Below are 134,064 nucleotides of genomic sequence, written 5' to 3'. Positions count from 1 at the left end.
CAGGGCTGGGGCTTCGAGAGCTCGGGGACTGCGCTCTGAGAGCCGCCGGTCCACGGGCCTGTCCTCGCCCAGCCGGGGAAGGCCCGGTGAGTTCCGGCAGGCCTGGAGTACGCATCCAGGCTCAGGGCCTATCTCCCACCTCCCCGCAGCGCCCCCCGAAAGTCAGGCTCTCCTGCCACCAGGTGCTGCAATCTGCCACCTCCCTTTCTGCCTTGGCGACTGGGAAGCCTGTCGTGAAGGTCAGCACGAGTCCAGGCCCACAGGGCCCCGGACATTCTTCTCCGGGGTTTTCACAGTGTCCTTCCAGAACAGTCCCTAGGCATGCATTATGACCCAAAGGACCCCAAGATATGGGTAGAGATTAAACAGGAAACGATGAATCGTCACCAATAACCCTGGCAGGGCGCAGCCAGGTGGGGTATAGGCGTGGGGTGCGTGTGGAGCGGGCCTCACACAAAGAGCCCGAGAACCCGAAAAAGCAGAGCTGGAACCCGGTCCCCTGCGTGTGTGCATGGATGCGTACGTGTATCTGGACACTCGTGTCTGCATGTTTGCACAAACGTGTCTGCGCGTGTACGTGTGCACCGTGTCTGTGTGTTCATCCGTGTCTGTACATCTCCGTACGTGTGCGCAGGGCCCTCCCCACACACCCGCTTGTCCCTGTCGCGGGTGAATCCTGGGAAGGGAAAGGCGAAAGCAAAAAAAAAGTCTTGGTGTGCCCCTGACACAGCTGACATTTCTAAGGTAAGTGACTCAAGCAGGCTGGGAATTCCACAGCAGGGTGACGCCCCCGGCCCCACTGGCCCGCGCCCCTCAGGTCCTCCAGCCTGCGGACTCTTCTGCACGGGCTGGGAGTAGCCGTGCAGTCCAGAGAGGAAGGTGTGTGCCTCGGGGCGGCCAGCAGCTGCTGCCCCAGATGGCTGCAGTGGGGAGGGCCAGGGGGCAAGTTCATGGTCCATCAACCTCCCCCGCTGCTGCCCCACGTGGCTCACCTCTTGGGAAAGGTAGGGGAGGACCTGGGCACAGATCCCGTTCAGCCTCTTGACGATTTCAGCCTAGAACAAACACAGGGGGACAGGTGCAGACGAGCCCAGGAGGCCTGGGGCGCTAAGAGGGGCCAGCTCAGCCAGGGCGGGGGCCATGCTCGGGGCCCTCGGGCACCCGACCGATGGCAAGGCAGGACCGGCACAGGCCCGAATGCAGACTGGGCCGCTGGGGGTTGAGGTGGCCCTGGGAAGACGATGCCCAGCGCCTGGTAGGTACTGAGCACTCCAGGGGAGGGCGGCTGGGCGGGGGTGCTGGCAATACCGTGACACCCGGAGTGGCCTCCCTGGGGCGCAGGGGCAATCTGAGGGCTGTACCGCCCGCAGGTGGGCTCATGTCACCCTCCTGCCACGGTCACAAAGGGCAGGCAATGGGGTGGGGGTGGCAGATCCCGAGGAAGGCCTCTGCCCATCCTCCACAGGCAGAACCACCTCCCAGGGAGGCCCCAGAAAGAAAGAACAGAAAGAACGATGGGGGAGCCCGGGAGGAACAGGATTACAGGGCGGACTTGGTGTTCAGCCAAGGGGCGGGCTCCTACCTGCTGGGGGAGCGGGAAGGGGGGCGTACCTGCCTGGGGTGCTGGGGGCGGGGGCATACCTGCTTGTGCATCTCAATGTTCAAGCCATAAGACATCTCGTAGTACTGTGGGGAGGGGAGAGAAACGGGGGTAGATGAAGCGTGGGGGGCTCAGGAGACAAAGGGGTGGGGGGCATCAGAGGGAGACAAAGGGGGAGGCAGAAAGGGGAACAAGCAAGAGACAAGGAGCAGAGAGCGATGCAGACAGGTGGGAGGGACGGGAGGGGCGAGGCTCCCTGGCCAGGACAGAGGCCCAGGTGCCTGGGGGCGCTGCTGGGGAGCTGGGGGAGCGCTAGGCCCCACTCCCTGGCTTCTGGAATCATTATCAGAGCCCCACTGCTCCCCTAATACACACACATTCCAGGGCTCCTAATCTTTTATCTTTATGTGTCTTGTCTGCGGGTGGCCCAGACTCCAGGGAAGTTTGCCTTCCTGGGTATAAATAATGGAAGGTAAACAAAGCCTGCTGGGTTTGGCTTTGGGGCCAGCAGCACCCCACTCCATGCCCCAGATCTGACCCTGCCCCCACCCCTGGTCTAAGCTCTCTCATGGCTCCCCATCAAGCCCCCTCCAGAAAGCCAAGTGGTCCCGAGGCCTTTGCTTGGTCTCCCCAACGCCCAGCCCCCTGCCTCTGCCCAGCTAGCTCCTACCCATTCTTCAAGACCCCCGGTGCAGTGCTCCGTTCTCTATGCTGCCTTTCTCAGGCCCGCTCTGAAGCCCCCCCCAATCCTCGTGGAGTCCCCCACTCCCCCGCCCCCTCCGTCAGGGGCTGGGAGCTTCTGTGGGTGTCTGGCTCTGCCTCCCCTAAAGGCTGGGCCAAGGCAGGGGTTTTTGATGTATGAAACCAAGCAAGTGACTCTGGCACGGTGGATGGGCAGGGTCTCAAATGTCAGGCCAAAGAATGCCCTGCCACCCCTCCCTCCCACCTACTTCAAAGGGTGTCAGCCCCCCCCCCCCGCGTGTTCTTCCCCACAGCTCGGGCGAGGAGGGGTTAAGCACTGGGCTGCCAGGGCCCGTGGGGGCGGGGAGGGATCCGGCTGCTCCCCAACGTCAGTTCCTGGCTCCTGGCTTCCACAGCCGCTGCCTCCTCTGCTGGCTGCCAAGGACAGCCAGGGGGCCTGGCAGGCCCAGGCTGCAACCCGGTGGTTTGGCACCTCCGCCACCACCCGGGCTGGGAGCCAGGCCAGCAGGGCAGACCCTGCATCCTCACACTTCCCAGAGGAGGCGGCCAGGGTTTGGGTGGCAGCTGCCCGTAGTGGAGGAGGGTCTGGGGCCCCCCCATCCCCATCCGCTGGACCCCAGGTCAGCTCACCATCACGTAATGACGCTGCATCTCCGACTTCTCGCTGGCCAGCTTGTCACATTCGAGCTTCAGGCTGAAGAACAAGAGGAGAGGCGGTGGGGGCTGGGCTGAGCCCGCGACTTTGACAGGGGACAGACAGGCCCTCCCCCGTGAAGATGGGGTGGGGGGCCTCAGATTCCCTCACTATAAAGGAAGGATCATGAACTAGCCTTACAAGCCTGGAGGTGGAAAAAACAGCGACGATAATAATAGAAACAAGTCAGAGCAAACGCCCTGACTCTGGGTCGGCCGGGGTTTCAAAGAACCTCTCCCCCATCCCGAAACCCAATGAGGTCAGTACTCGCTTTACGGATGACGCAATGGATGGATGCCCAGAGAGGTTCAGCGACTGGCTCAAGGTCACACAGCCAGGGAGCTGGCTTCAGAGCCACAGTCTCGACCCCTGGGGAGGGCGCTCCAAGGGGGTAAGGATAAACAGAAACAGAAAGGCCAGGCGGATGGGGGCGAGGGTGCTAGCTGGGCTCCGCCTGGGACTCACCAGGTGTCTCCAAGGCAGCGGCCCAGCCCCTCTCGTGGGCCTCGATTTCATTAGGGGAGAAAGTTCACCGTTGGGGAACTGAGAAGGCCACCCCCGGCCTCTCAGGCACCCCCAGCAAGTCATTCACAGGGCGCCACCCCCCACCCCCGGCCCCACCTGCCCCATGATGTCGGGCAGAGAGCCCACGGCACAGACTCAAGCCAGACGCACTGGGCTCAAGGTTCGGGCCTGCCACCTCGATGCCGTGGCCCCAAGCCAACCCTTCTCCTTCTCTGGGTTTGGTGTCTGTGCCCGTCAGGTGCCAGCCTCCCCAGGTGGGGTGACGAGGGAAAAATGGGTTAAGACCAGAGACACTCTCAGGATGAGGCCAGGCGTACCGTCAGCAAGCACCCTACAGACGCTTGATCTCGTGGCCACCCCCGAAGCCCGGTGTTCCGCTCTGCTGGACCGCCCACGCCTGCACTCCCCAGTTCAGGGATGAGTAGCAGCTGGGCTTGCTGTGGCCCCCTGAATTTTTTGTTGATTTTTTTTTTTAATGCATATCTGTTGCCACTATTAAAAAAAGAACCAATGGGTTCTTTTTCATCCCGAGCTCTGGCTTCCTGGCCCTTCTTGGGCCTGCCAACGTCCTGCGTGTCAAAATGGTAGGAACCCTCACTGTACAGTGGGGAGCCCACGCCCGGCAGGTGGAGACCCCAAGGTCAGCGAGGGGGTCCAGCTCACTGAGCACCGGCGCAGTACTGACCCTCGGCCTCAGGGACTGGCTGTCCCCCGCTGGGGCTTGGAAAGGCCAGCCTGCCGGACAAAGCCCTTCACCCCTCCACATGGGGAGCGGGCAAAGTCCCGGCCTGCCCTGCGGCCATCCGTGCTCCCATCTCGGAAATGGGCACAGTAGGACAGCAAGGGAGATTAAGCCAAAGGGACATGTGTTCAATATTTCATGTTCCGGGGGCATCCGAAGTACTCCGAGAGAGGGATGTTTGTAAAAAGAAAGGAAGGAAGAAAAAGATACACATTACTAGTCCCTCTTTCTTCTTGGAGAAAACGCAGGACTTTTGTGTGTGGGTAGACTCAGGTCCACAGAGGACCCAAGACCTCACTGAAACGGGTGGCCCGGGACCTTCCTCTGATTCCCAGGCAGAGCCCCCTCCCCAGCAGAGCTGCGGGGAATTGGCGTCATTCGGCCCAGAAACTGGGTGCAAACCTCAGCTCCGCCACCTTGCTGTGTGTTCCTGTGGGCTCAGCTTCCCTAAACGGACAACCCAGGTCATCAGAGGTCCCTTTCCTCAGGGCGGCACAGGGCCAGCCCTTTGTAAAGGTAAATTCTGGAAGGAGAACCACCTCTGAGATGGGTGGATGCCAGGTACTCTTTTCGCAGAACAGAGAGACAGAACAGGATGCAAAATTTTTCCTTTGGGAGAATTTTTTTTTCATTATTCTTTCTTTGGGAGGTGATGTGTGTGTGTGTGTGTGTGGGGGGGTCTATCCCCGAACTCAAGTTGTTGGGAGGTTTTTCTGCAGCGTGGATTGGGGTCGGGGTCGGGAGGAAGCCTCTGAAGCCATACAGCAGACTCTGGGCAAATGATTTAATTTTGTGCCTCTGTTTTCTCATCTGTGAAACGGGCTGTTTGGAAGACTCAGAGTTTAACATGAGTCAAGTGTTCAGGACAGAGCATGCCACGCAATTTGCATTACAAAAATGCAAATGTATTTTCAAGTATGTGTATAAAGCAAGGGCGGCCTCGTGGGATGCAGGCCTCCTCCCTGCCATGTGCGCAGGGGGCTCCATCTTCTCCCCCGCAGGGCCCCCCGCCACCCCCTCACCTGTGGTACTGAGCCTGCAGCAGCTGAAACTCGTCTTTGATGCGGTCGCAGGAGTCCGAGGTGGTGAATTTGAGTTGCTGGGGTAGGTGCGACGAACCCTGTGAGGAGGGGGCGGCCCTGGTCAGGGCCGCGCGGGCGGCCGGGCGCTCACTTCCCCCCGGGGTGCCCCGAGGCAGCAGCGGCGCAGCTGCGGCGCCCCCACCCCCGCCCCACTTCCCGGGCGCGGCCCCCGCCCTCGCTTCCTGCCCCCCCCCCCGCCTCTCCCAGGGAAGCCGAGGGGGTGGGCGCGCCCGGAGCCACTCCGTCCCTGTCCCCCCCAGGCCGTGGGGGTGCGTTTCAAGGCCTGCCCTTCTTGGGGGGCAGGGTGCGCCCTCTACCGTCGCTTCAAAGCGCGCGGAGGGGGGGTACAGCGCGTCCTAGGAAACCCCCCTCCCCAAGCGGGGGGGCGAGGCCTCCCTGCAAAATCCCCTTTGAGGAAGGGCTTCTCTCGGCACCCGAAATTTTCCGGGGGGGGGGCCCGGACCCCAGATTCCCAGCTCCCTTCCTCCAGGCCGCGCTCTTCCGGGAGGGATGCGCCGCGGATCTACCCCCACTCCAAGGCCCCGAAAGCAGCTCCAGCGTTAGAGATGCCTGGTGGGGCTTTCGGGGCGCCCAAGTCCGAGGCCAAAGCCACCCAGGCCCGCCTGGCTCGGGGGGGGGGGGGGGGTGCGGGACGCAGGGCCCAGGGACTGGGGGTGGGGGTCCGGGCCAGGAGCTGGAGAGGACCTCGCCTGGGACCTGGGGGGACTCCAGGCCCGGAAACTGGGAGGGGGACAAGGAGCTACAGTTGGGGGGGACAATCTGGGGAGCTGGTGTGTTGGGGGGAGAGTAGCACTGGGCCCGAAGCTGGAGGGGACCGGGCCCTGGAGTTGCGGGAGAGGCCGAGAAGGGAGGGAGCTGGGGGGGGGGGGTTCCGCAGGGCTGAGATCTGGGGGAGAGGGCCGGGCGCGGAGCTGCGGGACGCAGGGCAGGGATGGGGGGATGGTCCGGCCGGGAGCTGGGGGGTGCGCAGGACCCGGACGTGGGTGGGGGGGACGCCGGGCCGCGGGCCCCGCTTACCGAATGCCTGCTTTGTGGAAACATCATGTCAGTCGCGGCGGGGGGCGCGGGCTGCGCCCCGGCTGTGCGCCCCGGCTCGGGCGGCTCGGGGCGCCGGGCGGCCGCGCCTTTGTCCCGGCGCCGATCGGCAGCTCCCGGGGCCGCCGCCGCCGCCTCCCGCGCCCGGCCTCGCCCGCTTCCTGCGCCCCCTCCCCGCGCGCCCGGCCCCGGCGCGCCCCGGGCCCCGCTTCCTGCGCGCCCGGCGCCCCTCCCCGCCCCTCCCGCCGCCCGCCTCCCCGCACGCCCGGCCGCCGCTCCTATTGTCTAATGGCGGCGACGCCGGCAGTGGCCGCGGCCTCGGCTGTGCGGAGACTCCGGCTCCACCTGCTGCTGCCGCCGCCGCCGCTGCCGCCCGGGCCCCGTGCGCGCCGCCGAGGGGGGGGCGCGCGCCCGGGGAGGCCTGCGGATCCCCACCCAGCCCGCCTCCCGCGGGCCGCCGGCGCGGTGACCTTGGGCCCGGCGCGCCCCCGCCCCGGGCCTCTGCCCCCTGCCCGGCGCTGCTGGCCGCCGCCCCGCCCGGCCGGACGGCCCTGGCAGCCGCCTGGGCCTCGGTTTCCCTGTCTGTCAAAGAAAGGGGCCCGGCGGCCCCCATCTAAACCGCCGGCACTGTCATGGCGCGACCTGGACGCGTGCCAGGGACATGCTCTGTAACCTTGGCTCCCTGGCTGTTCTCTCTGGGCCTCGGTTTCCTCTTCTGCAGAAAGCCAGGGGTCAGACCACCGCCCTCCTGGGAGCAGTTCCTGCAATGCACATGTATTGAGCGCCTACTGTGTGCCGGGCCCCGCTCCAGAACGCGGGGGTGGGGCGGGGGCTTACCAAGGCCTGACCCTGTTGGAGATGACTTGAGACAGACCGGAGACAGACACACACCCCAGCCCCAAGCCCTGGCAGCTCAGATGGTGGCCACAGCTATGGGGGAAATAAACCCGCAGGGCCGGCCAGGAAGGCGCAGTTTTACACAGGGAGGTCAGAGAGGGCCTTGCCTGCAAACAGGGTCTGAAGGTGGCGGAGGGAGCCACCAGGCGTGGGGTATGGTGGCTTATTCAAGGAGGCAGGGACCGCAAATGCAAAGGCCCAGAGTCGGCCGGCTCCTTGCTTGGGGAGCCCGGGAGGGAAGGAGAGCAGGCAGGCGGGGCCCTGCGGGGGCTCATGGTCTTTCAATACCGCCTGGAAATTTCTAATTATTTTCTAACAGGGGCCCTCGAAGTTTTCGCTTATGCGTTGGGCCCTGCAGACTCTGTCGCTGGTGCTGGGCAGTTGACCCAGGTCCTTGTGGGCCGCTAGGAGAACTTGAGAATCTTCTCTGAGGGAGGTGGGAGCTATGGAGGGCTGTGGGCAGAGGAGGACCGGACCGGACTGGGATTTCGATAGAATTTCTCTCTCTGCCATGCGATGATCAGGCCTTCGAGAAGCTGTCGAAATAATGCACGTTAATCCTGGCGAGTGTTAAGTACACAGTCTCTCGCTTCTCACATCGCCAACCATGCAGCTCGCCCCCTCCAGATACATAACTTTTTTGAACCTTGGATTTTTACGCCTGCATAATGGAAAGTTAGAACCTGGGTCACTTTTCCTGGGCGGGCGAGAGGCCAGGATGAGGGTGAGATGGATGAGCAAAATGCAAAGCTAGCCCCCTGCGCACCAAACCAAAAACAAGCACAAAAACCAAAAAACTTGAAGGCATAAATAATACTTTAACACAATATTGTTAGAAGTAAAAATTGGAGCAATCGGAGGAAGACGGCAGACTAGGTGATTGATTAAAATAAAAATAAAAAAATAAAATAAAATAAAAATTATTGTCAAAAAAATTTCAGATGACTAGACCTAGATTTTGGGTGCTGAGCACACGATGGGTACGCAGATGTCAGATTATATATATTATATATAGATATATATATGTATAATGTTATTAATCAACATTACCCCGAAAAAGTTAATAAAACATAAAAATGCGTGATGAGCAAAATGTCAACCTATCAGATGAAGACAGGATCGGACGGGGCGGGACCCAAGGCGTCCGACGTAAGAGAAAAGGAGCAAACCTTTGGAGAGTTCTTCAGCGTTCCTGTTGGGTCCTGGAGTACACGGACCCCGCAAACCATCTGAGGCCCCAGTTGGCCGGGGGCCCGGGGCAGAATGAGAATGCGCAGCCTCTGGTCCAGACATGAGTAGGAATTTCAGGACGGTGACAATGGGGCAAGCGCGGGGTCCACCCCTCGGAGAGCACAGCGTTCAGTGTGAGTGCCCACGAGGCTGGCCCCACTCCCGAGACAGCCCCCCGCACCGCGGGGACCGGACACCTGTCCTGGGAGGCCACCTGCAGCTGACCCGCACCCGGGCAGGCACCTCCCAGCGTTTGGGCCTTCCGTGGCCAAGTACTCCCGTCTTAACAGACCCCAGAGCCGGACACACACCCCGCAGCGCAGTGGGGACAGGGCCGGGCCACAGGAGGGGACTCAGGGCTTTGCCTTTGAAGGAGAGTTAATTATGAAAAAGTAATTTTCAGGAAAAAGGGCCTTTTGGCACATAGCAAAGCCAAGAATGTGACCCGAACCGTGAATAATGATGATAAACTAACCCACCTGTATCTGTGTTCACTACGTGCCAGCCTCTGCCTCAAGCATTTTAACCCTGGGTACCGCCACCGTGACATTTGAAAGGCGGGGGGATTAAGGCGCAGGGGTTAGGCGGCTTGGCCACCATCGCACAGCTGCGAGGCGAACCCGGCTACTTGGGCCCTTGGCCACTGTGTGTGCCTTACGGTGCCTCTGGGTGGGGCAGGTGGCGTGGCACCGGCAGGGCGCTGGCCAGAGAGAGCCGGGCGCCAGGGCGATGCCGTCTGCTGAGGAGATGGGGTGTCCCCCGGAGGGCACTGGGGAGCCGCGGAGGTCCCCCAGCTGGGCCGGTCTCTGTCTGTACTCTTGACGTCCTGGCCGGGATTGTTCTCGGCCCTGGGACCGTCCTGGGCAGAGAGGGGTGCTGAGCAGCAGCACCCTTGGCCTCACCTGCTGGGTACCAGGAGCGCATCCCCCCAGACTTGAGAAACAGAAACGTGCAGAATTGCAGAGTGTGTGCGGGGGGCATCGCCCTGGCTCAGAGCAGAGAGAGACCACCGGGCCGAGGGCTGGGAGCTGGTAGTGGCAGGGGGACGGCGGGGGCATCCAGACAGACGCTCTGGAGGGGGCAGGCGGGCCGGGCCCGCTGCACCCAGGAGCTTTTTTTTTTTTTTTCCGGGGAGACGGTAGAAAGAGCAGAACACGGAGGGGAAGCGGAAAGGCAGGGTGGAACCGCATGACCCGGGAGAGGACAGTCTTGATCCTGTAATTAACTTCTGGGGAATTGGGGCTTTCGAAGGTCTCGCTCTCTGTGTGTTTGCCATTCCACACCCCTCAGCCCCCCCGTGTACTCCCAACTCCTTGGGCCCACAACCTGGTCTTTCCCGTCCCTGGGGCTCTCAGAGCCACACCTGGGGTCACATTGGGGTGGGGATCTGTCTCCTGTCACCAACCGGCTGAGCCAGCCTCGCGGCCTGCTTACAAATGAGCGCTGGGCCCCACGGCCTCCCGGGCAGAGCCAGGCGCTGGCTGGCGCGTGATGGATGGGGCTGCGTGGCCATTAATCACAGGCAGGGGAGGAAACAGGTGGCCGCCGTGCAGGCTCGGGGACTCCCTCCGACAGGCCCGTCGGAGCTGGGGCCTCCGCCGCCCAGCTCCGGGTTCAGGCCCTGGCCCGCCGTAACCTGGCCGGGCGACCTGGGCCGTGCGATTTTACTGCTTTAGGTCCCCCGCCCCCCAACGAGCCGTTGGTGGTTCCTTCTCTCGGTAAATATTTATTGCACCTACTGTGCGCCAAACACGATTCGCGTGGAGATTGATGGCAGTGACGGGGGGAGGACCAAAGTCCCTCCCCCTGCAGAGGTGACAGGCTTTCCAAACTCGTCTCAGATGCTCTCCCTCCTCTGCTCACAGCCCCCCAGAACTCCCGTGGGATAAAACCCCCCGCCCTCCCCGCGGCCCGCAGGGCCCGACGCGAGCTGCCCCCGGCCCCTCCCCGCCCTCGCCCTGTCCCTCTGTCCCCCTCCGCCACTCTGCTGCAGCCACACGGGCTCCTCGCTGCTCCTCTGAGGTGCCAGGCGCGGCCCTGCCCCAGGGCCCTTGCTCGGGCCGTGCGCTCTGCCTGCGGCTCCTCCCTCTAGGCACCGCCTCGCCGCCTTCGGCCCAGCGGTGGCCGCCGCGTGGGGAGTTGGGGCTTCGCTGTTTTCCTTCCTGACGACGGAGCCATCCTCGTGTTTTCGTTTCCCTGCTGATCGTCCCGAGTGTCGGCTCCGCAAGGCGGGCCCCTAGTCACCTCCTCTCATTCGTCCCCTGCACAACGTTTTGTCCCACGGTAGGTGCTCAGTGAAGTGAGTCTTGGTCCACGTGGAAATGACCTTTGTCAGGACGAGGCTGCCCAGGCAAAGCGGAACGTGGCCGAGTAGCCAGACGCCACCGGCCGAGGCACTTCTGAACGACAGACGTTGATTTCCGACGGTTCTGGAGGCCGGGAGTCCAAGTGCGGGGTGCCCGCCGATTCGGTGTCTGGTGAGGACGCTCTTCCTGGTGCCTGGCGGACGGCGACCTCCTCGCCGCCCCCTGGGGCCTTCCCCCGGCGAGTGGGCGTGGAGGTCTCTCTCTCTCCCTCACGAGGACACCAGGGCCATCAGGCCGGGGCCCTGCCCTTGCGACCTCATTTAACCTTTCCCCCTCTCCAGATGCTGCCACGTTGGGGCGCTGGAGCTTCGGCAGGGAGACGGAGGGCAGGAGGCAGGGACACGGTTGAGTCTCCAGCACGGCTCCACCGAGACGGGCCCTCGGAGCTGTGGCACCGTGCGGGAGGTGACTGCCGCCGGGCTCCGCCGCTGAGGCAGGCATCGATCCGGCCGCCACCGTAACGGCTTCCCGACCAGAGGTGATTCTGCCCCCAGGGGACGTTTGGGAACATGTGGGGGCATCCGTGGTCATCACACTGAGGCATCGAGTCCGTGGCACCAGGGATGCTGCTCGCCAACCCGTGGCGTCCGAGACGGCCCCCCAGAGAGCGACCCACCCCGGTGTCTGCAGTGCGATGACGGAGGGACCTTGGGGGTGGGGAGGCTTGTCCCAGACGGCTCCCCTTAAAATGAACGATGTCGGGGTTACCTGGGTGACACATGGTCTGGTTGGAGAAGATGTGGCCCGTGCAAAGGCCCAGGGGAGAGGACAGAGTTGCCGAGATCGGGGAGGGGAGGGGACGGACCCCCAGGGCCTGGACTCTGTATTCACCGGGGAGCACAGGTCCGCAAGGGTCAAAGGGGCCGTGGGATCCGGTCGGCTTCAGATGGCGGGACGCAGGGTGGCGGCGGCTTTCACAGGTCCCTTCCTCGTCGAGTAACAGTTGAGGTATTTTACGCCGGCGTCGGGTGTGCAGACCGGTGTCATCCAGGCTGGGTGTGTGGCGACGGACTCATAATGATCACGCTCACGGTTGTGTTCCGGTTTTAAAGGAAATGAAAACGTGTTCTCGGGCTCCCCGAAGTCCCGCGGGCCTCGGGCGCGGTGCCCAGGGTACGCCGGCCCTGGCAGGAGCAGCCTCGGCAGAGCAGAGGGCAGGCGGAGGCGGGGCGGGCGCTGGAGCAGGGCGGGGTGGATCCACACGGGGCTCTCTGGGGCAACGGCCCACACGGACGGGGCTGGCGAGACGGAGGGGCAGCCAGGACGGAGGGCAGAGCTGTCGGCAGAGCGAGCGCCTGGTAAGGGGCGGCTTGCGAGTTCTGTTTTGGACAAGCCGAGTTTGAGGACCCCGTGAAACTCCACGGAAATGTCAGGGCGGAAAAGCAGACACATCGGGCTCCGTCGCGATGAACGTGTGTGCTTCGCAGGACACCGTCGCGGACCCAAACGACAGCTCATGGAGTCGGAGAAAATAGCCCGTGTCCGCTCAAGGTCCGTCACCCCAAATCTGTAAAGTCCTCCTACACGTCAGCAACAGCAAAGCGAACCCCCCAACTCAAGAGCCGGCGATGGGCCTGAGCCGACAGTTCTCCAAAGACGCCCCCGTGGCCACAGACCTGCGGGGAGATGCCTGGCGCCTCTGACGGTCAGGAGCCGCGCATCGCAGCCACAGCGCGGTGCTGCCTTGCCCCAGGCGGACCCTGGCTGTCCCACCGCGGCGGGCAGCTGGGCGGCCGAGGACGGCGGAGGCGGAAGCCTGGGGCGGCCGGGGGCGGCGGGGTTGCCGGGGGCGGCGGGGCGGCTGGGGGCGGCGGGGTGGCCGGGGGGCGGCGGCTCCTCGAGAGCTCGAGCAGCGATTCTGTGCGGAGGGACCCTCCGCGGAGAGCTGGAGGCGGCGACTCGGGCGGCGTCCGTGTGTGGACACTGGCCGCGGCTCACCCCGGCAGCCGCCAGCGCAGACGAGCGGCTGCGCACGATCGCCACCTTGGCCGCTGCCGACCGCCCAGCACCCTCGCGGTCGTCGTGGTAGCCACCTCCGGGACGCTCTCGCCGGCCCACGCCGACGCCGTCCCCGTCACACTCACGCCCGTCCCCGTCCCCAGCCCCTGTCGCCCACCGCCTCCTCTCTGCCTCTGTGAACCTGTCTCCCCTGGGGACCTGCTGGGAGCGGGATCGCACGGCGTCGGTCCCTCGGTGCCCGGCTTCTTTCCTTCGTTCAGCCCCTCCCCCCGCCCCCACTCTCCGTCTCTGTGGCCGCGCCTGCTCTGGCCATGGCGCCAAGTGGAGCTGCACGCCCCGTGGCCTTCGGCAGCTGGAGTCTCTCACTGAGCGTCACGTTTTCAAGGTCCATCTGCGTTGGAGCGAGTGTCTGCTCCGCCCTTTTCACGGCCGCATAATATTCCAGTGTGTGTGTGTGTGCACGTGTGTGCATTTTATTTATCTCTTCATCAGCTGACAGGCGTTTGGGTTGTTTCCCGCCTTTTGTCTGTCATGACTAAAGCTGCTGTAAATATTCGCGCGGGTGTCTATGTAAGCCCAGGGTTTCACTTCTCCTGGCCACGCGCTTCGGAGTGGAATTGCCGGCTCAGGTGGAGGCTCCACATCTGCCCCTTCGAGGGACGGCCAGACTCTTCCACAGCGGCTGGTCCGTCTTCCATCCCGCCAGTGCTGCCTGATGGTTCAGATTTCTCCACGCCTTCCCGGCTCTGCTGATTAGCCCACCTCCCCCCTAAATCGTGAGCCCCAGGCAGGCACCTTGCCCATCCCAGTGGGGAGAGCGGCTCCCTGGCCTGTCCACGACGCGTGAATTCGGGAAAGGTAAACACACGAACAGCAGTAGCAGTGATGCTGACGGTGGCTTCTCTTGTGTGCCGGGAGCCGTTCTAAGTCTTCCTCGCATATTCATTCGTGTACTAGGAACCCATTTTGCAAATGGGCACAAGAGAGGCTCAGAGAGAGTGTGGCCTGGCTGGAGGCCGCCCGGCCTGGACGGCGCTGGGAACCCAGGTCTCTAAGCCTGTCACCACCCCGCTCCCCCACTGGGGCCGTGCTTGACAATGAATGTGTTTTCTTTCTGCATTTCTTCTGCCGGGAGCTTCCGGCTGTACCCTAGGGGCCTGTAAAAGGCGTCCTCAGCATTTCCCTGGGGCCGCGCTGTAAGTTGGCACAGTGATTAGGAGGCCACCTCCAGCGGATGTGTCTCTGGGGACAGCTGGGGACATTTGAGGGCTGTGGGGAAGAGGGAGGCGTGGCTGCACACCTGGCCTGCCCTCCGGAGGCCTCTGCTGCCCCTTCTGAGATACCCAAGGGCCAAGCGCTTTGCCGCTGGGGGCCACGCGGCTCTGTGTGAGTGTCTTGTCTGCACCTGCCCAGGCCTCGGCTGGGTGGGATTCACGCCCTTAGAAGAAGAGGAAGGGCCCAGAGCTCGCGCTCTGCTATTCGAGGACACAGCGAGAAGGCAGCCGTCCGCGGGCGGGAAGAGCACCCTCGCCAGACACCCACCCTGTTGGTACCTTGGTCCTGGACATCCAGTCCGCAGAACCATGAGAAAAACAATAACGTTCGGTTGTTTAGGCCACCAGTCCATGGTGTGTTGTTATGGCAGCCTCGGCAGACTAGGACAAGGAGTTATAGAATTTGATCCCCAGAAGAGCCCCAGGAAGAAGGAGACCCAGAGGCTCAGAGAGAGTGAGACACTTCCTCAGGTCCCATAGCCAGGAGCCGGCAGACAGACGTGAGGCCCAGACTCGAGTCCCGCTAGTTCTCAGTCCTGCCTGTATCTCCCGACCTTCCCCAGCCCCTCCCCCACAAACCACCCCGGGCTGCAGGTTAGGCTCATGGTTGACGGACAGATGCAGGTTCGAATCCTTCCTCCGGCTCTCTATTTGCTGAGTGACTGTGACCAAGGTGCAGCTTCCGTGTGAACCTCAGTTTCCTCATCTGCAAAACAGGGGTCCTAACAGTCATGAGGATGGACTACAATCAGGCATGAGGGCCCCTTACCTGGGGGTTAGCACAGAGTAAGAATGTTTGGGCCTCTGTCCTCTCTGACCCTCAGTCTCTTCTTCTATAAAGTGGGTGTAGGGTCAGTACTTACCTCCGTGAAGTGCTTGAGCAAAGACTTGAGTGACTGGGAGTAAAGTGCTCAGAACTGGCTGATGCCAGTGAGTACTCGATATATACTGATATACACACACACACACACACACACACACACATATATATATACATATATATACATATTTAAAAAGGTCCTAAAAACAAACATCCACCAACCCAGAGACGCGCACACCTGGAGGAGTGAGCGCCCAGCCGCTTTCTCTATAAACTGGGCTGCCGCCTGGGTCACCACTGGGCACACCTGGCTGTTTGCATTTAAATGTAAGTTAACTGAAATGAAGGAAATGACAAACTGAGTTCCTCAGTTGCCCTGGCACACGCGTGGTCACAAGCGGCTGGCACGCCGGACAGCCCCGAGCTAGGACTGCGCCGTCTTGGCAGAGAGCGGGCGGGCAGCGCCGCGGGGGGACGCCCGGCTCCCCGAGGCCAGGCGTCGCAGACGGCGCGCGGTCCCCCCCAGCCCCGCCGGGCCCACGGGTGCAGTTCCACGACCGTCCGCACGGGGGCAGCACGTCCCAGGGCCCGGCGCCGCAGGCCCAGGTGAGCCGAGGGGATCTCGCGCGTCCGCTCGCACGTCCTTGGGAAGCGTCCGCCGCCGCCAGACTCTGCGCTGGACGCTGCGCGGCGCCCCGCATCGTCCGGCCCAGGGTCCCCCGCTCCGCGCTGTGTGGCGTTGAGCAGCAACTCTGGACCCCCGCCCACTTAATGCCAGGAGCACCCTCAGTCCTGACGGCCAGAAATGCCACCAACTTTATTAACTGTTTCTTGGTAAGGCATAATGACACTCAGGTGAGAATCACCGGTGGCAGCTGCCCCACTGGAATAGTAAGCGATAATAATGAATTTTACTACAATAACAAAAAACTGTTTACTGTGTACTAGGCCTTGTTTTGAGCACCTTGCATAAACTAAACCCTCGGAGGTAGGTACCTGTGATACAATATCTCTTTTACAAGAAAAAGAAATGGAGAAAGGTTGGATCACCGCCTGGAGGTCACAGCTCAAGGCCACGGAGCTGGGATTTGAACCCAGAAATCGTGGGTGCGGAGTCTGAGGTGATAATGACCAGCCCCACGTCTCGCCATTCTTACAACCTCCACCTTGGTCCAGCCCCCTTCATCTCCTGCCGGGACCGGCAGAGGCCACCAGAGGGCACCTGTGAGCACCCAAGTCAGCCCTCCCGGGCTCCCACCTCCTTGGGGTCCAAGCCCCAGGCCTCCAGGCCGGCTGCAGAGCCGTGCACGACCTGCCCCGCCCCCTCCCTGCCCTTCCCCCTCCTTCTCTTCCCCTCGCTCACTCTGCTGCAGCCACACGGGCCTCATTGCTGCTCCTCCAGCTCGCCGGGCTCCGCCCTGCCCCAGGGCCTTTGCACCGCTGTGCCTTATGCCGGGAACTCTCTTCCTGTAGACATCCCAGGGCCTTGGTCACTTCCTCTGCGAGTCCCTTCCCACTCCCCATCTAAAGTCCCACCCCCTTCCTAAGGCCCTGCTCTGCTTTATTTTCTTCTCCTTTTTCCTAATGCCCTATGTAGTTTCGTTATTTGTTCATTTTTTATATGTCCGCCCCCACTTAGAATACCAGCTCCATGAACGCAGGAACTTTTGTCTGATTTCTCGTTGCTCTGTCCCCAGTGCCTGACGCACAGTAGGTGCTCAATAAATGTCTGAGGAATAAAAACCGGCCATGCCATGTCCAGCCCGTGATGACGATTACCCTGAGCATTGTCGAGTGCCTTCCGTGTGCCAGGCTATGTGGGAATTCTTTCTTTTTTTAACCATCGACATGTTTTTTGAGAGATATTTTACATATCATAAATTCACCACTTGAAAGTGTACAATTCAGTGGTTTTTAGTATATTTACTCCGTGGGGCTGCCATCACTCCTCATTCCAGAACATGCCATCGCCCCCAAAATGAGCCCTGTCCTCCTTAGCGGCCGCTCCCCATCCCCCTCCCCCAGCCCCTGGCGCCCACTCACCCTCTTCCTGTCTCCGTGGTCCTGCCTGTTCCGGACATTCTACATAAACGCAGTCACACGCCACGTGGCCTTGCGCGTCCGGCGTCTCGCTGAGCGTCGTGTGCTCGAGGCCCGGCCACGGCGTGGGGAGGGTCCGCGCCTCGCGGCTCCTCGTGGCGGGGCGATGTTTCCCCGCGCGGGCGGGCCGCCTCGTGTGTGCCCGTTCATCCCCGGACAGCCGCTCGGGCCAGTCCCACGTTTCGGCTGCTGTGAACATCCAGGCGCAAGTTTTTATTTGAATGCCTGTTTCCTCCACGTCCTCGCCAGCGACCGCCTCGGTCTTTTCATTCTAGCTGTCCTACTGGGTGTGGGATGGTGTCTCGCCCTGGTTTCGATTTGCATTTCCCTGTTGACTAATGCTGTTAGCCTTTTTTTTTTTTTTTTTTTAAATCACATGAACCAACATTTACTTTTCCTGTGCTTGTTGGTATGCAGGAATTTTTATCGTAGGCCCATTTTAACAGATGAAGAAATATGGGCTCGGAGAGGGACGGCCACTTTCTGAAAGTCACACAGCTTGGGGGGGCCAGTGTGTGTGGGATGAGAACCCAATAGTCTGGCTCTGACCCACTGGTCACTCACAAGGCGGCCTCTGCGTGCAAATCTTCGTGTAGACATGTTTTCGTTTCTGCTGGCTAACTACCGAGGAGCGAAACAGCCCATCCGACGGGAGGTGCATGTTTAACCTTCCGAGAAGCTGCGGCGCGGTTCACAGTGCCGACACCATTTTGCATTCCCAGCAGCGGTGGACGAGGGGTCCCGCCGCACCCTATTCTCATCAGCACTTGCTATGGTCGGACTTTTCCGCGTCGAGCATCCTGCTCCAACCGTACCTCACTGCGCTGGTAGCTCGCACTTTCCCCAGCGCTTCTTGGCCGTCTGCATGTCTCTTTTCAGCAGAGAGCAAACGCTAATATTTATAGAGCTGTGCGGCAGACACCCACGGGTGCCTGCCATGGACCCGGCCCCGGGTTGGGTGCTGAGAACAAAACCATGACCCGGACAGACTGGGAAAACTGAAAATGAGAGGAAACAGAGGAAGATCCTCAGTGCTTGCCGGCTGGGGACAGCGCTGGGGCATAAGGCGGGGGTGGGGCGGGAGCCCCCTCTCTCGTTCCTCCGATGCCGCGTCCACGTGACAGTACTGATTTTCTTTACAGGGGCAGGCGGCGAGCGCCCCGTCTGCACCCCCGAGGCTTGGGGAAGGGCAGGAGACATGAGTGCCATGGAATTTGCCACCTGGTTCCAGGGCTGGCGCTTTGGCCTGGGGTGCCCCTCTGCCCTGCCTGGCTCCAGCTCAGCACCCCACTCACCTTTGCTCCCAGCTGCATGCCAGGAAATGGCCTTGTTCCCCGACCCCTGGACCCCCTCATAAAATCCAACTCCTCGAGGCATGGAGGCCAATGTCCTCGGGAGTGGGGAGGAGGCCTCCCAGGTATCAAGGTGTGGCAGCAGTGGACTTTGTCTCTCTGGGCCTCCGGGTGGGGACAGCAGAGTCAGCATTTAGCAACCGGCTGGACCCGGGGGCCAGTTTGCCGCTTCTCCCGGGGCCTCAGTTTCCTTATATGAGTCCCAGTGCCTGCCCAGCTCCTGGCACTCAGTAGGCACTTAAGGAAAGGATGAGAATGACAAGACCCCCCTGCTGACCTGTGCCCGGCTGCTCCCCTCGGGGCCAGAGCCGCTGCTGGGAGGGGCTGTCGTGGATGACATCCAACAAATACTTGAGGGGACGAGTGAACCCCCTGACTCCTCTCCCATCTGATTCGTTTCCTTGTAGCCCCAACCCTGCCTGCCCGTTTCAGCGCCCTTTAAACATCGAAGCGCATATTAAGCCCCTACTGTGTACCTGACAAATACCACCTCCTAGGACATTTCTCTCTTTTACAGCTTTATTAAGGTTTAATTGACATGCAACAAACTGCACGTTTGAAACGTATGGTTTGATGAGTTTCGCTATACGCCTACCTTCATGCAACCAGGGCACAGCCAACAGTGAACGAAGGTTCCGTGTCCCCCAAAAAGTTTCCCTCAGCCCTGCCCGCGCCCCCTCCATTCCCCAGGCGACCAGCAATCTACTTGCAGCCACCACGCATTTCTATAGTTGGCGGTTTCCAGAATTTTATACAAACGGAATCGTACAGTACGTCCTCTGTGGCTGGCTTCTTCACTCGGCATAAGGCATTTAAGAGGCGTCCACGTTGTCAAATGGTTTTTCCTCTTCACGACTGAATAATATTCCACTGTCTGGGTGGACCACAGTTTGTTTATTCCGCCGACCTGTCGGTGGAGATTTATTTGGGTTGTTCTCAGTCTAGGAATGTTTTCAGTGCAGCTGCCCTGAAAGATCGTGTCCACGGGTCTCGTGTGGACACGGGCTTTTATTCCTCTCGGGCGCATGTATTAGTGATCAACTAACGTGTAACAAGTCCCCCCCCAAACTTGCCAGTGGAACGGTGAACAGTTTCTGAGGGTCAGGAATTTCGGAGCGACTTAGCTGGACAGTTCAGGCTCGGGGTCTCTCTTGAGGTGGCGCCTGGGGCTGTCACGTCTGAGGGTACATCCAGGATGGCTCGCTCACGTGGCTGTTGGCAGGAGGCCCCGGTTGCTCTCCACGTGGCTGTCCAGGAGGATGGTCTGGGGCAGTGGTCCCAGCCTTTGTGGCTCCAGGGACCTGTGTTATGGAGGGATGGATAAATGAGTAAAGAGATGAATATAAAAGATGACTTTGGACCACAAAAGGGCTCGGGGCAACATCCACCCGGATGGAGACCGAGGTGGGGGTGGCGCTGGGAGCCCCTGCCCGACCTCCTCCCCTGGAGGAGGCAACGTGTGAGGCGAGGCCTGAGCGACAACATTTTTGTTGCTTCACTGATTGTGGGTTCTTTATTCAAGCGGAGTGTCCGTCTGTGTCTGTGGGGAACCCCAGGAGCTCCTCACCTTGGCTGAGGTGGGATAGAAGCCCCCAAGGTGAGGATTTCAAGGAGCTAATCTTCCCAGCCTCATGGCCAACTGACAAGAGGAGACTTTGACCCTCCCCTCACCCCTTATCTCAAGACGGGAGGGTACGGTGTGTCAAGGGTGCAGCTCGGAAGGTGGGTGAAGGGAGATGGGCAGGGCCAGGTGGGGAGAGGAGGTGGGTGGCTCCAGCCGGGTGAGAGGACCGTGGGTGACGGGCACCTCAGTTTCCTCCTCTATAGCATGGGTTTCTGGCACTAGGAACACGGACTCATCGGGCTTTCATTCCTTTTCTATCACTCAGAGCCCTGACTGAGCACCTCCTTGTGCTTGGGCCTCCTTGTAGGTCCCCTTCAGTAGGAGGCTGGAGAGGAAATATTCTAGGGCTGTGACGGTCACAGGGTGAAACAGCCAAGCCCTACACATTAGTGCAGGGGTGTGGCTACATCCCAAGAATCTCAGCTGGGTAGTAGAGTTGGTTTAACGGACCTAAAGCAGTGCTTGGTATACAGTAGGCACCTTGTGAATCTTGTTTGCTGCCTGGAATACAGCAGGCACCACATTAATGCCTGCTTGACAGTAGGCCCTCTCTGGTATATAGCGGGTGTTAGGTCCCTGGCTAGGCAGACAGCAGGCGCTGCACTCATGCCTGGCCCGCACCTGGTGCGGCATTAGTGCTTGGTCCGTGCCTGGTATACAGCAGGCACTCCATTAAAGCTTGTTGCGGACGTGGCATATAGCAGGCGCTGCATTAATGGGGGATCCAAGCCTATACACAGAGGGCGTTCTGAGAATGGACGAGTGGAAGGTTCTTTCTGGTTCGGCAATGCCACGGCGCTTCCCGGGGGACCGTGGAGGCTGAGACCCTAGCGTCTCGCGTGGGTCCGCTGTCCCCCAGCTCCGGGACCACATTGGCGGGATCCTTACCGCCCGCTCTCCAGCGAAGCGGAGCCGAGCGGGGCCGAGCAGGGCCGAGCGGGGCCGAGCCGGCCGGCCTAGTCCGCCACATTCCCACAATCCCGGGCGGCCCCGCCCGGCTCCCGGCTGCGCGTCCCCCTTCCCACGTCGGCGCAACCTAACCCGCGGGCGCGCCCGCCTCGCCCCGCCCCGCCCCGCCCGACGCCCCGCCCCCGGCCGCTAGTCCCGCCCCCACGGCGGGCGTGCGGGCCGCCGCCCCCTCTCATTGGCCGCGCCGCCCGCCCGTCGGCGCAGTGCCCGTGCGGGTTAGGTTGTGCGGCGCTGTCGCTCGGTCGCGGCGGCTGCGGTTGGCGGCGGCGGCGGCGGCGGCGGCGTTGCGGGCGGAGGGCGGCCGGGCGGGAGCGTGCGGCCCAGAGGCACCGGCGCTCGCGGGCAGCCGAGCGGACCGGCCGGCCCCGGGGGCCAGCGCCGAGAGCCAGGCGGGCGCGGCCGGGGCGGCACCGGGCGAGGGCCGGGGCGGGGGGCGGCGGCGGGGGCGGCCGGCGGGCGGCCGGGGCCGGGACGATGACTCTGGAGTCCATGATGGCGTGTTGCCTCAGCGACGAGGTGAAGGAGTCCAAGCGGATCAACGCCGAGATCGAGAAGCAGCTGCGGCGGGACAAGCGCGACGCCCGGCGCGAGCTCAAGCTGCTGCTGCTCGGTGAGTGCGGCCGGGCCTGCCGGGGTCCGCGGCCCGCGGGGGCGCGTGCTGGGCGGGCGCGGCCGGCGCCGCGGGCTGTCCCCGGCCCGGGGCCCGGGCTGTCCGCGCCGCGGCCGGGGCCTCGCCGTCAGCCTCTGCCTGCGCCGTCCATGGCGGGGACCCCGTCTTGGGGGTCTGCCCGTCTGTGGTGTACTGTCCCAGTGGGGCCCTGATTCCTACCGCGTCAGCTGTTGCCTGTGCCGTCCCGGTCAGGGCCCCTGGCCTCGGGGTCAGCCAGGTGCCCGTGCTGGCCGGGTGGGGGCCCCACCCTGTCCACGCCGTTCCCCTCCGGCCAGCTGATATTTGTGGGGTCAGCCCCTGTCTCTGCTGGCCTTGGTGAGTCCCCGGTCAGCCCTGCTTCTGCTGTCCACATTAGTGTCCTGGACCCTCAGGGTCGTCCTGTGCTATCCATGGTCGGTCTCCGGTCCCCAGAACTCTCCAGGGTCAGTCCCCTGCTTCTGCTATCCACATGAGATCTCCAGAACCTGCAGGGTCCACCCTGGCTCTGCTGTCCAGGCCTCCGGAACCCTGGGGGGGGCGGTCTGTCTTGTGCCCCGTCTCAGGGATGAGGCCCCTCCCTGCACAGGGCTGGCCCCCCGTCCCTACCCCACGCTGCCCCCGGCATCTGTTCAGGCTCAGCCCTTGGGCTGTAATCCACAGACGCGCCCCTCACCTCCCAGGATTCCCTCTCCACTCTTCCCGCCAGGTGGAGCCCTGCTCCCTATAGGGGGGCCTGTCCCCCTCCTGCTTTCCCGTTCCCTCAGGCCAGCCCCCTGCCTCCCCTCCCCTGGGGAAACTGTTTCTCCCCCCAGAGGGGTGCACCCGTGGCGGGGAGGACAGCCTCTCCTCTCTTCCCAGGGCTTCCGTTTTAGCTGGAGGCTTGAGCGGGTGGAGCCCCGAAGGAGCCCTGTGGGTTTTCGGAACCAGCCAACTCATCAGCCTTCCTCAGGCCCTCTCCTGCTGCCTTGGTGCTGGTGGTTTCTCCTGGGTCCTCCTCCCCTTTGGGCGAAGACTCCTGTCTGAGTCCCTGTCGCCTCGGGGCACACCTGTTGCGGGGAGCCAGCTGTCAGAAATGTGTTGTCACCCCAAATAAGGGCCGCTGAAGGACTTAACCTCTGCTGTCAAAGGCGAGAAAGTCATTTACAAATACTACACAGGAACCGGGGCCCTGCCCTCTTCTGAGCCCCTCGTTCGTGCTCCCGGAGTGTGGGGAGGCTGGGGCTGCGAATCGCTCTGAAAGCCACTCGGGTAGTGCTGGGCCGGGGCTGGAGGACGGGTGGGGGGGTTACAGGTGCTGTCTGATGCGGACAGTGGCCTTGGTGGCCCCATTTGCGTTTCCTGCCTGGAGGGTCCTCCCGCTGATGAAGTACCTTCCCTGTTTTCTTTTCTAAATATGTATTCCGATTTACTTAAAGGCTGTAAAATAGTCTGTCTTTGCAGAAAAGACAGGCAGAGAGTGATCTTAAACGTTTGGAGGAGACTTGCAGTGGGGTCCGAGGTGTACTTGCAGGACCTCGCGGCACTGGCCAGCTTTTGCAGGGGTCAGTAGGGTTTACCTTGGGGGGGGGTGCTTAGAAGTCACATGTTTGATGGTGTCGTCAGCCGGCCTTGCTCAGGGGCCGCATGAGGCTCTAGGCGCCTCCGCCACCTGTCCTGATCACGTCCAGGCTTCAGGTGGATGTGCGGATCAAGGCCGCAGGTCAGCGGCCCGAGCTGCCGCAGCCTGTGTGGGTCCGCAGTCTCTCTGGTCTGCGACGTCTCCATGGAGGGCACGGGGGCAGACAGGACAGTGAGGGTGACGTGAGCTTGCGGGTCCAAGGCGAAGGGTCCTGACCCAGGGGGTGCGTGTGGGTGGGGCAGACCTGCGGGTGCTGCCTCAAGGAGCGAGCCCGCAGGCAAGGGGCCCAGGGCCTCTGCGGGAACCCGGGGCGCGTCCCGCCCGGCAGCCGGTCCTCCTGGACTGGGGACCCGTCGCTGGGATGGGAGGACTGTGGTGGTGGCCGGAGTGGGGTGTGAGGGTGCAGAGAGGGCACCCTTACTGCGCACCCTCTGCCTGGTGCCTGACCTGCTCGTGGGAGCCATTCCTTCCCTCCAGCAAGCCAGCCGCTGGCCGGGGACTGTCCACGTTAGCAGGGAGAAGTCGAGGGGCAGACCGGGTGTCCCCAGCTGTGAGGGCTGTGGGCCACCGGGCACTGCCGCAGGGGCAGGCCCCTGCCCCACCCCCCGTGCTCCAGGCCGAGGCCGCACACAGTGTGGCGGCAGCGTGCGCAGGTCCTGTTCCTGGGACGTTCTGGCGGTGCCTGCCTTGGCACCGGGGTTTGGAACCAGGTGGAGTGAGTTCCTGTCACTGGAGAAGCCCGCGCCCACTGCACCGTGTGTTCTTGGTGGCTCCCTGGGGCCTCTCCCTTGGCACGGGGCAGGTGTTGGTGGCCGTCCGGGTGGTGGGAGTGGCTGACCGTGGAGCTCCTGGAGCCGGGCTCCGGCCCTCGGGCTGGGGGACCCGCGTGGGCTCTGTCCCCACTGGTCTTTCCATGGCTCCTTTTTAAAACAGATGTGACTCCAAAGAGGCGTCTCTTTGCCCCACAGCAGAGGCCCCCCTTGGTACATGGGACAGTGGGGCCGGGTTGCTCTCGGGGGGGGGGGGGCGGTCCTGGGTGCTGTGGGCTGCTGAGCAGCCTCCCTGGCCCCACCACGCTATGCCAGGAGCACCCCGGTGTGACACCACAGCTGTCCCCAGACGTGGCCACGGTGCCCCGGGGGTGGGACCACCGCATCCGAGACCCTGCCCCACGGCAGCACACGTGTGAGACGTGCGTCGCACACCTGGTGTGTAACCAGTGAGTTATTTTGTCGGTTGCGTCCTGATTGTTTAAAAAGCGCGTTTTTGTTTGTAGGGCGGGAAGCCGCGCGGGCGCCGTGTGCGTGCAGTCGGCACGCAGTGTGCGTCTCAGCGCGCGCTCGGGCGGCCCTGGCTTCGTGGCTCTGGTGTCCCCGCCCGCCCGGGAGCCGGCACGTGGGGTGGCACCCGTGCGCGGTCTCTGTGCTGTGCCGGCGCGCGCCGGCCCCTGGGACGCCTCGCGCACCCATCCGTGGCCCAGCACCCCGCGGCCTGCTGGGGAGCTCCGGGCGGGGGCTCCCGGGCAGGCCCTCTGGCCTCTGTGCAGCCCTTGGCCCTGACGTTCCTGTCACTTGGCAGGAAACCACCGAGGGGGCCCGCGTCCGTCCCTTCGGGCAGGTTTCCCGTTTGAGATTCCTGGCCCTGGCCCTCCATGGCAGCGTGCTCCGGGGCCGCGGCCGGCCAGGCTGAGCTCCGCGGCTCCGGGATGTCTAAATACAGCAGGGCGGGCGGCTCCAGGGCTTCCTGTCGCCGGTTGCCCCCCCAAGGCCCTGAGGAGGCCCAGGCCGGGTGGGGCGCCTCCCAGTGCTGGAGGCCCAGAGTGAGCACGGCCACCAGCTCCTGCACAGGGGCCTGGCCACGTCCCCTGCAGACCAGGAGAGCAGCGGGACACGCCCTGGGGGGCCTTTCTCCACCCCTCAGCCCTTGGGGCTGCAGAAGGACCTGGATGTGCCCCAGGACGTGTCTAACTTGCTTTAAGTTAGAGTTAAAATTACACAGATCTGACTGAAAGGGTCTGCTTCCCGGGCGCCGTCCTCGGAAGCGCTCCAGGGGTGCAGACCGCCCCCGCACCCAGCTGTCCCTCCGCGCCCCGCTCGGCCCAGGGCTCAGCGCGGCTGCTCTGTTCCCGTGGGGCATGCAGGGCCGAGCCCCTGACCCCCCCCCAGAGGACAGGGTAGTGGGGCCAGTGGCCCCAAGCCCCGATCGCACAGACGACCGCACAGACGCGGCCGCAGCGTGCCGGGCCGGGCTGCCGGGCGCTGCGGTGAGACAGAGGAAGTGCTCGGCCCGGGGCGCGACCGCAGGAGGTTTCGCTTTCTGCTGCCTGTGGCTGCGCCGGCCTCGCTGCAGCCCGAGCTGTGGCCACCGCTGCCTGTGGGCTGGGAGCCGTGCGGGAGCCAGGCTGCGCCCCAGGACCCTGGCGGGGGCGCGGTAGCCCCTCCGCCATCTGGGCCTTGGGGCGGGGCGGACAGCACTGGACAGGGTGGTCCCGTCTCTGGTCCCTGGAGGGCGCTCCTTCCCCTGGGGACAGTCGGTATCCCTTGGTGGCCTGCTCGCCTGGTGCGTGTGAGCAGCCGATGGGAGTCTGGGCGTCTCCATGGGCTTGGGGCGTTCCGCGGGTGGGGTTTTTTCTTTTTGGTGGCATTCAAGCCGCCCACGGGACCGGGACCCCAGACCTCGGCTGCCTGGCTCGTGGGAGGGGACGCGGCCGCTCGCCCGCGTTCTCAGTTCTGTGCTCTTGGGGTGCGGGCTCCGTGCCTCTTGGCCTTAGGGCGCCTGGCTGGTTGTGGGCGCGTCCCCCTGCCAGGGCGGCTCCTCATGGCCCCGCCGTCCCCGCGCCCCCGGGTCCTGGCCACCCCTCAGCATGTAGCACAGAGCCCGCAGGCCTCAGGGCCGTTTGCCGAGCGATCGATTTGTGATTGAGTTCAGTGTCCCTGGGGGCTGGAATGGCATCACCTGGTGCCCCTGATGTCCCCGATGCCCCCACTCGCCTGGTCGCAAGGCTCCCTGCTCAGGTGGCCCAGTCGCCACCTGCCTGGAGCCCCCTGCTCTGCGGTGTGGACACACAGGGCCTGCGGGGTGCCGCTCGCTGTGGCTCCCCGCCGCGTCCCCTGCGGGTGGCCTGGGCTCGCGCGGAGGCTGGGCCCGCAGGCGCGGGGCGGAGGCAGGGGCACTGGCCCTGGGCGAGACCTGGCGACGCAGGCATGCTCCCCAGCCTCGACGTCCTCGACTGTCAGGTGGGATTGGCGCCCTGACCGCACAGCGCTGTCGTAGGAGGAAATGCAGTCGTGCCCGCCAGGCGCCTGGCGCACACCAGGTGCTCAGTGCCCAGGAGCCTCGTCCTGTGTCACCACCTTTCCCACTGGGGGCTTTGCATGCATTCCCACTTGAAGGCCGCCAGAGCAGCTCGGGGCGGTGGGCGTTCGCAGCCGGCCACGCTGGAGGGGGTCCTGCCCCCCACCCCCCCGTTTGACTCCGAGCCTCGCTTTTCCATTCTGTGAAATGACAGCAACCGTCCTGACCTGCGGTCATCGCGAGGGTGACGTGGTGTGACGGGCGTCGCTCTGGGGAGCACCGTCTGTGTCCTGCTCATTCGTGGTGTCCACCCTGGCTGGTGGGCGGGGCCTCTGTCCTGCAGCCCGGCCCCTGGGGCCCAGCCCTTGGGCCCGGCCGTCTCCGACCTCTCCCAGTCCCGGTGCCTGGGTGGGGCTGTGCGTGGCGGGTGGCCCTCATCTGAGTCGATGGGGGTGTCGCCGAGATGGGCCAGGCAGGACCGGGGACTCAGGCCGCGTCCCTTGATTCTCAGGGGCATCAGGAAGGGCCGCGACGAGACCCAGCACGTGGGTGCAGGCAGGGCTCAGGACGTCCCGATGGTGGGCACGGCCCGCGCCCAGGCCGTCGCAGAGTGGCCTCCGCGGCCGCAGAAGTGCAGGTGGCCGCGGTGCACCCTCGCTGGTGGCCCGAGGCTGGCAACGGGGCGTGTCCCCGATGTGCTCATGTTTCCCCACGTCCCTGTGGCCGCAGCGTGGGGGACGCTGTGGGCGTGGACCCACAAGACCCGGGCGTGCCGAGGTCCGAACCCTGTTACCTCAGCATAGCCGCCCACCTCTGTGCCTGGTCCCTTGGCTGCCAGTGGGACAGAGCGGGGCGCCGGTTGTGCTTGTGAGGCGGCGCGGGGCGCATCCCGGCACCAGCCTCAGCTCCAGGTCTGCGCTGCGTGCCCCGCCCGAGGGTGGCCCCGGCCGCACACCTGCCGCAGCCAGAGGTGCGCGCTGCGTGCCCGGGAGCCCAGGCCCTGCAGTCCGGGGCCTGGGCCGGCAACTCAGGCCAGTGCCCCCCGCCCTGCTCGGCGCCCTGCCGTCCGGGGGGTCCTGGCTGGAGTGTGGACAGCCCGCGCCATTCTGGACCCCAGCACTCGGGTTCCTGTTGCCGGCCTGAGGCCACCTGGCCCTGCTGCTGTGGATCCTGGGCCGGCAACTCAGACCAGTGCCCCCCGCCCTGCCCGGCGCCGTGGCTGGTTGGGGCTTGAGCCCCTTCCTCTCTCACGTTCGGGGGTGTTGCTGGGGCTCGGGCTCGCTTCCTGGCCCGCCGTCCGCGAACTCTGCCCGTGGTGCGGGCGGGTGCCTCCCGCCCCCGTGTGGCGTCTCTTTCCCGGCCTCTCCTCCACTTGGCCGCAGCAGGGGCTGCGCTCAGCTCCGCCCTCCCCGTGGCACCGGGCTGAGCTCACCCAGGAGGTGTCCTGCAGGCCCCACCCTGCTGTGCCGGGCCACTATGCCCGGCCGGCTATGCCCAGCCACCTGCTGGGCCCCCGGGGCACGCGGGGCGGGTACTATGGCCACCTTCCGGGAGCTCACCTGGGCTGAGGTGGGACCTGCGACCCCTGGGCCGTACCCCCGGTCCCCCTCCCCCTGTTCTCAGAGTAACCACAGGTGGGGTCCAGCCTGTCCAGCCAGGGGACTCGGGCACCTGTGGGGCGCCGATGGAGCCAGCACTGTGGTTGGGGCCAGGTTTCTTTGGGAGGAATTGTGGCCTGTGCTAGGGGCTGGGGACAGGAGGCTTCGGGCAGACAGACCCCTGTCCTGGGGGAGCTGGCCCCAGTGTGTGGAAGACGGGGACCAGCGGCCAGCCCCTGGGGAAGGCACAGCTGGGCCATCGGGGGTGCTGGGCGCCTCTCGGAAACCGCATCCCGGCTTCGGTGCAGGGAGCTCGGCGGGGCTGGGGGGCTGGGGCCGTGGGGCACCCCGCAGGCGGCAGCAGGGGGGCGGCTCCGTCGCGGGAGGCGGCGTGTGTGTGGCCGCTCCTCCCAGGGGCGCTGCCGGTGACCGAGTCCCCCGCCACCGTCGGCCCCGAGCGCTCCCTCCTGCCCCAGGGACCCTCGCGTCACCCTCCTGCCCCGCCGTTCTCCGTCTCCGCAGGGTGCCGTGCGCAGGGCCGGGAGGCGCGCATTTCCCGCGTGGCTCCCTGTCCGTCACTGGGTCGCGGCTGTGGTACGGACGGGCCACAGCTTGTGACCATCCGCCCCGTGAAGGACGCGGGGCTGGTGCTGCTCTTCGGCCGTCCGGACAGGCCGCCGGGATCGCCACGTGCGGGCGTCCGCGGGGCTCGTGGGCCTGGGCAGCCGCCGCCGCCTCGTGCCGTAGACCCATCTGTGTGGGCAGAACGGGCCCAGAGGGGGGGACCTGCTCTCCTTGGTGGGGGCAGCTGCTGCGGGTTCTGAGCCAGAAGGGCGTGCGCGGCGTCCCCTGGGGGTGCGTGGCCGAGGGCTGGGCAGCATGAGTTGGAGGCGGGGGGCCGAGGGCTACGGGGAGGCGGGGGGGGGGTGTGTGGAGCCGGCCAGGACCCCAGGGCGTCGGCCACCACGATGGGGCTGGGCGAGTGGCTGCCCTGTCCGGGCAGGTCCTTGCACCGGCGAGCTCTCTGGGCAGGTGGATGTTGGGTTGGGTGCGTGGGGCATCCTGGCGGCAGACACTCTGTTGGAGGTACCACGTGCTGACAAGACGTGGCCGCGGCCGAGTTGGCCAGGAGACTGGGCAGCTCAAACCGGAGGCTACAGCCAGCGCGTCCGAGACGGAGGCCAGGCGGCTTGTCCCTCCCTCCCGGGCGTCCTGGCGGCTGAGCGCCTCTCAGGCCAGCTGGGCCTGGCCCGTTCCAGGGCCGAGGGCGCCGCCAGCCCCCGCCGCCCGTGCCGGGGCCCCTGGCTCCGCGGCTCACGCTCAGAGCTGGTGCCAGCAGCATCTCCTCACTCGGCCGCGGGTGGCCCGGAACTCAGGTGGCACGCGGCCCACGCGCCCTCCCCGCCGGGCCCCCAGTCGGCGGCTGGCGCCTCCACGCCCTGCTTGCTCCGTCCTCCTCTCAGAGGCGGCTGGCTGGCCACGCCGTCCCTGGGGTGTCCCGTGCTGACACCCGGCCTGCGCCATGTGCCCGTCTGAGGTCCCTGGCGTGGCTCGGCGCGTGGCTTTGCAGGGCGGTCTCTGCAGCCAGGTGGGCCGACGTGTGACCAGCTCACACACCTGTGCTGTCTCGTGTGCCTTTTGCCTCTTGGGGGTCGGTCGTGGCCACGGTCTCTGCCGCGAGGGGTCTTGCCGCGGGGGCGGGGCGGGGTGGGACCTGTGGCAGCTCCTTGCAGGGGCCGCGCTGCGTTTCGGGGCTCGCGGGAGCCCTGCCGCCTGCTCCTCAGGTGTAGGGGGAGGTCGCAGGTGCGGCGTCTGTGTCCCCGGCTGCCCCCCATGCCCCCGGCCGGCATCGCGCCCGTCAGGGGCGGCCCTGAGGTCTGCTCCGCCGACAGCGCTGCCTGACACCCCCCCCGCCCCCCGGGGCCCGGGGTGTGCCCGCGCGGCCCCCATGCGCCCTGGGGCCCGCCTCGTCGTTCCTCCTCCGCCGCTGGAGCCAGCGCACGGCCTGCCGCTGCTCGCCCGGGTGGCGGTCGGGCCTCGGGCTCCCCGCTCGTCCTCAGCACCCTCACGTGCGGCCGGCGCTGGCGTCGGTGGCCCGCGGGGCCTGGCGGCCCGTGCGGCTGTGCGCGTGAGGGCCCTTTCAGCCAGGCCCGCACGCGCTCAGACACGGGCCACGTCTGGGGATGTCTGTGCTGTCACACCGTGGTGCCCCTGGCATTGAGTCGTTGGGGGCCAGGGACGCTGCTCAGGACCCCGCAGTGCCCAGGACGCCACACGGAGTTTCAGGGCCTCGGTGTCCGCAGTGCTGGGGGACGCGGTCAGGGGGTGCCGTGCCGGCGACCACAGCCCGGCACGGCGCCTGTGGTGTGCAGTGAGGGGCCGGCATGGACCCCTCTGAGGGGACATGGGGTGTGCACAGACCCCCACTCCCTCCTGCCCCGAGACTCGGGGGTTTGGGGCAAGGGGCAGAGAGAGCGTCTGGGCGGACAGTGCGGGGTGGTGTGGGGTAACTGCCACCGATGACGGAGCCCAGGTCGCGTCTATTCATTCCAGAAGGGCCCAAGGCGGTCGATGAAAGTACCGGAAAGAGGCGGCTGCGGCCAGGCCCCAGCTGTGACCTGGGCCTCCCCGAGTGAGCGCAGGTGCTGCTGGGGTCAGTCACCCAGGGGACCCGGCCCCCAGGCCACACAGCAGGAGCTGGGGAGGAGCCGAGAGGGCGTGTGGGGGCCCGCGCTGGGTGCTCGACCAGGGGTCCGAGGCAGCGCGTTCTCAGGAGCTGAGGTTGCCGGTGCTGCGGGTGACGTCGCTCCAGGCCGCGGTAGCTGGAGACCCCGGAGCTCGTGCGGCTGCAGGTTCCCAGGCCCGGGCGCCTCCGCGGGGCCCACCACAGCGTTGTCCTCACGGCGTGGCCGCCCCGTCCCCGACGGCGAGGAGGAGCCCCATGGCTCACGGTCTAGCCTTGGAAAGGACGCACCACCATTCGCCTGTTCTTGGAAGCTCGTCACTGAGTCCCGTCTGCCCTCTGGGCGGGGGACACGGCCTCACCTCTGGGAGGAGGCGTGGCAGAGATTTGTGGACACGCGAAGCCACTTCAGCTGCTGTTCTCACGCGTGTGGGGGGCAGTGCGCAGAAGTGGGGTGACCAGGGCAGCGGGGGCGGTGGGAGGCTGAGGCAGGAGAGGCCCCGGGGCCAGGGCGGGGTGGGGGGCCGGGGCCGCACGGCCCCTTTCAGATGCTTTTCCCGACTTTCTGATCGTCCTGGTCCTGCGAGGCGGCAGAGGTGCAGCGCGGGGTCTCTGGGGGGTCGGCATGCTCACCCCAGGAGCCCGGTGAGGCGGCTCTGAGGCACGAAGGGGGTCCCGTGACGTGTGCCTGCCGGCTCGGTGGACAAGGAGCACAGCGCCGAGGTCCCGTGGGCGGAGCCGGGCAGTGCTCTGCGGTGCCGTGGTGCCGGGTCGAGCTGCGAGTCTGGGTCGATGAGAAGGGAGCTTCTGGAGCCCTCGGGGGGACGGTCAGGTGCCCCATGACTCGCTTTGGCCTCTCCGTGTGGCCCTGGGTGCAGACAGCAGACTCGCCCCCAAGGAGACTTTGCACGGGGGCTCCGGGGGAGGCGCGGTCAGAGGAGACTGGGTCCGGGGCCTGTGGGTGACTAGTGGGCGGCCAGGCAGGGAGACGGCGGTGTCTGGTGGAGGCGCGTGTGGCCGCCGCCGGCCCCCTGTCCTGTCTGCAGCCCCAGGGGGGTCAGACGCTGCGTCCCTGCTGGCGCTGGCCGGCAGGGCGCGTGGGGGCCCGACGCCTGTCGTGTGCCCTGCAGAGGTCGCCCTTCCTTTCCCTGAGCTCAGTCTCCTGTCGTGTAGGACGGGTAAATCGTGGGGACGGGGTTCAGAGAGCGGCGGCTGCTGGCCAGGTGTGTCCCACGCCCCTTCGGAGGGCTGGCGAGCCGCCTGGGGCAGGGGCGGGCGTCCCCGGGAGGGCTGTGCGTGCCGTCCGCGGCCAGCCCTGCGTCTGACGGGGCGTGCGGGGCCGGCAGGCACCGGCGAGAGCGGGAAGAGCACGTTCATCAAGCAGATGCGCATCATCCACGGCGCCGGCTACTCCGAGGAGGACAAGCGCGGCTTCACCAAGCTGGTGTACCAGAACATCTTCACCGCCATGCAGGCCATGATCCGCGCCATGGACACGCTGAAGATCCTGTACAAGTGCGAGCAGAACAAGGTGAGCCGGGCCCCCGCGCCGCCCCCTGCACGCCCTGGCGGGGTCATGGGCCCCCCGCGCGGCTGCCCCGGGTGGGCAGCGCGGGCCCTGGGTGCCGCCCCTGGGAGGGCCCGGTGCTGCCAGGCGCTTCGCGCCACAGCCGACCCCGGGCCACCCCCGGGCCACTCCCGGGCGGCGCCCCCCCGTCCCCTGCTTCCGTAGCGATTCTGTCGAGGGGGTCCCCGTACCGTGCCGGTCGCACGTTTGAGCCGTGCGACTCCCTCACTTCACACTGGTCACAGAGTCCTGTCTAGTCCCAGGACGTTCTCTCGGCAGCGGGCGCCCTGTCCCCGTGGACAGCCGTCCCCGCCCCACCCCTCCCCCTCCCAGCCCCTGGTGGCCACGAAGCCACTTCCCGCCTCTGCGGAGCCTCACACCGCGCGGCCCCGCCTGGCCGGTGTCTCCCGCGCGGCGTGTTTGCGGTCCGTCCGCGTGGCCGAGCGACACCCCGCTGCGTGGGTGCGTGTTCACTCCACCCTGTCGCCCAGGGCTGGACATTTGGTTGTCCCTGTCCTTTGGCCATTGTGAGTCCTGGAGCCACGACATTCACGAATGAGTTCCTCGCATAGCCTTTTCTCACTTCCGGGCGTATGCTTAGCTGCGGAGAATTCGGGGTCACACGGTGACAGCCCGCTCTCCCCAGTGGCCGCCCCAGCAGCGTGTCCCGGTGGCTCTCGGTGGCCCCCATGGCTTCGCTTTCACAAATCTGTTCTTGCGGCTTCTCACGCACGTGGCCTGGAGTTCATGTCCGTCCACACGTGGCCTGAGTCAGCTCACTCACTTCAGGGCTTACAAAGGTCAGCGGATCTGTGCCGCGTCGCCGGCGGGCATGTTCCTTCGTTTACCCCCAGGTCAGGTCACAGAGAATCGGGGGCCCCCGCCATCCCCGAGTCCTGGCCCTCTGGGCCTCGCTGCCGGGCCTGTCCCAGCTGAGGCCCAGTCGGAGTCCGGTTCGCAGCTGCGTCGTAGGTGCCCAGGACAGGGACAGACCGCAGCCCGTGCAGACAGCTCGGCTCGGCACACGCCTCCCCGGCCCCGAAGCTGCTCGGCACGGCGGCCGGGCAGGCCCTGTGCGGGGAGCCTGGATCTCAGCTTTGCTTTGGGGCCTCGCCCCAGGGACGGGCGCGGCCTGTCACCCTCACCTCTTTCTCCTGCGCGCTCACATGGAACTGGGGCCCCGGTTTCCGCTCTGGCCGGCCGGGTGCTGAGCGTCCGGTGCCCTGGTGAGCCCGCGGCCTCCTCTCCCGCCCGCCCAGGCCAACGCGCTCCTGATCCGGGACGTGGACGTGGAGAAGGTGACGACGTTCGAGCACCGGTACGTGAACGCCATCAAGACCCTGTGGAACGACCCCGGCATCCAGGAGTGCTACGACCGCAGGCGCGAGTACCAGCTCTCCGACTCCGCCAGATAGTGAGTGGGCCGGGGGCCGGGCACGGCGGGCTCGGTCCGGGACGCCGCGGGCTGCGCTGCAGGCTTCGCTCGTGGCCTCAGCTCTCTGTGGGTCTCAGGGGACCCCGAAGTTGGAAGTTCATTTCCAAAGAGTCACCCCAAGCCCAGCGGCCTCTCTGGTCCCCTTCCTCCGGAGCCCGTCCTGGGGTGGCCCTGTGAGGCGGTCCTGAGGCTTCCGCAGGCCAGTGCCATTTCTGCCCCGTGACCCCCAGAGGGTGGCCTGTGCCTCGCTGCCCGGGGCGGGGCGGGGCGCGGCGTCCCGGCGGGTCCCCAGCACTCCCGGCCCCGCGGGGGATGCTGGCGGCGGGGGCCCCACGCTGCGCCTGCCCCGCACAGCTACCTGACGGACGTGGACCGCATCGCCAGCTCGGGCTACCTGCCCACGCAGCAGGACGTGCTGCGCGTCCGCGTGCCCACCACCGGCATCATCGAGTACCCCTTCGACCTGGAGAGCATCGTGTTCAGGTGCGACGCCCGGGCTTCCCGAGGGGGCGGCCTTCGGGCCGGGGCTCCGGGTCGGCCGTGAGGCCTCTGCTCCCCAGACCTGGGGCCCGCGGGGCGTGCAGTGAGGGCCCTGGGTCCTGGTCCTCGGCCTCGGGGTCCGATCAGGCTGGGGCTTATGGGCAAGTAATGGCCACCGAGATTCGGAGTAAGCCAGGCCCCAGTGGCTGGGGGCAGCGGGCGCGTGGCCTTCTGGTGGGGGCGTCTGCGATGGGGTCCCGGGGGAGGAAGGCGCGGGCTTGTGCGGGAGCGGCGGTGGCCCGGAGTGCCAGCCAGAGCAAGGGTGCGGGGGGTGCTGGGGGTCCCGGGGCCCCCTACTCATCTGTGCCCTTGTCTGGTTCGTGCTCCCATGAGGCTGGCCAGGGGCCCTGGCTCCACGGTCGTGGTCTGACCCGATCGCTGCTCGGACGTCACTCAAGGGTGGCCCTGGTGTGCGGTCCCCGAGCACCTCGTGCAGCGACCTGGCGCCTGGGCGTCCGGGTTCCGGCTCGGTCGTCTGTGGAGGTCCATGTGCCATCGAGGCCGTGGCCCCCGATGCCACGCCCTGCTGTCCCCCAGGCCGGCTGCAGCTGCCCGCGTGGGGCGGGCTCCCGCTTGCTGGGCGCTCGGCCCGCCGCCAGCTCCTGCCCTCCTGCCCGCAGTCACCTGCGCCTGCCGCGCGTCCTCCGAGCCCCTGGCAGGGGCCGGCTATGTCTCAGCTGCTTCTGTCTGCGCCCCGCCTTCTCCCAGCAGTGCAGACGGCGCCCCGCCGTGGGGGCCCCGGGCCTTCTCCAGGCTGGGTCGAGGGGCTCGGGGACAAGGGTCTCCTGCTGCCTTGTCTTCCTGTTTCAAGATAAGGTGTCTTCCCTCGTCGTCGAAGCGCTGGGGAACGCACTGGTGGAGAGGGGGCCCCGGGGCTGGCCCTGCGCCCGGTGCCGCCCCAGCCCCGCCGGTGGCTCCCCGCCTGCCAGCCTCACGCCCCGGGGAGGGCGCGCTCCGGGCAGCTGTCCTCCCCGCTGGCAGCGGCTGACGCGGGCCTGCCGCCTGGGCGCCCCTCTGGGCTGCACGTTGACCGGTGGGGGGAGGGCACGTCCAGACGTGGACCCTGGGTGTGAGGTGGGCCCGTCCAGGGTCTGCAGCTCATGCCCAGCACGAGCGCCTGTCACTGCGCTTTGGGCCGAGGGCTCCTGTCAGTCACACCCGGAGGGTGGGCCTGCGGCCTGCGCCGTGCCATCTGGGCTTCTGCAGGTGCGGGGCCCTTGGGGACCTCACGGCTGCCGGGCCCCGCGGTGTCCTGCAGGATGGTGGACGTGGGAGGACAGCGGTCCGAGCGGAGGAAGTGGATCCACTGCTTCGAGAACGTGACGTCCATCATGTTCCTCGTGGCCCTCAGTGAATATGACCAGGTCCTCGTGGAGTCGGACAACGAGGTGAGGGGGGCCCCGGGCGAGGCTGGGGGGCGCCCACCGCCGGCCCCCGGGGCCTCACCAGGCCGGGCCTCGCCCGCAGAACCGCATGGAGGAGAGCAAGGCGCTGTTCCGGACCATCATCACCTACCCCTGGTTCCAGAACTCGTCTGTCATCCTCTTCCTCAACAAGAAGGACCTGCTGGAGGACAAGATCCTGTGCTCCCACCTGGTGGACTACTTCCCCGAGTTCGACGGTGAGCTCGGGGCCTCCGCCCCCCGCTGGGCGCCTCCGGGCTGCCCCTGCCCCTCGCGGGGCCTCATGCCCGCGCCCCCAGGGGGAGGAGCATCTGTGCGAGGGGCAGGAGGCGGTCGCTCGGCCTGCCCGGTCCCCATTGCCCACCTGAGCGAGGCGTCCGTGGGCTCGGTGGCCTGGCCACGGAGAGGCGTGGCGCTGGGGGTGCAGGGTGACCCGGCCCGCTGTGCAGACCACCTGCCTGCCCCGTGCGCGCCGGCTCTGTGGAGCCCACGGGGACATCCTGTAGGTCCCCGAGGCTGGCCGGGCTCGTTAGGAGCAGGATCTCAGATGAAAAAGGGCGTCGCACCCGGGTCTCCCACGGGGCGTCTCAGATTTGGGGGCTACCTGTGGAGCCCGACCTGGCCGTGGGTGAGGACCCTGGATCCGGGCTGTGGGCTCCAGAGCGGGCCTGGCAGGCCTGGGTGGGGTGCTGGGCCCCGCACCCAGCCCTTGGCCCGTGGGCGAGGCAAGTGGTCGCGGGGGCTGTGGGCAGGGTCCCCCGTGGGGGAGTGGGAGGGAGCAGTGACATGATGGGGACCGAGACTCGAGGGCCCTGCAGCTTGGACCGAGGGGCAGGGACATCGCTGGCGGGAGCCTCTGGGCGGCGGGGTGGCCGTGCGGGGGGGCGGCGGGGTGCGCGTGCGTGCACGGGGCGGGTGGGGGCGGCGGCCCCGGGGCCGTGGGTGCGGGGGGCCGTGCAGAGCCCCGTGCTCGCCCCACACGGGCCGCGCCTCGGCCCGGCACGTGCGTGAGCGGCGGGCGTCGCGGGGCAGGCGGCCTGCCCCTCGCCGCCGCCCGGCTCAGCGCCCGCGTCTCCCCCAGGGCCGCAGCGGGACGCGCAGGCCGCCCGGGAGTTCATCCTGAAGATGTTCGTGGACCTGAACCCCGACAGCGACAAGATCATCTACTCGCACTTCACGTGCGCCACCGACACCGAGAACATTCGCTTCGTGTTCGCGGCCGTCAAGGACACCATCCTGCAGCTCAACCTGAAGGAGTACAACCTGGTGTGAGCGCGGCCACGCCCGCCGGAGCCGCCGCCCCGCGCCTCTGACCACGGCCCTCCTCCCGCGGTCCAGGGGGCGCACACCTCCCTCCGCACCTCGCGCACCTGCTCACCTTCTGTCGGCGGCCCGGGCCGCGTTTTTCTGGCCTCGTCTGTGGCTCACCTTTTTCTAAAAAAAAAAAAAAAGTGGAAAAAGAAAAAAAAGAAAAATGAGACCAGTGGAGACCAGACAGGCGAGAGCCGTGCCCCAGGCTCCCTCGGGCCACCGAGGGACGGAGCCGCCCGCGCCCGGCCCCGGGACGTGCCGGTCCTCGTGGTCCTCCCGGCCCTGCCCGGCCACCGGGGCGTGGGCACGGGGACGGCTTCTCTTCCTTCCTCTTTTAAGTTATTGACACCCTCACGATGATGCCGAATTTTTGCTCACTGGACTCCAAGAAGAGGGCGTGGGTGGCGCCCCTGCTGCCCACCCTGGGAAGTGCCTAATCTTTTTTTTTGTTTGTTTTTGTGAGGAAAATCAGTTTGTTGCCTCCCCCACAGGGGAGGAAATGCCCGGTCCCGTCTCACAACCTGCGGCGGCCGTAGTCGGGGTCCCCTGGGCCGTGTCCCTAGGGCCATCTGCCTGCCGGGGGGCCCCTGGGGCCCTTTCCCTGCACGCTGGGTGCCCGTGCCCACTGGCCGGGCCAGACGGCGCCTGCGGTCACCTGCGTGGCCTGGCAGCCGCGGGGCCACTCAGTAGGAGTTGCTTTTGCTTCCATTCTGTTTTTTAACCAATTTGGGAACAGTGACAGTGGGCTGGGGACTCTTTCAGAATATTCTCAGGTCTGTCCCCGAAAGGAACGAGAGGTGGAGGAGGTGCCGACTGCTTCCGGGCTGGGCGGTGGCGCTGCCAACCCGCCCGGAGCCCCGCGAGGACTCTGCCTGGAGCCGTCGAGGGCTGCGCGGAGCCCGCAGCTGGTACCGTGGCCCCGGGTGGCCCCCAGGCCCCAGCCACGGCCCCAGCCGCGCACTGAGCCCGAGCCCCAGGCCCGAGTCCCTCCGCGGAGGGACCGAGGGCGGGAACAGCAGGGGGCCGGCCCCGGCCGGGCCGGAGGTGGCGCCCCGTCTGACGGAGACGGAGACCGGACACACAGCGCTTTGTCGGTTCCGCGTGGAGGTCGGGGAGACAGACGCAGACCCCAGTTCGCCTCGGCCCCACCCACTGCGCCCGGCCTCACGGCGGCGGTCCCCGGCCGCTCCTTTTTGGGGTCATGAATGAATACAAAAGAAACAACTCAAAAATCTCACCCAGCCAGCCAGCCCCGGGCCCCAGGCCACCCCACCCCACTCTGCCGGCCGCTGGCGTACCTGACGTGGAGGGGTGGCCGGCCCGCCGCCGTCTGCAGGGTGTTCGGGGCCAGGAGCTGGGCGGCTGCCTTCCTGGGGACCGGCCCTGTCCGAGGGCGGAGCGGGCTAGGGGTTCCCAGCCTCTCGACCAGTTTTCCAAAAGGGTCTTTTTCGTGCCATGTGTCTGAGAGGGTGGAACCGTAACCCCCGTCCACACCCTTGATGGGGGAGTTGGTGGGCCTGAAGGGACCTCGGGTCCTGGCACCTCGCAAGGGCCCAGGTCATAGAAGGGAACTGAGGTGGCCTTTGTGGGGGCGGCATGAGCCACATGGGGCACCCGAAGTATTAACTCCCCGGGAGGGGGCAGTGTGCCAAGCGTCCCGCAGCCTGAGCCTGGCCGGGGTGCTGCCCGCCCGCCTGGCCTCCTGGAAGCCCGCAGGCCCCGCCCCAGCCCCAGAGCTCGGCCCCAGAAGGGGGGATCCGAGGCCAGCCTGTGCCGGTGCCCCTCCCCGCCGGCGAGGTGGGTCCACCCCAGTGAACCCCCTCCCCGCGCCCACCGCCCGCCGCCTCCCACTGACCGCCCAGCAGTGCGGCCGCCGCCCGGGGCGCCCGTCTCCGAGAGACACCCTAGTGCCAATGGCCCCGGCGGCGGCGCGGCTGAACCGGCCGGCGGGGTGGACGCTGTCCAGCTGTGCTTGTGTATTTCCACAGTCCCGACGTCAGACCATCTGAACCTTAACCTATTTAAAATAAGAATATTATATAAAAATGCTGTTTTTAAACTTTTTGTCATCTGAAATGCATGTATTATCGCGCATTCTGGGGCTTGGGCGCCGTCAGCTCGATGCCAGCCTCCTGCGGCCGTCTGGGCGGGCGGGCGGGCGGCTCTGCTCAGCGTGCGGGGGCCCTGAGCCCTCCATCCAGAGATGCCTGATGGAAATCGACTTTTCATATCTTTCTCCTGAAATGATGAATTGTTTTAAATTGGAATAAATCTTGTTCCTAAATGCTGCGGCCCTTCTGGCTTATTTTCTGTTGCTGGCTACAGGGGTGGGTGTTGTGCGGCTGAGGGGCCCTGAGGGCTCCCTGGGAGGTCACCTGGACCCCCCCCCCCCGCCCCGGTGCCTGGCCCGGCCCTGGGCTGGGACCGTAGCACTGGGACCCAGGGCCCTGAGGTCCTTACCTGGCCCCTGATGTCAAGTCGACCCGCCTTGAGGGCTGGAGGCACCTGCTCCTTGGGGCAGGGGACCAACGTGCCCCGCACAGTCGGAGCGGCTGTCGGGAGGCCAGGGCCCCCACCTCCCCGCAAGCCGAGGAGTACGTGCGGGCTGGGCGGCGATAAACCACTCAGGTAGCCGGCCCGGCCATCCGTCTCCAGGGGGTCCTTGTCCCACACTGTCCCGTTACACCCGCCCCTCCCCCAGCCCCGGGCTCCACCGTGTCCCGTCTCCGAGGGTCTGACTCCGGACCGCCTGCGGGTGGGATCCCAGTGTTCGTCCTTGGGTCTGGCTTCTGTCCCCGAGCAGAACGTCCTCAGGGTCATGCGTGCTGTGGCAGGTGTCCATTTCCTTCCCCCGAAGGCCGCGGAGCCGTCTGGACGGACCACACGGTGCTTGTGCGGCGCCTGTCCGCGGACGCGGGGTGTTCCCACCCGGCCGTTGTGAACACGGATGCCGTTATCGCTGAGTCTCCGCTCTCACTTCTTTGGGGTAAATCCTCGGAGGTGGGGTTGCGGGCCGCCCCGTTTCACACGCCGCCAGGGGCCACAAGGGTTCCGACGTCTCCCCGTCCTCCGGTTGTATTTCCTCGTCGCTGGCGGGATATGCCTTGAGGGCCCCGTGTGCCAGGCGCCGTGCTGGGCGCTGCGGACACAGCCGGAGGGGGCGGCCGGAGGGAGTGGCCGGAGGGGGTGGCCAGGACGAGCCACTGACTTCACCTGTGAAGGGAGGCGCAGCAGGAAGTGGGTTGAGGGGCAGCCGTGGCCACTGCAGGCAGGCTTTTCAGGGACGGCCTCTCTGAGAAGGGGGCGCAGAGCAGGACCCCGGAAGGCACAGCGCCGTGCTGTGGCCTGAGGGCTCCCACAGAGGCCACAGCGGGCGACAGGGCCCGGGGCAGGACAGAGACCAGTCTGCGTGTCAGAGGAACTGAGAGGCCGTGGGGCTGGAGCAGGGAGAGCGGGAGGGGGGGGGAGGTCGTGCAGGCCCTGCCTTGTGGGCGCGCAGAGGACTCCGGCTTTTACAGAGGACGGTGGCAGCCCGGGAGCGCGATGGGCTGCCTCGGGTGCTCACGGGCGCCCTCTGGTGGCTCTTACCGGAAGGACAGACGGGATCTGCGATACGGGATCTGACTCCGGTGCGCACAGGTGCCCTCTAGTGGCTCCTGCGGGGATAGACGGGAAGGGAGAGGCACGATCCGGCTCGGTGCTCACGGGCGCCCTCTGGTGTCCGCTGCGGGCAGGACAGACTGGAAAAGAGCGGGAGCAGAACCTGACTCGCGTGCTCACGAGCGCCCTCTGCCGGCTGCTGCTGGGGAGGACACTGGCGGGGGCGAGAGCGGGCGCTGGCGACCAGGGCGGAGGGGACTGCGCTGGCCAGAGGAGCGACGATGAGGGCCAGACTAGTGGCGGCGGAGGAGGGAAGCAGGATTTGGGAGGTCGGTACTGGAAGAGGCCCTGGTCGAGGCTGCAGGCGCAGCTGGACGTTGTGCTTGCCACGTCTGGTGGAGGCCACTCTATCCCGCTCTCTGTCTCACCCACCTGCTGGGTTTACGCGCATCTCCCTGGGGAAGGTCCTGTCACCCTCCCGGTTCTAAATGGGGAAACGGAGGCACGGAGCAGCCGGCCCTTGCCCTGACGGAAGACCAGCGCTTTCCGGGCTGGCATCAGCCGCGACCCGTCCTGCTAGGTGGGGGCCAGTTCCAAAAGAAAACCTCAGGGCCCTTGTTTCGAAATTAGGAGAATTTCAGGATCAAGAACGAGCCCGAGTCCTGTGTTCACGAAGCTGGCCCTGCGGGCCGGCGATGGACGCTCGGGCTGGTCCCATGTTCGGGCTGCTGCGCGTAGTCCCGCTGTGAACTCTGCCCACGGTACCCACTGGGATCCAGCTTCCCATTCTTCCGGGCACGAGTCCGGGCGTGGGAATGCTGGATGGAGGCTTTTCTGTGTTCTCCAAATAGTGACTCACCAGTTAATAAAAGGAGAGGGTGGACCTCCATGTCCTAGTCTCAGGTCACCCCCAGGGTGGGGAGCATGGCCTTGAGTATGGCCAAAGGCAGGGTCCCAGGAGGGAGGCAGCTGTGGCCCTCAGTGGCCTGTAATCCCATCAGCTGAGGAGAGGTAATTTGACACTATATAAATGTCCTATTTCTCAATAAACAGATGGGACATTTTACATAATGAGCTTTGAGCAATGCATCTTTGCTGAATAAAGGAGAGTCTTTGGGTCAGAAGAAGTTTAGCTGTACAATCACCCGCACCCCCCCAGCGCTAGTGGGGGTTGAATTAGTGAGTGCCCTTTGACAAAAGATAGCGACTATCTGGGGATTCCTGATAACCCGGCAGTTCCACAGTTGGGTATTTATCTACAGAAAGTCACATATGGTCAATGAAAGGCATGGACCAAATATCCATAGCCACCCTACTCATCAACACCAGGTGAAATTTGACCAAATCCCAGCAACGGCAGAACGGATGACTATCGGCGATAATACTGTATCGTTCATTTGAAAGTCGCTAAGAGAGTAGATCCTAAAAGTTCTCATCACCAGGAAAAAAAAAATGTAACTACGTGTGTGGTCTTAGATGTTAACCGGACTCACCGTGGTGACCATTTCACAAGAGATGCAGATATCGACTCATCGTGCCGTACACCTGAAACTACTGTTATGTCAATTATGTCTCATTAAAAAAATAGAGAATACTGATCAGAAAAAAGGAATGGATGAGCAGATGGTGGGGTAGTCACCCAACGGAATCGTCTACGGCAAGGGTCTCCCATCCCCAGACCACCGACCGGTACCGGCTTCCTGTTAGAACCCGGGCCGCATGCCAGGAAGTGAGCGGTGGGCAAGCGATCGAAGCTCTGTCTGCATCTGCAGCCGCTCCCCAGCACCAGCATCACTGCCTCGGCCCTGCCTCAGGTCCTCAGGCACTTGATTCTCACAGGAGCACCGGCCCCCGGTGCCACGAAGGTTGGCGACCGCTCGTCTGTGGCAATGAGAATGAATGAATTACAACCACGTGCACCAATGTGGATTTACCGCACGAACGTAATGAGTGAGAGACAGAAACCAGACACGTCAGGATTCGCCTTGTGCAATTCCATTTAAATGAAGTTCAAAAAAAGTGGCAAAAGTTAAATATGATTTTTTGGGCGGCTTAGTTAAATCGTAAATTTCTAGAGAAAAGCAAGGAATAAAGAGGGACATGGCATGAGAGAATCAAGTCACAGAGAGGACATAATGAAGACACAGAACAGAAGCAGCAGACGGTAGAGCTGAGCGGAGAAAGAGACGAATCTCCGATTACCCCTCGGATTTCCTCTCGGTGGCCACTGCGATGAGCGGCCCGCACGTCAGCGAGGATGCGGACGACCCGCACGGCACCGTCCACAAACATGCGCAGGCGGCGAAATGATTCTTGGCAAAACTCAATGGAAAAAGGAGGACAGTCTTTTCAATGAAGGGTTCGGAACGACTAGGTGGCCACGTGCAGGAAAAACAAACAAACCACACACACACAAAAGAAACTTGACCTATACAAAGATGAACTCAAAACGGATCACGGATTTAAATGTAAAGCATAAAAACGACAAAATCCCTATAAGAACACATCTTCGTGGTCCGGGGTTTGGCAAAGGGTTCGTAGATACGGCATGAAAAAGATGACCCATTACGGGAAAAAAACTGATAAATCGAACATCATCAGAATTAAAAACGCCTGCTCCACAGAGGACCCAGGTGAAGGGACCAAAAAGCGAACCGCAGACCGGGAGAGAATGTTCGCGAGCCACGTGCCCCGCGAAGGAGCCGCGTCCAGAATGCAAAAAGAATCCTCCGAACACAGAAACGGGCAGACGACTCTCCGGGAGAAATGGTAGGATTCGAGCAGACGCTATGCCCAGGGAGAGGGGGTCGACACACGAACTCAGGAAAGGCTGTCGGGCAGCACCGGTCCGCCGGCGGCGTGTGGGTGAAGCGCCCGGCGGGCACCATCGCCCAGGCCAAACCACGCGGACGTCGCCAAGCGCAGGAAGCTGGGCTCTCGGATACAGCCGGTCCGGCTGCCGAGGCGACCGCCCCTTTGGGAGACGGTTCGCATTCTTACCGAGGTGAACATACAGTTCCCCGAGGACCCGGCGATCCCGCTCGTGGGAGCTCATCCTAGAGGAATGAACCCTGGGCCATCCGAGCCCTGAGCACGCATGTGTCCAGCAGTGCTAAGCTGGAGACACCCCGAATGTCCTCCTGGGGGTGAACGGTGATGCCCACGCACCACGGGAAACTCGGCCCTCGAGGGGTGGCTGCCCGACACACCCACGCGCACGGACGACTCGCAAATGCCACGGGAAGGACGCCCGCCCCGTGCGATTCCATTTATGTGACATTCTCGGAAGATGGAAGAAAACGGTGCCACACCGCGTGGGGCGGTGGGTCCCAGGGGCTGCGGCGGGGCCAGGATCTGACTCGCGAGGGAGGGAGTTTTCGCAGCGCGGGGGGCTGCGTCCCACCCCGTTTTTCCGGTAGGTTCCGTGACTCTACGACTCACGGCACGGAACGGCTGGGAATGCAGAGCTGCCGCTGCCACGCGCGGTTCACAAACGAGAACCGAAGTAAGTGTCGCTGCCCGAAAGCGCCCCCCAGGCGCAGAGGTGGCGCGGCAGGGAGCGGCGGCGGACGCGGGCAGGAGGGGGGGCATCTGGGGCCCTCGTGTGAGGGCGACGTCCTTCCTCTCGGCCTGGCCGGGTGTCACGCGGGCGTCGGTTCGTGAGAATTGATCAGGTGACACATTCGCGCTGCACGAGCCTTCTGCGGCGCGCACGCGAGCTCAGCCTCTACTCCCCGGGGAAGTGGCATGTGACGAATGTCCCCGCTGGCGCCGGCACGTGCACAGGCGCCAGTTCCTCCTTTTTGGGGAGCTGGGAGGGAGGTTTGTTTTGAGGCCGGAGAGACTCGCAGGGGCCCGGCCCTGGCAGGGATGGAGGGAGCTGGGCCGTCTTCCTGAGGTCGGGGGCAGCCACAGAGGACGTCACGCCAGGGCCTGACGCCCGTCCTGCCGTGACGCGCGGGGCTCGTGCCTCCGCGGGCGGGCGGCAGGAGGTGCCCCGCGCCCGGCCCCGTGCCCGCCCGGCTGCCCCGCCGCCCGCCGGCCTGTGACTCAGCCCCGGGCCTGGACGCTGCCTGTTGCTGTTCCGCCTGCGTCTGGTGAGCCCCGCGCGGCCCCAGCCGACTTCTGCTTTTCCTCGCCTGCCCGGCAGTGGGAAGGCACCTTGGCCTCCTCAGGGCCACCCGGCGGGGCCCAGCCAACTTCCCATCCGCCACTCGTTATGATTCAGCAGCGGAGAAAACCACACCTCAGCACCGCCCGGCACCTGGGGTGGGGGCGGGGGAGGCCGTGTGACGTCGGGGGCTCACTCACCCCCTCTGAGCCTTGGGAGCCCCTGCATTGTGTGTATCCGGGGTTGGGGTGGGGAGGAGTGGTGTTCCAGAAACTTCTATAGCTATCAGGAACCTCTCGAGGTGTATTCCGCATCCAGCCACGGCCAAGACTGCTGGACTGGAGCACCCCGCGGCCCGGCCCTGGCTGCGAGGGCCCAGGAAGCAGCGGGTGCCGCCCCTCGCGTCCCTGTCCGGCTCTGAGGGCCCTGAGCAGTCAGGGTGAGGGGCGCGGCTGCCGCCCGGCGACCCCGCGCGTCCGGATGTCACGGGGTCCGCATGGCCTTCCTTGGCGCCGGGGCTGAGCCCCCCACGTCCACCAGCCTCCTCTCCACTTCATGTTTCACTCAGACGTTTCCCTAAACGTCTCTCGAACCAGGACGTTAGACGGAGGGGTCAGGGACTTTGTGGGGACTTTGCGACTTCCTCCCCGCGGCGCCCGGAAGGCCTGGCGCACAGCAGGCGCCCGGTCGGTGTCTGCGGGCAGAACGAGCGTCGGCGTTGGGACCCACGGCGATGGGAGCCGCTCTGGGCCCTTTCTGGTCCCAGGAGGACAGTCAGGGGCGGCCGCGCCCCGCTCCGTGCCTCAGTTTACTCATCCGCACGTGGAGGTGGCCGCAGTAATTGGGGCGAAGCGCGAGCGAAACCAGCCCCACGCGGGAGGCGCGCGGGCCTGCGCCGTGGGCCCCCTGGGGACCGCTCCCACTCGGCTCCGGGGCGGGGCGCGGGGACAGCTCGGGGCGGGGTCACGCGCCCTGGGACGACGGAACCCGCCCCTTCTCCAGAATGAGGAAGGAGGTTCGGGCAGGTGGTGAGGAGGCCCTTCCTCCCGGCGCCCCGCCCTCCCCCGGGGCACCCACCGCCCCTCCCGCTGCGCCGTCAACCAGTTTGGCAGGGCCGGGCGGGTCTGGAGATGGGCGGGGACCCCTGAGCCTCCGCACCCCCTGCTCCTCCTCCGCGCCGAGCCGCCCGGTGCCCTGCACTCAGGCCTCCCGAGCTTGGCCGCCCGGGTGCTCGACGCCAGAAAGTCAGGGGTCCCCGGGGGACTGACCCCCAAGGAGAGGGCGGCCCCTGCGCGCCCGCCGCCGGGACCCCCTGCGCGGCGCCGGCGGGGTCGGGGCGCCCCCCGGGCGCGGGGCCATGCCGCCTGGCGCGCTCTGAGGCCGGCGCGATGGCCCGCGCGCTGACCTGGCGCTGCTGCCCCTGGTGCCTGACGGAGGACGAGAAGGCGGCCGCCCGCATCGACCACGAGATCAACAAGCTGCTGCTGGAGCAGAAGAAGCGGGACCGCGGCGAGCTGAAGCTGCTGCTGCTGGGTGAGCGCGGGCGGGGGTCGGGGGCCGGGGCGGGGCGGGGGCGCGGGCCGGGGCGCCCCGCGCTGGGCGAGGAGACCGCGGCGCGGAGACGCGCGTTCCCCGGCCGCAGGTGCGCGCGGTGGCCCCGCCGCGCAGGGCGCCGGCAGTTACGCAGGTGGCCCGGCGCGCCCTGCCGGCTGCGGCCGCGGAGGGGACGTGGGGCCAGGCCGGCCTCTCCCTCCGCCTCTGGTCCCGTCGCTCCCCCGCCGCGCGGCCAGCCGGCCGGGCTCCACCCGGGTGCTGGAGGGTTATGAGCACGAGTTCTGTGGGCAGAGCGTCGCCAACTGGCCCTGATCGAGCGATTGATTGACTGAGTGAGTGAGTGAGTGAGTGATTCATTCATTCATTCAGGAGGTATTGAGTAACTCCTGGGGACACAGTGGCAGGGGTGGCAGTTGTCCCTGCGTACCGAGCAGCATCTTCCAGTGGGGGGGACGGACGTTAGCCCGTAACCCAGACGGCGGGGGGGGGGGGGGGGGGACCACTTCCGGCAGCCCAAAGGTGCAGGAGAGAGAGAATTGGGGGCGCTGGGGACGAGGCTCTGGGATTGTGACCCTGAGACCTCGAGTCTCAGCAGCCCCAGGGGGTCTCCGCCCCCAGCCTCTTTCCCACCTTGGAGGGTCCCCCAGACCCCCCGAATCCCCGATGGGGACCGGGGAGGGTCACGGGTGTCCTCGAGTCACAACCGCCTGGCCCCGGGCAGAGAGGCTGGCCATCTGGATGGTCACCCCTTTTCTCGCTTGTGGAAAGCCCGAAGGCTCGGAGCATGGGCGCGCGGGAACCCCAGGAAACGCTCCTGAATCGGGGGTCCTTCCAGCTTCGAACATCACCCCGTCTTGCCGCGCTTGGTGAAACAGTCGCCCTGTTTATTTCCCCAAGGGGAGCTGGCTGGAAAGTCAGAACCGTGCCCCCGCGACCCCTCAGGCCCCGCCCCTGCCACCAGGCGTGACCCCTCCGGCTGCAGCCAGCTGGCTTCTCTGCTCCTCGTGGAATATTCCATGTCTTCCTTAAGCGTTTGGTGACAGCGCCAGTGAAGCCGAGTGAGCCTGGAAGCTTTTTAATCAAGTATTTAACTGCGTCAACAGCTGCCTCCGCTCAGCCTCTTCGACAGATAGGCCACGATTACGTTAATGATGTATGCGGCAATTAACCTGTTACTTGTCTTTAAGAAAGTGGCCCATTTACGCCGTGCGTTTCTTCTCGAGCGAGCCTCGGTTACCCGCCTTTCAAAGAATTCGTCCGTTTCTGCAAAGTTGCCCCGTTTATGGGCATGTCGCGGTCACCCGTCTGTGTCCGTAGGACCTGTAGCGATGTCCCCTCTTTCATCCTTTGTCAACATTCCTTCTTCTCCACCTGTCAGGCTGGGGGGTTCGCCGGGGTTCGCCAGTGTTCGCGACCGTTCCCTGCACCCCACGTGCCTCTCGCCGCACCCCAGGGCCTTTGCTCTCGCCGCTCTGCCCACCACGAGCTCTCGGTGCCGCCCGAGCCTTTGCGTGGCCGGCACTATCCCTCCGGGCAGGTCTCAGCTCGAGTGTCCCCTCCTCGGAGAAGTTTCCCCTGAGCTCCCGGGCTGCAAAGCCGGGCTCGTCCTTCTGTGTCCCCCGCAGGAGTCCTCTTCACCCCGCTCTCTCGCCGACCCTCTCTCGGGCGTTTACTTGTTTATCACCTGTCTCTCCGGTTATACGGCGAACGATGCGAGGGTGGGGGCCGTGTGCGTCTCGCCCAGGGGTCCAGGGAGCCTGCCCGTGCCTGCTCTATGAACGAGGGAACGAGCCAGTCCTGATTCGGGGTGCTCTCCCCACGCCGCTCCGCCCCCTGCACAGTCAGCCCCAGCTCGGGAGGCCCCTTCTGCTGCTACGGGAGGGGAGTGGGAGAGAGGAGGTCGTGACCCCTGTGGACTGGTTTCCACCACCCCCTCCCCGCCCCGAGAGCCGCCTCCACACCACCCTCCCTTCTCAAGGTCAGGAATTGAATTTCAAGTTATTCTTTCCTGGAGGTTTGCTGATCCTTTTGAGGAAGAAGGCCAAGGGCCCGTGTGTGTGTGTGTGTGTGTGTGTGTGCGCGCGCGCACGTGTGTGACTGTCTGTCCCTGACAGGAAGTGCTCACCATGTCAGGGGAAGGGAAAGTCGGAATGAAGCCAGCTCTGGCCATAGCACTTGAGGTGGTCACCACTCGTGACCCCCTGGTGGGGAAACCAAGGCCCAGAGAGGTGAAGCGACTTGCCCAAAGTCACGCAGCCAGGACCGGAGCCCAGAGTTACAGTTCCAAGTCCACGTGCTCGACCGCCCTGTCCACGCGCCTCGAGAGGGAAAAGCCACAGAACCCCAGTGACAACACTGAGGCCCGCGGAGGCGGTGTGCTCGGGCTGGGCGACGGCCAGCCTGAGTCAGAGCAGGACGCGGCAGCGGAGCCTCCGGCCCCGGCCCTGTGGCCTCAGAAGCCCCGTGTCCCTCAGGGGCTGTCACCTGTGCAGGCGCCGCGGGCGGTCCCGTGATGCCCAGGGCTTGGCCCGGCCCTTCCAGGTGTCCGCTGGCTTCCTCCTCACCAGGCCAGGAGGAAGTGTCACTTCTCGCTGGGCTGTGAGGCCTCGCCAGAAGGACGGACGGGCTCTGGCCGCAGCCCTCTGCCCCACGTGGGGGTTCCCGCGGCGGGCCAGGAGCGGGGCCTGCAAAGAGGGGGTTCCTCCTGGGAAGCTTTTCAGAATTCAGGCTGGGACCCAGTCGCAAAGTTCATGTTGTGGGTGGAGACCGGGTTATTTTTTCTTTCACAAGACAAAAGAGAAGAGGAAAAGAATCAGTGTGTCTCAACCATGTTAGCTGTTGCCTTCCGAGACCTTTGTCCTCTATACTTTCGGGGGGACCCGAGGTCTGAGAGCTGCAAGGCCACCGAGCGGCACGGGAAGGGGTGCTGTCCCCTGCCGTGGTCTCGCTGCCGTCCGTCTCCCAGGGGAGGCGCCCAGCTTCTGAGCATCTGTAGAAACGTCATGTCAACTTGTATTTTGGTGACTCCTGACCTGACCGACCGGCCGCGTCCCGTTCTGTGGGTGAGGGATCGGGAGGGGGGTGACTCTCTGCTTCTCCACCAGCCGTGTGACCCTCGAGAAGGCACTTCGCCTCCCTGAGCCGCACGCGTCCTCTGTGAATGGGAGGACGGGATCGCACCAGGGCGGGCCGAGGACACGCATGGAGAACCGGGCGTGAAATCGCGCCCCGCCCCTGCCGCTGCCGGTCGTCGTCGTCGTTGTTGATGTGGCTGTTTAAGCAGCTCCTTATGGTAACTCAACGCCCAGGAGCTCTGGACTCAGACAGAACTGTGTTTAAGTCCCAGCTGGGCCGCTTGCCTATCGCGTGACCTAAGGCAGTCCCCTCGACCCATCTGGGACTCAGTTTCCCCACCTAAAAGTGGGGTCCGGAGCCGTGTCTGTCTTTGTCACCCTGAGGTTTGGCGCTTCACGCTCTTAGCTCTCAAGGGAGTTCTGGCCCAGCCGCCCCCGGTCCCCCACCCCGAGGCTCGGCCGGCGTCCGCAGTGCGGCTGAGGGTTCGTTCATACAGCTGACTGGGACCTCCGGACGTTTCTCTCCCGGAACACTCACTGAGCATGACACGTCCCCTTCCTCCGAATCTGAGACACATGGGGGCCCACATCGGAGAGCCTCAGACTGTGGACCTGTGGGGTGCTCTATTTTTTTTTTTTTTTTTTAAGGAAACGTTTTATTGGGAATAACTTTAGAGGTACAGAGAAGTGGTGGACCTGGTACAGAGTCCCCCTCCACCCCTGAACAAGTTCCCCTCACGGCCACGTCTTCCGGAGCCGCAGTGTAACTGTCACGTGGGGCACTTCCTGTCACGCCGCTGTCGACCGCACTCCAGACGGCAGACTTCGCGATTCGACAGGCTTTACCACAAAGGCCCCCAAGCCGGCGTCTCGCGTTGCCTTCAGGCTTGCCGTTCTTACTTTTCTGAGCTCATTTTGAAATACTGTCAGACTTAGAGATTCTTCTGCAGATGTTGACATTTCCTTTATTCTCCCCCCAAAATACGAACACGCACGTCTATGCGTGCACACTTCGACTTTCTTTACTACGAGGTCATGGTGATGATTTATTCACCGTGTACTTATGTATTCAATACGTACATGTCCATTTTTTCGGGACCATTTGCGAGCGAGCTGCAGACCTTTTAACCCCTAGAGAGTCTCACTGAAACGTGAGGACGGCCAGGACCACGACCAGGGCGAGGAGCCTGGTGGAGCACTGTCGGCCGAGGCCGCCCGGCTCCCAGCCCACCGGCGCCCCCCGTTTCCCCATTCGCGGCCTTCACGCAACACAAAAGTGTCCCTTTTTCTCAGACCTCGACTCCAGTGGACTTACAACACCCGGCGACACCCCAGACCTGCCCTTCTTGGCCTCAGACGTGCTGTGGACGGGCAGGGGACAGGGAGCCGCCGGGGATGACGGCAGAGAGCACCCCCTCCTCTCTGCTCCCCACACTCTCAGCCCTTCCTCCCTGCTCCCGTTTCCTGTTTCTGGGTTCCAACCAGGCCACCCCTTCCCTTTTTGCTGATTTTCTAGTTCCTCCTGCACCAGCCCCCCATCCTGTCCCTGGAAAAGCCCCACTCAGATCCCCCACGAGCCAGGACGGGTGACCAGATGTGGGAGGAGCCTCCAGGGCTCACACCTCCCACCTGGCTACCAGACCGTGTTACAGACAGAAAACGGGGTGGGGGGGGGGGGCGAGCGGCGACTTCGGGGCTCAGGCCGCGGGGAGCCGAGCCTTGGTCTCTGAGCTTCTGGTCCTGGGGTCTTGAGGATGGAGGACTGGCATCACGCGCGTGGGGCCGGCTTCGTGCGTGCGTGACCCTCTCCCAACGTGGGTCCATCAGCAAGGCCATGTCGATTCCGTCCCCAAATATCTCGCGACTATGTCCCCATCTCGCCAGCTCCTGGGTCCACCCCATCGGGTCCTGCCGGGTCTGACCCCACCCCTCTCTGTGTCCCCCCAGCGGCCACCAGAGGGCGCCAGTGAGCCCCAGTCCAGTCCTGCCCCTCTGCTGCCCACGGCACTCCAGGGCTGCCACCTCCCTGGGGTAAGAGCCCAAGTCCACCGGAGACCCCCACAGCCCTGCAGACCCGCCCCCGCCCCGCCTCCTCCGGCTGGTCTCCAGCTCAGGGGGGAGCCGTTGTGCCTCGGGGCCTTTGCATGGGCTGTGCTGGCTGCACGGCGCCTCCTTCCTCTAAACCTTGACACAAGAGCGACCTCGACCTTCCTCAGCCTACACATCCCAACCCCACGGTCACCGCAGAGGGGCCTTCCCCGACTCAGCAACGGTCATCACCTAGATGCTCGTAATCTCCTTAGCCTGTGTCATTTCCTTATAAAACTTTCTCTACCTGGAATTAGTATAGCAAATAACAGTAATGATGACCGTGGCAGACATTAACGCCGCCACTGACAGGGGCCACGAACGTAGCTCTCACCCGCCCAGGCCGGCGCGCAGCCAGGGCCCACCGACCTCCTCTGCAGGGGCCCAGGGAGTATTTCCGGCTTTCCAGGCCGCGGCGTTTCTGTCTGGCCGCTCAGCCCTGCTGCTGAGAACACAGCCAGGGACAGCCGTCCACCAGCGGGCTCGGCCACGGGCCAGCGAAAGTGTATAGATGGGCGCAGAAACCTGAATTTCATAGAATTTTCCCATGTCATGAAACGACCTTCTTTTGATTCCTTTCAACCAGTGTAAAAACCGAAACTGAAAAGCATTAGCAATGGAAAAAGCCAGTACAGGCTGCGAAACCTCTCTGGCCCCGCAAAAAAAAAAGAACAGGCCGGGGCCTGGATCTGGCCCGAGGGCCGTGGTTTGCGACCCCTTCCTGGGGGCTCACCCTCACGTTGATCTGGGAGGCCAGGCCCGCCCCGGTCCACGGCTTACAGGTGGGGAGGTTGAGGCCCAGGGCGGCAAAGGGGCTCAGCCCGCAGCCCCGAGGCCCTGGCCCGGTGGGGATCCGAACCCGCGCGGCCTGGCTCGCAACTGAGCGTGCCGCGTCCCGCAGGCCCGGGCGAGAGCGGGAAGAGCACGTTCATCAAGCAGATGCGCATCATCCACGGCGCCGGCTACTCCGAGGAGGACCGCAAGGGCTTCCGGCCACTCGTCTACCAGAACATCTTCGTGTCCATGCGTGCCATGATCGAGGCCATGGACCGGCTGCAGATCTCCTTCAGCAGGCCAGAGAGCAAGGTGAGCCACTTGGGGCTGCCGGGGAGGAAGGGGGCACCACGTGGGGGAGGGGGGGGACCCTGAGGCGCCCAGGTCCTTGTTCAAGCTGAAACGGCCCCCCAGGGTTTCCGGGCTCTGCCCCAGCATGCTCCGCACCCCAGAGCTCCTGATGCAGGGTGGGGGCGGAGTCCCGAGTCAGCAGCACATTGTTTAGTTTCGCTCTTTCAAGAACACTCGACGTGAGATCTGACCTCGACTTTATCTGCACAACACGTTCTTGGTAACTGGGGACCGGGCGTTGTGCAGCAGACTTCTAGAACTATCCATCCCCGGTAACTGAAAGGCTCTGCCCACTGAGTAGCAGCGCCCGGCCCGCCCCCCAAGCCCACGTGCCCCTCCCGGAGCCCCCGGGCCCTGTCCCCTCGGGTCTGCCTGTTCTGATGCCTCCAGAAGCGGGATTACTGCCGTGCCTGGCCGACCTCAGTGAACGTGGCGTGTTCAGGGCTCAGCTACGTGGCCGCCCGCTGGACTGCTGCCTCCTTTCTAAAGGCCCATCGCACGCTCGGACCGCGTGCTCCGATCCGTCCACCCGGGGTGGCCCCTCGGGTCGTTTCAGCATCGCGGCAGCGGGAGGCGGTGCTGCCCTGAGGGGGGGGGGCGGTGCGGTGCCCTCACATCTTGTTCAGATCTTGATTTCAGTCCTTGTGGTTAAGGACCAAGCGGAGTTGCTGGGTGGTGGGGCGATTCTGTTTTCTGTCTTTTGCGGAACCGCCGGACTGTTTGGCAACGGCGCACAAGGGTTTCGGTTTCTCCACATCCTCTCCGACACTTGCTGGTTTTTTTTTTGTTTTTTTTTTTACGGTGGCCGTCCTATACGTGTGAGGTCATGTCACCTCCCCTCGCCCCCCGGCTTTACTGAAATATAATAGACACTTAGTCGCTCATTCTGCTGCCTTCGTACAGTCGGAAAGCTTCTGCTCTGCGAGTCTCTGCTGCTCCAAGCACTGTGGACGAGCTATGGAGGGTGGGCGGCTCCTGCCTCGCGGTGCCCATGCAAGAATGTTCTGGATTAAAAGTGCCCAAAGCTCTCAGGACGTTGCCCGGAGTACAGCGCCGGCCCAGAAAGTGTTAGCGGGTGATATGATTATTTGATCTTCGCGGTAACCCCTTTCGGCTATGGCCTGAGAAGGAGGCTCCCCGCAAGGATAACCACTGTTCCGTCTTCCATCGCCTTACATGGATCGCCTGTTTTTGACCTCATGCCTTCTGTAATTTTCCAGAATGGTCTTTCATGTCCGGCCTTTGGTGCTGTACAGTATGTCTGCGATTCATCCACCTTTTGGGGCGTAGTCGTGGTTTATTTCCACTGTAAGAGTCCATGCCGTGGTTTGTTTATTTATCCATCCTAAAGTTGACATTTGGGTCGTCTGCACATATTTTTTTTTTTTGCAAATACATGCATTTCCCTCGGGTATCTACCGAGCAGTAGATGTGGACGATAAGGGACGTGTACGATCACGTCAGCAGATGCCAGACTTTTCCGAGTGATTACAGCGACCCGCGGTTTCCCCGCAGTTCTCAGAGCCCCACGTCCTGCACGCCCCGGCCAGCACTCGGCGCCGTCTGTCTCTTCATTCGGGCCATTCTCTTGGGTGTTTGGTAGTATTTCGTTGTGGTTTTGATTTGCACTTTGTAAAATGGGGGGCCCCTGTAGGGATATGTATCCTGGGAGTCCAGGAACCGCGTTTTTATTGAGCAGGAGGGGTGCCCGGTCCTTAGGAGGTGCTAAGCGCCCTGGGAGGACGGTCGGTCGTTATCCCCTGGGGTCCTCCGGGGGCCATGCAGGTGCTTTCCCTGCTGGCTCCGTGGGACGCACCGGGAGCGCCGGCCGGGGGCACGCGGGCTCCCGGGACCCCTGGGCCAGGAGAGGCGGCGGGGAAAGGAGGGGAAGGGGGCTCGCGGGGGTGTCCGGAGGCCGCTCTGACCATCTCCGTCCGTCCCTCCAGCACCATGCCAGCCTGGTCATGAGCCAGGACCCCTACAAAGTGACCACCTTCGAGAAGCGCTACGCGGTGGCCATGCAGTGGCTGTGGACGGACGCCGGCATCCAGGCGTGCTACGAGCGCCGCCGCGAGTTCCACCTGCTTGACTCCGCGGTGTAGTGAGTCTGGGGTCCGCTCGCCGTGGGCGCTGCGCACGGTGGCCGGCAGAACGAGGTCCGCGGAGACCCAGTTCCCGGGTCGCGCCTGGACGGAGGGGCCCCAGGCTGGCCACGCCCCCCACGGGGATGTGCTGTCAGGCTCAGGCTGGCTGTGGGGCGGTCGTCCTCCAAGGGGACCTTGTCCCCCGGGTGACATTGTCCCTGGGGTAAGGTCGTTCCTGGAGTGACGCTGTTCACCACTGCACCATGACACTCATGACACTCTCCTCCGCAGGACGCTGGGCGTCTAGGGTGATTTGCCCCCAGCCCATCACTATTTGGAGGGCAATGCCACTCCCGGGTGACAGCTCCCCTATGGTGACGCCCTTCCCCAGCGAGGCTGTTCTAGAGGCCACATGGTCCTTGGGGTCAGGCTGCTCTAGGGGTGAACCTGCACCTCCATGATGCTCCCACGGCTTCAGGGTGGTGCTCCTGGGCCACCCAAAGGCCCCAGAGGTCCCGGCCCCTCCTGGGGGGTCTCCTCCTCTAGCAGGGTCCTCACTGGGCCTTGGGCGGGAGAGGGGGGCCTGAGGAGCCAGCTAGGATGCAGGGCGGGGCTCAGGGCTCTTCATTCCCCAGCTACCTGTCACACCTGGAGCGCATCACGGAGGAGGACTATGTCCCCACAGCCCAGGACGTGCTTCGCAGCCGAATGCCCACCACCGGCATCAACGAATACTGCTTCTCCGTGCAGAAAACCAGCCTGCGGTGAGCACGCAGCCGGCGCGGTGGGGAGGGCTTCCTGGAGGAGGGCCAAAGCCACTGGGGCCTTGAGTCGCGCTCGGGGCTTCCAGGCTGAAGGAGGCAAAGCTGGACCTGACTGACACCTGCCACCCTCCATGCCATTAGCACTGGGGCCTGGGAGCCCAGAGGCACCAGAGCTCCGGACGGGGAGGACTTCCTGGGGGAGGGGACAGTGGCGTTAGGGCACTGAAGGATGAGTAGGAGTTCTCTAGTGCCAACCCCTGAGGGGCTGCTGGGCAGAGGGGGACGGGCTGTGTGCTCAGGGCTGTGCCTGAAAACTGGGTTTTGGCCGCGGAGGCTCAGAGGGTGATCCCCCTCGCAGTCAGGGAGGGGTGAGGCTAGAGGTCAGGAGTTCAGGAGGAGGTGGGAGCCATGGTCCAGGCGGGAAGGGTCGGTAAGGGCCAGGGCGGCAGCCATGTGGCTGGAGTGAGGGGACCATACAAAAAATGCTTCTGATCTAGAAAGAGGACGATTAGACGAGTGTGGGCCCTGGAGCGGGGAGTCGAAAATGACCCCCAGGTTTCCCATGAAGGTGATTTGTCTGCCATGGTGGTGGTGGGGTGCAGGGTTTAGATAAGGTGATGGAGTCCTTGAGACACGTCGGGCCTGAGGGGTCTGGGGCATCTGGGGGGCGGCTGGACGCACACAGGCCTGAGCTGGAAGTAAGAGGTGTTGGCCAGTGTAGGAAGGCGGCGTCCAGGCAGAACGCGGGCCAATGTCGAAAGCCAAGGAGCGGTCAGGAAGAATACAGCAGGAGAGGGGCTTCTGGGATTGGCAGTTAGAGGCTCATCTGGGACCCCAGCGAGCTCGGTGTCTGTGGGCCGATGGCAGGGAGCCGTGGAGGAGGGTGCAGGGCTCTGTCCGGCCCACCCGCGCTGAGTCTCTCGCTCCCCTGCACCACCCACCCTCCGCCCCAGACATGCTCTTCCGGCCTCTGCAATGGTCCTTTCCGGGAAGGTTCGTGATTTCTCTGTTGCCGTGGGTCTCTTCCACGAGATGGAGAACCCTACGAGGTTAGGCCTGAGTTTCAGCCTCCTCCTCTAGTGATGATTGGATCAAGCTCAGAGTGGAAGTTGGTAAATGTGGGGGAATGGCTGGAAAGGTGGGAGGATGACTGGGTGGGTGGGCAGGCGGATGGGTGGATGGGTGGATGGATGGATGGATGGATGGATGGTGGACGGATGAATAGACAGATGGAGGGATAGGTGGATGGGTGGATGGAGAGATGGGTGGGTGCACAGGTGGGTGGATGGACGGATGGATGGTGGATGCGTGCATGCGTGGGTGGGTGGATGGACAGGTAAAAGTTTAGGATTGAGGATAGAGGTTGAGGCTTTCACACGGAAAGCTGGGCTGGGGAGGGGATTGTTAGGCGGGAGACCTGAGTACGTCTTAGGCCAAGGAAGGAGGTTCATGAGCGGAGTGATCGCTCAGAGGAAACTGAGGTTCTGAGCTGGGAGGCTGGCGAGTGGTGTACCCCACCTCTTCTCAGTCTCCGGAGCCCCGCCGTCAACCGCTGCACCCACATCCCACTCTGGCTGTGCGGGTTCGAGGGAAGCTGGTGCCCGAGAGGGGTTGGTCTCGGGGATCGGGAGCCACGGGCACCAGCCTTTCCCCACTCCTGTTCGGCGGGGCAGGTCCCTTCTTGCTCTGAGGCCTCTGGCATTTCCTGTCGGCTGCCTGAGTAACGGTCCTATCCCCGGGGAAACGGGGAAATGACGCAGGGCTTATCGGTGACCCACATTTCTTAGAAGAGAGCACAGGAAGACGGAGGGCTCAGGCTTTTGTTGTGGTGTGTGGGGGTGGAGGCCGGGCCTTCGCCTTGGGCCACACACAGAGGGGTGGTGCTTGCCTATCCGAGTGACCACCGGACGCTCCCCTGGCCAGCCAGAGCACAGCATCCCCGTTTCACCATGGGGAAACTGAGTCATGGAGCCAGTCTGCCGTTTCCCCTGGAGCACCCAGCCAGAACCAGGGCAGACCCGGCGTGTCTGACCTGCTGTGCTCCACCGTGGGGGCAGAAATCAGGCAGCCCAGAGCCGGGGCAGCTCGGGAAAGTCCCCTCGCCTCTGCGCCTCGGTTTCCTCATCTGTACATCGGGTGTAATAGTGATACCTGCCCGTGGGTGTGAAACGAGATAATAACGCACAAGAGGTGTGGGCCCCAGGCTGGCCCCTGTTCTTGCTGCCGGTGACTGGGTCTGGGGTGCCACGATGTGGGGTCCTGCTTAGGCCCGAGCTCTGAAAGGGGGGCCATTCCGGTAGGATTGTGGACGTCGGGGGCCAGAGGTCGGAACGAAAGAAGTGGATCCACTGCTTCGAGAATGTGATCGCCCTCATCTACCTGGCCTCCCTGAGCGAGTACGACCAGTGCCTGGAGGAGGACAACCAAGAGGTGGGGGGCCGCGGCGGGTGCAGGGGCGCCCGCTCCTCACGCTCCTCCCCGCCGGCCCGGCGCCCTGCAGCCGCGCAGGAGCCCGGAGCCGCTCGTCAGGGGCCCCGAGTGCGTCTGGCGCGGCTTCGAGCCTCCCCTGCCCCTCTGTCATGACCGGAGCACGGAGCCCCAAGTCTCAGATCCACACCGTTAGTGTTGCCAGTGACACACTCACTCACACACACACACACTCACACACACACACTCACACACTCACACACACTCACAGACCCCCGGAAGCACAGCACGAGCCGTCCTGGGAACACTGTCACGTTGCACAGACAACATCACACTTTGTCTCAGACGTGCCGGTGACGACACCAGGTGCGGCGTGTGCGCTCTCAGTGGTTAAAGGTTCACCTGGCAGTTTGGGCATCCGAGGGGGCGGCCTTATGATGTCCGCCCTCACACTGAATCGGACAGGACGCGTCCGAGGTCGTTCTGACAGCTCTTGCTCAGATCCAGCCACACAAGATGTCCTAGTTTCCTCGGGCCACCGTCACGAATGACCACAAAGCAGGGGGCTGGGACACCAGAAGGGTGTCTCTCCAAGTTTTGGACGCCGGAAGTCAGATCGAGGCGTCAGCAGGGCCGGCTCCTTCTGAGGCCGTGAGGGAGGATCCATTCCAGGTTCTCCCGGCTTCCGGTGACTCTGGCGCACTGTGGTGTCCCTCGGCTTGCAGACGCACCGCCCGTCTCTGCCTCCATGTCTGCACGGCACCCTCCCTGTGTGCGCTTCTGTGTCCTAATCTCCCCTTTTCACAGGGACACTGGTCATGGAACTTAGGGCCCCCCTACTCCCGTATGACCTCTTACCCAATTACACCTTCAAATTTGGAAATAAGGCCACATTCTGAAGTTCCAGGTGGATGTAAATTTGGGGGGGATGCTAGTCAGACCAGCAGAGGCACACAGGTGGGCAGCCGGCCGCGCCCCTCAGACCCGGCTGGGCAGGACGGGGTCGGGGGTCGGTGGTGGGGAGGGCTCCCGTGTGGGCCGAGCTGGCCCACCGCAGCAAGGACCTGCCTGTGTCCCCCACCCCAGAACCGAATGAAGGAGAGCCTGGCCCTGTTCGGCACGGTCCTGGAGCTGCCCTGGTTCAAAAACACATCCGTCATCCTCTTCCTCAACAAAACTGACATCCTGGAGGAGAAGATCTCCACCTCCCACCTGGCCACCTACTTCCCCAGTTTCCAGGGTGAGTGCCGTGGACCTTTATACTCCCTTCACCTCCCGGCCCCTCCCGAGGGGAGACACCAGCCCGGGCCCTCCCTGAGCCCGGAGGACGTGGGACGACCGCAGACCTGAGCCACAGAGCCACGTCCCCTGCCCACGCTCTCTCTAGCTCAGTTTCCCCATCTTTCGATGGCTGTAGAACAGGCACCTTCATACTCACAATTGCTCAAAGGGGGGGGGGCTCCGAAGAGACATGTTCGTTTTGAGTGGGCGGGGGGGGGGGGGGGGCGCTGGGGCGAGTTCGCGTCCCCGCGTACACCGTAGCCGGGAGCATCGACAGCCGTTTCTGGACTCTGCTCAGGTTTTTGAGACTTTCCTTTTTCCAGCCTTTCGTAGTCGTCTCATTATATCTAACTGGAAAGCAATGTCTTTTTAATCCGCGACCACCTTGAACGCGGCTTGCCAGGGCGCACGGTCCCTTGGCGGCGGTGGAAGCCGGAAGCGCCGTGTCTCCCTCTGCGCCTGCCGCCGGCCGGTCCGCGTCGCGTCTCGCCGAGCGCGGGAGGCTCTGCGGGAGAAGCCGCGGTCCAGGCCCCTCTCGTGCTCGGCGGCTGCCCGCGTCCTTAGCATCCCTTGACCTGCAGATGCAGCACTCTGGTCCCTGCCGCCATCGTCACACGACCTTCTCTCTGTCTCTGGTTGTCTCTCCTGTTGGTATTGAATTTAGGGCCCCCCTTAATTCAGTGTGACCGCATTTCAACTTAAGTCGTTCTATCTGCAAAGACCCTATTTCTAAATAAGGTCATATTCTGCAGTTCCAAGTGGACACGAATTTAGGGGAGGAATACGATTCATCCCAATACGAAATTCCATATTCTTGGCAGATGAAGCTCTTAGGATTTGCTTGGTATGTCCTAAGCCTTGGTGACTTCATCCTGGGTGTGACTCCCTGACCTCATCAGAGCTCACGTGGCCAATCTCTGCCAATCATACCCACAAAACTCAGGGTCTGGGCCACAGACGTCACCTTGTTTCAGGATGGTGGCCTGGACGCCCCTCATGTCCTCCCGAGAGGACCAGCGCTTAGCGGGCACCATGGCTTGCAGAGTTTGGGAACAGGGATAAGGTGCATAGTTCTGAGGACTGCTTGCTTTCCTTCAGGTCAGAGGGAACCCCCGTGATGCGTCCTTTCCTCCCCGCCAAAGAGGCTGGAGCGCCGTATGCCAACTTCTGGCTCTCGGCCCTTCCCTCCTCTACGCTACATAATACTCGTGACGTTAATAATAAACCAATGACAGCTAACACAGGGAACACCCACAGGGGCACCCCCACACGTTGCCTTGTCTAATCTTCATTTAAAACCCTGTGCGGTAGGACTCATTCTCTAGAAATGGGGAAACTGAGGCACGGAGAGGCAGTCACTTGCCAAAAGTCGCAAGGCCAGGGCGTGGCAGAGGCAGGATTCCAACCCAGGCCGTTGGAACCTGAGCTGGCGGGCCTTAACCACCCGCCAACCCACCTTTGTGAGGGAGCAGCGGAGACACACACTCGTGAAGGCTGCTGATTATCAGGCACGGCGCCCTCGCTGCGCTTGAACCCTCACAGCTGTGGGGGGCTGGGGGCTACTCCCATCCCTAGTTGATAAATGGAGAAACAGGCTCACAGAGGCTACGGGGACTACCGAACAGTGTCTGTCACCTGCCCAGCAAGCAGTAGGGCCAAGCGTTGGGCCCTTAACTCACGTTGTGCTTTCAACACAGCGGCCATATGCCCCGTCCCCGTGCCCAGAATGGGGAGCCATTCTTGGCCTCGGTTTCCCCATCTGCGCCAGCCTGTCTCTGCGATTCAGGCTCCCATCCCCCCAGCTACAAGCCTAGCTGAGAGAGGGGGAGGTCTCTCTCCAGCACAGCTCTGCCCAGAGTCCCAGAGCCCAGGCTCATTGGTCCATCCCGGGTCATGTGATGCCTGCAGCCTGATGCTTCCATTGGCTGGGCCCGTCATGTGACGGGCTGGAAAGCCAAAAGGTGGCGTCCGCCTGCTGGATTCGCGAGGGTGGTTGCTCACGGGAAGCCCTCAGCTGCCCGCTGCAGGGTCCGCGGAGCCTCTCCGGGGCCCGCCTGCCCGGGGAGCCTGGCGCCCTGACTGCTGCCCCCCCACCCCGCACCCCCAGGCCCGAAGCAGGACGCGGAGGCAGCCAAGCAGTTCATCCTGGACATGTACAGCGGCATGTACGCCGGCTGCGCGGACGGCGCGGACGGCGGCAAGAAGGGCCCGCGCTCCCGGCGCCTCTTCAGCCACTACACGTGCGCCACGGACACGCAGAACATCCGCAAGGTCTTCAAGGACGTGCGGGACTCGGTCCTGGCCCGCTACCTGGACGAGATCAACCTGCTGTGACCCAGGCCGCGCCACGCCTGGCCTCGCGCGGCAGGCGGCACCTGCGGGCAGGGCCGGCGCCCAGCGAGCCCGGGTGTCCCGTGTCGCTCTAGGCCCGGGCGGAGGAAGGGCCACGAGTGAGTCGGGAATGGAAGGCCATTCGCCGCTGCTCCCTTCTCTGCCCCTTGCCAGGACAGCCCTGGGGTCCCCTCCCTTGAGCCAGTTTTACCTTGGAAAGGGAGCACAATGGCCATTTGCGATGCCAGGGTGGAGAAAAGGTGGGTGGGCTCTCTTAGGGCCCCCCACCTCGGGGTATGCCCGCTTCTGGGCAGGAGTCTGCAACCCCCCCGGGGGTGACGCACACCTCAGGGACTGGGGACTGGTCTTCCAGGCCGAGGCGCGGGACTCTGGCGCCCCCTAGCGGAAGGACACGACATCGCCCAGCCCGGAGTCTGAAGCTCTCTTGGAGGAAAAAGAACCCTGGAAAACCGCGTCCCGGTGCCCGTCCTGTCCCGGTTTGCAGACGAGGGAAACCGAGGCTCACAGGCATCCCCCTCCTTCCTGGGCTGGGGGCTGGGCGCCCTGCATCTTAAAACCTACTGTATTTATTCCCTCAACTGCGGGTTCCTTGCGGGGTGGACAGTAAAGAAATGACATTCTGGAAAATGAGGATTTCTCAGGGGTGGCCTGTTTATCGCCCTGCCTACCCACCCACCCACCCACGATCCCTTCTCCAGTTGCCTGTCCCAGGTGGGGTAGAAACACGAAAAAGGAAGGAAAAAGTTCTCGTCCCCCACCTGGGCAGGACAGGGCAGGGCAGGGCACGGCACCGAGGGCTGTTTGGGACGGCGCGCGTTTTGGCAGGAGGTGGCATCCAGCCAGAGAGCTTCAGACTCCGCCCTGGGCTCCCCTTGGCTCTGGCGGTTTCTCTGGCTCCCCTGGTTTTGATGGCCTTGACGTTTTGGAGCTCTGCTGGCCAAGGATTGTGTTAGTTTCCCTGGGCTGCTATAACGAAGTGTCATAGACTGGGCAGCCTGAGAGCACAGAAACAGTGTCCCAATTCTGGAGGCCGCGCCCCCTCCGAGGGCGCTAGGGCAGGAGGTCCCCTGCCTCTTGCGGCTCCCAATAGGGCCTGGCGCCCAGGCGTCCCTCGGCTGTGGCCACTGGAACCCTCTTAGAGCTGGCTCCTCAGTCCCCTCGACGTGACCCTGGTCATCTTGAGTGTGAGTTCAGGCACAAGTGAGATGCCTTCGGCTCATCCTGTGCTTTCTGGGCCCAGCTCTGTGTTCGGCCATTTCACCAAAGAGCCTTGTTTCCTTTTAACGGGAAATGATATTTAGAGACACACTCTGACCGCAAAGTTAGAAAATCCATATTTTCTTCACTTTTTTTTTTTTAAATATTTCGAACCTACAGAAGTTTCAAAAGTATTTCAATGAGTTCCCATCTATCCTTCATCTCTGTCAGGGGTCAGCAAACTACCTGCTCTATGCCTGTTTTGTAAATAAAGTTTTATTGGCACAGCCACACCTGTTCGTTTACTTATGACTATAGTCTGGCAGCTTTCTCCAAGGCAGGGGCTGGGGCGGGGGGTGCGGCACGGTACAGAGTCGTAACAGCCCTCAGAGCCAAAATTATTTGGCCCTTTGCAGAAAAAAACTGGCTGACCTGTGCACTAGGTCTCCCTGTGGTTAATCTTTATATTTATAAACGTAACCTATATCATATTCTACAGACAATACACACGTTCTTTTCCTTAATCTTTCCAAATAATTTTAGAGTAAGATGGAGATGTTGTGCACCTTTACTCCCAGACCCATGTATTTCCTATGAAGAACACGTTCTGCTATAGAAGCAGAGGGTGAGTCTTGCACGGCTACGGTAGGTGATGCTATCCAATACGCAGCCCACGGGGACGTTTCCTCGGTTGTCCCAATATCGCCTCTTGAAGCTGCTCGTCCTCCGTTCCAGAACCCAGTGGGCACCACGTGCCGCGTCCGGTTTCACGTGTCCCGGGTCTCCTTTCCGCCAGGGCATCCCGAGCCGCCGTCGTCTTTCACAGCTTTGGCCCTTTGGAGGAGGACAGGCCTGTCGTTCTGTGGGACGTCCCCAGAGTGCCTGCTGGCGGCTCATGACCCGATGCGGGCCGGACACTGGCAGGAACGTCGCGGACGCGGAAGCGGCGTGTCCTCGGCGTGTGCATCAGGAGGCCCTCCGTGTTCATCTGTTGCGTCCCCGGGGATGTTGACTTGGTCACTTGGTGAAGACGACGTTCGCGGGGGTTCTCGAAGGACACGTTTTTCTCTTTGCAGCTAATGCGCGATCTGTAGGAAGATACTTTGTAAGCATTCCGCTCTCAACAGACTTCCACCCAAGGATTTTAGCATTTCTTGTGGATTCTCGCCTAGCATGGTTACAAAAGGGCGATTTTTCTAACTCGTACTGGGTAGATGGCTAGGGGTGCAATTGCTGGGTCGTATGGAAAGATCTCTTTTTCCCTACTTTCTTTTTTTTATTGTCGTAAAATACATATAACAAACTCGACCACCTTCACCGTTTTAAGCGTGCCATTCGTACATGCTCCGGTGCAGCTGTCCCGCCACCCATCCAGAACCTTCGCCTCGTAAAACCGAAACTCTGTCCCCCGCCCCCACCCCAGGCCCTGGCCCCCACCATCTACTTCCTGTCTCTATGAATTTGAGCTCATCCGTTGCTGATGCTCACATGACTCCAGGTTGGCCCAGCGCCCCTCGCCCCTCGGGCTGCTTCCTGCGTCTCCGAGCCAGGCCCCCCTCCCTCCCGGAGCACTTCCCTTAGCTCCGGACCCACCGACACGGTCCACGCTCATCTCGCCCCACTCCTCCCCACTCCCCTCACCTTCTTTTGAAGGGGGTGATATTCAGAAGCCAAGATCTGGGTGTTTGATGTGCTCATTGCTATCGGCGAGTCTCCGCGTGGACAGCGTCAGGAAATAGATTTTTGTTAAAATCACGAGTCCGCACGGACGCTTTTGGTTCTATTCTATTCCTGTCGGGTTCTTCCACGTTCTCCCATTCCGTGTTTACATCTTTCTCCCTCAGCGAAGACCTGGCTCTTAGTAGCAATATGGAAACATCAGTACTGTACTCAGCACTGATCATCACGCACAGGGTAGCTCCGGATCGCTGCCCCCATACCACTCCCGAAAGTGCGCCTGCCAGACCAAGTTCCGAATCTCTTCGCGGCTCCTTTGGTCTTTAGAGCGGGTAGTGTATCCAGAAGTTGCATGGGCTGGCGCTTTTCCAAGTCCGTGCGGTTATGTTTTTCATTCGAGATGCAGTTAGGTTCATTGTTTGTCTTCTATTTCTATCCTTCGAGCTCTTTTCCCCCATCCTTGTTGATTCAATCTTATCATTGAGCATAAGAAGCATCGATAGAGTTTAAAGACTATGCAAAGAGGGACACTCAGAGGGTGTCCTTTGCCTCTTTTCAATTTCAATGCCACCTAGGCCCTGTAAGGAGCCAATCTCATTGGTTCCTGGTTTGTCTCGCCTGTGTTCCTTTTGCAAAAACGAGCAGACGTGTGTATATTATGTCCCCCATTCTTGATTGCACGGTACCCTACAACCTGTGATCCGTATCTTTTTCCCCTGCTACCGGTACGACCTAGAGCTCACTCCATTTCACTCACGGGATTCTTTTTCATGGGTGCACAGTGCCGCACTCTGGGCGCAGCGTAATCTGTCAGCCTCTCTGTGCACAGACGTTTGGGGCGCTTCTAACATCTTGCATTTACAGACGGCAGGGAGTAACCTTCTGCGTGTATCCGTGCGTATTGCTGGAGCTGTGTTTCCAGGCCGGGTTCTGGAGGGGCTTGTTCTTCTGCAGCCCAGGGATGGTCGCGATCACACAGGCAGGCGTCGTGCATGGACAGCCTTGCTCCGGGCGGCAGGCTCTTTATGGGGAGGTCGCCGCTGCACACGCCGTCTCGTTAGTCAAACTCTGCTCACAGCGTTTCCACTGCAGTCTTGACTTTTCTCTCTGGACCTGGGGTAGGGGTTTAGTAAAGCTTGGGGTTCAACTAGAGTTGGGACTCGGCTTGGGATCAGGGCTCAGTCCAGGGCCAGGTCTCAGCAGGGTCATGGGGCAGGGTCACAGCCAGCATATGGTCACAGGCTCAGCCAAGGTCAGGGTTCAGCCTGGGATGAAAGGTCAGTGTAGGATCGGGGCTCGGCCTGGGACTGGGGCTCAGTCCAGGGTACAGTGCATCTCTGTGAGTGTGTCTGAATCGGAGGGTCTGTTGTGAGGCCGGGACCGAGGGTCAACCGTGCAGGGTGGTACCTGGGAACAACTCGGCCACACTTCCCACCCCAGCCAGGGTCTGAAACCCCGGCCGCTGCCGGTGCAGCTGCCTGCGCGGCCCCTCCCCCAACAACCTCCCCTTCAGATCCGTTTCTGCTTGGTCACCCCCAGTGAGGAGATGCTACCGCCTCCCTCTCCCTCGGCAGTGCCTTGATCTGAGCTCCCCTGGAACCCACCTGCCTGCCCTCCTCCCGCACCTCCCCTACCCCGTCCCCGCAGCTGAGCAGTGAGCAGAGGGGGGAGCCGGTCAGCAAGCACAGGCCCCTGGGCCGCTCGCCCTCCTCCTGCCCACCCTGCCTCCCGGGAGGACACTCGTGCCCCTTGCAGGCCTGGCGAGGGCGCCTACCTGCCCCTAGACCCCAGGGCGGACTCTGCTCCGTGCACGCCCCACACTTCCCACCCCGCCTGGTGCCATGCCTCTGTCCTCAGCCATTTCACTGAGTCGGCCTGAGCGGGGTCAGGAGGGACACTGGGCGGAGCTGCCCTGGATGGGGGTCCCCAGCTCTGCTCCGAGTAGGGCCAGCTCAGGGGGCAGGAGGGACGGCTGGAAACTGGCCGGGAGGATCCTGGCCCTGGGGAGCCCCGCATCCCTCCCCACATCCCTGCGGTGGGTGTTCGCTGCCCGCTGTGTGGCCCGGTCAGCTCCTCCCGCTCCGGGCCTCGGGGTCCCCTTCTACGACAGCCATGATGCAGGTGTGTCCTGGCCCTGTCGTGGGGATAAAACGAGGTACATCTTCTCCTCAACAAGGTAGCCGGCCGGCCATGCTCATGCACCTGTGTGTGCGGTCACTTGACACACGATTATTAAGCCCCTACTGGGCGCCAAGCACAGTCAGAGCAGTTGGGGAGATGGTGACGGAACGGCCGGGTCCTGGAGGGGAGCGCCTAGCCAGGAGGCGTGGCGGGTGCTGGTGGGGGGAGCGTTCCTCTCCCCATGGGGCCCCCGCCCCGCCGGGTTTTCGAGGAACAGAAGGGGACAGAGGTGTGTGCCCACATGGCTGCAGCGCCCTCCCGGGCCGGGCAGGAGCAGACCGTTGGGCCGCCCCTCCCAGGCTGGGCCTCACCCCCACCCTAGGGTACCTTGAACATAACAGGAAATTTCATGTAACAGGAAACCAAGACCGGGCAAGGCTGCAGCTCCACCCTGCCTGGGGCCAGCCACCCCGGCTTCATTCTGCCCCCGGGGACGGCCATGAACACCACGGGGTCCCCGGCGGAGGCCCCCGAGGTCTGCCGGCAGCTGGCCGCCCGCGGGCACAGCCAGCTCATCGTCCTGCACTACAACCACTCTGGCCGGCTGCTGGGCCGGGCCGGGCCCGAGGATGGGGGACTGGGGGTGCTGCGGGGGCTCTTCGTGGCCGTGAGCTCCCTGGTGGTGCTGGAGAACCTTCTGGTGCTGGCGGCCATCGTGACCCGCATGCGGTCCCGGCGTTGGGTCTACTACTGCCTGGTCAACATCACGCTGAGCGACCTGCTCACCGGCTTGGCCTACCTGGTCAACGTCCTGCTGTCGGGGCCCCGGACCTTCCACCTGGCGCCGGCCTCCTGGTTCCTGCGGGAAGGCGTGCTCTTCATGTCCCTGGCCGCCTCCACCTTCAGCCTGCTTTTCACCGCCGGCGAGCGCTTCGCCACCATGGTGCGGCCCGTGGCCGAGAGCGGGAACACGAAGAAGGGCCGCGTGCTGGGCTTCATCGGGCTGTGCTGGCTGCTGGCCGCCCTGCTGGGCCTGCTGCCGCTGCTCGGCTGGAACTGCGTGTGCGCCTTCCAGAGCTGCTCCAGCCTGCTGCCGCTCTACTCCAAGGCCTACATCCTCTTCTGCGTGGTCATCTTCGCCTGCATCCTGGCCGCCATCACGGTTCTCTACGGGGCCATCTTCCGGGTGGTGCGGGCCAACGGGCAGAAGGCCTCGCGGCACCCGGTCCGCCGAAAGGCCCGCCGGCTGCTCAACACGGTGCTCATGATCCTGGTGGCCTTCGTGGTCTGCTGGGGTCCGCTCTTCGGCCTGCTGCTGGCCGACATCTTCGGCTCCAACGTCTGGGCGCAGGAGTACCTGCGGGGCATGGACTGGATCCTGGCGCTGGCCGTGCTGAACTCGGCCGTCAACCCGCTCATCTACTCCTTCCGCAGCCGGGAGGTGTGCCGGGCCGTGCTGGGCTTCCTCTGCTGCGGCTGCCTCAGGCTGGGCCTGCGAGGGCCAGGGGACTGCCTGGCCCGGGCCGCTGAGGCCCACTCTGGAGCTTCCACCACGGACAGCTCACTGAGGCCCAGGGACAGCTTTCGGGGCTCTCGGTCACTCAGCTTTCGGATGCGGGAGCCGCTGACCAGCATCTCCAGCGTGAGGAGCGTCTGAGCCATGGCCAGGGAGGGCGGTCCAGCTGCTGGTGCGTGTCCACACAGGCCCTGCCCCCGGCCTGGAAGAGGCCCAGGAGGGGTGGGCCACGTGCCTGGCCGCATGCAGGGCACGGCAGGTGGGCCGGATGGACAGGTGGGGGCAGGGCAGGTGGCCAGAGGCCCTGTGGTCCTCCCCACAGCCCCCAGGTGTGCTGACGCCAAGCGGGTGTGTCAGGGTCTCCTCAGAGGAACAGAGAGCGCCCTGGCATGGGGACGGGTGGGCTTGCTCTGCACGCCTGGGCTCCTGTGATTCTGGGAAGTCCCGGCCCCTCCCTGGGCCTCAGCGGGGCTCCCCGGTGGCGGGGGGTGGGCCGGCTATGGGGGCGATGCCCTGGCAACATGCAAGTACCATGGCCCGGGCGGTTTTGGGTTTGCTGGGAGCATGCGAGGAGGCGTGTCCGCGAGGGCAGGTGGCGTGTGTGTGTGTGTGTGTGTGAGAGAGAGAGAGACAGAGAGACAGACAGAGGGAGAAATGGAGGTGGGGGCAGAGCAGGTTGTGCCCGTGAGCATGTCTGCGTGTGCACAGGCGTCTCCGTGCGTGGCGGGCCTCCCGTCTGAGGCTCTGCGTGTGTGCCCAGCCGTGTGTCCCTGGACCACTGTGCCCCAGTGCGTGAGCGCTCCGGGGCTGCCAGGCAGGGGCGGGCGGCAGCAGCTGACCCCCGCCCCTTCTCGCTCACTTCCCCTTTCGCCGCCAGTCACTCGTCTCGAAACGCTGGCGGCCTCCTTCCTCCACGTCCGGGCTCTGCATCTCTGGGAACCCAGTCTGGGGCCACCAGAAGGGCAGCAGTGTGGCCGTCGTGGCCTCGGGAACCTCACCCAGAACTGCCTTGCCCTTCCCCACCTGTAAAGTGTGCCGGTAACGGTCAGAACCCACAGCATTTGCCTCGGCGCGTGGCACCCAGCACGTCCCATGGAACGTCCAGCGTTGGTGGAAGGTTTTACATCTGCGCTGGTCACCACGAGAGCCCCATGTGGCTACCGAGCACTCAATACGTGGCCAGTGGGACTGGAAAACTGAACTCGGAATTGCATTTTAATGGCCCACGGGCCTCACGGGAGCCGCGACGGGCAGCGCGGGCGCACGGCCTCCGCACGTGGCCGCCTTGGCTTGTAGAACGTTCTCGCTCGCCATCCTCCCAGGACCGAGCCAGCGCCCGCGGGGCTTCCGGCCTCCGTCTTGCAGAGCCCGCTGGGCTGCGCCCTACCTCTGTGTTTCCTCTGCGTGATGGGGGACGTGGTGACTGGAAGCCGTTTACCGCACCGTCCGGCATAGCAGGCACTAGCCACGTGCGGCTGGTTAGCATTAAAGTAAGGTGAATGAAATCGTAAGATTCAGTGTCCCGTGTGTTGGTTGGCTGGAGCTGCTGTATCGAAGAACCGCAGACATTTATCGTCCCCCAGTCCTGGAGGCTGGAAGTCTGAGATCCAGGTCACCAGGGCCGCTTCCTTCTGGGGCCACGAGGGAGAGTCTGTTCCTAGATGCTGGTGTGGCCAGCAATCCTTGGAGTCCCTTGGCTTCTAGATGCATCACCCCACCTCTATGTTCGAGTGATATCCTTCCTGTGTGCCTGATTGTGCCGCCATTGTCACTTTTTATAAGGACACCAGCCATATTAGGGCCACCCCGCTCCTGTATGACCTCGCCTTAACTCATTACATGTACAATGAGCCTATTTTCAAAATAAGGTGACCTGTGAGGTCCTTGGGGTTAGGACTTCAACATATAAATACAACCCATAACAGTCACACGACCGCATTTCAAGCGCTCAGTAGTGCCACGCGGCTCGTGGCTGCCATTCTGGACAGTGTAGACCCAGAACACTTTCGCCGTCATGAGAAGCTGTTGGACATGGCCGGATAGAGTTCCCGGCACGTGTCCAGGTGTGGAGTGAGCTGGAACACTTCCTACCTTTTCCTGATGCCTGTTCCAGCTATGTTTATCTGGGATGGCAGTGGGGGGGAGCGGGGCTTGGTAGAATTTGGGGTGAGTGGGCAGATTTGCATTCTGGGCCTGTGCTGAGCTGGCTTGGTCTCCCCATCTGCCCTGCCCATCCTTTGGGCCTCAGCTTTAGCATCACATATTCTAAGGAGTCTCCCCTGATTTCTCCTCCTCTTAGACCTCCTCTAGACTCCCACATTGCAGCTCCGATCACCCCTGGTTGCCCATCCATCTCCTCCTCTGGACTGCAGGCTCTGGGTCACTGCCAGGTCACCCCTCTGTCCCCGGCACTCAGCACAGGGCCCAGCACACAGTAGGTGCTCAGTGACCCGGAGCTCTGGAAGCACTAGACCCAGCATCATGCTGTCCTCTGAGCCTCGGGAACCTCTTCCCTTCCCCTGCCCCCACCCCAGCCCTCCTCCCTGACAGTGGTGGAATTGTCCCCAAGAACCCTGATTTCTGCTTGTTAGATGGCTCAGGAGTATGTAACCCATCGCTGTTCCCCAGCTCTGCTGCACACCATGGGCCTCAGCTTCCTCATCTGTCAAACAAGGACACTGACTGCCCCCACCCTCCTGGAAGGTTGATAAGGTGAGGTATAGAAAAGCCCTCAAAGTATTATGGGTACGCTTTTAAGTGGATGATAATAATAACAACAAAGACTTATATACATATCACTCTGTGCCTGGTGGTGTTGCAACCACCTTTGTATTAACTCATTTAATCCTTACAAAACCTCTCCATTGACTCCATTTCACAGATGGAGAAACTGAGGCCCAGATTGGTTGGGTAACTGACTCAAAGTTAGGTAAGTTACACACACTGAGAAGCGGCAGAGCTGGGATTCAGACACAGGCAGTTGGCTTTTTGCTCCCTGCTTGTCACTGCCTCTTGGATGAATGAACGAATACTGGTTCCTTTCCTCCTCGGAAAACTCAGAACGAATGTTGCATTTCATTCTTCGGGCTGCCCATGGTTTCATTTCCACAGAGCAGGATCAGTTGAACCTCTCCATTTTACAGACAGAAAAAGCAAGGCTCAGGAGAGGAGGTGCTATGGGCAGCTCTAGGGTCCCAGTCTCATCTTCTGAGTCAAGTTCTGGTCCCTGTCTTGGACTGTCTCTAGAAGAGAGAGAAAGAGAGAGAGAGAGAGAGAGAGAGAGAGAGAGAGATGCACGTGTGTATCTTGCATGTTCGTAGCCTGGCCTGGGAGAGTGGGGGGTGGATGGTGATGAGCACAAGGCCCAGAATCAGTTCTCGTTTCTTTCCCTGCCCTGCTAGGGCACGCCTGACTCCTCGGGCATAGAACCTACATGGAGAGGCCTGGGGAATGGCCAGAAGCAGGGCACGTAGTTGGGGGGGGGCGGGCTTTCCTCAGTTTGTTCATTCACTCACTTACTCTTCCATTCACTCAACCACTGTACGTCAGGCTCTATTCTGGGCACTGAGGTTCCAGCTACAAACAACCTGGTTTCTGCCCTCATAAAAGTCCCACTCTGGTGGGGGTGACAATCACCATGGTAAGAAATGCCCGACATCATCTCGGTAAGGAGCCAGCCATGCAGAAAGGTGGAGCAGAGCGATGCTCCGTGAGACTACACAGGTGGGCGTGTTCTCATAACGTCAGCGCTTACTGAGTGCTTCCTGTGTGTCTTCCTCTTTCTGAGTCAGTTCATGTGGATCAACTGGTCGAATTCTTACACAACCCTGGGTGGAGAGGAGAGCGTTTGATTATTTACCATATTTGACAGCCCAGGAAACTGAGGCTCAGGGAGGTGAAGTGCCTAGCCCAAGGTCACAGAACTGGGGAGACGAGGGGCCGGGACTTGAACCCAATGCTGTTAACCAGAAGGAACGCCACCACACTGGAGCCTGGCATGTCAACTCGCTGGAGGCCCCAGCCTCTGTGTTCTGCGCCCTGTAGCCTCAGTGTTGCCATCCGTCAGAGGGGGTGTGAGTTACTCCTTAAGATCCCTGGTCCTGAGACAGGGGCTTATTAGGGTGGCCAGATTAGAAAATACAACTTCGGGATACCCAGTTGAATGTGAATTTCGGATGAACAACAAATAATCTTTTACTGAGCATGCCTTCAAAAAGAATCAGCAGAACCATGTCACCAACCCCTCCACGAACTCCAGGCTCCAGACTCCAAATCCCACAATCCACTGCGTCACCCCTTTAGGAACCGTCTATCATGATTTATTCTTTCATTCATTCATCCAAAAATTGTACAACCCACCCACTCAGCGCCAGGCCTTACGTTAGGTCCTGGGGATACATCAATACACAAAGCAGACTAAAGTCTTCGCCCTCATGGCGCTTAACATCTACGTTCCTTTGGCGTTTTAAGTGATTTTTCTCAGCCTTCTGCCAGGAAGACTACAGCTCCCACAATCCCATGTGCTTGTTCAATGGGACTACAACTCCCAGGAGACCTAGCGTACTAAGCGAGTCTCCTCGCATCTTCCATTGACTTTCCTTGGTCGCAGAGGTCACGTCCTGTCCTCGCAGGCGCCTCCCCCCTCCTTCCACGACAAAGACAGGGTTTAAATAAGTTCCACTGCAAATAGTTCTGTTTTAAGTCGCCGTGTTTTCTGACTTAGAGTTTATGTGAAACTCGAGCAGTTCTAACCAAGCAGCCCGCCGCGGCTTCCGCGGGGGAGTGAATAAGCGGGTTTACAACTCCCAGGTGGCTCCGCGCGCCGTGAGAACTACGCGTCCCAGGAGGCAGCGCGGCGGGCGGGGGGCGGTCCGCAGCAGTGCCCGCAGGACCCCGCAGCGGATGTGGGGTGCCCGGCGCAGCGCCCGGAGGACCCCACCGGCTACCCATGCTGAGGTGAGTCCGCGGGAACCGCCGCCGCCACCGCCTTCCCGTCCTTGCTGCCGCCCCGTGCGGCTCTGCCGTCGGCCAGGATGCTGGAGGAAGCAGGCGAGGTGCTGGAGAACATGCTGAAGGCGTCGTGCCTGCCGCTCGGCTTCATCGTCTTCCTGCCCGCCGTGCTGCTGCTCGTGGCGCCGCCGCTGCCCGCCGCCGACGCGGCGCACGAGTTCACCGTCTACCGCATGCAGCAGTACGACCTGCAGGGGCAGCCCTACGGTGCGTGCGTCCCGGCCTCCCCACGGGCCTCCCGCGGGTCCCTGCCCCCACCCCCAGCCTCCCCACCCCGGGCCCCCGTCCCGGCCGGCCTCCCCCGGGCTCAGCCACCCCGCACCGAGATGCCCCCTTCCTCAGCCTGGTCTCTGGGCCCTGGGTCCTAGGACCCGCCCCTCCGGCCTGTCCTGCTGGAGTCCAGGCACCAGACCTTCTCTCGGGACTCAGGCAAGTCAGAACCGGCACCCCCGCTAGGCCCCCAGCTCTCCGCCCATTCCCAGAATCCCGGCTCCCTCCCTTCCCTGACAAGGCCTTCTTGCCCCGGAACCCGTAGCTCTGACCCTCAGGCCAAGCTCGCCCCTCATCTAGATCCCTGCTCCGAGTCCCCGTTGGGCCAGAGTCAGGTTGCTCAGGCTCCGAGCCCCGGACACTGCCCAGGTATTGGTCACCACTGGGTCATGCCCCGTGCCCAGAGCTCCAGCTCTGGCTGCTTGATTTGGAGGGGAGCCTCTGTGCTAGGGGTTTGCCAGGCGGAGCTGCCAGCGTGGTACAACCAGCCCTGCCCACCGCTGCCAGGCCTGGCACCGTGGTCTTTGGGCAGCCTCCACATTCTGCCCTCCTCAAAGCTGGCAGACCCGGGCCTGGCCCTGCGTCCTGCCGTCTGTCCCCAGGTGGACAGTTCTCTCCCTGGTCCCAGTTCGCGAGCCAGAGCCCTCAGGACTCCTCGCCAGCCTTCCACTGCCCCCCCCCCCCCGGTTCGGTCCCTGTGCCTTTAGGTTCCCGAGGGTCCCTTGGACCTCAGGTCTCAGCCCCACCTTTGGTGCGCACCCCGCTCAGTGCACCTTTCTCACCCCCAGCTTCCTGGAACCCCACTTGCTCCCTCCCTCTCCCCAGGATTTCTGGGTTGTCTCTGACCCCCAAGCTTGGACCTTCTGCAGCTTCTTGCCCCCCACCTCCGCTTCCTCACCTGCCTGGGGTTGTTCTGACGCCAGTGCCCAAGACACCCTAAATCCCCCTGTCTCCTCCCAACTATGTAGTGTATCTGGTGTTCCAGAACCTTCTGGCTTCTCTTCCAGCCTGATGCCTTAGGTCCCCTCGAGCCTGACTTCTTCATAAAGGAGCCCCACGCAGCTCTTCTGGCCCCCTCGTCTCTGCAGGGTGCCCTCAGTTCTTACGGACCGGCCTCTCGTTGGAGCAGCTTAGTCCCAGCCTGAGCTCCCTTGACCCCCAGCCCCTGCCAGGCCCTGGGATCGCGCCAGTCTCCGGAGACGTGGCCAGGTGTCTCCTCAGATCCTGCCTCACGGCAGGGTTACGTCGTTTCTGTTCAGAGCAGTGGTTGTCAACCCAGGGGTCACTGGGCTACGTGTGGGCACGTTTCTGTGCGTTGTTTGGCATTCTCTGGGAGAAGGGTCTTTATCATCGTTGGCTAGTGGGACTTTCTCTGACCGCGAACAGGTTCTGTATTTCTGCTGTCTGATACGAGAGCTGCCAGCCACAGGTGGACACTGGGCACTGGAGGAGGAAGAGAATTTTTGGTGTTATTTAATTTTAATACGCTCGGATTGCCACGTGTGACTGTGGCTGCGTCCTGGCCTAGAGTTTTTGTTGTTTCCCAGAGGGATCCACAAGCTGTAAGGCCCGGATGCTAGGACTCGACAGAACCAGTTTCTCCAGACCCTGGGTCTCGGCTCCTCCTCAGCGCCGTCATCCTGTCCCCACTCTCACTCGGAGCCTCGAAGGGCCACCTGCCCTGCCCCCCCGGCACACGCAGCTTCTCTGCCTGGCCCCTCGGGCGCCCGGACAGCCCTGCGTGTCCCCTGCCCGCTCAGCAGTGCCCTGCTTGCACCCGACGCGGCCTGCTATCTCCCCCCAGACCCGCCCAGGAAATGCCGCTGAGTCCGAGGCGCCGGGTGGCGTGGCCTTCCTGGTTCCCGAGCCGCCTTCCCTTGCGGGTCCTTGGGGCACCCGCGTTCCCTCCGGCCTCCTCCCTCCTTTCCCTCGCCTGCTCTTCCTCCTCTCCGAGCCCTTTGCCCCTGTCCTGGGTCTCCTTATTCTTTTTTCTGACTTGGAGCTCCACCCACGTGCCCTCCTTCCCAGCCTCCCACCATCCTTGTGCCTAGTGAGCAGCCCAGACACCCTCTGCCCCACCTGGGGCATCTCTCGAGGCCGAGAGAGCCTGCTGGGGCGCCCAACCATCTTAGCCAAGTGCACCCCGTGTGCAGGGCCGGGAGGCAGAGGCCCGGCTCACACGCCCACACTGCCGTGCTGGCCACACCAGGCAGCGTCCCTGCGCGGGTGTGGGGCGGGTCCTCACCGCCCGGAGGGGAGAAGCCAGAGGGCGCTGTGGCGGCGGGGCTCCTCCTGCCCGTGGCCCGCCCGGTGCCTTCCACACCCTGTCCCAGAGGCCGGCCGCGGGCTCCCCATCTCTGGTACAGCCTGGCCCTGGCTCTCGTTTCCTAACTTCCTGTTCGCTCCTGTTGAGAAATAGGACTGGGCAGCTGCCCCACAAGGAAAGGCGTGTGCTCTCCGCGCCGCGGTGGCAGGTGGCTGAGGGAGATGCGCCCCTGCCAGGTGGACTCTGGCCCTCCCGAGGAGGCTGCTGCCTCAGCAGTGCTTGCTGTGTGCCCGTGGGTCGCCGCCCCCTCATGCCCATGGCAGCCGGTCCCCTAGGCTCAGCAGAGCCCTGGGACGCGGGGGCGTTAGACCTGCCAGGGCTCCTTCACCTGGGACTGGCCCTTCATCTGTTGTTGTAAATAAAGTTTTATTGGCAGCCAGCCATCCCCCATGGGTGACGTGTCTGACGGCGGAACCGTGGAGTCGGGACGGAGCCGGTGTGGCCGGCTAGGCAAGGCGATCGATCCTCGGCCCTTGATAGAAGGGCTCGCAGCCCCTGCTCAGTCAGGTCTGGTTCCATTGTGGCAGCGAATGACCGTGTCCGGTGCCGGCCCCAGGGCCGAGGGGGGCTGTGCCCGCTTACCGCCTGGTGCTGCTCTGACTCCCTCCTTCCCCCTCTGGCCCCGCTTCCTCCCTCTGGAATGCGGGGTCCTGGTTCCTGCTCCACAGAAGATGCACACAGTAGGCTCCATAGGCTGCCTTCCCTGTCCCTACCCCAAGGTGACATTCCCGACACCCCTAGGAGGCTGAGGGCCTGGGACAGGTGGAGCGTGGGGGACGGGCCTTCCCAGGCCTGCAAGGGCACCCGAAGGTCTTTGCTGCCGGCCCCTGCGGCGGGCTCCCACGGAGGCCTGCTGAAGCAGAGGAACGTCCCCGAGGACCGGGGCGGAGGCGGGGCACCCCGGCCCAGGGCACGCAGCCCGTCTCGACTCCTCGGTTGCAGGCCCCCTGCTCCAGGGACAGGCTCCTCGTCCTGCCTGAGACGCTGACCCTTCTGTGTCCCGCGGTCCCTTCTCCGTTGGCAGCAGACCTTTCTCTCTGCCCACTTTCCCAGAGAGGGTCCCCGGAGCGCAGCGGCCCCGGCCCCCGCCGAGGCTCCGCGGCTGAGCGGAGGCTGCACAGGGCGGCGTGTGGGGCCTCGGACGCGCCCCTCCTGAGCGTCCCCCCCGGGAGGTGCAAGCGCTGGCTCCCTGGGGGGGGCGGATCGCGTCTCTCCTAATTTCGAGCACTCGTTGCCCGGGTCGCAGCTCCCGGGGGCCCCATCCGGCCCCATCGGCCCCCCGCGGTTGGGGTTTGTCTCTTGCTGCGGCCTGGGTCGCCCTGCAGCGTGTGAACGTTCTGGACTCCTTGCTGCTCTGCCACTGGGGTGATTCAGCGTGAGCACTGAGATGTCCAGCAGCGTGCTGGTGGGGGGCAGGGGCGCCTGAGCCCCATCGCCCACCAGCCCCCAGGGGCCCGCCACCGTGTCCCGTGGGACGCCGCAGCGACGGCGGTGCCCCCCCCCCCCGTGGTCCTGCCGTTGGCATCAGCAGCTCCCCCACCGCCTTTCCCCAGCGGGCGCAGGAGCCACCGCCCGAGGGGACCTTGCCGGCCTCAGCAAGGACCTGTGCGCCAGCCTGGTTTCCGCCGGCCACCTCCTGTCAGGTGGCGGGCAGGGTCCTTTCCCCTGGGGGAAGCTGGAGAGTGGCCGGGGCTCGGCCTCTGCTTCCCTCGGAGTCTCCAGATCTTTCCTGAGCCCTTAGAAGAGGTGGGAATGGCACTGCAGTGTCGAGCGGCGGTTCCCGCCTGGGGCGACTGTGCCCCCAGAAGACGCCAGGTGGTGTCCGGGGACATCCGTGGTTGTCACGGCAGAGGCTGCTCCTGGCATTGAGGGGCGGGGGACCGGGGGTGCTGCTCAGCCTCCCACAGTGCCCAGGACTGTCCCCCTGAGAGGGACCTGACCCCAGTGTCCACTGTGCTGAGGGGGGGACCCTGGCACGTTGGGAGCTCTCTGTGGGTCCCTGGGGGCTTGGCCTTGGTTCCTTCGTTTTCCTGGCTGGTGTTCATCAGGGGCCAAGCCGGGTTTGCACCCGCAACCGCAGTTGGGGCAGTCGGTATCTGTAAGCATTCTGGTGGCGCTGAGCCCCAGGGAGGTGATATTAGAGCGTGGCGGTGGGGGCCCCCCGCGGGAGGGGCAGGGGAGGACTCCAGGCGAGGGCGGGCGGGCCTGCGGCTGCTCCAGCGGGCAGGGGCCCGGCTTTCCTTCCGGCCCCGGGCTGCGTGCCTGGGCCGCGGGATGCTGGCCGTGGCAGACACGTGTCGGGGCGTGCGGGCGGCCGGGACCGGGGCGCCCCGCCGCGCTCAGGGAGCCCCGCCCTTGCAGGCACGCGGAACGCCGTGCTCAACACGGAGGCGCGCACGGCGGACGCGGACGTGCTGAGCCGCCGCTGCGTGCTCATGCGGCTGCTGGACTTCTCGTACGAGCGCTACCAGCGCGCCCTGCGCCAGTCGGCGGGCGCCGTGGTCGTCATCCTGCCGCGGGCCCTGGCCGCCGGGCCCCAGGACGCCGTGCGGGTGAGCCCCCGCCCCCCGTGTGGCCTTGGGCGGGTCAGTTCACTTCCCTGAGCCCGTGCCCTTTGGGAGGCAGGGTGGCACCTGTTCCCTTTCATTCCTGGTCCCTGTCCCCGGGAGCGACTGCCCCCAGTGAACACTGGGCGATGGCTGAGGACATCTGGCGGTCACGCTGGGGGTGCTCCTGGCATTGAGTGGGTGGGGCCACAGAGGCTGCTCAGTCCCCCCAGAGCCCTGACTGGGGCCCCAGTGTCAGCCGTGCCCAGGGGGTGGGTCTACTTTGAATGAATGGGGTCTGATAGGGTTCCCCAAGATCCCGCAGTGAAGACGCTTTTATAGATGAGAAGGGGGTGGGGGGAGCCCGCTCTTGCCGAATGCTGGCCCGGTGCTGGGCAGTTGCGCCCTCTGTCCATGCGGGTCCCCACCATCAGCCCCACTGCCCACTTACAGCTGAGGTCGGGGTGGCCAGTGGGCGCGGGACTGGCCCCCAGCGACACCAGGCCTTCCCCCGGCTCGGCCAGCTCCCCCGCCTTCCCCCAGCCCACTTCCTCCCTGCCGGGCACCATCCAGGGGCCCCGGGCATCGCCACACCCCACCGGTTCCTCCGTCCTCTCCCTACTCCCCGACCCCCTCCGCCCTGCCCTTTTCAGAGTCCTAGCCTCGCTAGCGGCTTCAGAGGAGGCATGCTTCCGGGCCCTGTCCTGCCCGCTCTCCGGGGATGGCCATGGAGCCACCTCAATGCGTGTCTTCCACAGCAATTCATGGAGATCGAGCCCGAGATGCTGGCCATGGAGACCATCGTCCCCGTGTACTTTGCCGTGGAGGACGAGGCGCTGCTGTCCATCTACGAGCAGACGCAGGCCGCCTCCGCCTCCCGGGGCTCTGCCTCAGCCGCTGAAGGTGGGCTGGGGCCGCAGGGACAGGGCGGGCACCTGGGAGCCTGCCGTGTGGTGGGCGGGGCCACACCGCACTGTTCCCGGGACCCTGGACACGGCAGCGGTACTTAACGGCGCAGGGTACCAGGCCCTGCCCCCTCCTGCTGTGTCACAGGGCTCTGCATTTTACAGCCGCCCAGCCACCCAGCCACCACCGATTCCCATGTGAACAAAAGCTCGGGAACCACTCGTTTGGGGGGAGGCGTTTCCTGCCCCCAGCCTCTGGCTGTTTACGGGACGTGTGGGCACCGGTCGGGCATTGTCAGGAGTGAGGCAGGACAATGGGTCGCAGAGCCGCAGCTGAGAGGCGCCGTTCAGCACTGTTCCCGCCTGTGGAAAAGGGAGAGAAACGGTCAGAGGACGAGGCCAGCTTGGCCCGGCTCCCTGGGGACACTCCGATACCCGTCTAAGCCGCACACAGGAGTGTGGTCCTCCTGCCCCATGGTTAGCTGCAGGGGGCGCTAGGTTGCAGGTTGGCGGACGACCCCTCAGCTGCCTGCCGTGCCGCGGTCCTGTTTACCCGGTGTCCGTGACCGCGTCACGCTGCAGTGCCGTCGGCGGCTGTGGCAGACTGTGGCCTGCAGGCTAGAAAAACGTGTGTCACCCTCGGGTCCCACTCAGTCTTGGCCACAGCTGCCTGCCTTGTGGCAGCGGAAGAGTGAATTTTTGGAAAGACCTAAATTTCCAGTTGGAGCTGAGGAATCTACGTAGTGGAATATTATGCAGTCATTAAAAATGCCATCAGTAGAATTTTGAGCAGCACGGGAAAATGCTTATTTTACATCAGTAAGTAGAAGAAACAGGATATAAGATTACAAATGTTGGTCATGACTATCTTTCTTAGAAGTGATTTGTTTATTTTGGAGTATGTCAAAACTTAGAAGTTACAGAAACATGACAGCTCTTGACGGGCCCCCTTCTCCCGGCTCCCCCCAGTGATACCGTCTCACGTACCCGTGACAATTGCATTTTTAAATGCGTAAAGGGCAGAAGCGGGTTCAAGGCAGGGCGAACTCGCGAGCGGTTTCAGTCCCTGGCCGCGTCTGCAGTGGTCTGTCCACTCACCCCAGCTGGGGTCACTCACTTTTGTGGAGCGACGTGGTCTTGGCCTCTGGGCCTGCGGATGGTGGGCCATCCGACGGCAGGACGCTTGTTTCTGGGTCACCTCTGGGGCGGCCGCCGCGTGGATGCTGAGCCGGTCCTGGGAGGCCGGGCCGGAGGCCAGGCACGTGCCTCGGGCTCTGCAGCGAGGCGCCTCGCACACGGTCCCCTGCCCCCACGGGGCCGGGGCGCCTTCACCCAGGCTCTTTCCTGGGTCTGTGTTCTCGCCCATGCAGTCAGTTCTGCACACGGGTTGCGGAGGCTGAACCCCTGGGGTGAGGGGTGCTGGGGGGACGAGGTGCCGGCCCAGGCTGACCCTCCCTGCCCTCGTCCCCAGTGCTTCTGCACACAGCCACTGCCAATGGCTTCCAGATGGTCACCAGCGGGGTCCAGAGCAAAGCCGTGAGTGACTGGCTCATCACCAGTGTGGAGGTGAGTGCCAGCCCTGCCTGCCCTGCCAGGACCCCGGAGGGGGGTGCTGAGCCCGCGCTGTCATCGTCAGGGGTTCGCAGCCGGCGGCGCGAGGCTGCTCGTCCCCTGCCCCACCACGTGTTAGCTTGCGGGCTCAGGTCGGAGTCGGGTGCAGCCACACTTAGCCAGCCTTCCCCGCACCAGGACTGAGCGAGGCAGCCTCCGGGCAGTGTGCACCCACGGCGCATGGGGAGCCCCCGCGGTGTGGAGAGGGCGGTGCAGGGCTGGACGCCCGCCCGCCCTCGCAGCTCCTGCCGCACCCTCAGGGCCGCCCAGGGACGCCCGGGCCGAGGCCTGCAACCGAGCGAAGGGCCAGTGAGGAACAGACCAGGGGTCTGGGCAAGCGGGCCACCCTGCCGCGACCTGGGCGGGGGGCGCAGGCCGAGTCAGGACCAGGGCAAGGGGAAGCTACTGTGACCCCTGAGCACGCGATGCAGTGACCAGAGGGACACGTTTCTCAGAGCTGCATGAGGGAGTGCAGGAATTCAGGCAGAGAACCCCCACCCTCCCCGGCCAGGTCCCTGTCAGACTCCTGGGGGTCGGGGTCGGCTGCCATTGGTCCAGTTCCCTGGGGTCACAGCAGACGGAGCCACTGAGGGTCTTTGAGGCCCTTCACCGTTTGGAGTCTGTTGCAGCCTGCCGGCCCCCTGCCTTGGCCTTTGGCTCTGGAAGTGTTTGCTGCCACGAGCCTTCCGCCATCCTGTGCTTCTCCTGGGGAGCAGGCAGCAGGGAGGAAGCGGGGGGCTCGGCCCTGCTCCCGCTCTCCCCTGCCAGTGCTGGGACCCAGGCCCATGGGCTCGCGGGCTGCATGCCCGGCCACACCGTCCCTCCCGTCACCGGAGCAGTGTCCTCCGAGACAGCGGCCGGTGGGCTTGGTTCCGGGGCAGAGGCTCGCGGGAGAGAAGCGGCAGGCTCCTGGCGCTGGGCGGTGGCCAGGCGGTGGCCAGCCGACTCAGGCCCTCGGCCACGTCCAGCCCTCGGCCGTATCTGTAGTTTTACTGGTACATGGCCACGCCCATTTGTTCAAATATCGTCCTCAATCGACTGATCTCAGTAGGGACCGGAGCCAGCAAACCTAAAGGAACCCCTCCCACCGCACCCCCGGGCTGAGGGGGGCAGCCTCGCCGTCGCTGGCGGCCAGGACCCCAGCTGGCCGGCACGTCACAGCCTGTCTCTCCGCAGGGGCGGCTGACGGGGCTGGGCGGAGAGGACCTCCCCACCATCGTCATCGTGGCCCACTACGACGCCTTCGGAGTGGCCCCTGTACGTGTGCGCTCATCCGGCGGGGGCGGGGGGCGCCCTTCCCCCCACGCGCTCTGGCCCGGCTCAGCGGCAGCAGCGTCTGCTGGACAGTGGCCGCGCTCAGCAGCACCACCTGCTCCCAAGGCCCTTAGGGCGTTATCTCAGGTCCCCACGAGGACCCTGCAGGGCGGGTGGCATCATGGAGCTGAGACAGGCTCAGCTGGGGTGGGTCTCGTGCCCAGGGTCCCAAGGCAGATAGGTGGCCCCCACGGCCGTGGTCGGTGTGGAGACAGGACGGAGCAAGGCGTGCGGAGGGACAGGCCGGGGGGCGGGCCGGGGGCCCAGGCGCAGCTCCCAGAGTCCTCTCCTGTGGGGTCACCGGGATGCGCTTCGTTCCCCTCAGACGAGACGTGACCCACTGTGAGGAGTGGTCCCCAGGGGCCTCACGAGACCCAGCACCAGGGGTCTCACTGGGGGCCAGTCACGTGGGCACCTCTGCCCCGCTCATCCGAAGCCCCAGACCCCGGGGGACAGTGGGGCTCAGCGCAACCCGCCTGTCCGCAGAGCGTTTAGGGCCAGGGGCTGTCGGGAGTTGGTGGGAGCCCCCGGAGCTGCACGCAGCGGCTGTGGGCGGCCAGCCTAGCCCCCTGGCCCCTGCGGTGGCGGTCTGGCCCCGCCCTCGGGCTGCAGCCCCCACGCGGCAAAGCCAGGGCACACGTCAGAGTCAGGGTGTGCCTCTCACCAGGAGAGATGCTTTGAGAGAGCCATTAATTCCAGAACATTCCACCACCCCGAAAAGAACCCTGTCCCCATTAGCAGTCACCCTCATCGCCCCCTCCCCCATTTTGAACCCACTTCCTGTCTCTGGACGTGGCCGTTCTGGACATGTCACGGACCTGGGCCTTTGCTGCCCAGTTCTCACTGAGCGCCACGTGGCCCTGTCCCCGTGGACGCTGGTGCCACCGGCATGCTCACTGCGTCAGCTATAGACTGTGTGACCTTGGGACAGGGTCCGAGATGATTTCCCTCTCCTAGAACCAGTTGTCACCCCTCGGGGAGTGCTGTGGTCAGTCTTGGATCCCAGCTGTGGGGGTGGGGGCCCTTCGCAGCGCAAAGGCTGGGGTCTGGCTGGAGGGAACCTGCCTGACGCCCACCACGGGGAGGGGGCATGAGGGTCCTGGTGCACGTGCTGGGGCTGGACAGAGGCCAGCTACCTGCTGGGCACGGGGCTGTAGTAGTGAGCCCGGGGACCCAGCAGGGCCTCGAGTTTCCAGGGTCTCGGTCCTGTGCAGGTCGGGGTGCTGTCAGTCTGGGGTCCCGGGCAGAGAGGGCAGTGATCCCGCCGTGCTCTGAGTGGACGGTGGCCGAGGTCGGGGACAGGCAGAGTGGACCACTGCCGCGGTGCCAGGGAGGGGAGGCGCTGTGTGGCTTGGGGGTGACGTGGGGTGACGGCCAGCCCTGTCTCGCCTGCCCGCAGTGGCTGTCGCACGGCGCGGACTCCAACGCGAGCGGCATCTCAGTGCTGCTGGAGCTGGCGCGGCTCTTCTCCAGGCTGTACACGTACAAGCGCACGCACGCCGCGTGAGTGGCAGCGGCGGGGGGCGGGGCCGCGGGGCGGGGCGCGTGAGTGACGGAGGCGGGGGGCGGGGCCGCCGCCCGGCTCATGCCGCGCTGCTGTTTGGCCTTGAGCTGTGCCAGTATCCAGGACCCATCCCCACCCCTTGGAATCCCACCCAGGAGGCCCCTCTGCCCTTAGTGCCCAGAGGGGTGGGGATGCTTTCAGCTGCAAGTAATAGAACCTCTCAAAGAAGAGCTCCTTAAACTAGGGTCCTGGGCCGGGTCCTTCCCGGGTGGCTCAGCCACACAGCACGCTGCCCGGGCCCGAGGGCGCTTGGCAAGGGTGTCGGTCTCCTAGAGCCCTTGTCACAAAGCTCCGCACCCGGGGTGGCTGAAGCAGCGGACACTTATGCTCCTGGCTCAGGGTCCCCCTGGAGGTTCCGGGGTGCGGTCCTTGCCGCCTCCCCCAGCGCTGGGGGCCTGCCGTCCTCGGAATCCCGCCCTTGTGGCCGCTCCACTCCACTGTCCACCTCCATCCTCACGTGGTCCTCTCTGTCTGTCTCTCGGGAGGATGGCTGTGCCCCTGGCAGGGTGGGTGGGGCCCACCATGCCGGCCGTGGCCTCAGGAAAGCTGCCGAAGCCAGTTGGAGCCAAGTCATCTCCTGGGTTCAGAGCTCAGAGAAGCCTCTAGATCAGTGGGCTTACCCAGGGTTGACCCTGCCCCCAGGGGACACTGGGCCATGTCAGGGGACATCTGTGGGTGTCCTGACTGGGGGGCTTCAGGCATCAAGTCTGGGGATGCTGCCCAACCCCGCACAGGGCCCAGGCGGCCCCACAGAGATGTCCCAGTTCTGTCGTAAGCAGCGGGGGGGGGACAGGGAGTCACTGCCCTAGCAGCTGGTCAGGGTTCTGTCCCCAGGGGACCACATTCTCCTTGCTGGGACTTTGAACACTTCGGCCAAGGCTGATGCCTCTGTCCCCACCCCCTCCCCTCCCAGGTATAATCTCCTGTTCTTTGCCTCTGGAGGGGGCAAGTTTAATTACCAGGGGACCAAGCGCTGGTTGGAAGACAACTTGGACCACACAGGTCAGTGGCCCTCAGCGGCCTGGGACATGGGGTCAGGGACGGCAGGTGGGTGGGGGCCCCAGGTTTCGCCCTCCCCCGTCAGCTCTTGCTGCCCACAGATTCCAGCCTGCTCCAGGACAACGTGGCTTTCGTCCTCTGCTTGGACACCGTGGGCCGGGGCGACAGCCTACACCTGCACGTGTCTAAGCCGCCCAGGGAGGGGACGCTGCAGCACGCCTTCCTGCGGGAGCTGGAGACGGTGGGTGCCCCGGGGGCGAGGGGGCCTTCCGGACAGTGCCAGGCGCGTGCCCGCTTCACAGACGGCCCCCCGAGGCCCTGGGGGGCGACAGCGCATCCCGGGGGCGCGGGCCAGGCCGGGGCGTCTGCCCCACTGCCCCTCGTCAGCGAGTGGTCGTCGTCACTTGGGAACCAGACCAGGTGCTCTGCACACCTGGGGCCTTGAGGAGACCTCGGTCGGGTTTCTGGGGGCCAGGGGTTTCGCTCCTTTTTTCAGACATGGGTGGTGCGGGGAGGAGCTCGGGTCCCTCCGCAGGCCGGTGGGGCGCGGCCGGCCCGGGGCGCTGGGCCCTGGGCGACCCCACGACCACCCCGCCCTGCAGGTGGCCGCGCACCAGTTCCCGGAGCTGCGCTTCTCCATGGTGCACAAGAAGGTCAACCTGGCGGAGGACATGCTGGCCTGGGAGCACGAGCGCTTCGCCATCCGCCGGCTGCCGGCCTTCACCCTGTCCCACCTGGAGAGCCACCGCGCCGGCCAGCGCAGCAGCATCATGGACGTGCGGTGAGCGCAGCCCCGCGGCCCCCGCCAGCCCCGCGCACAAGGCACGTCCTGAGTCATCTCTCCCAGGGCGGGGGCACCGGGGGCCGCGACCCCGCCACGCGGGTGGTGGGCGGGGGCCGGCGCGGGCCTGGCAGCGGACCGCGGGTCACCTGGGCTGCTCAGCAGCGGTGCTGGGGACGCTGGCGCCTCAGCCAGTGGCCTGGCGTCCCCCGGGCCCCGTGCATGCCCCGAGCACCTGAGCTCCCCCTGCGGCTCCGTCCCCTTGCCCGGCCCCCCGGGCCCCCGCCCTGCTCTCCCCACCCCCCACTGTCTCCGTGGTGCCAGCGCCTCTGGCTAACGCTGTTTTGGGAGCTCACGGCCCATTCGTCTGTCCTGCTGGGGTGGCAGCCCTCATGGTGGCCTCGGCTGCCGAACCCTGAGCCTGGGCTCGTCTGCTGTGCCCTCTTTGGCCAGCCCTGGGTGACGGGGTACACACTTCACCTCGCTGTTGGGTGTTACAGCAACTCTGCCCTCCGTGGAGGCCGTGCCCCCCAAGCCCTGTCCCAGGGGAGGAAACTGAGGCCCGGGGCGTCCAGGTGGACGCGAGGAGCCGGCCTGCCTGCCGGGCCCTGCGGGTGACCCCCGGGGTGCGGGCCAGCGGGCACCAGCCCTGCCCGAGGCGGCCGCGGCGTTTCCTGCCCGTATCACCGTCAGCCGTGCGATCGCCCTTGTGCTCTGGTGTTTTCTGGCGATTGTAAACGATGCCGATTCCAGGTGGATGTAGGTTTCTCTCACATGTGCCCCCGAAGGTCCCGGGTCGACTCCAAAACCCTGACGCGCAACACGAGGCTCATCGCGGAGGCCCTGACGCGGGTCATCTACAACCTGACCGAGAAGGTGAGGCCCCCGGCCGCTCCCGCCCCGGCCCCGCCGCCCTCCTGCCCGCGGGCCGGGGCTCAGGCCTGCCCTCCCTCTCCCTGCAGGGGACCCCCGCGGACATGCCGGTCTTCACGGAGCAGATGGTAAGCCTGGGCCCGGTGGGCGGGCGCGGGGCGCGGTGGCCGGGGCCGCGTGGCCACAAGCACGTCCCTCGCAGCAGATCCAGCAGGAGCAGCTGGACTCGGTGATGGACTGGCTCACCACGCAGCCACGCGCCGCGCAGCTGGTGCACAAGGACGGCACGCTGCTCAGCACGCTGGAGCACTACCTGGGCCGCTACCTGAAGGAGGTGAAGCAGCACCACATCAAGGCCGACAAGCGGTGAGGCGCGCCCCCCCCCCCCCCCGCCCCGGCCACGCGCGGCTGCGGCTCGCCTCGGGGCCGGCTGCCAGCGTCTTCCGCACACGCACGCGCACGCACACGCACACACACCCCGGGCCACGGGGTCGGCTGCCAGCGTCTTCCGCACACGCACGCACACGCACACGCACGCCGCCCCCCAGGCCAGATCGTGCGGGGTGGGGCGCCCGGCGAGACCTGAGTTCCGGTCACGCATCGCGCTTTGCTCCTGGTTTGCCTCACGCAGTGCTCGGGTGGTCTGCGCCAACAGCCTGTGCCTTGTTCGAGACGCACACGGAGCTGGCAGCCCTGTCCCCCACCCCCCTTCCGGTGCTCCTGTGCCCCAGGTTTCGGGCCACCTTGCCCCTGGGTCCCTGTCCACTTGCGGGGTCCTCCTCCCCACCACTGGCTCCCCGGGTTTTACCTTTTTTCTGCTCAAGGTTGAGCTCCCCACTGGGCTGAGCAGGCGCCCCAGGGCCTTGGTAGGAGGGCTCCGCGGGCGGCTGCAGGCAGGAGACGTCCCCAGACTGCCCGGCGCCCTCGCTGGCCTCCGCCTTCTTCCTAGCTCGCGGCGCCCCCGGGAGACAGAGGACACTGAGGCTCCGAGTGGACCACAGCCTCGGGGCCGGGGTCTCCGGTTCCCACGCCGGGGTCACCCTCCCTCGGTAGAAGTGCTTCCTGGATCAGGAAAATTCCTGGTCGCCACGTTTCATTCTTACAATGCGTTTTAATACCCACAACAACGGGAGGTTTCACTCCACAGTAAAGGACAGTCCTCCCCGCAGAGGGACACTGGCTGCCTCGAGCAGACGCGCCGTGGGGTGCTCCTGGGCTGGTGGGGCCTCTGGCTGCTGTGTGCGGGGCCAGGCGTGGCCGGCCGCCGGGCGGAGCCCACTGAGCATGCGCACTCTCCCCAGGGACCCCGAGTTTGTCTTCTATGACCAGCTGAAGCAGGTGATGAACGCCTACAGGTGAGCTGCACTGGGCCAGGGGCCCGTGTCCCCCTGGGTCACTTCCCGGGGGCCGTGGTCTGCGGGATAGCCAGGGCGCGGCGAGGCCGGCGTCGCCTCCATGCTGGCCGGCCCCGTGGCCCGTGCCCTCCCCAGGCCCCTTACCCCTCACCTTCCCTCCCTCCAGGGTCAAACCAGCCATTTTTGACCTGCTCCTGGCCGTCTGCATCGGCGCCTACCTCGGAATGGCCTACACGGCCGTGCAGGTGAGCGGGCAGGGCCCGGCCGGGCACGTCCTGCCCAGAAGCAGGTGACCGCGCAGGCGGCCCTGGGGTCTTTGGCGGTGGGGTTTGCTCCCGACCTCGTGTGACCTCACTGGCGCCCTCCCGTTGCCCCCAGCACTTCGACCTGCTGTACAGGACGGTGCAGAGGCTGCTGCTGCTGAAGGCCAAGACGCAGTGACGGGGCCCCGCGCGCCCCCGCTGCGGCCGGAGGGGCTCGCCCGCGGCCGCACCCGAATTAGAGCTTTTGTGTGTTGCTCTTGAGGACTTGGGGGATTCTTTCTCTGTTTTGTCCTTCGAACTCCCTCGGAGAAGCGGCTGGTGGCATTCTGGGGCCTGACCACGGACCTGGGGACATGCCGCGGATGCGCCCTGGCCGGGAGGCCGGCCCTGCAGCCGTTGGGGCGCCGAGCGGTGATGGAGCTCTCCCGGCACAGCCTCCCGCCCGCCCCCGCCCGTGGCCGACCACGCGCTGGGCCCGCACTGTCCTCCGCGAGTCCCCACCCCCCGCGGCTCGGATGCTCCCCGGCTTGTCTGAGGGGGGCAGTTCTGGCCTCTGGGTCCCTGGGTGGCAGCTCCTCCCCTGGAAGCCTGTGTTCCCCGCCGAGGCCCGGGCTGAGGGTGCGTCTCCCCTGAACCCCGTCTGGTGCCCTGGACTCAGCAGCCCCACCACTGCGCCTCCCGCTCGGCCCTGTGTCGCCTCGCGGGAGCCTCGCGCTGCGCCCCGGGGACCGCCAGCACTCCCGCCAGGCTGTCTCCCCTCTCGGGGCCCATCACGGGGGTCAGGGGGAGCAGAGGCCGCCCGACTCTGCTGACTCGCTGCCTCGCGGCTCCTGGGCTGTTTCCCCGTCTGTGATGGGAGGGCGTGTCCTGGGGGAGCAACGTCCAGTTGGGGGTCAAGGGAAAGCGTTTCCTGGCGACACGGCTGGGGGACCCCGAGGGCAGGTGTGCGTTCAGTGGCAGCTTGGACCAAGCCCTCACCCCACAAACCAGGCACCTTGCGGGCCACGAGCTTGGGGACAGAGAGGAGGCCGCCAGCACCTGGGGACCTCAGGGAGGCCTGGGTGTGCCAATTCACGAGCAATACAACCAGTTAAGTGCTAAGGGAGCATCTCCCCCCCGGGGGTCTGAGCAGCCCCAGGGGCCTGGGGCCTGGCCCACCCACCGCCGCCCAGCCTGCTGCTGTCCCCTCCCCGGAGCCAGCCAGCTGGAGGGACAGGGCTCCTCTGGGGGCCGAGTCCCCGCCCCCACCCTTTGCCAAACCTGTGTCTCTCCTGGACAGGGCCGGCTCTCCTGTCCTCCAGCCTCTCAGGCCGCAGCTGGCGGCCAGGCCCAGGGGGCACTGGGGGCGGCGTGAAGGCCGCAGGTTCTTTTCCGCCTCCTGCCCCCTTCGCTCTGCTGGTGGCCCAATGCCCCTAGGGACTTTACCAAGTGCCCAGCCACTCCCGGGGGTTCGCGCCGCAGGGCTGGAGAGGCCTGGGTGAGCTCGCCCCCAAGCATGGCGGTGGAGGGGGCAGCATCTGGGGTTGCTGAGCAAGCCCCCCCCCCCACCCGCCGCCCCAAGGCCACTTCGCAGGATGGTTCGGAGATCCGGCCGGGTGTAGGACACAGGTGGACAACCAGAAAATAAAGCCATATTGAACAGTCGCCCTCCGTGTCCTGCCCGGGCTCCTGGGGGCGTGGGCGGGGCTGGCCACGCTCCTGTGTCTGCCTCTACCAGCTGTGCGTTGCCCCAGGCGGGCCGGTCGTCAGGTCGGTCGTCGGGTCGGGGGTCATCCCACCCCAGTACAACCCCGTCTCAACTAACCACGTCTGCGAAGACGCCCTTTCCAGGCGGTGTTTCATTCTGAGGCTCCCAGGGGACGTGTATTTAAGGGGACACCATTCGACGCTTATGGGGTGGGCAGCAGGCTGTGGGAGGCTCCCCCATGGGCTGGTCCCACCCTCAACCCTCAACCCTCAGCCGGGCTCCTGGGTGGTTAGCAGGGGCGACAGCTGGAGACTCGGCGCAGCTCGGCCCTCGGCGTGGGGCGCCCGGCCCCCGCTCCAGGCCTGGGTGCTCCTGAGCTCCTGCCTGGCCTGCCTGGTCCCAGAGCTTCCGCAAACCCCGACTGTGAGGTGCAGCCGGCAACAGGAACTGCCTTCAGGGCCTCCCCTCCGGGGGACAGCGGAGGCCGCACCAGACGGCGTCTCGGGGGCGTGTGGTACTGGGAGCTGCGGTTTAGATGGGGCCTCAGGCGCGGTCGGTGAGCTGTGGGGCCTTTGGCTTTGGGGGCCGAGGGGGCCCAGGGGGCTGTGGACAGAAGAGGGGCCCCGCTGATGGGTGCTCTCGGGCGCCCTCCGGCAGCTGCCTGGAGGACAGGGCGGGAGTGGGGAGGAGGGCGGCACCAGGTGGAGCGGACCGAGGTGAGCCGGGCTCCCAGGGCACCGAGGGGCAGCCACGAAGGCGATTGGAGCGCCGGCTGAACCCAGAGGCGACTGCTGGGTTTCCTTGGTGGGTCCCCCGTCCTCAGGTCACGGCCCCCCACCTTTGCTCCTCTCCCTTGCCCTCCGCCCACTAAGGCTGGAATGTGGCTTTGGCCTCAGTAAAAATTCCCCAGGGTTTAGAGGAAGGGCCAGCCCACTTCCTCATTAACTAACAGGCCCATACTTCCTTTTCTCCTTTGCTCACAAGTTTCCTTGACCGTAACCAGGAGAGCGAAAGCCACCGCCGACCCCGGCTGCCGCCAACACCACGCCCCCCCCCCCCCCCCCCCGTTCCCTCCCGCTTCCCGCTGTACCTGGGTCTGTGTACCTGCAGTCTCGTTGCGAACGTAGGAGTCAGGACAGCTTCAAGTGTTTCTCCTTGCACAGTCGTCTGTAGGCGTCGTGGGACGCAGGAGAGGCCCACCTGGCAGCCACCGCCCCGTCCGGGTCATGAGCCCCCCCGGTGGCTGCCACGTGGGGACGCTGCTCACTCTGGCCTTCCTGGTACAGCGTTTCATCGGGGCCGCGTAGCCGCTCCTGCTTACGACTCACAGAGGACGAGAGGGACGTGCGGGCAGGCGAGCTCCGAGGTCTTGCGGCAGAAAAGAGGCAGAGTTGGCAGAGTTTGTTTGTTTTTTTAAAAAAAAAAACCGCTTCGTTGCGGTACAGTCACGTACCGTAAAATCGGCCCTTTAGCTGCGTGTCATTCCATGAATCTCAGTGCAGTCACAGAGTCGTGCAGCCAGGCACCCCTGTCTAGTTCTAGAACATTCCATCACTCCAGAAAGAGGCCGCGTCCCCGGCCGCAGGCCCCGGCCCCCATGGCCCACCCCTGGCTCGTTCCGCACGTGCCGCACACGTGGAAACCTGCGCCATCCCAGCCCAGGCGGCTGCGGCCCCAGGGTACAGAACGCAGGGCCTGGCGCATTGGGAAGTGAGGCTGTGCCCCCCGCTTCTCGTCCTAGCCGGAAAAAAACCCCACCGAACACTCCCAAGTTCAATGTGAATGTGGCCCGCAGAAGGCGAGGCGTTGACTCCCCTTGTTTCCCGGGAAAGAATTTGTCAGCCCTGCGGGACAGGTGTCCCCACTCCTGGTCCGGGCTGGGGCTAGACGGGCAGGGCCACATCCAAGGAGGGACGGGGGAGGGGCGGGGCCACCAGAGCTGGCCGTCTGCTTTGTGTGCGTAGAGGTGTGAGTGCAGGGGGCGTCTGGCACACGTGGGGACTTCAGTGTGTGCTCCCAGGGGACACATCCGAGCCCCTTGGCCCTGCCGGGGTCAGAGTGCTTCAGCCCCTGGGAATGTGCTTGAAGAGCTGTAGGCAGCCAGGGCGTGAGGGGCACGGAGGGGCAGGGCCAGCGGGCGGCGGGGTTGCGGCCCCTCAGACCACCGGAGGGCAGAGGCCCTGGCACAGGGCGGCCCCAGGCTGGGCCCCCACCCGCCGACCCTGGCCCACCATGGCCCTGGCACCTCCCCCTCCCTCAGGCAGGAAGCCAGGATGTTGGCAGAGGGGTCAGCCATCGGGCACCCGGAAGGGACCTGCAGCCATGTCTCCTTCCTCGCCAAGGGGTTCAGCCCTTTACACGCCCACAAGCCCAGAAGTAAGAGTCTTGCTGCGAAAAGTCGGGACAGGAACCCGGAGGTCGCCTCCCCGCACCTTTGCTGCCTGTTGCCCCGGAGGCTTGTGGGAAAATGCAGAGTGACATCTGGGCAGTGCCTGGAGGGCCCTGCTCCTGACCCCAACCCAGCCCTTCCCCAGGGTCAGCCCCTCACCTGTCCACGTCGGTGCTTCTTGCCTGGGGTGGTTCTGCCCCCACAAGGGACGCTGCGCCATGTCTGGGGACGTCGGCGGTTGTCACGACTGGGGTGCTTCCGGCACCATGTGGGCGGGGCCAGGGATGCTGCTCCACCACCCCCCACAGTGCCCGGGACAGAGAGTGTGACCCCCCCAAGTGTCCAGTTTTCCTATAAGATGAGATACGTTTATTTAAGCTCGTGTAGGTACTTTGAGGAGCCCTGTTCCGGGAGCACGTGGAGCACGTGCAGAGCCCCCCGGGGCAGGTAGGTGAGGACATGGGTCCAGGGAGCCGAGCGACTTTTGACTTCTTCCGGGAAGCCGCCCAGGCCCCAGCTCCGCCCGCTGGCCCTCTTCTTCAGCGACAACCCAAACGCGGCCTCCCGCAGCGATGCCCGTGTGCCCGGCCCGTTTCCCGGCCGGCTGAGTCGTGCGGGCCGGCTCGGGAACGCACTCCAGAGGTTAGTGCCCTTCAGGAGGTGCGATGCTGGATCTAGTTTCCCAGAGGTCACGCCCAAGGCAGACTGGGCTCCGCCCTGCCCCTTCCCCCAAACTTGTTTTTGGGGGAAGCAAGAGGCTTAGAAATTTCATCTTTGGCCCACAGGAGGGCTGGGGGATTTTATTTTTCTTCTTTTTAATGACTCTCCAGCACATCAAAAGCCCGCAAGGCCTGGAGCATCCTGATCGGGTCTCCATGGAGACAAAGCCTGTCTCGGGCCCAGGCCCAGCCTGGCCCTACCCACCCAGCCTGGGGCTGCTCGCTGAGAACTGGGGACCACTGGGACTGGGGCAGAGTGCTGTTGGGAAGGTGCCGCCCCTCATCCTGGCTCTGCTCCCCGCCTAGGCCGGATACCCGGTCCTGTCTGGGGCTGGGCAGGCGGCCGCCTGCAGCGGGCACGACGGTAGCCACTTATGGAGCACTGGGATGCCACAGGAGCTGTGCTCAGCCTCCCACATCAGCTCACCGAATCCATGCCACGGGCTTCAGCATAGTCGTCCTTTAGTCTCACCCGGCCAGGAAGGAGACCGAGGCCTGGCCGCCTAAGTGCAGGAGACGGTGCGGGGTGCCAGGCCCGCTGGGCTCGCATCCAGCACTAGCTGCGCGACTCTGCCCAGGTGACGTGGCCCCTCTGTAAAGTGGGTCCAGGAATGGTACAGAACTCAGTGGTAAGAGGAGGGGGCTGTGAGGAGCCGGCAGGGACCAGGGCACACTCCCCCTAGGAGCAACGTTTAAAGGGGACACCAGAAAACGCAGTCAAGGTAAAGAACATTTTAATGCAAAATTAAAAAAAAAAATTTAAATTAATGCCAGAAAAATGCATGATGAATGAAGTTCCAACGTTTTAAGTAGAATCAGTATTACTGAGTTTTTCTTTGGCTCAGCACGACATTGTTGGTGATCCTGTCTTCGTTTTAAAATAAAGAAAAGTTAAAAAATAAAATCAGTCAGGCTTGGTAGGCCCCCCTGCCCCGTCCCTCAGTGTGGCACCCGCCCTGCCTGGCCCCTCGCTGCCCCTCCAGCCTGTCAGGACGCTTCCCGCCCCCAGGCCTTCGCCCTTGCTGCCCCTTTCTCATCTGGGCTCCGAGGTCACTCCCTGCAAGCAGCCTTCCCTGACTTTCCGTCCCCAAGCCTTCCCCCCACTCCCCTAGCTCTGCTGCCTTCCGTGCATTTATCCTAGTCTGCAAGCGTCTTGTTTATCTATTTGTAACCACCCCAGGGGTTGGTCGGGTGGATGGAATGAGTTCGTTCATGTCGTGCCAAGCGCTTAGCACACAGCCCGGTGCCTGGAAAGGGCCAGGCGCTTTATCAGTAACTAACTATACAGCATAGTAATTAAATTAAAATGAGTACTATGGAGGGAAAAAGGCACCTGATAAAGGCGGGCTGAATGATTCCGGATAAGGCGGGCAGAGAAAGTGACGGGAGGTGGAAGAGCGAGCCATGCGCCCCGTGGGGAACGGGCACTCCAGGCTGAGGGCACGGCCTGCGCAAAGGCCCTGGGGCAGGGCGGCGGCTGGTGTTTGGGGGGAACAGCGAGGAGGCCCCGCGGCTGGAGCAGAGCAAGCGAGCGGGAGACGGGGAGAAGGCGAGGGCAGGGAGGGGACGGGCAGGTCCTGTAGGACAGAGGATCCTGCTCCAATTTTAGGATGTTTTTTGGAGAGTTTAAGCAGGGGTGACGTGATGCCCATCGAGTGACCACAATGCCCTAACACCCTTGGAAACGTGCTGAACAGGTGCGCACAGAGCACGCACTGCGAAGAGCGTCAGTTCCGGCTGCCGCTCACGCGCCACGATGATCGCCATGTCTGTTCAGGAAGTTACAAACCGTAAACCAGTGAGTGCAGGGCCTGGCGCGTAGCATCGTCAAGGTCTCACCTCTCGTTGCTGTTGCTACTACTATTCTTTCTTGTTTATTAATATGAAATCGAACTTTCTTCCATTTATTTATTGAATTTAAAAAAGTTGGAGTCTACGGCCACGCCACCCTGAATGTGCCAGATCCCGTCTGATCTCAGAAGCTAAGCAGGGTCGGGCCTGGTCAGTACTTGGATGGGAGACCACCTAGGAAGACCAGGTTTTGCAGGCGTTAAAAAAAAAAAAATAGTCGGACATGTATACAATCCACGCGGGGACCCCCCTCCCCATGTCTGTTTCGTAACTACTAATTTGTACGTCTTCATGCCTTCAGCGTTTCCATCCTGCGCCCCTGTCAATAATACTATTATTTTTGATGAGTTGCGTACTTAGACGTGCCCAGCACAGCGTAGTGAATGTCTACTAAGCGCCCCTTACGGAACCGGGAGCTACTTCTAGATTTTCCTGTTATCAGTGGAAGGAGCCAGTGCAGCCTGGAAGCCAGGCCGGTCCTGCCCGAGGGCTCGCCGCCACCCACCCAGCAGGCGGGATTGCGGGCCTGCTGGCCTCCGGTTTCCCCGCCTGGGCCGGGCACCGAGCCGCGGGGGTGCCGCGAGGGGCCGGGGCGGCGGGATGCGTGCGGGAGGCGGGAGGCGGGCGGCGGGACGGCGAGGCGCGCGCCGGCCGCCAGGGGCCGCTGCGGAGCCGCTCTTTTGTGGTCCTGATGCTGGAGCGAGCGGGCGCGCAGAGGAGGGAGGAGGGCGCGGGGACGGGGCGGGAGGGAGGCGGGAGGCGGCGTCCGTCGCTCCAGCTGCGAGTCTGCCCGCCGCCCGCCGCCACCGGCTCGGTCCCGCGCCCGCCGCCCGCCTTCTCCCGCCATGGCCCGCCTAACGGAGAGCGAGGCGCGCCGGCAGCAGCAGCAGCTCCTGCAGCCGCGGCCTTCGCCCGTGGGCAGCAGCGGGCCCGAGCCCCCCGGGGGACAGCCCGACGGCATGAAGGACCTGGACGCCATCAAGCTCTTCGTGGGCCAGATCCCGCGCAACCTGGACGAGAAGGACCTCAAGCCGCTCTTCGAGCAGTTCGGCCGCATCTATGAGCTCACGGTGCTGAAAGACCCCTACACGGGCATGCACAAAGGTGGGCGCCCCGGCCCCTCCCTCCCCTCCCCTCCCCGCCCCTCCTCACCCCACCTTCCGGCATCTCTTCCCCAGCCCTCCTCTCCTCCCTCTGCTTGCCTCTGCCACCCACCCCCTCCTCCCCCCTCCGGGGGTGCAGCTGACAGATCTGAGCTGGCCCCCTCCCCTCCTCCGCCCCCTCTCCCTCCCTCCCCACCTTCCGGCATCCTCTCTCCCTGGCTCTTTCCTTTTCTCTACTCTCCCATCTCCCTTCACCTCCCATTCTCCCCCCACCCCCAGCATCCTCCTCTCTCTCTCTCTCCCCCCTCCCTCCTATTCCCCCAGACCCCCACCCCTTTCTCCCTCCCTCACCCACTCCTTCCTGCCCCTCTGCGGGGGGAGCTGTCTGAACACTGCCCCCCTCCCTGCCCCCCCCATCCCTTCGGCCTCCCCAGACCCCGTCGTCGGGGAACTTTTCGTCTCTGGACTCCATCGCTTTGGTCATTTTCACAAAGCAAGGCCAGTGGGGCAGGTCCGGCTGGCCTCGGGGGACATACGGATGCCCAGGACCCCAGGCTAATCGGTAACTACAAAGGAAGCAGGAGGGGGTGGGGGGCGCAGGGAGCCGAGCCAGGCTGGGGGGAGTGCCAGCCTCGGGTGGTTCCAGTGCTGCCCGTCCGCCCTCCCCCCTGCCTGCCCTCTCTGTTTGGATCAGCACCCCCCTCCGTTTCTCTGCCCTCCCCCGCCCTGCCTCCACCTTTGGCTCAAGTTAAAACTGGCCGAGCCTGTTAGCAATGTGTCGAGGTCTGAGGCCAGCGATGATGAGCCCGAGCCTCCATCTGGCAGAGCCCAGATCTCGGGGTGGACAGCAGAGGCGTGGGCGGCCGCAAGCCCAGCGGGGGAGGCAGGTGCGGTGGGGAGGCCTGCCCGCCTCCCTCCCACCCGATTCTCTCTCTGATGGCATGCTGGGAGCAGGTGCCCAGGGACTGTGGCCCCAGCCCTGGGCTCAGTTTGTGGGCCCGGTCTGAACTGGGGTGGCTTTCACAGCTCTCCTGTTGGGGTGTTGGGGACTGGGGGTGGGGACAGTGAAGGCTTTGTGCTTGACACCCGTGGCAAGACCCTGAAGAGGCCTTGCGGGGGGACCGGGGCCTATGACCTATTTCAAATTCATTTATCCCCACCTTCTCCTCAGTGTTGCAGGCACGGCGATCATGAACAAATGCTCGCTGAATGAATGAATGCACGAACGAGCTAGTGTGCGAATGAATGAACGGTTCGATGATGGGTGGCGGCATCCACAGGGAGGCTCTGGCAGGACGGTGGCGCCGAGGCCTGCCACTGCAGGGGGACCCTCCACCTGCCCTGGGGAGGAGAGATGCCCCTCCCATCCCCCACCAGTTTTCAAATCCAACCAAGGCAAAAAAAAAAAAAAAAAACCCAACAACAACAAATTCGGCCTGGAAAATCTAGCTCCTCCATGTGGCCTAGGAGGGCAGAGGGCTCACTCTCACCCCCAAGTCCCGCTCAGGGGTTCACGGCTGTATGGAGGGCTCTGGCCACGTGACTTGAACCCCTGGTATATCCGAAAGGTTCATTTCTAGAAAGATGCTGATGGGATTCAGAGTGGGAGGCATCCGCATGGCCCCCCAAATGTTGAACTGAAAGGCTGCTGGTGAGCTCCGGGTCCAGGAAACAGGCAGGGTGCAGAGGTACCCCCCTTCTCAGCTTTAACCTCCTCTGGAAGCCCCCCCTCCCGCAGGAGGGAGAGGAGGTGGGGGCTGCTGCCTCTGAGTCCACTGGGGCCAGAACCTCAGCTACCAGCAGAGCCCCATGAATGTGAGGTTCTTGTTTTCTGGCTGGAGAACGCTGGGGTTGGGGGGCATCTCGGGGTCTTTCCCTTCTTTCCTTGGAGGCTGAGAATTTGGAAGCAGGGTGTCTGTGGCACCCGGTCCTCCCCCTCCCCCTCACAGGGGCCCTGGAAGCCTGCGGGTATGAGGGGTGAGCTCGCCCCAGTGTCCAGCCCCAAACCCTCAATACCCTGAGGCCCAGAATAGGGTCCCCCGTCCCCAGGCCCATATGTGCTGGACCTGGAAGGACCTCACCTGTGGGAGCGGAGCTGGAGGTGGGGGTGTCTTGAGGGCCAGCAGCTGGGATGGAGCCTGCATTTGGGGCTCAGTTGTGTGACCTCTGGCCAGTAGCTGCTCAGCTCTGGGCCTCTGGCCAAGGAAGGCGCATGATGAATGGGATGTTGGGGGACCGTCCGGGTACCTCTCGCCAACACTTATTTGGTATAGTTTCTGGGGAGCCAACTAAACAGGGTGCGGCCAGTGGTGCCGGTGGAAGGCAGCAGAGTGGAGGGTGTGGGCCCCAGAGGGTGGTGTGGAAGCCCCCCAGAGCCTGCGGTTTTCTGGGTTCTGGGACGCCCCGTGAGGCTGGGCGCCAGGGCCCCCGAAGGGGCCAGAGTAGGGCACAGAGAAAACACCCACGTGGCCCCTGTGTCCCCAGAACCGTCACTGTCCCTGAGACCATCTCACCTTACTTTTCATGTTTGGGGACCCGTTTGATCCCCCACTGAGGGATCGCCACCGAGGGGGGCTTGCAGCATCAGTGCGTTTCATATGAAAGGGAAACTGAGGCCCAGAGGGGCAACTACGGGGTCCCAGGGGCCGGCCAGCGCTGCCTTCCCCACTGTGACTCGCCTGTCTCCCTCCCAGGCCAGGGGAAATGGGGTACATGTGTGTGATAAAGGGTTCCCTTGAGCCGAGGGAGAGGCCCCCAAGGGTGGTGTGGGGGAGGGGAGCGGCAGGGGCACCCCAGCTCCTTAGGGCCTGTGCAGCGGGGGTCTTGCTGGGACTGGGAGAAAGGCAGGGGGTCCAGCCGAGCTCCTGGGCACAGAGGTCTGGGCCTGGGTTGGGGTGAAGAGCGGGAAGGGAGGGGTCCTGAGAAAGAGAGCGGCCCACGGGTGCGGGCTCTTTTGTTTTTAAGAGAGATGGAGACAGAGGGAGCCCCCCCCCCCCATACACAGGGAGGAGCAGGGAGGAGGTGGGAGGCAGGGAGAGGATGGAGAAGAGGGAGCAGGGAGGCCACACGGCCACCCGCCCCCCCCCCCAGATTTGTGCCTCCTCCAGAGGAAGGGGACCTCCCCAGGTGCCACCAGTGCAGCCAGGGGCTCCGGCCAGGAAGCGGGGGCTGGGATCGGGGCTCCCAGCGGCTGGTGTCCCGTCATCACCCACCACGTCCTCTGCTGGGGGACAGGACCCTCTCTCTGAGGGGGCCCCGAAATGCCCCTCTCTGCCGACCGGGGCTGAATCTTAATGCCCACCGTGTGACAGGGCTCGCTGGCCGCCTCACGGACCCGTTTATGGTAATCGCATGGCATTTGCATGTTAATGACAATATTTGTCTTAAAGTGGAGGTTGTGAGGGGGGCCAGTGCAGGTGGGGCGGGGCCTGGGGGGGCTGTGGTTTCCATGGGAGCACCAGCTGCTGCGCTGGCGGCGGGAGGGGAGGCCGGAGCACGGAGCACGCTGAGCTCTGAGGCGTGAGATTCCGAGTGTGACGTGCCAGCCGCAGGGAGACTGTGGGCCGGGCTGCTGGCAGGCGCTGCCCGGCGGGGACGGAGGGGAGAGGCGCTCTCCCCCGGGGGGGCGGCAGCGGGGGCAGCAGAGGGACGGGGCTGGGGCGCGTGCAAGCCGCCGACCGGCTCCGTGGCCTCGAGCCAGGCATGGCCGCTCGGTTTCCCCAGCCGCGTGGTCTTCGTCCCTCCAGCAGGCCTTTAGAAGGCCCCCGAGGCCTCCCCAGCGCCGGCGACATCATTTCTGCCCTCCTTCAGGCAGAGGGCGGTGACTGAGCACCTACTGTGCGCCTGCGTGCAAACGGGATGCGTGTGGGAGGAAGCCGCACGTGAGCCCATCCCCCTGCGTGACCAACGCCAACCGAGCGCTCGCTGTGTCCCAGGCCTCGTTCTAGACCCGTGACACAGCGTTGGACAAAACGGATAGATGCCCCCACCCAGCCCCCGCCTGAGCCCGGAACCAGCCTGGTGGGGGGGACACAGTGAGGAGCCAGGAGGTTGCCCGGCGTTCAAGGCCACGGTGGCGGAAACACAGGCCAGCAGGGACAGCCCGGGGGGAGCTCGGCCCCTGCAGGCGTGGCAGCCCAGAGGGCTTCCTGGAGGAGGCGGTGTGTGTGTGCTGGGGCGGGGGGTAATGGTTGAGAGCATGGCGTTGAGACGAGTCTGGTTTCTCAGCATCCCACCGGTGCCGTGGACTTGGGCAGGCATCTTCGTCGCCCCAAGCCTCAGGGCTGCCACGAACAGACTCGGGAGGCCGTGGGGACCCCCCGTCCCAGAGGGGTTGGGGAAGGCGAGGGCGGGAATGGCCGCCGAAGGTGTTGGCACGGAGCTCGCGCCTGGCCGGTGGGTGCTGGGCACATCACGTGGCTGAGCTGAGACCTGAGCGGTGAGAAGCACCTGTTGTCGGCAGAGCGCGCAGCCCGCGCAGGGGCCCAGAGGGACCCCAGGCCGGCAGCTCCAGGCGGGGACGGGGCACGGCCCTGGTGGGAAGGGGCAGAGGGCCTTGGGAGCGCCGGGGTCCCCTCCCGATGTGGGCCTTATCTGGCAGGGCCCTTCTGAGAGGTGCTGGCATCGGGGGTAGCCCCGGGAGCTCTTTCACCCTGATATTGGTGGGTGCTTCCTGGCCGCTAGGAACACCCAGGGAGCCGCGCTCATTCGTTCACTCGGCACTTCCTGGAAGCCTCCGGGGGACTTGCCTTATACAGGGCAAGAGAGGCCCGAGGGTCCTGTGGCAGAGAGACAGCTGGACACTGGCCCCTACAGCCGTCGTGGTCAGGGTCGGTCTGAGGGAGGGATGCGGGGGCTCTGCCTGGGGCATCGGGCTGCGCGGGCATGGGGCGTGAGGACCCCAGCTCTGAAGGATGGCCAGGAGCTTGCCAGGCGGAGAAGGCGTTTCGTTTATTTCCGTCGGAGAAGCACATGCTGTGTTCCGGGCCCCGAGTTGGGTGTGAAACACGGAAGTGTGTCAGCCAGGTGGATCTCGCTGTTCTCGTGGATGTGGGCGGAAGGAGCCGGGCCTGCAACGTCTCGCAGGTGTGAAGGCCACAGCTGGACTAGAGGAGCGAGGTGAGGCCTGGGAGGCGAAGCCGGAGAGCGGCGTGGGCTGGACCCCGACGGCCTCCGACGGTGGAACGAGCTCGGACTCTCCTGAGGGCGCTCGGGAGCCACGGAAGGATTCAGAGCAGGGGAGGATCTCAGACCCGCCTGGAAAGGAGGCTTCAGGTCCCGTTACCTGCCATCGCCGGCATCGGCCCCTTCCCAGCCTCGCACCTTGATTCGGGGTATGCCCACTTCCTCCACACCTGGATGGATAAAAGGGAAGCCGCCCCTCGGGGTGAGGCACCTCGTGGGGGGAAGGAATGCGAAGGAGTGGACATGCGTTCAGGGTGCAGTGGTTCCTGAGGAACCGGGTTCCCCTCCGCCACGCGAGTCAGAGGATGAATCGGGGCTCAGAGAGAGCCAGCAGCCAGCCCCAAGTCGCACAGCAGTAGAGCTCGGCATCACGCCTCCCAGCGCAAGCCTTGACCCGAGAGATGTGGTGGCCGAGGCGTACGCTCAAGGCGGAAGCCATCGGGGCGGCTGGCCGTCCGCGGGCCGAAGGTGGCCGAGGCTAGGGGGAGGGGCTGCCGGGTTTGGATGGATGGTGGATGGATGGATGGTGGGTGGGTGGGTGGATGAGAGAATAGACGAGTGGGTGGGTGGGTGGGAACGTGTGTAGACCGAAGAGTGGAGGACGGATGCCTCCCCGACCTTTGCCGCCTTCCTCCTTGCTTGGTGGCTGGGAATGACCGCCGGCTTCACAGGCTGACAGACTTCGTTTCCATGCCTGGCTCTGCTTTTTCCTTCCGCATCATCCTGGACAAGCCGCCTCACCTTCCCTGCGCCTCGGCTTCCTCGTTTGCGGGGAAAAGGATGTTGATCGCTGTGCGACAGGGCGGTATCGACTCTGAGAAACGTCTTGCATGTCGTCGGTGCCAATACGCAGTCAGGAAGTCAGTCCACACCTGCGTGTCAGGTCGCCGTGATGTGCCAGGCACTGGCCGAGCTTGGCTCTGGGGACACCAACCAGTCCAGTGGGCAGGAGGCACCGACCATTGCTAAGCCCAGAAATAAAATTTGATAGGAGTGAGTTGATATGAAGGAAATAAAACCAGGCGTCTGCTGGGACGCGACAGCTTACCGTGGGTGGCCAAAGATGGCCTCTCTGAGGGGGTGACGTTTAGGGATGAGACCCGAATGACGGGTGAGAAAGCCGTATCCCAAAGCCAAGGGCAAAGCACCCCAGGAGGAGGATGCGGCAGGTGCAAAGCCCCCGAGGTCAGAATGGGTTTGACATGTTGCGAGAGCAGCGAGGAGGCCGGTGTGGCTAGAGCAGAGTGCGGGGCAGCGGGAGGCGGTGATGGGGAGCGGGGGGGCGGTGAGGGCAGGGAGGGGGCGGGCAGGTCCTGCAGAGCTTCCTGGGCCTCAGGGAAGCGGGAGCCCCGGAGGGCTGTGGTCAGCAGGAGGACGGGGGCCCTCAGGAAGATCGTTTTCCAGAATCTGGAGGATGTGCACTCTGGGTCTTCCATTTTCTAGATGGGAAACTAAGGAGCAGCAGCTGAGGGGTGGGTAGGAGGTCAGCCCGGAGCTGGTGCGCCCAATAGCGGGGTCCGGGAGTGTGAGCCCCGGGCCCGAGAACCTGCCTTCTTGGACGGGAACTAATGAGTTGACAAGTATGGGGGGAAGACAGTGAGAAGGGGAGGGGCCCATCAGCCTCACTGTGCGCGGCAGGGACGGGGCAGCCTCGGGATGTGAGGGTGGAGAAGGAGGCGGGGAGGGTGGCTGGGGCCAGGGGCGGTGGCGAGGTGGCCTCACCGCAGAAGCAAGTGTCTCCTCTCATCCTCATGGGCAGCATTATGTCTCCTAGTTTATGGATGAGAAAGAGAGGGCTCAGAGAGGTTAAGTGGGCGGCCAGGATCACACAGCAGTAAGGCGCTGGTGGGGTTAGAGCCCCGACTTTAGCCACTAGATCACAGAACCGAACTTAAAGACCAAGGATGTGGGGTGCAGGGGTTTGGGATCAAAGGGATGGGGGACTCACACGATCAGTTGATCGGTCATGATTGGGGTCCTGGCTGGTGGGGAAGAGGAGATATTGGGGGTCAGAGAGAAGATAACAAGGGCATGCTTCTCGAGTCTGTTTCCCCACATAGTAGGACACATAGCCAGCACATAGTAGGTGCTCAGAAAATATTGACTGGGCCTCTGGTAGGCATGTGGGGCAGGACAGGCAGGGGGGGCATGGATAAAGAGGAATTAAATGTGGTCACTGCCCGCAAGGAGGTGCTCTCAATGTTAGCAGATCAGTTTGGAAACAAAATAAAATCATTCGGTCAGTAAACAAGGAGGATAGTCGAGGGCTGTAATTTGAACCAGAGAGATCAAAGAAGATGTCACTAAAAACGTGACATTTGAGCCACTATCTGAAAGACGTGAGAGTGAACCATGTACGGGTCTAAGGGGAAGACATTTCAGAACAGCCCGAGCAAAGGCCCTGGGGCAGGACGGTGCTTGGTTCATTAGAGGAGTAGCGAGGAGGCCCCGGTGGCTGGAGCAGAGTGAGCGAGGGGGAGAGGTGGGGCGGGGGGAGGGCAGGGAAGGAGGGAGCAGGTCGTGCAGGGCCTTGTGGGCCTTGGGAGGACTTCGGCTTCTACCCAGAGGGAGATGGGAGCCCTGGAGAGTGTGGGCAGAGCTGGACATAACCTGACTCAGGTGTTCACAGGTGCCCTCTGGTGGCTGCCGTGGGGAGGACAGACTGGGAGGCCAGGGCCGAGGCACCCACTCTGGGCCAGGTGGGAGGTGACCGGGCTGGACCAGGATGGAGGCCGTGAGCAGTGGCCAAATTCTTCCTGAGCACACACTGCGTGCCGGGCTCGGAGCTGGGACTGGGGGACAGGTGGGTGACTGGGACATAGCCTGTCCCCACCCTTGGGGGCTCGCAGTCCTGTGAAGGTGAATAACTGAGACTAGGCGGTTACCGCGGGAGCCGGCAGAGCTGTGACGGGGACACGCAGCCACAGGAAAAGTCCACGAGGCGCTTCGTTCAGTATCGCCGGGCGTGGGAAGGCTCCCCGGAGGAGGAGGAGGCTCAGCTGGGACCTGAGGGCCGAGGAGAAGCGAGCCAGATGATGAGGGTGACGGCGTGTGGACTGAGGGAACGGCGAGGCCACAGGCCGCCAGTGAGCGGCCGGACATGTGGTGTGACCAGAGTCAGGGCATAGCCAGAGATGTGGCCAGTGACCATCGGGGTCAGTCCCCAGACCCACCAGGTTCCCTGAGAAGGAACGAAAATCCCAGACTTATGCATTAAAATAAGGACTATAAATAGTAAGAAGGAAAACTCAATTTTTTTCTTTTCATTTTTTAATTTTTCAATTAGAGTTGACGTTCGATATGATTTTATATTAGTTTCAGGTGTGCAACATAGTGGTTAGGCGTTTATATAATTTACGAAATGATTCCCCCCTGTTAGTCTGGTCCCCACCTGGCACTAGGCATGGTTATTACAATATTACTGAGTTTATTCTCCATGCTGCACTTTGCATCCCTGCAGCTATTTTGTAACTACCAATTCGGGCTTCTGAATCCCTTCGCGTCCTTCACCCAGCCCCCCGACCTCCCCCAGGCCCCGCCACCTGGCGATCACCAGTTTGGTCTCCGCATCTCTGAGCCTGTTTTCATTTTGTTCGTTTACTTCGACCCTTAGATTCCACGTATAAGTGAAATCCTAATGGTATCTGTCTTTCTCTGTCTGACTTATTCCACTTAGTATAATACCCTGTAGGTCCATCCATGTCGTTGCAAATGGTAAGATTTCATTTTTTATGGCTGAGTAGTATTCCAGTGTGTATATGTACCACCATTTCTTTATCCAGTCTCCTATTGATGGGCATTAGGTTGCTTCCGTATCTTGGCTGTTGTAAATAATGCGACAGTGACCGTAGGGTGCATGCGTCTTTTCAAATTAGTGTTTTGGTTTTCTTTGGATAAATACCCAGAAGTGCAATTGCTGGGTCATAAGGCCGTTCTCCTTTTAATTTTTTGAGGAACATCCAAACTATTTTTTATAGTGGCTGCGCCAATTTGCAGTCCCAAGAGTGCACGAGGGTTTTCTTTTCGTTTTTAAACTTTTTATATTTTTATTATTATTATTATTTAAGGGCATTTAATCAGTGTAACAAGCTTCAGCAACTTAAGTAGTCCCCAGTGCTCTGGAATTTTCTGAAATTTGGAGCCTTCGGGCCCCGTCGCTCTGTGACATAGGGCAGATGACTCCATGGCCGGGGTCTCAGTTTCCCCATCTGTTAAGATGGGGACAATAACAGAAACGATAGTGTCATTATCTTGGGCCAGTCTGAGGACTCAGACGGTTGACGTGGGTGATGTTCTCCCATAGGAAGCCTGGGGCTCAGTGGACATCGACCGTTATTATCGCTATTACAGCTTCGAGTCACAAAATCCCAACAGCTCAGATCTCAGAGCAGAGAGCAGAGGATCTTGGCATGAGGAAGAGCCCTAAGAATTCCCTGGCAAATGAGTTTTCTCTCCGTGGAGCCGCTGCGTGCTCGCCCAGGATGGGGAGCACTCGCCCTGTCAAGAGAGGCCTGATGAGGCAGATTTAGCTGTCGGGACTTTCATCCGGGGAGGAAATCTCCTGCTCCCAAGGTTCCCCCACTGGTCCTGGCTCTGCCCTTGAGTCTTGAGTGATCTTTAGGCACTGACACCCTGTCCCCCTCCCCTGCAGGATCAGCGCTGGTCTGGGCTTTGAAAATGGGGGGTGGGGTGGGGAAGGGACCATAGGGTTGTCAGGTGCTGAGTGTTCTGTGTGTTGGTTTATGCAGGCGGGAGTGCCTGCTCGGCCTGCCCCACCTCCGGATCCGCCCCTCAGCTCTGGGAGGGGCTGGGCCGCCGGACACCCTGCGTCTAGCGGAGGGGGCCGGTGTATGTGGTGGGCGTGGGTCCAAAGGCTCCAAATTTCAGAAAATTCCAGAGCACTGGGGCGTGGGGACTGGAATCGGGGTGAGAGGCTCACCCAGTGTGGGCACCGAGTGAGCGCTGAGTGGGCCGGGGTTCCCCTCGGAGGGCCAAGTTCCGGAGGCTGGAAGTCCGAGACCAAGGCCTCGGTTGAGTCGGCTCCGTCTGAGGCCGTGAGGGTGGCTCTGCTCCAGGCCTCTCGCCCCGCTGCTGGTGCCGCAGCTCGTCACCACATCACCCAGATTTCCGCCTTCGTGTTCACGTGGCGTCCCCCTGTGCGCCAGAGCCCCTCCCTCTTATGAGGATGTCCGCTCTGTTGCACGAGGGCCCGCCCTAATTCAGTGCCGGCTGTTTATTCAGACGGGGGTCAACATCGCCCATTCCCAGCAACTGGAGCAGGAGAACTGAGGGCCCCGGAGAGATGCGGCAAAGAGAACAGGGAAGCGTTTCAGCACCAGGGACAGCGGCTCGGGGCGCAGGTGCCCTTCCTGCCTCCCTAGCACAACTTCCAGACTCAGAGGCCGATGCCGGGAAGGGTGCTGGGGGCCCTCCCCACCCTCCCAAGGCCAGCACACTCCACGTCACGCAGGCGGGGCTCCCCAGGCACAAAAGGACCCGAGGAGGAAGGGTTCTGCCTGGTTTTACATCTTCCTACAGCCCGAGACTTCTTGCCGGCCTTGCGTCACATCTCAGGTCCTAGGGCTAGTTGTCTTAGCATTTCTTCTTCCCCCAATTAAATTCAGAAAATGGAAACGCACATGCAGAAAAGTAGCAGGCAGACAGGTCGCGGATTGGGAGATATTTGCGTCACACATAACCACAAACAGGTAGACACGCACAGTATACAAAGAACTTCTGCGAAGCATTCATGAATAACTCCAGGAGTGTACGTTAAGGTCTCAAGGAAAGGCAGGGACGCACCTGCCGTAATGACTAGCGTTTCAAAGACTGGGAAAGCCGAGTCAGTGAGAACGAAGCATTAATAGGATTCTCAGACCCTACGTGCATCAAAACACGTGTGCGAGACGTTCCGTGGCGGCTTTGCTCACGGCGCCCCAGACACTGGAGAACGGGGTGGGGGGGCACCTGCAGCGCACGCACGAGATAAGATATCACACAGAAACAGCAAGGAGCTGAGCCCTGACGCACGCGACAGGAAGAAGCCAGGCGCAAGAGCGGACACGCACCGTGATTCCGTTCACGTAAACTCGGCACCAGGACGCACTCGCTACGTGGATCGGCGGGGCAGGCAGGGTGGGAAACCACAGGGAAAGCGGCCTCCCCGTTATCATGAGGGCTGGGGTGGCGGTCGCCTCTGCGGGGCGGGAGAGGTCGCCACAGGGCGGGAGGAATATCGGGGCTTCCGGGGACTGCCGCGTTCTGCTTCTGGATCTGTGACATGGTGACACGACTTTATACGAGTTCGTTACATGGTGCACTTACATGTTCTGCACTTAATCTTTTTTTTGTGGAGGGGAGGTTTGTAATATGTCCCAATTATTATTTTTATTGTGGTGAAACATACATAACAAACATTGACCATCTGTAAGTGCGCAGTTGGGCGGCGCTGAGCACACGCGCATTGCTGAGCCGCCGTCCCCACGGCCACCTCCAAGACTTCCTCACCGTCCCAGACTGACGCTGCATCCCCATCACACGCTCCCCTCCCCCCCTCCCCCAGCCCCTGGCTCCACCACCTACGTCCTGTGTCTGTGACTCTGACTCCTCTGGGGACCCCCTGTGAGTGGGACCACACGGCATTTGTCCTTCTGTGTCTGGCTCAGTCGCTGAGCATAGCGTCCCCAGGGTCCATCCACGTCGTAGCCTGTGCCAGAATGTCCTTTTGAAGGCCGAGTAGTATTCCACTGCCCGGGGGGAGCGCGCGGGGCGCATCCCTCGCGCACTGAGGACGCTGGGGGAGCTTTCGCGGCGCGGCGCATGGCGCGCGGTGCTGCGTCTCCCGGCCGCTCGGCGCCCTCCGCCCGCCCCCGCTCAACGCCCGACTCTCCCCCCTGCAGGCTGTGCCTTTCTCACCTACTGTGCCAGGGACTCCGCCATCAAGGCTCAGACCGCCCTGCACGAGCAGAAGACCTTGCCTGGGGTGAGTCCGGGGTGCCGGGGTGGGTCCTGGGTGCTGTCGGGGTGGGGGCGGGGCTGCTCGCAGCCTGGGGAAGGCCGGAGCGCTTCCTGGGCCCTCGGACTCAGAAAGGGGGGCGGGCATGATGGCCAGAGGGAGCGTTCGCCGAGCGCCGCGCATCACGCCGGAGTGGGTGTGCGCAGTCACACAGGTGTGAGTGTCTGACACCCGAAGGCGGCGAAGCCTTCGCGGGCAGCGGGCTCAGCGCGTGCCGAGCCCCGAGGCGGCACTGTGCCTGGGGTGCTGGGGGGACGGCAGGGGCTGCCTGGGCAGCGTTCCGCCCCGGAGGAGGCCGGGCCCGGCTCTGTCCCTGCCGAGTCCCTCTTGCCAGCCTCGTCCTCTTTGTGTGGGCAGGAGGTCCCTTCCCCCTCGGAAGGCCCGGGGTCCCCCGAGCCCCAGGAGCCTGGCCCCGGGGCAGCATGCCTAGATGGAGGCCGAAGCCACCACAGTGAGGGCACCGGCTCTGGGGCGGGGCTGGCCGTCCCTCCGGAACTCTCAGAGACCCTTCGGCGTCGGAGGCGTTCGGGACGGCTCGGGGGGCGTCTGCAGCCATCAGCGCTGGGGACAGGGGCACAGCTGGCTGCCAGTGGGAAGCCTGGTGTGTTGGCAGGACGTGGAGGGGTGCCAGGTAGACCGGGCGGTCAGGGAAGGCGCCTCGGGGGAGGTGACCTACCTGATGGAGGTGAGGCAGGGAGCCGTGAACTCTCTGCAGGAAGGGCGTCCCTGGCAGAGCGGGCGGCCAGTGCAAAGGCCCGGAGGCTCGGCCCAGCTCGTGCGTTTGGGGCGTGGAGCGGCCCCGTGACAGCGAGCAGGGGTGGGAGGCGGGGACAGGAGAGAGGCGGGGCCATGGGAGGAGTTTGGATTTTATTCCAGGGGTGGCCCTGCCGTGGCCGTGGGAGGGTGGCAGGCAGAGGGGTGACTCGCTTTGCTTTCCATGTTCAAAAGCCCCTGTGGACCAACCTCTGGAGTCCTGGGGCCGCTGTCACCAAACGTGGCCGGCTGGGTGGCTTAGAGCAACGGAAACATATCACCTCACGCTTCCGGAGGCCGGAAATCTGAAAGCCAGGTGACAGCAGGGCCTCGCGCCCTCCGGGCGAATCCGTGCTCTGTCTCTCTCCAGCCTCCGGTGGCCGTCGGAAGTTCCTCAGCTGCCCTCATGTCACATGGCCTTCTCCCCCGTATCTACGTCCCTCCCGTGCCCTCTGCCTTGCTCTCAGGACACCTGTCACTAGGTCTGGGGCTCATCCTGAGTCCCGGATGACCTCATCTCCAGTGCTGTTACTTAATTCCATCTGTAGAGACTCTTTACAAATAGTGTCCCAGTCACGGGTTCTGGAGGTTAGGACCTGGACATATTTTTAGGGGGGCCACCATTCAACCCACTACAGGGGGTGATCGCACAATAAATGGCCATATGTAAGGGTGACTAGGGGCAGCATCGCCAAGGAGGTCCAAGTGACCCCAGGGGATGACTCGGTAGAGGGCAGGCAGGAGGGCTTCTTGGAGGAGGGAGCGTCTGAGCTGAGTCTTGCAAGACGGAGAAGACGTGGCAGATGGAGACAAAGAAGGGGGTGGCGCGGGGACCGAGTGTACCAGGGCTGGAGGCAAGAATGTGCCCGGCCTGCTGCAGAGAACCCACGAGAGCCTCGAGGGTAGGAGGAATTTTCAACCCAGGGCGATTCTGTTCCCAGGGAGCACTGGGTGATGTCTGGGGGCCTTGTCATGGTCGAGACTGGAAGACGCCACTGGGGTCAAGTGGGTAGAGGCTGGGGATGCTGCTCAGCACCCTACAGGGCACGCGATGGCCCCGCAACAAAGAATTATCCACCCCGAATCAATGATGCCCAGGCAGATAAACCCCGGTTAGGGGATGAAGGAGCTGAGAGAAACAGAATGCATTTTTAATTTCTAGGAGCGACATTTGAAAAGGGAAAAGAAACAGGCGAAATAAATTTTGACACCATATTATGTTTGAATCCAACATCTCCAATATCTTATTGTTTCAACAGGCAGTCAGTGATTCCGGTGTAAAAATTATTAATGAGACAGTTCGCGGGTTTTTTTTGTTTTTTTTTGTTTTTTTTTTTTATGCTATGTGTTCTAATACCTGGTGGGCATCTGGTACACTCCCAGCCCATCTCGAGTTTACGAAATTAACAGCTGAGGAAGTACATTCACGTGCCCGAGTAGGAAATGTACCTGAAGGTTTTCCAAGGATGGAGCTGGGTATGTTTTTAGATTTAGGTTTATATTACTTACAATTGAACAAAATTGGAAATCTCGTTGCCTGCTCCCACAAGCCACGTTTCAAGGGCTCAGCAGCGGCAGGCGGCTGTCACGTCGCGCAGTGTGGTCGTGAGACGTTCTAAGCAGCCCAGGGTCGGCACACTTTTAACTCGAAGGATCGGAGAATACGTATTTTTGGCCCTGCCGGCCACGCAGCCACACGAAAGCCTCAGACAACATGTCAACGATGGGCGTGGCCGCGTGCCGCTAAAACGTGCTCACGAAAACAGCCGGGCTTGGGCGGGGCCGTGGTTCACCGACCCCCGGCCTGGCCCGGCACTGCTCAGTAGAACTTCCCACGATGGCAGGTGTGTCTGGTCTGCTGTCCGCCGTGGTGGCCACTAGGTCCCTGTGGCTGCTGAGCCTTTGAAATGTGGCACGTACAACTCAGGAACTGAACGGTGAATGTTATTCAGTTTTAATAAATGTAATTTTAAACTTACATGGCTACGTGTGGCTGATGGCTACCACTGGACAGCTCAGATCTAGAATGTTCTAGACCAGGGGCTGGCTACCATGTTATACGGCACAGATCTAGAATGTTCTAGACTGGGGCCAGCTACTGTGTTGGAGAGCAGAGACCTAGGACGTTCTAGATGCAGGAACATGGTTCGATGTCATCGCACATCCAGACCGCAGGGCTCGAGGTCTCTCTTTGACCCCAGCCGGCAGTTGGCAGGTGGAGAGTCTCAGGCAGTATCCTCTCCTCTCTGGGCCTCCACACAGGCCTAGTGTATTCCACGGCACGGATACGCAATTCGCCCATCCTCCTGCTGGTGGGCGCTTGGGTCGTTCCTGGGTTTTGCTGCTGCAGACAGAGATCCTCGCCTGTGTCTTGGCTCCTGTTGGGCGCGTAGCCGGGAGTCCCGGTCCCGAGTGCATGTCCCTTTGGCTTCTCATTTGGGAAGGGATTGTCGTCGCTCTCCCGAGGACACCTGCAGGGTGTCCTCCTTGAGCGCGCCAGCAGGGTCTGTGGGGGATGCAGTTTAATCAAATCTCAGCATTCTGGAATAGGATCAGACTTGTAGGACCAGAGCTGGAGACTCGCTCACGGAGTGCACGAGGGTGGGGCTGCGGTGGCGGAAGGTCCCCTCGCCCATCAGCTGCCTCTGAGCACGGAGGTCTGAGCCTTGACGAGGCGGCTCCCTCGTCAAGCGACAGCCGCTTGAGGTCTGCCCCGTGCTGGGAAGGCCGCCCTGCTGGTCACGTGCCCATACGCTGAGGAGCCAGAGCGGGGGCGCTCCAGAGACCACGACAGCCACCCCCTCTCCTGCCCCCTGCACGCACGCCCCCAGGAACTGTGTGTGTTGGAGGACGCAGTATGGCGTGGACACTTCTGGGCTTTTACCTCTTGGTAAACGAGCAGGGGAGGGGCCCCGAGTGGCTTGCTGGCCCTGTGCTCTCCGCCTGCCCAATGGCACAGCCAACCCACCCCCGACACGGCTTTCTGAAGTGACGGTGACCCCCCTCCCCGGTTTCCTCCTTGAGCGCGCCAGCAGGGTCCGTGGGGGATGCAGTTTAATCAAATCTCAGCATTCTGGAATAGGATCCGAAATTGAATAACAGAATCCCAGAATAGAGTCTGGAATGGAGGCAGGACCCTGGGTGGCTCTGGGAGGCAGCACCCCGAACCCCTCTGCTGGGCCATCAAACCCTAGGACGGGGTCCCTGGGGTGCGCTGGACCCCACGGGGACAGTCTGGGCCGGCAGAGCCAGCTCTCATCTCCTGGGGCTGGACCATCTGAGGCAACACCATCTCGTTCTTCGTGAAGGTCTTAGGGGGCGAGGGAGGCCCCAGATCTGGTGGCCCCGCGCTGGCCACTGCCGGGCTCATGTACCTCTCGCTCTGTGCGCCTGGGGCGGAGCCTGGGTTTTGCGCTCTGCGAACACCGAAGGTCCTTCGTGGACCTGGATCCAGGCCTTTTCCGGGAGGGGCGCACAGAGCCGCTCAGCCCCTGGCCCCAGAAGCTCCCCCAGAAGAAGACCGTGTGAGCGAACGAGCACGTGTGTGCGTCGTGTGTGTGCGTGTGCGCGTGTGCGTGCACGTGTGTGTGTTGGGGTTTGTTCCGTGATCAAAGCAAGGCCTGGGCAAAGCGATAGAGAAAGGCTTCGGGAGCAGGTGGCATTTGAGGGGGCCCCGACAAGGTGACAGTGGAGTGTAGGGGGACACGGCGCAGCCCAGTGAGTGCACAGCAGTGTCCTGGGGCGTGGGAGGAAGGCCGAGGGCGGAGCAGTGGAGGCTCCTGAATGCCCGGATGAGGAGCCGCCCGCCACCCCCCACCCCAGGGCAATAAGGAGCCGCGGCGGCATTTGGACCAGGAGAGGGGCCTGGTCTGGGCCGAAGTGGGAGAAGGGGGCTGGAAGGGTGGCCTGGGCAGCCCCCCCCTGCTTCCTTACTCTCCACACCCCTCGGAGACAACCCAGCTGGGGCCTCCCCTGGGGTCACCGCGTCGTGTAAAGGCATGGCTTTCAAGCCTGAGCCATGCTTTCGGGCCCAGCCTGACCGGAGACTCGCTCTGCAGCCTCGGCGTCCCCGTATGTGACACACGCAGGTCGGACGTGAGGGACTGTTCCCACTGGTACATGGCTTGGTCGAAGTCACCCAGCAAAAGCAGGGGGGCAGAGCGAGGACTGGATCCCAGTCACTTCACGTGTGCCCCGCCCCCGGAGCCCCAGCCCACAGGGCGCCTGGAGGACCCCGAGGGAGACCAGATGGGGCCTCTGCTTCCGACCTTCTCCGCCCCCTTTCTGATTTGCCCATTCATAAAACGGGGGTGTCTCCATCTCATGAAGTTGCCTGGAGGCTCGACAGGACAGTGGATATACATAACGCTCCAACGTGAAAGCCTGTCTGCCCCTCAAACTCCTCTTCATGCTTCAAAACCCACCACGGACTTTGCATCTTCAGTGCAGGCCCAGGACGGCCTTTGGCTCCTCACCCTTCTTCCCTCCGGGCTGCCCCAGGCCTCGACTCTGCCACCTGGCCCAGCCCCAACTCCATGTCCGCCTCTGTCTCCCTCTCCACCATACCGGGGGGGGGGGGGCACCCCTGGGCTTGCGCAGCTACCCAGCACGGGGCGCACTGGGAATGCCGTCCAGTGAACAGATAGAGGGAGGGGCCAGGGAAGGGGTGCAGTGATGGGGAGCACTCAGCAGAGACCTGGGGGGGGGGGGACAGATGGAAAGAGGTGGGCAGAGCCAGATGGGAGGGCAGGGGCGACGGGAGGAGTGGGGTGTGGGGAGACCCGCTCCCCGCTGCCGGCGCGCCTCCTCGGGGCTGGGCTCTGGTGGGCAGCATGGGTGGAGCCTGGACGCTGGCCGGTGCATCGCCTGGATGTGTGGGGCGCGGGCAGCAAGGCGCTGCGTGGCCGTGCGCGGCGGGGGGGGGGGGGGGCGGCCAGTCGGGCCGCGGCACACGGCTGCCAGCCTGGTGCGCGTCCCCCGGCCGGTGGGTAAGGCTGGGTGTGGGGCTGCAGGGTGCGGACAGCCCGGCCTCCCAGCTTCAGGTTTCGAGTGGGGGTGTAGCCGGGGAGGAGGGGGCTGCCCACCTGGCTTCTGGGGCCAGACCGACAGCCCCTCCCTGTGCTAAGCTGACCCGGAGGGGGAAGGGCCTCCCAGTAAGAGGAGGAAGGTCCCAGGGTCCACAGCGGCCAGTGGACGTGGGGAGCAGGTACGCAGGTCACGAGAACGGGGTGGAGGTGGAGGGTGCAGTGATGGGGTTACCTTCCCTCCCTGCGGCCCCCCTTTCCTCATTCCCTCCCTCTGCTCATCCATCTCTAGAAGATTATATTTAAATATCTCTTTTGTGCAAGGCAGGAGCTGGGCTCGCCCCTAAGAGGCGGTTTCCATGGCAACAACAATTGCCAGCTTCCGTGTGGTGAATCAGCGTTGCCATGGCAACCCCATCCTCATCTGCCCAAGGTGCTGGGAGTGGGGGAGGAGGTGAGGGCCTGTGGAGGCGGGGTGGGTTGGGTGTGGGGAGCAGGAGGCTGAAGCTCAGGTGCCCCCTCTCCCCCCACCCCACTTCACCCCCAGAGTCCACCCCCAGCCCAGAATCTGGTCCCATCTGGTTGAAATAATCTCCCCTCCTGCCTCCAGCTATTGGGGTGTGGTACCCAGGTGGAGAGGGCCTAGTGTGAATGAGTGTATGAGTGTGTGTATGAGTGTGTGTATAAGTGTGAGTGTGTGTGTGTGTGTGTGTGTGTGGCAGGAGAAGGGAGACATGGTTCTGCCTTGCCCAGGTGGTTCAGGGTCCCTCAAGTGCGTGACTGAGTGGCAGGAAGTTACGGTGTGGGAACTGGGGTTGCTGGATGGGGGTGCAGAGGCCCGTCTGGTTCTTGGTCTCTCAAGGTTGAGTTCAAATTGAGGCGGCCCATATGTGCCTGAAACACACACTCAGAAAGGAGAAAGGTACCAGGTGGGAGGGGCTCAGGGAGGAGAGGGGAGGCAGGGAGGAGGAGGCGACTCAGAATGGGGGGCTCAGAGAGGGGAAGGCCTTGCAGAGCGAGCGAGGGGACCCGGAGAGAGGGTCAGAGCTGGGACAGGGGTTGAGAGGAGGGGAGGAGACTTGGGGTTTTCAAAGTTGGGGAGGGGTCTCTACTCATGGGATTGGGTGGAAAGACCCCTAAATGCGATGTGTAGGATCCTTAGTGCCTTGGCCTTGTCGGAGGTAATAAGTGACTTCTCTCCGGGCTCTGATTTTGACGTACAATGGGGTGAAAACAGCCCCTCTCTCGAGCTCGCCAGCGCCGTGACTGGAATGCTGGCGTGTGTCAAGCACCGTCTCTGGACCGGCGGCGGGGGGATCTGCTCCAAGATTGTCTGCACCGGGACCCGCGCTCACCACCCGGGGCTGTGGGGAGCAACCAGATGCCTTTGTGCCCTGCGCTGGTGGGCGCTGGCCACTTCCTTCTGGTCAGCTCGGTCTGAGACACTCCTCGGACCCTCCCCTGTCCTCACCCTGTGTTGGGTGACGCTGTGGTCCCGGGTCAGGAGCTGTAGATGCTTCCTGCCCTGAGGCGGAGGGCGGAGCGAGCCCAGAGGGCCTGTGTGTATGTGGGGGGGAGGGGAGTAGAGACAGAAGTTTCCAGAACAATGAGTCCAGCTTGCAGGCTGGTCCACTCGGGTATTACAGTCCTCCCACCCAAGGTTCCGGCTGCTGACCGAAAGTAGCAGCTTGGCGTATTGGTCAGCTACTGCTGAGTAACAAATCACCCCAATCGTCTTATATGTTCATGATTCTGTGGGGCTCCTGTGGGTTGGTAACCCCAGGTTGGGCTCATCAGAGGGGTTCCTGCTGGTCTCTCCTGGGGTCGTTCATGCAGCTGTGGTCAGCTGGGGTTCAGGTGGGGCTAGCTGGGCCGGGACGACCCCGCTGTGTAGCAGAGGGGTGCACGTGAGATCTGCTGTCCTCCGGTAGCTCTCCCGGGCTTGTGCACCTGGCGACCTCAAGGTTGCAGGCATGCAAGCGGCAAGGGCTCCTGAGGCCGAGTTTGGAACCCCTACACCTGCACGTCCGCCACAGTCTATTGGTCAGAGCAAGTTGCATGGCCAAGTCCAGACGCAAAAGGAAAACAGACCAGTTCTTGATGAGAGGAACCCTGAAGTCACATCACATAAAGGGACGGGGGGAGCTGGGCCGTCTTTGCAAACGGTCCCTTACACCTGGGGAGGCAAGGAGGCCTCCTGGAGGACGGCTTATCGTCACTGGGTTTCGAAGGCTCCGTGAGCGTTTTCCAGACAGCATGAGCGAGGCCCCGTAGGTGGGACCGTGTGTTGCCTGGTTTGAGTGGGGCGTTAGCGGCTGCTGCGGGGAGGGTCCTGAGGCTGGGGACGTGGGCGGAGTTGCCTGGCAGAGCTCGGGGGGAAGCCCCCACCCACACGGCCCCCGCCGACCTTGATCTCCCTGTCCCCCCTCTCTCCACAGATGGCGCGGCCAATCCAGGTGAAGCCTGCGGACAGCGAAAGCCGCGGAGGTAGTTGTCATCTCTCCGCGGCCGCGGGGCCGGGGGTTGGCAGAGGACGGGGGAAGGAGGGTTACCCCTGCGCGAAGGCCTGCAGCGGTCACCGGCCCGCTCGGGCGCCCCGGGGGGCAGGGACGGGAGAGAAGGGCAGTGGTGTCCTCCCTCCCCAGCCACAGAGTCCCAGGCCAGGGCCAGCTGCTTCCCCTGGAGCTCGAAATGCCTCTCCGCTCTCAGGGTGCAGAAGTGGGGTCTCCAGACCCAGGGGGGATGGGGTCCCAAAAGGGCTGCGGATTGATTTCCGGCGTGTGCACGTGTCCGCATCTGGGCCAGTGCATCCACGTGTGTGTATGTGACCACGCACACCTGGTCATGCCCGCGTGCAGGTGTGTACAGGTATGTGCCGCGTGCACGCGTATTGCTGCGGCCGGTGCGGCGGGCGTGCGTGCTGCGTGCCCCGCCCCTGCGCGCTGTTTGCGTTTGAGCTCGGGAGCTTGACTCTGACAGGCCCGGCATGTGGGCATGCCGGCTGGGGGGCCGGCGTCTGCGTGGGGCCGCGCCGCGTGCTGGGGGGTTGCCCATGGGGGGTGCTTGGCTGTCCCCAGCGGAACCCAAGGATCGTCATTCTTGGGGATTTTCATGCCCCCCCTCCGCATCACAGGTGGATTGAGGGCCAAGGGAGCGCGGCCAGCCCTGGGGGTGGCGTGGGGGGCAGGGCCATCGGCCCCGACCCCCCACCCCCCGGTGTATGGGTAGGAGCCCGGTAGAGGCCGTCGGGCTCGGAGCGCGTTTTCTCACTCTAACCTGGCTGCCAACGTGCTCGGCAATTCGGAGGCGGCGCCTGCGGTTCTCGGTCGCGCGCCCCCTCTCCCTCCGATTGCTCGTCCTCTTCCCTTTCCCTCTCCTGTCCCTCTGCTCCTCTGTGTCTCCGTCTGCCTGTCTCTCTCTCTCAGCCTCTCCCTGTCTCTCTCCTTGACTCTCAGTCTCTCCCTCCCTCCCACCCCCATGAGTGACAGCTGCCGGGAAAGGGTCTCCATAGTAACCCGGCTCACTAGCACCCAGAGAGGAAGCTGCCGTGGTCCTGATTACAGGGGAGCAGTGTGCTTCCCGAGGGGGCAGGGCCCTGGTGCCTTACATAGGAGAGGCTGGGCGGGACTGACTCCTGGCCTTAGACCTGGGCGTCGGCTAGGCACCCACCCCGACCCCACGCGACAGGGCGTGCGGGCTCCCCAGGCGCCCTCGCTCACTGAACGGCGAGGCTGGGCGGGGGACTCCGCTGGGCACGGTGAGGATGCAGAGGCCATCAGCGCTCGCCCCACCTGGAAAATCTAGATGGCAGACAGACAGACAGACAGGGACCCAGGCCAGGCAGTTCCTAGCCCTGGGTGTGTGCGCGGGCTCCCCGAGGCGCAGCAGGGAGAGGCCGGCTTTGCCGGGAGGGTGGGAGCAGTGGAGCAGAGGCCCCGGAGGATCGAAGGGAGGACATGCCAGACGGGGTGGGGGAGGGGGGTCACTGCGTGGGCAACGGCGTGAACGTGGGCCCCTGCAGGGGCGGGGGAGGGTGGAGAGACCCGGGGCAGGGAAAGCGCGTGGAGGCCACCTCCCTCACAGGCGCAGAGCGGGCCGGCCGAGGAATTCCCGGAGGCCCGCGGGCCGGGACCCGGCTGAGGTGGTGTCTCCGCCCACAGGGGACCGGAAGCTGTTTGTGGGGATGCTGAACAAGCAGCAGTCGGAGGAGGATGTGCTGCGGCTGTTCCAGCCCTTCGGGGTCATCGACGAGTGCACGGTGCTCCGGGGGCCAGATGGCAGCAGCAAAGGTGACAGGCCGGGGTTGTGGCTGGCTCTGGGGGCGTGGCCGGGTCCTGGATGGGGACTGCAGGGGCGTGGCCTAGGCCAAGGGGGCGGGGAGATACAGGGGCAGGGCCTGGGGCTAGGGCGCGGGCGGGCAGGGGGCTGGGGGCGGGTGAAGGCCGTGCGGCCCGCGGGTCCTGCCTGTGTGCCCGTGTCCGCCTGGGGTTGCCTGTCTCTACCTGGCCGTCCGCGGGACTGTTCCGCCTGGCTTTGCCTGTGTCCTGTGACCTGCCTTACTGCCCGATCCTACCTACTCCAGCTCTCCCGCATGGCTGTACCTTCTAGGAATGATTGTTTGCTGACCTCCCGAGACTCCTTTGCCTGTCTGCCCACGTGACTGTGCGTGGCTAGGGTTGAGTTTCGCTCCTCCTGCGCCTCTTGGTCTGACTGTTTCTGCCTGGGCGTCCAGGCGACTGTTTCTGTCTGGGTCTTCATGAGCGTGGTGGTCTCCGGCCGGCTGTCCACCTGATTCTGTCTGTGTGACTGGCCCACTGGGTCTGCCCTTGTCTGGAGGCTTTATCCCGGTTTCCCCAAGTCCGGTCACCTGGGCTTATCTGTCCGGGTCTGAGTGCGTCTCTGCCTGAGGATGTCCACAGGACTGTATCTCTCTGTCTCTGCCTGACGGCATGCCATTTTACCTCTGCACACCCGACTACAACTCTGGATCTCGTGGCGTTGGAGGCTGGCGGGTGTTCTCTAAGCCTGTCCCCTGCCCTCGACTGTGTGCTACCTGGCTGGCTACCTGGCTGGCTAGCTTCCTGCGGGAGCGGCTGGCCACCTGGCCGGCTGTCCAGCCCCTTGGCCAGCTGGCTGGCTGTGCGCTCCTCCTGCTGCCTGGTCTCCACTGTCCAGCTCTCTGATGAGCAAACGGCTGGCCGCCTGTCTGACTTGCGGGCCGCCTGTGTCTGTGTCTGATGCCGACCGGCCGCCCAGGCCGCCCGGCCCCCTCTCCCATGGCCCGTCCTGCCCAGAAAGACCCCCTCGCCTCTCACTGGTTCTCTTTCTCCTGGAGCAGGCTGTGCCTTCGTGAAGTTCTCCTCCCACACGGAGGCTCAAGCGGCCATCCACGCCCTGCATGGCAGCCAGACCATGCCGGTGAGCAGGGGCTGCCCGGGCCACGGCGGGGGGCGCGGGAAGCGGAGGAGGGGCCTGTCCCTGCCCCAGCCCTTCTGCAGAGAGGGCACAGGTGGAGGCAGAGGGCAGGTCCCTGCTGGCGGTGTGCGTGGACGTATGTGCGTGAGTGTATGTGCGGGCTCGCAAGTGTGTGGCTGCACGTGTGTGCGCGCGTGTGTGAGAGCACATGTGGGTGTGCGCATGCCGGTGTGAGTGTGCGATTATTAGTAGGTGAGGGCCGTGTGAGCACCCGTATGCCCACGAGGTGTGTACGTGAGCGTGCGTGGTTAAGTGTGCACGGGAGCCGGTGCACGTGTGGGTGAGCGCACGAGTATGCCTGGGTGCTGCGGCGAGCAGGTGCGCACATCTGTGTCTGTGTGTGTGAAGATAAGTGTGTCTGTGTGCGCGGATGAGCACGTGTGAGTACAGGTGTGTGATTATGTGTGCATGGTACCGTATGTTCTTATGCGTGTATTTGTGTGATTTCGTGCATGAGAATGTGCAAAGGCATGTGTGCAAGTGTGTGTGAGCACGCGCGGTGAGTGCGACTGTGTGAATGTGTGTAAGTGTACAGGAGAGTCTCTCAGGAAGGGTGAGACCTGAGGGTGGGTGGGGTTTGCCAAGGCCAGCAGGGGACAGGAAGACGTGGGGAGCGGCGAGGTCAGAGGTGGGAAGGCGAGCAGCGGCTGCGGAGGGGCAGGGGAGGACCCCGAGAGGGGCCTGCGCTTCAAGGCCGAGGCGCAGGGGCTCCTCCTAGGGTGGAAGGGAGCCACAGAGGGTACTGACGGGGTGGGAAGGGGCCAGGTCTGTTGCAAATGTCCCTTTGGGGCCAGAGTGGGGGGTGGGCAGGGGTAGGATTGGAGCCAGGACCTTGTGGGTCAACAGCTGCGTGAGGCTGGGGAGGACCAGCCAGGCATTGGGGGTGGCCCTGCCCCCCAGGAAGGGCTCCTGGAGCCACCATCCCTGTGCATGAATGTCCAAACCGCTCTAGAAGATGCGCGTTAGAGGACCAACTCTTCTCTCAGTTGTTCTTGAAAACGGTGTCAAGTGCAGGGCAATCCTAGAAGAGCAGGTGTCAGGTTTAGTCCCTGGAAGAGCAGGACTCAGCTCAGCCCCAGGTCAGGCTTCCCCCTGCTCACAGCTGACCAGTGATGGGGCCGACAGGCTTAGCCGGGAGTGAGCTCTCCATTGGAGGGGGCATGTCAGCCTCCCTGGTGGCTGGATTCTCTCCTGTTCTCAGGCGTGGGTGACAGTTATAGGGTCCTTCACTTGGGGCCTCCGTTGCTCTTTAGGAGTTGGATTCTCCTCCTGTGTTTGGGAGTATGGCTGCTAGGTCCTCCCCTGCACCCCAGACACAGCCCCCGGGACCCGGACGCCCCGCCTGTGTGCAGGGCGGCTGCCATGGCCAAGTGCGAGCCCCGGGACCCTGCTCTCCAGGCTGTCTCGCGTTCACGCCGGGGTCTGCAGCTAGGGGTGGGGGGCAGCTGCTGGCGTCGTTCTGGGGACCCCAGTCCTGGCTCCCCCCCTCCTTTTCTCCCTTCCTGCTTGTGGCTGCCCCTGCAGGGTGCCTCCTCCAGCCTGGTGGTCAAGTTTGCCGACACGGACAAGGAGCGGACGCTGCGGCGCATGCAGCAGATGGTGGGCCAGCTGGGCATCCTGACGCCGTCCCTCACCCTGCCCTTCAGCCCTTACAGTGCCTACGCCCAGGCCGTGAGTGGCCCCAGCAGACGTGCTTCTGTCTCCCGTGGGGCCCCGAGAGCGCTCTGGGGGGCTGGCTCAGGCTCTCTCTTCATCTGGTCTCTGCTCAGGGGGTCTGCCTCTCTGCCCATCTTTCTGCCTCTCCCCTAGTCTCTCTGACTCAGGGTCCTATCCTGACCACAACTGAGCCCCCAGCCATAAACAGAGCTCTGAGCCCAAGCCGAACCCCGACTCTAAACTGACGTGATCCCACGATCAGCCCCCAAGTCCATGCTGAGCCTCAACCCTGAACCGAGACCAAACCCAGAGCAAGCCTCTAAATCCAGGATGACCCCCAAACTGAGTCCCAATCTCGGCTGAATTCAGTGTTGGCTGATCCCTGATTCCAGGCCAAGCTCAAATTCCTGACTGAGCCCTGGTCCCTGGATGAGCCCTACTTTCTAAATGGACCCAGACTGAGCCCTAATTCCAGGCTGAGCCCAGATGTGAGACCGAGCCTTGACCCCAAGGCTGAGTCCTGATTCCTAGCTGAGCCCCGATCCTATACTGAGCCTTGATCCCAAGCTAAACCCCAATTCCTGACTGAGCCCTGACCCTGGCCCGAGCCGAGACACCCAGCCTGACCCACATCTAGGCGCTGGAGGACCAGGCCCGCCCCCATGAGCTATGACTTCAGGGCGGGCGCCATACTGACTGCATGCCGACTCCCTCTCCACCCCCAGCTCATGCAGCAGCAGACGACGGTCCTGTCCACCTCGGGCAGCTACCTGAGCCCCGGCGTGGCCTTCTCACCCTGCCACATCCAGCAGATCGGCGCCGTCAGCCTCAACGGGCTGCCTGCCACACCCATCGCCCCCGCCTCTGGTGAGAGCCCGCCAGGGGCCCGAGGGCAGGCAGGCAGGGCTGGGGCCAGGCACGGGCGCCCCTCGACTCTCTTCTGCCCCGCAGGGCTGCACTCGCCCCCACTGCTCAGCACTGCCGCTGTGCCCGGCCTCGTGGCTCCCATCACCAACGGCTTCGCAGGTGTCGTGCCCTTCCCTGGCGGGCACCCCGCCCTAGAAACTGTATATGCCAATGGCCTCGTGCCCTACCCAGGTAATTTGGGTCGTCCCGCGGAGCTAAGGACAGCGGCAGGGGGCAGGGATGGTGTCTCTGGGACAAGCATGATTTCCTGTGCCTTTGTGCCCAGGGAGCAGAGGGGCAGAACAAAGGGCGTCTCCGCTGAGCAAATGTGAGCGGTGGGCACAGGGAGGGAGGGTAAACATAGAAACTCTGCACCCAGATGTTTCTGGGTCCATATTCGGCTTCGGTGGCGCCGGTGGCTTCTATAAGTCTCTGAGCTTCGGTTTGCTCATCCGGGGCAGACAACATCACCCGTCTCCCAAGGCTGCATTGACTATGAAGTCGGCATGTAAAATGCTTAGCACGTCACCAAGAATGGCACCATCGGCCTCGATTATTGTAGTTACTGTTTGGGAAGATACCAGGACCCGCATTCGGTCATTCGTTCGCTCACTCAGTACTGACCGCACACCGGTGTGGGCCGGGCCTTGCCCTCTTGAAGCGGCGGTACCATCTAGCCCTGCCCTACACAATGACTTCACGGCAAACATCTTCCAGCACCTCGCTGGGGTGAAGTAAGTCATCTGTGTTTCCACCATCGAGGAGAATTTACTTTTACTTTTATTTCGAAATGATCGGAGGCTCATGGGGAGTTGCCGAAATCATACAGAGAAGTTCCGTGTACCCCTCACCCAGCTTCCCCTGATGCTAACCTCTCACGTAACCGAAGGACCTTGTGAAAACCAGGAAACTGACATGGGTACCAAACGACGAACTCCGCTGGAGGGGGAGAGCCGATTCAGATTTCGGCGCCGTTTACACGCACCGTGCATGTGTGTGTGGTCGTATGCCGCTTTATCAGAGCCGTAGATTCTTGTAATCACCAGCACAATCGGGATGCAGATCTGTTCTGGCTCTGCAGAGTAGTTCAGTGATGTGACCCGTGTAGTCACGCCCCCCACACCGTTCCATCCTCTGGCCACCTCTCTCCATTCCGGCAGAATCTTTCGGCTGATTTTCCCCCCAGACTCACCAGCTCTGGGAGCCTGGACAACCTCTCCCCTCCCCGAGCGAGAGGTGAATGCACGGGAGTGGGTGAGGGTCTGGAGCAGAACCCTGCGGTCCTGGAGGCTCTGGAGAATAAACGGAGAAAGGGAGGAGGGCCAGATTGGGAGACAGAGATGGGGGTGATGTTGTGACCTCTCTAAAGTCCAAGAAACCGGGATTCCAGTAAGGCTTCTGCCATTTCCTATCTGAATGGCCCGTGCCAGTGACTTCACCTCTCTGGGCCTCAGTTTCGCCACCTGTAACACGGGAATCATACATGCAAAATGTTTAAGTAGAGGTGAAGCTGGGGCGGCGCTCCTCGCTCCCCTTCCGGAACTTAAGGTTGGAGGTGGTGGATGGAAGGCTTCTGCCGCCCCGCTTAGCCCCTCCGTCTGCCCGCAGCTCAGAGCCCGACCGTGGCCGAGACCCTCCATCCCGCCTTCTCTGGAGTCCAGCAGTACACAGGTAAGGAAGAGGCGGGCCGGCTCCTCGTCCTCCCACCCCCGTCCTCCCACCCCCGTAAAGGAGGCCCCCCAGGGCTCAGCCCTCGGCCTTCTCTGCCAGCCACGCCTCCTACTTCTGGCCCTGACCCGGTTCCAGCTCTCCCACCTGCTTCGGCGTCCGTTCCCGCCATCAGAGCCCACCTTCGGTCCTGCCCCCCCATCCTTTCCCGCCTCCGGCGAGACCCCGCCCTTCTCTGGCTGTAAGACCTGCCGTGGCCCCACCCCAACTCAGTTCTGGCTCCGCCCCACGCTTCCCTGTTGCCCTGGCCGCACCATGGCCACGCCCCTCCCCAACCCAAGGCCGGCGCTAGCCCCGCCCACATCCTTGGCCCCGCCCGGCAGTCCCGCCCCCTTACGTCTTAGCCCCGCCCCACTCGGGGCGCGCCCCCCTCACGCCCGCCTCCACTCCCGGTCTCTGCAGCCATGTACCCCACCGCGGCCATCACGCCCATCGCGCACAGCGTCCCCCAGCCGCCGCCCCTCCTGCAGCAGCAACAGCGAGAAGGTGAGGGGGCCGCGACTCCCCTGGGCGCCAGCCCCGCCCCCCAACCGCCCCCTCCACCTCCCGGGCCCCCGCTTGGCGAGGCCTCTGGGGTCGCTCTGAGTGCGGCGGGGGGCCAGGCAGGCCTGGGTTCAAGTCCTGACGCAGCTCTGCGTGTTTGGGGAGCAGCCGAATCTCCCTTTCTCAGTCTCGTCCGGAAAGTGGAAACCATGCTTTGACCCCGTAGGCATAGAGATAACCTCTCCAAAAACGGGATTTCTCTAAATTTTTGGAGAGGACACTCATTTTGAGGTTGCAGGTGGAGTGATGAGGAATTTCCGGTAAACTGAGGCCTCCCCAGTGAAGTCGAGGGAGGGAGGAGGTAGACTCTGGAGTCGGACAGCCGAGGTTCAGGTCCACCCAGTTCTGACTTGTGACATGAGGAAGGCACCTCACTACCTCGTGCCTCAGTTTCCTGGTCTGCAACACGAGCGACCATCTGTGCCAACAGGTGGCGCCCAGCACCGGGGGTCCCTTCTTTAATCCAGCTAGTGGGGGTGGGGGAGAGCTGACCAACCAGAAAAGCCCCAGATCACCCCAAGGCAAAGGAAGCCCACAAACAAGTCGGAAAAAAAAAAAAAACGGTAGGATCCTAATAAAAGCGATAGCACAGTTTTATGAATGTTAGATGACTAGGAAATAACATGGATACTACAAAAAACGTGGCACTTGATCATGGAAGAGACCTGAAATTTGCATGTGGAGTGACGTCGGAAGGGTGGCAGCATGTGAGTTACTGTGAAATAGTGGAAAGAGGGCGTCTGAAATCAGGCGGGGACAGGCGAGGCTCCTAACACACGTGGGGAGCGGAGGAGGTCGGTAGGTGTTCGTGAGCTCGCGCGCGCGCGTTTTGTTTTCCGACGGAGCTTGGTTCTTCGGCGGGGTGCGGTTTTCCGCATTCACCTCGTGCTTCTTGGAGACGAGACAGCCTACGAGCAAACACAAAATTTGCTTTATGCTCAACATTGTCCCATAACATCTCGATCACGTTGGAACACACTTGCATTTTAAAAATAAACATCGAAGTAGAACCGAGGTTCTAATCAGGAAGCTGCCGAGTGGGTAGAGTTGTGTGATCTTGAATTTTGCATTTTCTCAGGTAGGGAATTCTCATTGCGACGGTGGGGGGAGTTCTGGGTGGTCGGACGATTACCTTCGCTTTACGGAGTGTGGGAGAAGGTTTGGGAACTGTTCGTAGCTTCAGATAATCAAGGTTTTTAAATGATTATCATTTATAGTTTGTATATGAGCCATGCACTGGAGATTATATGAGGAGGGGATGATTTCAAGGATCATCTGTGTGGTTTTTTTGTTTGTTTGTTTTTTAATTTCTCGTTGATATATCCTACCATTTAAAAATTATTCGTGGTTTCAGGATATCTGGGGTTCGTGACTGGAGAATTCACTTTTTATTTTACTTGATTTTATTTTTGCATCATCTGAGTTTTGAAAATTATCTAAAGTTTAGGATATTTGGGGTTTGGAACCAGAGAATTATTTATTGTTTTGTTCTGTGACCATCGGACTTTAAAAAGCAACAGACATTTTAATTTAGAACCTGTTTTAGACTTACAGAATTATTGCAAAGATAGATCAGAGCTCCCATAGACCTCACACCCAGTTCGCCTGACTTGTGTAAGTGATCTGGAGTTTGAAGCTTAGGGATTTTCCAGGAGTTTGGGGTTGATCGGGATTTATCTTGGTTTGGGGAGAGAGGTAGGAATCATTTGGATTTCATAACTTATTTGGGGCCTGAGGATCGTCAGAGGTTTGGAAGTGTCTGCGTGCCCACCCCTCCCCACCCGTATTTCCACACTCCTTTCTGGGGATCGTGGGGCACCCCTCTCCTGACAGCTGGAAATGCCAGATGTGGGCTCTGGACCCACGCCCCTCCCCCCGGGGGGGTCCGCCTCCCCTCCTTGGGGGCTTTACCTCTTTCTCTCCCCCACCTGCAGGTCCCGAAGGCTGTAACCTGTTTATCTACCACCTCCCCCAGGAGTTTGGAGACACGGAGCTGACCCAGATGTTCCTGCCCTTCGGCAATATCATCTCCTCCAAGGTGTTTATGGATCGGGCCACCAACCAGAGCAAGTGTTTTGGTGAGTACCTGCTGCGGGCACCCTTCCTCCTGGCCCGCGTCCCACCCACGCCTCTAGCCCTGGAATGGGGAGGATGAGAGGGGGTGGGCAGCCAGGAGACAGGCCTGGTCCAAAGAATCACATTAAAAAAAAAAAGAATCACATTCTTAACCAGAGCAAGCATTTATTAAGCATCTACTGTGTGCCAGGCACTTGCCACGCATTCTTTCTAAAGCTCACTCATTCATTCATTTATTCATGATTTAACAAATAGACATATTGTGCCCCGGCTGTGTGCCAGGCACAGACCTGTGAAGGAAGGTCTTGCCACGCCGCCCAGCAGATGGTGGAGGTGCTCCACATCCGGGCTCCGAGCCGTCGGCCCCACTTGAAATGCGCCCAGTGAGACCGAAGGCCTGAATTTTAAGTCATATTTAATTTTAATGAATATAAATTTAAATCAGCACCATAGCCAGTGGCATCGGAATCGGAGAGCACAGGTTTCAGGGGAGGAGATGGAAATGGACCAGGGGGCCGTAGATGGCATGAGGAAGAGCAGACGCGCCCGACGCGGCGCCCGCGCGGGGACTCGGGGAACAGTGTTCTAGGCAGCGGGGACGGCTCGTTCGAAGGGCCTGGGGCCGGGCACGAGGTGTTGCAGGAACGGTGAGGAGGAGGCCGTGTGGGTGGAACGGAGTGTGGGGAGAGGGAGGAGGCGAGGGCAGGGAGGCCATGGGGCAGGTCGCGCAGGGCCTCGTGGGCCGCGGGATGGACTCCCCGGTCCCTAGAAACAGGAAATTAGGGCTCAGAGAGGCACTGCCCCCGGTTCAAAGTCACACAGCAGCAGAGGGGCAGAACCTGGATTAGAACCAGTCTGTTTGATTCCAAAATCTGGACTGTCAAGCCCACCCTGCCCTCTTCGAAGGGCCAACTCTTGACTATTTATTGTTTCCTGTATGTACTCAGTATCCGACCATAAAAGGCAAGGATCGTCCCAATTTACTGAGGGAGGAAAGAGACGTAGGGCGGTCAAGTGACGCACGAGAGGTCACACAGCAAGTAAGGGACCCCAGCAGTGCCGAGGCCCCCTCTTCTGTATCCTGGCCCCAGGAGAAAGCCTACTCAGTCACTTCCAACGACTGGCGGTCACGTGCTTTCTCGGAGCCTCAGTTTGCTCGTTTGTATACTGGGGAGAAGGAGATAATAGATGTGAAGGTATCAACCCCCCAGCCCTGAATCCCCCCATGGCTCCCCATGGGCCTCCACGAGACTCCTCATCAACTCTGACCCCCCCACTCGGCCTCTCACACAGAGCCCGGGCGTCCCCACCTCCAAATGACTGCACATGTGGTTCCCTCCCCCGGAGGACCCCGTATGGCCTCCACACCTGCCCTGTGAAGCCTTTGAGGACCAAGAGGGGAGGAGGAGGGGGAGGGCCAGGTGCGCTCCAGGCGGCAGGTGGAGGGCGTTTGTGCTGGAGGAGGCTGAAGCTTAGGTGTTTCCGATGGTCTCAGGGAAGCCTGGGGGAAGAGAAGCTGAGAGAGAGGGAGGGAAAGGGAGAGGGGGAGAGAGAGAGAGGCACGAAGGCGCGCACAGGTAGAGGAAGAGGAACAAAGAAGAGACAGAGACACAGACAAGCTAGAGAGGCCGAGGGGCCGCTAAGAGCCCAGATGGATGGCGGTCTCGGAGGAGGCTGACGTCCTGGGGAGGGGGGGAGCGCGTGGCCCACCCAGGACCCCCAGAAGTCCTACCTGTCCCCCACTCTGGATGGGAAGTCTCAGCAGAGCAGACCCCAGGTAAGGAGTGAGCGCCCCACCCCCAGAGGCATGCAAGTCCAGGGGTGTCAGACCAGGCCAGGGCTGCTGCGTGTCCTCTGGCAAGCCCTGCCACCTCCCCCAGCCCGTCTCCCGTCTGGCCCTGCGAGCGCACCCCCCCACCCCCAGGACCCCGTGCGCCGGGAGCCAGGGCCGCAGCACTGGAGCGAGCCGAGAGGACGCCCACGGCGCCCACCATGGCGGGTCCACCCCGGTCTCCGCAGGCTTCGTGAGCTTTGACAACCCGGCCAGCGCGCAGACCGCCATCCAGGCCATGAACGGCTTTCAGATCGGCATGAAGAGGCTGAAGGTGCAGCTGAAGCGGCCCCGAGACCCGGGACACCCCTACTGACGCCCACAGCCGCCCCCGGCTGCGGGCTTGGCCCAGGTGAGCCGCCAGGCGGCCCCACGTGCCCCCTCCGCGCCCCTCCCCATCCTGCAGACCTTCCCCAGGCTGGGGGGTGCCGCGAGAAGCCGCAAGGAGCCCCCAGGTTGGATTGGTAGGGACAGAGCTGGACGAGGACACCCCAGTCGCCGCAGATGGGAGGGAGGGATTGGGGCGGGGAGGCTGGGGAAGCTGAGGCGGTTGGCAGTTTTTTTTGAGGGGGGTTAGTCTTGGCCATTTGACCAGAAGCACCCGGGGGGGGGGGCTGTGGTGGGCGGGGCTTCTGTCCTGGCCTGGCCTCTTCCAGCTGGGCCCCCCCATAGCGCCTTATGCGGTGTGATTCACACCCAAGGGCTGGTGGGAAAGTGGGATTTTGCCCCACCCACCAGCATGCCAGAAAAAAATCCCCCCAAACATACAAATCCCCAAGAGTGTTTTAACATCAGAGGGAATGACTTTATCAGCAGCTAATCGCCTTCTTTGGGGAATGAAGAATGAGCCCAAAGGGCCAGTGAGGAGACTGCTGACCTCAAGTCTCCACAGGCCTCATCTGTGAAATGGGCTCGTAAAAGTCACCTCCCTGGGAGGCAGCAGGGGGCGCTTGCACTGGGGACGCGATGTTTTCCCAGCTGAGCCCTGGACCAGCCACCTAGAAAGCTCTTGATAATGCTTTTCATTTTTTTAACTTTTTAAATCTTCATTGCCGTCGTCTGGTGCAAAGCAGGTGCTCAGTTAGGCGCGGGTGGCCCTCAGACCCCGTGAGCCCTGCACCCCCTTGTTTGGGGGTGTGTAGTTGCAGTCTTGCGACCCGTAGCCAGGTTTAGGAACCCACCACCTGGAAGCCAACTCACAGGCGATCCGCATGCTTTTAACATGCTGGGACAGCACTTCCTTCCTGAGCACCTACTATGCGCTAGCCACTGTTTCTGGCACTTGAGGACACAGCCCGGAATGAACAGAAATGGGAGGCGGGCAGAGGGAAAAACTGCCTTCCTGGGACTTCTGTGGCAGGCAGCAGGGGAGAGTAACACAAAAGGAATATTTGTGCCCAGTCACCAGATGAGGATACGGGCTTCGCAACCCTAAATCTGTTCCAAGCTGGGTTTGTCTGCCTCCAGACCCCCAAACTGACTGAAAAGACTAGGGGCTTTGGGGCCCCAGACCCCAGCCCGGCCAGGGCAAAGGGGGGCAGAGTGAGGCCAGCTGCCAGGTGCGCTCCCTAACGCGCCTCCTTCTCCGCCAGGTGAGGGGCGTCCCACCCCAGGAGGGTTTCCCGCTTCATCTGGTCCAGGAGATTTTCGTAAATTACAACCGAGCTCGGACACCAGCCCTCCCTCCCTCTCCCGTCTCCTCTTGCCCCCCCAAAATGTGAACCGCTACCCAAGGGGGTGGGGGTGAGCTCCTGAGGTGGGGGCCCAGGTGTCCACCAGCCCCTCCTGGGGGATTTCCTCGCTTCCGCCACACGCCGCCACCTTGGTGGCTTCCCCAAACGAAATCACAACTTTTCCTATATATATATATGCATATATATATAGAGCTATAGACGGTATATATATTTTTTGAGTATAGATCATGGGACCAAACTTTTCTGACTTCCTTCCATCCCTGGGCGGGTCACTCAGCAGGGACACACGAAGGGCTGAGGCCGGCCGGGCGCCCGGCGTCTCCCCACCTCCGGCCGCCGCATCAGACCAGGGTGCCGGACCCCGGGAGTCGCGGGCCGACCTGCGCACCGCCAGACTTTGGCGCCGGTTCTCGCGGCCCGTGGGCTCTGCCGGCTGAGCACCCCTGGTTCCGGCTGCGGCTTCCGGAGCCCCCGCCCTCTGCCTCGTCCCAGGGCCCTGCCCTCCCGGCGCAGAAGAGACCCCTGGCCTCCCCCGCCCTCCCCCCGAGTCATAGCCTTACTCATGTGGCCAATAGCCCTTAGCTTTCCGTTGGGGGGCAGACAGGGCTGGGGGAGCCCCCCGCCCCCGCGCGCCCTCCCAAGGGCAGGCAGCCCGCCCTCCCTGCCTTCGGATCACCAGCCTGGAGCTCACGATCTCAGATCTCACGACCAAGGTCTCCGCGCTCGTCGGACCAGCCCGACCGGCTCTGGCCAAGCGCCCCTTTGCCGAAGATACCTCTTCAAAGAATTTTTTTTTTTTTAATTTTGGTCTTTCTGAGCAGGTACAAAGAAGAAAAAGAAGGGGAAAAGGGGGGGGAATCAAACGACAATGGATTTTTGTTTTCTAGCGGGGGCGGGGAGGGAGATCTTGGGGTGCCTCTGTACAGCTGCCCAAACCGTGAACACCCACCTTGAAGCACAGTCAAGTTCGTTCGGATGTCCAGGGGGGCCTCTCACCAGATGAGGCGCCAGAGAACTTAATAAGCTCAAGAGAAAAAATTTTTAAGAAAAAAAAAAAAATTCTCTTTTGTTTCTACCAAAATGTGTTGACGGACCCAGGAAAAAAAAAAAAAAAGAAGAAAAAAAAAACATAGCAAAAAAAAAAAAAAGGAAAAGAAAAAAAAATATTCCGACCAACTTGTTTCGATATCCCAGAGTTTGGTAATAGTTCCGAGACACTCTAGCGTGCCTGTGTCCCGTGCGTCTGCGTGTGCAAGCGTGTGCTCAGGGGCCGGCGGGGGGCCTCGTCCGCGTCCCCGGCGCCCGCCAAGCTCCCGCCAGGCCTGGCGTGTGTCCTTCTGGTCCATGTTTACTGGCTGTAAATACCATTTTTATACTCCACATCGAAGATCTACGTGATTTGTACAATGTACTTTATTTCTGCTACGAGTAATTTCATGAAGTTTCAACTTGCAAACTGACTTTTGGAAGCAAACCACACACACACACACACACACACACACACACACACGAGAGGAAGACAAGAAAAGGACTTAGAAGAAGCTTTGAGTTGACTTGGTTGACTTGGTTTGAATTTTGTGGCTGGAGAGGTTCTTGTCACTGTGGCGTGTTTCAGGTGAGAGGCTGCAAGCATCATCTTTATGTCCAAAACGCCTCTCTTTGGTCTGGAGAAACCGAAAGTTTATTTAATAAAAGTTCTACTTGCTAAAGGATTGAGTGCTTCCTTATTTGCCCTGTCACATCAATGAGGACCGAGTGTGTCTGGGCGCATTGCGTGCCCGACCTAGGGAAAGATCCAGATTCGGGTGTTCCATGGAAGTTTCTTCACTCTGGACGAAGCAGATGAAATCTCGGCTGTGGGCACGTCGGGCTTGCCTTCCTCAGGAAGAGCAGGTGCCTGTGTTTCTTGATTCCTACATTCATTTATTCAGTCAACAAACATTCCTTGAGCACCTGCTGCATACCCGTTCCTCTGCTGGCCTCCACAGACATGGCAGTGACCAGGCAGCTCTGGTTCCCGCTCTCACGGAGGCGGCCCAGGAGACAAGGCACTACACAGTACACATTTTTAAAAACAGGTAAAATTCACATATCATAAAAGTCACCATTTTTACCATTTTAAAGTGTGCAATCTAGTGGCATTAAGTACATTTACATGGTTTTGCAGCCATCACCTCTGATTCCAGATCATTCCATCACCCCAAAAGCAACCCGATCCCCTTCGGCAGTCACTCCCACCACCCTCCCCCACTCACCCACTTCCTGTCTGTGGATGTGCCCGTTCTGGACACGACACGTACATGGAATCACACGCGTGTGGCCCAGCGTGTCTGGCGTCTCTCACCAAGCGTCGTGTGCTCAGGGTCCATCTGCGTAGCGAGTGTCAGCGCCTCCCCGCTCTTCACGGCTGAGTGACACTACCCGGTGTGGACGGGCCACGTGTGCACCCGTTCATCCACCCGTGGACGTTTGGGTTGCTGTCACCTGGGCCATTGTGAATGGTGCCACCGTCAATATTCGTGTACACGTTTTGTTTGGACACCTGCTGCAGTGCCCTTGGGCTGTACCCGGGAGCAGAATTGCGGGGCGGGTGGGAATTCCGTGTGCAGCTCTGTGAGGAGCCACCCCGCTATTTTCTGTGACAACGGCCCCATTTTACATTCCCACCAGCAGTGCACAAGGGTTCCAGTTTCTCCGCGTCCTTGCCGGCACTGTCACAATAGATTTTGAATTGGAACGTTGGGGGAGAAAGTCCCCAGTTGGACCCGATGTGGCCGAGGACCCAGAAGTGCCCTGAGGAGGTGAGGCCCGAGGAGGTGAGACCAGAGAGATGGTGTGGCTTTGGCTCCTGCCCCACTCCGGTGGAGGCCTCAAAGTTTCTCCCCCCAAAAAACCTGAGACCTGGAGTGAGGGACACGGGGCTCTGGGGTGGGCCTGGGCGGGGCCTGGGCAGGTGTTAAGAGATGGTACTTGAAAGTGATGAGACTCATACTAACTGCTCTGTTTAATGAGCTACGTAATGTCCTGCGGGACGCTTTGCAGAGCTGTGTCTTTTGTCAATAATTCATCCCATTTTAGGGTTTAGGAGGCTGAGGCTCAGAAATGGCGTGCCTTGCTCTGTCACGGGAGCACAGAGCCCAGGTGGGGTACGAGCTGGAAGGATGAGCCTGAGTCTGCCTGGAAGAGTTTTCTGGGTGGGAGGAACAGCCCGGGTAAAGGCTCAGAGGCTTGAGACTGCGTGGCTGTTGGACAGCTGGCCGGGGCTGCAGCGCCGGGCGAAGGAGCAGGCGCAGAGAGAATCGGGGCTGCGTTATGGAGGCCCCTTCATGAGGGAGCGCCTCCCGCGCGCCAGACGCTGTCCCTGGCCTCCAAGGCCTCAGTCCAGGAGGAAGGTGGGGGCGGGGCAGGGAAGAACGACCCATCTCCACAAGGACAAGTAACTCTAGAGTGTGCTAGAAGTTGTGACCACAATGAAACTAGCAAATCTGGACGTTATCTTAGGGCAGTGGAGACCCTCAGGCAGGCTTCAAGCAGGGGAGGGGCATGACCGGATTGGGGTGCTAGAAGGTACCTGGGGTGATCTTCATTTTGGTGTGACTTGGCACTCTGGAGGATGATCGGGCAGGATAATATTCCTACCAAGTGTTGCTGAGCACCTACTATCTGCCAAGCCTGTGTTATCCAATACGGTAGCTGCTAGATACGTGTGGCTATTTAAATGTAAATAGATTTTAGTCATTGTAAATTCACTTTCTCAGTCACACTAAGCACTTGAAGGGCTCCATAGGCGCATGTCCATTACTGCAGCACCTGTCTAGGCTGCCACCACCTGTGAGTATGTTCTGTTAATAGCCTGACTTTATGATGTAGTAGATTGGGGCCCAGAGAGGTTAAGCGACCTGCCTGTGGCTGCACAGCAGGAGCTGGACCCAGGAGCTGCACCCTCACACTCACCTGTGCTGCGGAGCGCCTGAAATTCAAATGTCAGCTTGTAATTCAGGTCATTATTTGTAATAGCCCAATTGCAGCTTTTAAGTTTAACTCAAAATTGTTAAAGATTTAGAATGCACACCCTTAAAATACAGCGATCCTTCCTGAGTGTCTCTGTAGAGTGAACAGCGGTGTGCTGGGCACGGCCGAGCCTAGCTGTGGGGTAGGCATTCCTTCAGGGCAAACAGGCCGAGTGACACCCAGGTGTGTCTGTCAGCTATTGCTGCATAAGGAATAAGGAGTACCCCCCCCCCGCTCCAAGTTTCACAAATTAAAATGATATGCGTTCATCATCTCACACAGCTTCTGCGGGTCAGGAATCCAGGAGTGGCTTAGCTGGATGGTTCTGGCTCAGGGTGTCGTGAGGTCACGGTGAAGACTTCAGCCAGGGCTGCCCCGTCTGAAGGAGGAGGCGCCACTTCCAGCTGGTCCCCCAACGTGGCTCTGGCCGGCAGGAGGCCCCAGTTCCTCTCCCCAGGGCCCTCTCGACCCCTGCCTTTTGTGACTGACCTCCAGGCCACACCCCTTCCCTCCGCCTTATTCTGTCGGTGAGAAGCCAGTC

At 63.1% G+C, this 134,064-nt stretch overlaps 6 protein-coding genes, 3 long non-coding RNA genes and 1 pseudogene across 15 annotated transcripts in view; 7 read left to right on the top strand and 3 right to left on the bottom strand.

Annotated features, from left to right (window-relative positions):
- TLE5 (TLE family member 5, transcriptional modulator) overlaps positions 1-6,559 on the bottom strand; it is an 8,121-nt gene extending 1,562 nt beyond the window's left edge. Inside the window, exons 1-5 of one of the 2 annotated variants that reach the window (XM_016163519.2) lie at positions 6,384-6,559; positions 5,286-5,383; positions 2,933-2,996; positions 1,642-1,686; positions 993-1,055 (exon numbers count right to left, since the gene is read on the bottom strand). In XM_016163519.2, the coding sequence (XP_016019005.1) occupies positions 993-1,055; positions 1,642-1,686; positions 2,933-2,996; positions 5,286-5,383; positions 6,384-6,410 (297 nt within the window). In that variant the 5' untranslated portion in view covers positions 6,411-6,559. The remainder of the gene's footprint in view (positions 1-992; positions 1,056-1,641; positions 1,687-2,932; positions 2,997-5,285; positions 5,384-6,383) is intronic. The other variant, XM_016163518.2, reaches the window with a different exon arrangement.
- A 4,054-nt stretch (positions 6,560-10,613) lies between these two features.
- Positions 10,614-12,604, top strand: LOC107520117. The gene is made up of 3 exons (XR_001599254.2): positions 10,614-11,005; positions 11,176-11,372; positions 12,322-12,604. It is a non-coding gene; the product is annotated as an uncharacterized LOC107520117 (long non-coding RNA).
- Positions 12,605-21,448: 8,844 nt separating this feature from the next.
- Positions 21,449-39,379, top strand: GNA11 (G protein subunit alpha 11). The gene is made up of 7 exons (XM_016163534.2): positions 21,449-21,602; positions 32,181-32,365; positions 33,661-33,815; positions 34,191-34,319; positions 35,635-35,764; positions 35,844-35,997; positions 36,861-39,379. Exons 1-7 carry the CDS (start codon positions 21,467-21,469, stop codon positions 37,049-37,051), a joined length of 1,080 nt encoding a protein of 359 aa, XP_016019020.2. The 5' UTR covers positions 21,449-21,466; the 3' UTR covers positions 37,052-39,379.
- Positions 39,380-45,846: 6,467 nt separating this feature from the next.
- On the top strand, positions 45,847-63,038 carry GNA15 (G protein subunit alpha 15). Of its 2 annotated transcripts, XM_036234125.1 has the most exons (8): positions 46,196-46,334; positions 51,377-51,460; positions 52,419-52,603; positions 54,589-54,743; positions 55,362-55,490; positions 57,791-57,920; positions 59,004-59,157; positions 61,306-63,038. In XM_036234125.1, exons 3-8 carry the CDS (start codon positions 52,457-52,459, stop codon positions 61,530-61,532), a joined length of 942 nt encoding a protein of 313 aa, XP_036090018.1. In that variant the 5' UTR covers positions 46,196-46,334; positions 51,377-51,460; positions 52,419-52,456; the 3' UTR covers positions 61,533-63,038. The 2 variants fall into 2 exon arrangements, with proteins under 2 accessions (XP_036090016.1, XP_036090018.1); XM_036234123.1 differs by lacking the exon at positions 51,377-51,460 and having other exon boundaries at positions 45,847-46,334.
- LOC107520108 lies at positions 62,897-65,896 on the bottom strand. Its single transcript, XR_001599252.2, has 2 exons — positions 64,389-65,896; positions 62,897-63,835 (listed from the first exon to the last, which is right to left on the bottom strand). It is a non-coding gene; the product is annotated as an uncharacterized LOC107520108 (long non-coding RNA).
- Positions 65,897-67,001: 1,105 nt separating this feature from the next.
- Positions 67,002-70,747, top strand: S1PR4 (sphingosine-1-phosphate receptor 4). The gene is made up of 2 exons (XM_016163506.2): positions 67,002-68,233; positions 68,939-70,747. Exon 1 carries the CDS (start codon positions 67,045-67,047, stop codon positions 68,200-68,202), a length of 1,158 nt encoding a protein of 385 aa, XP_016018992.2. The 5' UTR covers positions 67,002-67,044; the 3' UTR covers positions 68,203-68,233; positions 68,939-70,747.
- A 103-nt stretch (positions 70,748-70,850) lies between these two features.
- Positions 70,851-72,521, bottom strand: LOC118612479. Its single transcript, XR_004954992.1, has 2 exons — positions 71,816-72,521; positions 70,851-71,303 (listed from the first exon to the last, which is right to left on the bottom strand). It is a non-coding gene; the product is annotated as an uncharacterized LOC118612479 (long non-coding RNA).
- Positions 72,522-72,671: 150 nt separating this feature from the next.
- On the top strand, positions 72,672-89,522 carry NCLN (nicalin). 2 transcript variants are annotated; one of them, XM_036234121.1, is made up of 15 exons: positions 72,672-73,278; positions 78,029-78,219; positions 78,972-79,116; positions 80,590-80,684; positions 81,906-81,986; positions 83,443-83,546; positions 84,521-84,609; positions 84,708-84,847; positions 85,209-85,387; positions 86,176-86,263; positions 86,350-86,388; positions 86,463-86,626; positions 87,562-87,615; positions 87,782-87,860; positions 87,994-89,522. In XM_036234121.1, the coding sequence occupies exons 1-15, from the start codon at positions 73,095-73,097 to the stop codon at positions 88,054-88,056; spliced, it is 1,695 nt and encodes a 564-aa protein (XP_036090014.1). In that variant the 5' UTR covers positions 72,672-73,094; the 3' UTR covers positions 88,057-89,522. The 2 variants fall into 2 exon arrangements, with proteins under 2 accessions (XP_036090014.1, XP_036090015.1); XM_036234122.1 differs by having other exon boundaries at positions 72,977-73,278; positions 86,466-86,626.
- A 5,082-nt stretch (positions 89,523-94,604) lies between these two features.
- Positions 94,605-94,723, top strand: LOC118612546 (annotated as a pseudogene).
- Positions 94,724-95,284: 561 nt separating this feature from the next.
- CELF5 (CUGBP Elav-like family member 5) lies at positions 95,285-131,221 on the top strand. Of its 4 annotated transcripts, none has more exons than XM_016163550.2 (13): positions 95,285-95,628; positions 107,711-107,793; positions 116,042-116,093; positions 117,764-117,892; positions 118,942-119,021; positions 120,603-120,749; positions 121,460-121,601; positions 121,686-121,832; positions 123,249-123,311; positions 123,771-123,854; positions 125,846-125,989; positions 128,007-128,170; positions 129,411-131,221. In XM_016163550.2, exons 1-12 carry the CDS (start codon positions 95,370-95,372, stop codon positions 128,132-128,134), a joined length of 1,458 nt encoding a protein of 485 aa, XP_016019036.1. In that variant the 5' UTR covers positions 95,285-95,369; the 3' UTR covers positions 128,135-128,170; positions 129,411-131,221. The 4 variants fall into 4 exon arrangements, 3 of the variants coding, with proteins under 3 accessions (XP_016019036.1, XP_016019037.1, XP_036090013.1); XR_001599258.2 differs by having other exon boundaries at positions 95,370-95,628; positions 125,887-125,989; XM_016163551.2 differs by having other exon boundaries at positions 95,393-95,628; positions 116,042-116,090.
- Positions 131,222-134,064: the final 2,843 nt, after the last annotated feature.

The sequence above is a fragment of the Rousettus aegyptiacus genome, unplaced genomic scaffold (assembly GCF_014176215.1).
Source record: "Rousettus aegyptiacus isolate mRouAeg1 unplaced genomic scaffold, mRouAeg1.p scaffold_m13_p_16, whole genome shotgun sequence".
NCBI classification, from domain to species: domain Eukaryota; kingdom Metazoa; phylum Chordata; class Mammalia; order Chiroptera; family Pteropodidae; genus Rousettus; species Rousettus aegyptiacus.
This window is presented reverse-complemented; position numbering and strand designations above follow the sequence as displayed.

Coding starts and splice junctions, on each gene's coding strand:
- GNA11 (XM_016163534.2), top strand. CDS start 21,467: ATGACTCTGGAGTCCATGATGGCGTGTTGCCTCAGCGACGAGGTGAAG. Junction 34,320..35,634: donor CTGGAGAGCATCGTGTTCAG/GTGCGACGCCCG, acceptor GGTGTCCTGCAG/GATGGTGGACGTGGGAGGAC. Junction 35,765..35,843: donor TCGTGGAGTCGGACAACGAG/GTGAGGGGGGCC, acceptor CCTCGCCCGCAG/AACCGCATGGAGGAGAGCAA.
- GNA15 (XM_036234123.1), top strand. CDS start 46,190: ATGGCCCGCGCGCTGACCTGGCGCTGCTGCCCCTGGTGCCTGACGGAG. Junction 55,491..57,790: donor GTGCAGAAAACCAGCCTGCG/GTGAGCACGCAG, acceptor CCATTCCGGTAG/GATTGTGGACGTCGGGGGCC. Junction 59,158..61,305: donor CTACTTCCCCAGTTTCCAGG/GTGAGTGCCGTG, acceptor CCGCACCCCCAG/GCCCGAAGCAGGACGCGGAG.
- S1PR4 (XM_016163506.2), top strand. CDS start 67,045: ATGAACACCACGGGGTCCCCGGCGGAGGCCCCCGAGGTCTGCCGGCAG.
- NCLN (XM_036234121.1), top strand. CDS start 73,095: ATGCTGGAGGAAGCAGGCGAGGTGCTGGAGAACATGCTGAAGGCGTCG. Junction 81,987..83,442: donor ACGCCTTCGGAGTGGCCCCT/GTACGTGTGCGC, acceptor GCCTGCCCGCAG/TGGCTGTCGCACGGCGCGGA. Junction 84,848..85,208: donor TCCTGCGGGAGCTGGAGACG/GTGGGTGCCCCG, acceptor CCCGCCCTGCAG/GTGGCCGCGCACCAGTTCCC.
- CELF5 (XM_016163550.2), top strand. CDS start 95,370: ATGGCCCGCCTAACGGAGAGCGAGGCGCGCCGGCAGCAGCAGCAGCTC. Junction 117,893..118,941: donor GCCAGATGGCAGCAGCAAAG/GTGACAGGCCGG, acceptor CTCCTGGAGCAG/GCTGTGCCTTCGTGAAGTTC. Junction 121,833..123,248: donor TGGCCTCGTGCCCTACCCAG/GTAATTTGGGTC, acceptor GTCTGCCCGCAG/CTCAGAGCCCGACCGTGGCC.